The following is a 144,179-nucleotide window of genomic DNA, read 5'->3' as shown; positions in this document are numbered from 1 at the left end:
TCATTTTATTTAGAAGGCGGTAATCAATACAAGGTCTCAACGAACCATCCTTCTTGGCCACAAAAAAGAACCCTGCTCCCAATGGTGACAACGACGGGCGAATATGACCCTTCTCCAAGGATTCCTTTACGTAACTCCGCATAGCGGCGTGCTCAGGCACAGACAAATTAAACAGTCGACCTTTAGGAATTTTACTACCAGGAATCAAATCGATAGCACAATCGCAATCCCTATGCGGAGGTAGGGCACTGGACTTGGACTCATCAAATACATCCCGGTAATCTAACAAGAACTCGGGGACCTCAGAAGGGGTGGATGATGAAATAGACAGAAGAGGAACATCACCATGTACCCCCTGACAACCCCAGCTGGACACAGACATGGATTTCCAATCTAATACTGGGTTATGGACTTGTAGCCATGGCAACCCCAACACGACCACATCATGCAGATTATGCAACACCAAAAAGCGAATATCCTCCTGATGCGCAGGAGCCATGCACATGGTCAGTTGGGTCCAGTACTGAGGCTTATTCTTGGCCAAAGGTGTAGCATCAATTCCTCTCAATGGAATAGGATACTGCAAAGGCTCCAAGAAAAACCCACAGCGCCTAGCAAACTCCAAGTCCATCAAATTCAGGGCAGCGCCTGAATCCACAAATGCCATGACAGAATAAGATGACAAAGAGCAGATCAAAGTAACGGACAAAAGAAATTTTGACTGTACCGTACCAATGGTGGCAGACCTAGCGAACCGCTTAGTGCGCCTAGGACAATCAGAGATAGCATGAGTGGAATCACCACAGTAAAAACACAGCCCATTCCGACGTCTGTGTTCTTGCCGTTCAGCTCTGGTCAAAGTCCTATCACATTGCATAGGCTCAGGTTTATGCTCAGATAATACCGCCAAATGGTGCACAGCTTTACGCTCACGTAAGCGTCGACCGATCTGAATGGCCAAAGACATAGACTCATTCAGACCAGCAGGCATAGGAAATCCCACCATGACATCCTTAAGGGCTTCAGAGAGACCCTTTCTGAAAATTGCTGCCAGCGCACATTCATTCCATTGAGTGAGCACAGACCACTTCCTAAATTTCTGACAATATATCTCTACCTCATCCTGACCCTGACACAGAGCCAGCAAATTTTTCTCTGCCTGATCCACTGAATTAGGTTCATCATACAGCAATCCGAGCGCCAGGAAAAACGCATCAATATCACATAATGCAGGATCTCCTGGCGCAAGGGAAAATGCCCTGTCTTGAGGGTCGCCACGTAATAAAGAAATAATGATCTTAACTTGTTGAACTGGGTCACCAGAGGAGCGGGGTTTCAAAGCCAGAAATAGTTTACAATTATTTTTAAAACTCAGAAACTTAGCTCTATCTCCAGAAAACAAATCAGGAATAGGAATTCTAGGTTCTAACATAGAATTCTGAACCACAAAGTCTTGAATATTTTGAACTCTTGCAGTGAGATGATCCACACAAGAAGACAGGCCTTTAATGTCCATCACTACACCTGTGTCCTGAACCACCCAAATGTCTAGGGGAAAAGAAAGACAAAACACAGTGCAGAGAAAAAAAAAATGGTCTCAGAACTTCTCTTTTCCCTCTATTGAGAAGCATTAGTACTTTGGGCCTCCAGTACTGTTATGAACTGGTGATTTAGAACCACAATGGACCTGGTGGTTAAGAGCACTGAAAATGACCTGATAGTTACTAATAACATAGGACGAGCTCTGAGACGTGGGAACTCTGCTGACCGCAATCCCTAATTCTATCACACCACACTAGAGGTAGCCGTGGAGCGCTCCTGACCAGACCTAGGCGCCTCGGGCACAGCCTGAGAAACTAGCTAGCCCTGAAGATAGAAAAATAAGCCTATCTTGCCTCAGAGAAATTCCCCAAAGGAAAAGGCAGCCCCCCACATATAATGACTGTGAGTAAAGATGAAAATACAAACACAGAGATGAAATAGATTTTAGCAAAGTGAGGCCCGGCTTACTGAATAGACCGAGGATAGGAAAGATAGCTTTGCGGTCAGCACAAAAACCTACAAACAACCACGCAGAGGGCGCAAAAAGACCCTCCGCACCGACTAACGGTACGGAGGTGCTCCCTCTGCGTCCCAGAGCTTCCAGCAAGCAAAACAAACCAATATAGCAAGCTGGACAGAAAAAATAGCAAACAAAAGTAACACAAGCAGAACTTAGCTTATGCAGGGCAGACAGGCCTCAAGAACGATCCAGGAGAGAGCAAGACCAATACTGGAACATTGACTGGAGGCCAGGAACAAAGAACTAGGTGGAGTTAAATAGAGCAGCACCTAACGACTTAACCTCGTCACCTGAGGAAGGAAACTCAGAAGCCGCAGCCCCACTCACATCCACCAAAGGAAGCTCATGGACAGTACCAGCCGAAGTACCACTCATGACCACAGGAGGGAGCCCGACCACAGAATTCACAACAGCGTGGCCCCAATATGCGCCAAAGATACAAGCAAGGAAGAGCACTTCTGGTTACAGGAGGATGACGCTCTGGCCTCTAGTACTCACCGTGGAACGCACGTCCGGGAGACTTGAAAAAAAAAAGGCGCTGAATCCTAATTTAAAGGGAGAATCGCCTTTGACTATTCAAATGGAAGACAGGTGAGACAATGCTATTTAATCCCTTTCTACCATTAGACGTACTATTCTGTCCATGTGACCCGGGCCCTACTTCACATTGACGGAATAGTACGTCATAGGCGATCGGCCGTGCTCACGGGGGGAGCGCAGCAGATCGCCGCCGGGTGTCAGCTAATTATTACAGCTGACATCTGGCACTATGCCAGGCGCGGTCACAGACCGCTCCCGGCACATTAACCCCTGGAACACTGCAATCAAACCTGATCGCAGCGTTTCGGTGGCATAGGGAAGCATCGTGCAGGGAGGGGGCTCCCTGCGTGCTTCCCTGAGACCCTAGGAACAATGCGATGTGATCGCGTTGTTCAGAGGGTCTCCTACGTCCTCCCTGCAGGCCCCGGATCCAAAATGGCCGCGGGGTTCCTTCTGGGTCCTGCAGGGAGGTGGCTTGCAAGCGCCTGCTAAGAGCAGGCGCCGGCAAGCCTGGAGCACTGCCTGTCAGATCGATGATCAGACACAGTGCTTTGCAAAGTGTTAGATCAGCAATCTGACCCTATAACATGATGTCCCTCCCTGGGACAAAGTAAAAAAAAAAATATTTACATGTGTAAGAAAAAAAATTCCTAAAGAAAAAAAATATATTGTTCCAATAAATACATTTATTTATCCAAATAAAAGTACACATATTTAGTATCGTCGCGTTCGTAATGACCCGACCTATAAAACTGTCCCACTAGTTAACCCCTTCAATGAACACCGTAAAAAAAAAAACGAGGAAAAAAACAATGCTTTATTATCATACCGCCAAACATAAAAAGGAATAACATGCAATCAAAAAGACGGATATAAATAAACATGGTACCGCTGAAAACATCATCTTGTCCTGCAAAAAAACGAGCTGCCCTACAGCGTCATCAGCAAAAAAAATTAAAAAGTTATAGTCCTCAGAATAAAGCAATGCAAATAAAATTTTTTATATAAAATAGTTTTAATCGTATAAAAGCGCCAAATATAAAAAAGATATAAATAAGGAATCGCTGTAATCGTACTGACCTGAAGAATAAAACTGCTTTATCAATTTTATCAAATGTTGAACGGTATAAACGCCTCCCCCCCCATCCCCCTAAAAAAAAAAAGAAATTCATGAATAGCTTGATTTGGTCTTTCTGCCTCACAAAAATCGGAATAAAAAGAGATAAAAAAAAGTCACGTGCCCGAAAATGGTACCAATAAAAATGTCAACTCGTCCCGTAAAAAACAAGACCTCACATGACTCTGTGGACCAAAATATGGAAAAATTATAGCTCTCAAAATGTAGAGATGCAAAAACTATTTTTTGCAATAAAAAGCATCTTTCAGTGTGTGACAGCTGCCAATCATAAAAATCCACTAAAAAACCCGCTATAAAAGTAAATCAAACCCCCCTTCATCACCCGCTTATGCTAGTTTCACATTTGCGTTTAAATCCCCAGCGTTTAATCCGCATCCGCAAGTGGTGGAAAAAACGCATATAAACGCGTACAAACGCGGCGTTTTTTAGATGCATGCGGGAACGCATGCGGTTTAACAAACGCCGCGTTTGTACGCGTTTATATGCGGTTTTTCCTGCGTTTGTGTTTTTGGTGTGCATGATGAGAAATTTCACAAGAGAAAAATCTAGATAACCAGACACCGGCAATGGGACAACTGAGGGCGTGTATTATGGGATTTCTTTATATAGACCCCTGAACAGCTGAAATCTTCAGATTTTGCTCCTGTATGCAGTGTCATGATGGATCTTCACATGGAGAGCTTTTATTTCAACCTGGATTTAAGCATCAAGCTGTCTCTTGCCTGTGCTTTTGCTTGGGAGCAAGACAGAAATCGCGAAAGATGGAGAAGGAGACAACGTAGGCGTTTTTGGAGACACCCCATTATCAAACTATGTGACACACAAGGCACACAAAGCTGCAGTCTTTTTTTATAACTACTGGAGATATGATGTGGCCCAAAACTTAAGTGTGTGGCGAAGTTTCTTATTTGGCGCACGGTGTGTGTTGCCGGCGGCGATAGACACAATAAACCAAACATAATTGGGGCATCAAATTGTTTATTTTTTAACAACCAAAAAAATTATTTAACTGCGCCGGCTTGGGGTAGAGTGATGTAAACGGGGGTGTGAAGCACTGAGGCCTGGCTAACTGTGGACGACGCAGAGGTGGCAGGAGAAGGGGCAATGAAACTAGTGGGGTCTGGAAGTTCGGGGATGGGGCTTGACACATGAGAGGCTTGAGACGCACTGGAAGGGTGAGACAAACCTGACATTACAGACACATTGGGAGGTGAAGGAGGAATACTAAGAGTCCTGTGTTTTTCTTTTGCTGTTTTTTTGGGGGGGTTGCCGTGTTCTGGGAAGCCTTGGTGGGCTCATATGGCGTGGCGTGGTGGTGGGTGACCTGTCAGGGTCCGGCTGCACTGTGTGAGAGTCCATAGTGCTCGTAGAGTGTGCAGCCATGCCAGAGTCCATAGCGCTCGTAGAGCGTGCAGCCATGCCAGAGTCCATAGTACTCGTAGAGTGTGCAGCCATGCCAGAGTCCATAGCGCTCGTAGAAAGGAAGGCCATGCCAGGGTCCTGCTGCATCGTGGTGGAGGCGGTACGGCCAAAGGCATTGGCTAGGATATACTCACATTCTTCAGTGTCTTGTTTTCCTCCAAGATGTAGCCTGTGTCTCGTCTGCTTCAGTGTCTGCTGAGTTCTGACCTGCAAATGTCCACTACCTCCCTTTATCACTTACTATGTGGGGGTGGCTTATCAGTGTCTAGACATGTTTTTCTCTTGTGAAACGCATGCGTTCATATAGACAGCAATGCGTTTTTTTGTCGCAATCCTTGTGCAATAGACCGCATACGTTTCCAGGCAGCAAAATTACGCCTCTAAAAATTACTACATGTTGCATTTCCGCGCCAAGCCACAAACGACGAAACGATGCATGCGGCGTCAAACGCGGCAAAACGCGAACAATCAAAAACGCATGCGTCCCTAATGTTAAATATAGGAATACACAACGCATGCGGATATATGCGGTAGAAACGCTGTGGACACAACCGCAAATGTGAAACCAGCCTTAGTTAGGGAAAAATAATAAAATTTAAAAAATGTATTTATTTCCATATTCCCATTAGGGTTAGGGTTGGGGCTAAATTTAGGGTTAGGGCTAAAGTTAGGCTTGGGGCTAAAGTTAGGGTTTGGATTACATTTACGATTGGGATTAGGGTTAGGGGTGTGTCAGGGTTAGGGGTGTGGTTAGGGATATGGTTGGGATTAGGGTTAGGGGTGTGTCAGGGTTAGGGGTGTGGTTAGGGATATGGTTGGGATTAGGGTTAGGGGTGTGTTGGAGTTAGGGGTGTGGATAGGGTTGGTATTAGGGTTAGGGGTGTGTTTGGATTAGGGTTTCAGTTAGAATTGGGGGTTTCCACTGTTTAGGCACATCAGGGGCTCTCCAAACGCGGCATGGCATCCAATCTCAATTCCAGCCAATTCTGCGTTGAAAAACTATAAACAGTGCTTCTTCCCTTCCGAGCCCTTCCGTGCGCCAAAACAGGGGTTTACCCCAACATATGGGATATCAGCGTACTCAGGACAAATTGGACAACAACTTTTGGGATCCAATTTCTCTGGTTCCCCTTGGGAAAAATAAAATTTGGGGGGCTAAAAAATCATTTTTGTGGTAACAAAATGATTTTTTATTTTCACGGCTCTGCATTATAAACTGTAGTGAAACACTTGGGAGTTCGAAGTTCTCACAACACATCTAGATAGGTTCCTTTGGGGGTCTAGTTTTCAATATGGGGTCAGTTGTGGGGGGTTTAGGTACATCAGGGGCTCTACAAATGCAACGTGACGTCTGCAGACCAATCCATCTAAGTCTGCATTCCAAACGGCGCTCCTTCCATTCCGAGCTCTGCCATGCGCCCAAAGGGTGCCCCACCCCCCACATATGGGGTATCAGCGTGCTCAGGACAAATTGGACAACAAGTTTTGGTGTCCAATTTTTCCTGTTACCCTTGGGAAAATACAAAACTGGGAGCTAAAAATAATTTTTGTGGAAAAAAAATAATTTTTATTTTCACGGATTTGCGTTAAAAACTGTAGTGAAACTCTTAGGAGTTCAAAGTTCTCACAACACATCTAGATAAGTTCCTTGGGGGGGTCTAGTTTCCAATATTGGGTCACTTGTGGGGGGTTTCTACTGTTTAGGTGCATCAGGGGCTCTGCAAACGCAGTGTGATGTCTGCAGACTATTCCAACTAAGTCTGCATTCCAAACAGCGCTCCTTCCCTTCCGAGCTCTGCCATGTGCTCAAACAGGTTTTCTCCCACATATGGGGTATCAGCGTACTTTGGTGTCCAATTTCTCCTTCTACCCTTGGGAAAATACAAAACTGGGGGCTAAAAAATAATAATTTTTGTGGGAAAAAAAATAAATTTTATTTTCACGACTCTGCGTTATAAACTGTAGTAAAACACTTGGGGATTCAAAGTGCTCACCAAACATCTAGATGAGTTCCTTAGGGGGTTTACTTTCCAAAATGGTGTCACTTGTGGGGGGTTTCAATGTTTAGGCACATCAGGGGCTCTCCAAACGCGACATGGCGTCCCATCTCAATTCCAGTCAATTTTGCATTGAAAAGTCAAATGGCGCTTCTTCCCTTCCGAGCTCTGCCATGCGCCCAAACAGTGGTTTACCCCCACATGTGGGGTATCAGCGTACTCAGGACAAATTGCACAACAAATTTTGGGGTCCAATTTCTTCTGTTACCCTTGGGAAAATAAAAAATTGGGGGCGAAAAATCATTTTTGTGAAAAAATGATTTTTTATTTTCACAGCTCTACATTATAAACTTCTGTGAAGCACTTGGTGGGTATCAACAAACTCAGAACACTTTGTACAACTTTTGTGGTCCAATTTCTCCTGTTACCCTTGGTTAAATAAAACAAATTGGAGCTGAAGTTAATTTTGTGTGAAAAAAAGTTAAAATGTTCATTTTTTTTTTAAACATTCTAAATATTCCTGTGAAATACTTGAAGGCTTAATAAACTTCTTGAATGTCGTTTTGAGTACTTTGTGGGGTGCAGTTTTTAGTGACTTCAAATGTGATTTAGTCCCTAAAAGAAAATGGTGTTGTAAAACACATCAATACCAGATATGTGTATTTTTTTGTAATGTTTTTATGCCATTTTCAGTGTAGCTTATGCTGTAGACGTTGGAATGAAATGAATTGGGGCCCTGGGCTGGCTCCCGAACTGAAGGCCATAATCTAGGAAGTAGAGCAGGCAATAGGGCATCTTTTATACAGACATTGGAAAATCTAATTCACCATACTCTTTTATGGATGACTTTTATGTTATGTAGGTGCTAAGGTGCAATTTAAAAACTTGTCTTTCCTGCTTTGCACCTTGCTTTCTGCCAATATGGACATTATAAAGTACTATGACAGGTGTTGGAGGTAAATCATTTTGCACAAGTTAAAGAAAGGAGCATTTTCCTTCAGACCATAATATCGGTCCTCTGTGCTTTAGTTCACTTTATACTTTTGTCTAGCAAGTAGTACAGGTGCTTCTCACAAAATTAGAATATCATCAAAATGTTAATTTATTTCAGTTCAGAAAGTGAAACTCATATATTATATAGAGTCATTATAAACAGAGCGATCTATTTCAAGTGTTTATTTCTGTTGATGATTATGGCTTACAGCCAATGAAAACCCATAAGTCATTATCTCAGCAAATTAGAACACTTTATAACAACAGCTTGAAAAATGATTTTAAAATCCCGAAATGTTGGCCTCCTGAAATGTATGTTCAGTAAATGCACTCAATTTTTGGGGCTCCTTTTGCATCAATTACTGCATCAGTGCGGCGTGGCATGGAGGCGATCAGCCTGTGGCACTGCTGAGATGTTATGGAAGCCCAGGTTGCTTTGATAGCAGCCTTCAGCTCATCTGCATTGTTGGGTCTGGTGTCTCTCATCTTCCTCTTGACAATACCCTATAGATTCTCTATGGGGTGAAGGTCAGGTGAGTTTGCTGCCAATCAAGCACAGTGATACTTTTGTTTGTAAACCAGGTATTGGTACTTTTGGCAGTGGGTGGACAGGTGCCATGTCCTGCTGGAGAATAAAATTTCCATTTCCAAAACGCTTGTCAGCAGACGGAAGCATGAAGTGCTATAACATTTCCTGGCAGACAGCTGCGCTGACTTTGGTCTTGATAAAACACAGTGGACCTACACCAGCAGATGACATGGTAACATAGTTATTAAGTTTGAAGGAAGACTTTAAGTCCATCTAGTTCAACCCATAGCCTAACCTAACATGCCCTAACATGTTGATCCAGAGGAAGGCAAAAAAAAAACATGTGGCAAAGAGTAAGGCTACTTTCACACTAGCGTCGGAATCTCCCCGTCGCAATGCGTCGGGCAGAGATTCCGACGCTAGCGTTTGACGCACTGCACAACGGGTGCAGCGGATGCATTTCTCCGGCGCATCCGCTGCCCCATTGTGAGGTGCGGGGAGGTGGGGGTGGAGTTCCGGCCGCGCATGCGCGGTCGGAAAAAGCGGTCCGTCAGGAGCAAAAAACGTTACATGTGATGTTTTTTGCTCCCGGCGGTCCGCCACAACACGGCGCAACTGTCGCACGACAGTTGCGACGTGTGGCAAAGCGTCGCAATGCGTCGCTAATGTTAATCTATGGGGCAAAAACGCATCCTGCAAACAACTTTGCAGGATGCGTTTTTTGCCATAAACGACGCATTGCGACGTCTGGCAAAAAACGCCAGTGTGAAAGTAGCCTAAGCTCCACATTGGGGAAACAAATTCCTTCCAGACTCCATATATGGCAATCAGACTAGTTCCCTGGATCAACACCCTCTCAAGGAATCTAGTGTATATACCCTGTAACATTATACTTTTCCAGAAAGGTATCCAGTTCCCTCTTAAATTTAAGTAATTAATCACTCATTACAACATCATACGGCAGAGAGTTCCATAGTCTCACTGCTCTTACAGTAAAGAATCCGCATCTGTTATTATGCTTAAACCTTTTTTCCTCCAGACGTAGAGGATGCCCCCTTGTGCCTGTCTCAGGTCTATGATTAAAAAGATCATCAGAAAGGTCTTTGTACTTTCCCCTCATATATTTATACATTAACATAAGATCACCCCTTAGTCTTCGTTTTTCCAAACTAAATAGCCCCAAGTGTAATAACCTATCTTGGTATTGCAGACCCCCCAGTCCTCTAATAACCTTGGTCGCTCTTCTCTGCACCCGCTCTAGTTCAGCTATGTCTTTCTTAGGCTATATTCACACGTTGCAGTTTTTACCGCGGAACCGCAGCGATTTTGCCGCTGCGGGTCCGCTGCAGTTTCCATAGCGTTTCCATTTACATGTAAACCCTATGGAAACCGCAAACCGCTGTGCACATGCTGCGGGAAAAACCGCGCGGGAACGCAGCGGTTTAAAACCCGCAGCATGTCACTTCTTTGTGCAGAATCGCTGCGATTCTGCACCCATAGGAATACATTGAACCGCTTACTTCCCGCATGGGGCTGTGCCCACGTTGCGGGAAGTAAGCGGATAATGTGCGGATGGTACCCGGGGTGGAGGAGAGGAGACTCTCCTCCAGGCCCCGGGAACCATATTTGGGGTTAAAAAAAAGAATAAAAATAAAAAATCATGTTATACTCACCCTCTGAAGTCAGCGCTGCACGCGGCCGTCCGGTCAGAGTTGCTGTGCGACCAGGACCTTCGGTGACGTCGCGGTCACATGACCGTGACGTCACGAAGGGTCCTTCTTGCACAGCATCTCTGGAACCGGACCGCCGGGTGCAGCGCCGAAGGATCGGGACGTCAGAGGGTGAGTATAACCAATTTTTATTATTTTTAACATTACTATTGATGCTGCATATTGCTGCATATGCAGCATCAATAGTATAGGCGGAAACCCGCAGCGGAAACCGCGGAACAAACCGCGATAAATCTGCAGGGAGAACCGCAGTTGTTTTTCCCTGCAGATTTATCAAATCCGCTGCGGGAGAACCCGCAGGGACAGGACGCTATGTGTGAACATAGCCTTATACACCGGAGACCAGAACTGTGCACAGTATTCTAAGTGTGGTCGCACTAGTGACTTGTATATAGGTAAAATTATGTTCTTCTCATGAGCATCTATGCCTCTTTTAATGTATCCCATTATTTTATTTGCCTTTGTAGCAGCTGCCTGATACTGGCCACTGAATATGAGTTTGTCATCCACCCATACACCCAGGTCTTTTTCATTGACGGTTTTGCCCAGAGTTTCAGAATTAAGCACATAATTATACATCTTATTACTTCTACCCAAGTGCATGACCTTACATTTATCCCCATTAAAGCTCATTTGCCATTTATCAGCCCAAGCTTCTAGTTTACATAAATCATCCTGTAATATAAAATTGTCCTCCTCTGTAGATTACCCTGCAGAGTTTAGTGTCATCTGCAAATATTGAAATTCTGCTCTGAATGCCCCTTACAAGGTCATTATTAAAAAGAAGAGGTCCCAATACTGATCCCTGTGGTACCCCACTGCTAACCGCGACCCAGTCCGAGTGTGTACCACCACCCTTTGTTTCCTATCCCTGAGCCAGCTCTTAACCCACTTACACATATTTTCCCCTATCCCCATTATTCTCATTGTATGTATCATCCTTTTGTGTGGCACCTTATCAAAAGCTTTTGAAAAGTCCATATAAACTATGTCCACTGTGTTCCCTTGGTCCAGTCCGGAACTTACCTCCTCATAGAAATTGATCAGATTAGTCTGACAGGAACGGTCCCTAGTAAACCCGTGCTGATACTGGGTTATGAGGTTATTCCTCATCAGATACTTCCGTATAGCATCCCTTAGAATGCCCTCCAGGATTTTACCCACATGGCTCCCCAAACCATCACTGATTGTGGAAACTTCACACTACACCTCCAGCAGCTTGGTGTCACGCACGCGCCCAGACTGGTTGGCGCGGGCATACGGGGGTGTGGCCCCACTGGACCACAGACCAAACTTCCCTGGAAGGGGCGTAACTAAGTAGCTTCCTAGGTGTTCGCTGGAGCCTCTGATGGTGAGGTCAGACTTGTGCAATAGGAAGCTACCAGGTGCCACTCCAGGGTGATGTCTGGCTGTGGCTGCTGATCCCACTAAGGAACGGGGCGGGCACGGCTGGCACTCTGGCTGACAGGCGGGCACAGCTGGGACACAGGCAGGCAGACGGGTACAACAGACACTGGCGGGCAGGCGGACACGACTGGCTCTCTGGTAGGCAGGCAGGTACGGCTGGAACATAGGAAGAACCGGTAGGGACCGGTCTGCAGGCAGGTATGAGAAACAGGTAGGAACCTGTTCAGACAGGAGGACTAAGTAACAAGTAGAGAAAGACCGCAAGAGTGGATGCAGAGCGAATGCACAAGAGCTAGAACCAAGAACAGAAACGCAGGAGGCTGAGTACGAGTAGAAGGTGGAACTAAGAGAAGAGAAGGAAGAGCCGCAAGAGGCAGAGCCAAGGGCGGAGATGCTGGAGGCGGAGCCAAGAGCGGAGACGCTGGAGGCGGAGCCAAGAGCGGAGACGCTGGAGGCGGAGCCAAGAGCAGAGACGCTGGAGGCGGAGCCAAGAGCGGAGACGCTGGAGGCGGAGCCAAGAGCGGAGAAGCTGGAGGCGGAGCCAAGAGCGGAGACGCTGGAGGCGGAGCAAAGAGCGGAGACGGAGCCAAGTGCAGAAACACAGGAGGCGGAGCCAGATAGAGCCGCAAATAGCGGAGCCACAGAGCAAAGCCAGAGAGTGCGAAGCAAGGTCTGAGTGCAGAGCCGCAAGAGTGCGGAGTGTAAGCAGACTGAGAACACAAGGAAAGACACAGCAGGGAAGGAAGCCACAGACAAGGAGACCCAGAAAAGACAAAGTACAGACAAGGCAATGGAACAAGACACAGGGACAAAGACACAGGGACCAGGATATTCTGCCTCCTGGAGGGCGGACTACAAGATCAAGGCAATAGCACAGAGAAAAGCCTCCAGAGAGGGAGTAACTCAGAGCAAGGCCAGGCAAACTCAGCAGCTAAACACTAACTGAGCTAACACATTGCACAGGCCCAGACCACAGGGTGGAGCTGCACTATATACAGGAGGCCTCTTGGTAATTGGTCAGGAACTGATTAGACAGATGCACCTGATTCCTATAAGAACCAGAGAGTTCAGGCGCCGGCCCCCTATACACATAGCCAGGAAGCATGCAGAGAGCAGAGACACAGAACATGGAGCTGGCATGAAACAGAAACCACATCATGGCCTGGAGCAGTGGGTAAGATTGTGTGAGAGATGTGAGGCCATGCTCTGATGCCAGCAGAGTTGTTACACTTGGATTGTGCCTCTCCGCTCTTCCTCCAGACTCTGGGACCTTGATTTCCAAATGAAATGCAAAATTTACTTCCATCTGAAAACAACACCTTGGACCACTGAGCAACAGTCCAGTTCTTTTTCTCCTTGGCCCAGGTAAGACACTTCTGGCGTTGTCTATTGGTCATGAGTGGCTTTACACAAGGAATGTGACACTTGTAGCCCATGTCCTGGATACGTCTGTGTGTGGTGGCTCTTGAAGCAATAACTTCAGCAGCAGTCCACTCCTTGTGAATCTCCCCCAAATTTTTGAATGGCCTTTTCTTAACAATCCTTTTAAGACTGCGATTATCCCGGTTGCTTGTGCACCTTTTTCTATCACACTTTTTCCTTCTACTTAACTTTCCATTAATATGCTTGGATACAGCACTCTGTGAACAGACAGCTTCCTTAGCAATGACCTTTTGTGGCTTCCCCTCCTTGTGGAGTGTGTTATGGACTGACCTGGTTGGAGTAGTGATATTGCAACCACTAAGGGCAGCAGCAGATAGTGTAGTCTGGAATAGCTGAGGAGTCGATACACCGGAACAGCAATGTAGTTTGAAGGAATAAGCAGGAATCTTAGTCAAGGAAGCCAGAGGTAATTTACCTGGAGCAGCAGTGTCGTTTGAAGGAATAGCAAGTGGAAGGAAGCTTGACTAAAGGCAGGTAGCTCAATAATCAAGCAAGGAACTGAGAGCAAGGCCAGGTTTAAGTAGGGTGTGCAATCAGAATGAGCCAAACAGGAACTCATAGTGGTAACCAACAGGAAAATCACGGAGGAGACATCAGCAAGAACATAGGTTCAAGTATTTGGATAAGCATGGAACTGTCCAGCGAGCTGAATAGCTCAAAAGGAAGAGCTGCCGACTGGTGCACAGGAGCTGCTAGGTTCAAATCCTGACAGTGTGTGTCAATAACTGTCTTCTGGACATCTGTCAAGTCAGCAGTCTTCCCCATGATTGTAGAGCCTACTGAAACAGACTAAGGGACCTTTTTAAATGCTTAGGAAGCATTTGCAGATGTTTTTTTGTTAATTATTCTAATTTATGGAGATGACTTTTGGGTTTTCATTGGCTGTAAGCCATAATCATCAACATTAACAGAAATAAACACTTGAAATAGATCACTCTGTTTGTAATCTATATAATATAGGAGTTTCACTTTTTGTATTGAATAACTTAAATAAATTAACTTTTGGATGATATTCTAATTTTGTGAGAAGCACCTGTATTTAGAATATTAAAAATGCTCTACTCAGCTGGCAAAGTGTGAGGTAGTTATCACTTGCTGCTTCTCTGTGTGGGGCACTGCATTGTAAAGTAGGCTGAAATAGATTGGTAAATGCATTAATAGCCCTTGCTTGATGAACATCCCAGAGGCTGGCATACATTATTACAGAACTGTTCAGACATAATCAGCTATTTCTGTATTGTACGAATAAAGCTGAGACCAGTATACCTCACTTTATGGCATGTGTCAGTTGCTACCTGAGCTAGCTTCTAACGACATATCCCAGCCTGTGAGACATCAATAATCAAGTAAAAAAGAGGAGCATGACTCATCAGGAGTGCGGCACCAGCTTTATCTGGCACCGACCCTAGCACTTTTCAGGAGTGTGGCACCGCTTCTAAGACTCTTCAGCAATGAGGCACCTCCCCTAGGACTCTTTGAATGAATAACACATGCAGATTTCAAAGTTGTTTTTCTTGTGCTGCATTTGGCAGAATACACAAGCGCATCGTTCTCAGCTTATTACTGGATAGTGACGGTTTAGAGTTTTAAGGTGCAGATATGATTGAGAGATCACACGTTTATATGACCTATACTGGTACTGAGTTCTGACATGTGTTCATCATGCAGATAAACACACATACTTGTGCATAGAATTAATTTTATTTGTGCATTCAAAGTTATTCACCTAGAGATAACCCAGAATGAAGTATTACAAAAATGTAATTGCATGGATTATGGGATAACAGATGAGCCCATTATGACTAGAATGAATCATGAGATCCAGTGTATACATATACCTGCTTCCTATGAAGTCTGCTCCTGATCCTTTCAGCACTGTTTACTCTCACACACCACCCTGATATAAATAATCCATGTCCACACCCTGCAGACAGTGGAGTTTTGCATGCTGTTACCTTGTATATCTTGTGTGTTTATTGCCTTTTCCTTGGAGTTTAGTCTATCTATCACAGCAGATGGGTGCAGTATGTGTGCATGATCCCCAGACAGTGCATTATCTTACACTGATAAACACCAGCGATAACCGTAGGATGGAAATGTAAAAATCCCATATTTATCATATCATTTCTAACTACAATTGTTTTATTAGGTTATTAGGTGTAATGTACAGATTTACAACTCAGGCCTCATATGCTTCTCTGAGTCTGTACTGTACCGTGTGCCTCTGAAATCTGCTTACTCCAGTAATCTCAGACCAGTATGGCCAGGGTTAACAATATGAACCACATACACTACTGAATAGATCATAGACCTGAAGAGACTAGTGTACTGGTACTAGTTACTTTAGGAATCCATGTCAGTGGCTGCATATTTTTTTTTTTTTTTTAGAAATGTCCTACCTAGTGCTAAAACAAGTCCCAGCTGTAGCTAAAAGTAAGTACACCAGCCCTATCAGGACTAAGATCTATTTAATCACTTATGTGGTTTATATTCTGAAAGCTTGTCACAGATCACCTTTTCGTATAAACTAGTTGGCCCGTGCGAAATTTTTGCACATCGGTTGTCGGGGGCGCAGGCAATTTCAGGAAAATCAAGCCGGTCAAATGTTAATGTATTTAATGAGATGAACACAGAGAGGTATTTATATATATATATATATGTAGATTGGTAAGACAATAAATTGGTTTGATAAGTAGAGGCTAAAAAAATGTCTTGAGGTTGTGGTGCCACCTGCAGGTTATTGCTTTTTTCTGCAGGTTTCTGAAAATGAATGTTTAAATTGTATTTATTGATCAAATCGTGGATGTGTGGTTTGTTTGTGCCCTTTCTGGCTGAAGGGGGCAAGTTTACCTTTCAAATGGTGTATTATGTGTGTGTGTGTGGGGTGAAGTAATCACCGAAAAAGCAGTGCATATTTACAAATGTGTTTGCATATGCGACTCACCTGCAGTGAAGTGTGCAATCCTCGAATTTGCCTGAAATAGGCTGGGCAAGCACTTCGGCAAGATGGAAAGACCCCAAGGCAAATGCCACCTCTGCAGGTAATTTGACCTTTGAAATGGTGTATCATTTATGTGTGTGTCGGTGGAGTATAAACCGAGCAACTTGAGGTTGTGGTGCGATGTTTCGGGGGTGTCCTCCTCCTTCTTCAGGCAAGGACACTGTATCCCGGGTTCCATTGCATATATCATGTGATTACTACCTACAAACAACAAATACAAGCACATAATAGACATATGATGTATATCCACATGTGGGGGTACTGACATACATACAAATACAGGGGTTACACAGTTTTGCTACAGTGCATATTTACCGTATTTAGTTAAATACTTAGGCTCCTTCCATGATATGGACATCAATTAACTCCTTACGCATCTAAGGAACTTTTTTCTCTCCAATATGACTCTTCCTATGACCTACATGCCTATATATATGGTGTAGAAGGGTTGATCCTACTGACAGATTCCTGACTATGGTCATTTGTGTATTTCGGTCACTATGTTGCATCAGCATGTGTAAGGGTACGTTCACATTTGCGGTTTGCGCCGCAGCGTCGCCGCCGCAACAAAACGCATGCGTCGTGCGGCCCTATCTTTAACATTGGCGCCGCATGTGGCCGCATGTGCATGCGTTGTGTTGCGTTTTACGCCGCATGCGGCGTTAGGGCGCACCTGCCTGGGCGCGTCAAACGCAACATGTTGCATTTTTCGGGCGGCGCCGACCTTTTCAAAAACGCATGCGTCGTGCGGCCCTATCTTTTAACATTGGCGCCGCATGGGCCGCATGTGCATGCGTTTTGCTGCGTTTTTGTTTGCGTTGCGGCGACGACGCTGCGGCGCACAACGCAAATGTGAACTTAGACTGAGCCAGAAACAGGAGCCGCCCGTTCAGAAAAAAAAGTAGAAGGGAAGGACTTGTACCTCTTTTGTGCTCTTGATCCTGGTTTTGGTTTAGGCATTTTTTGCTTTCATTGTTCACCGTCGCGTTTGATGTATACAGTGGCCGAGCTTACAGCACATATGCCAAATGTTGCCATAGGCCTTACTCACGCAGAGAAGGCCGGATGAGTGGCCATTTTTCCTCCCTTCGGCATGGTATGCATGTGCAGCAGCGGCTGTTTCCTGTTCAGTGGACTATAAGCCGTGATATACTTTTTCAGCATGACATATGCCAATACATGGCTCTATAGTGCCAAGTGCAAGTATTGTGCCCCTTAACTCAGTAACGATGCCCTCTTTAGAAAGTATTATTGCCTCCTTAAAATGTAATGATGCCCCCTCAAAAACGAATGACAGCTTTCTGCAGCCCTCCACAAAAAAACAGGGGGAGAAGGGGGTCTTTGGATAACATCATACTGTTTTGGGGGGCTAGAAAGGCATCATAGTGTGTATGTGGGGGGGGGGGGGACGACTGTGTAGGGATCATACTGTGTTGGAGGGTCACAGTAGAGGCATCATACCATGCAGTGGGCTGTCGTGTCTAGGTGAGAGGCCTCTGACACAAGGTCTATGGGGGCCGTTTCTCCTTGTGGAAAAGACATAAGGACAATTATGAGCGAAGAGGATATTTAAAAGTTAGGAGGCATGCCCCCGTGTCTGCCCGTGTGCAACTTGCCTTCTCCACTGAAGAATTCATTATTGGGGCATAAGGTTGGAGGGGGCGATCAATTTGGACTTTTACAATGGGGGTCCCGTGATTTCTATGCTCGCCCCTGCAGCCATTGTTGACCATGTATCCTGAGGTGTTCCCGGGCGTCACGCTCTTACAACACCTATTTTTCTGACCCCAAGGACTTGTTCACATGTAGCATCTTTAATGCATTTTAAAGTTACAGCAACCTGAATAAAATATCTAAAGTGCCAGTCACTCAGTGGTCTACGCTTTGTGTTTTTTTTTGTCTTTTAATGCATTTTTTTTTTTATTTTATTTTGAGCCCACATCATATCAAGCATTTTAGGACATGTTCACATGTAGCGAGAATGCTGCATGTTTTTTTTCTGCTGATTTTTTTTGCTTTGCACAGAAAACGTTCTGTTTAACTATCCAAAGTTGATGGCATTTCCTGAAAACTCCCTACTGTTGTGTCTAAAGACAATGTTGATAGAAAAAAAAATAGGGGGTTAAAATAAAACCACGTCTAAAAAATGCTGTTGGATTTTGAAGGTTAAAATAACAAAATATCGATAGTCAGGTTTTAGTAGAGAAAGTGATCAACAAAAACTAAACTTTAATTCAACCATTTAAATAAATACAAGGAAACAAAGCTATTAATGCCGTACGAGGCAGGAGAGGAAAAATAGTACATTGGTATGCTAATAGGAAAATTCCGAAAAAAATACTTAGGTCACCCTAAGGTTATGTGCACACGTTGCGGATTTGGTCATGCGGATTTGTATCATGTAAACCTATGGAAAACAAAATCTGCTGTGCCCATGGTGCGGAAAGAACCGCGCAGAAACGTAGTGTTGCTTATTCCGCAGTATGTCAATTCTTTGTGCGGATTCCGCAGCGGTTTACACCTGCTCCTCAATAGGAATCCGCAGGTATAAAAACGCAGGTGAAATCCGCACAAAAAACGCTGCAAATCTGCAGCTAATCCACAAGTAAAACGCAGTGCGGTTTACCTGCAAATTTTTCAAAAACTGAGCAGAAAAATCCGCAAAGAAATCCGCAACATGGACATATACCCTCATACTACCTAGTTCACCCCTGCCTTGGACACAAATTGGCGCCCCCACTCAATGATGGCTACCCCTAGATTCTCCCTAGGATTCCCTAATACCAGCGGTGCCATGAAAAACATCAAAGGTAGCCACAAGGGATAATCAGTAAGGCATTACCAGCTTTATTTGCTGTGTAAATTTTAAAGGGCAAAATTTAAAAAAAATCTGTAATTATATATATCTACTATATAATTGTCTAAGGGTCACTTCCGTCTTTCTGTCTGTAACGGAAATCCCAAGTCGCTGATTGGTCACGGCAAAACAGCCACGACCAATCAGCGACAGGCACAGTCCGGCGTCAAAATGGCCGCTCCTTCCTCCCCTCCAGTCAGCGCGCACACAGGGTTAATGGCAGCATTAACGGACGGCGTTATGCCGTGGTGTAACGCACTCCATTAACGCTGCTATTAACCATGTGTGACCAACTTTTTACTATTCATGCTGCCTATGCAGCATCATTAGTAAAAAGATCTAATGTTAAAAATAAAAAATTGTTATATACTCACCGTCCGTCGGCCCCTCGGCTATATACTGCGTGGCTATATACTCCGTGGCTGTGCTATATACCCTGTGGCTGTGCTATATATTACGTGGCTCTGCTATATACTATGTGGCTGTGCAATATAGTATGTGGCTGTGCTATTTACTACGTGGGCTGTTATATACTATGTGGCTGTGCTATATACTATGTGGCCGGCTGCGAACAATCAGCGACAGGCGCAGTCCAGCCACGAATTGGCGCGGGATTTGAATCACGCTTCGCTAATTTGTCGCAGCTGGCCAAATCCTGTGTATTCAATGTATTATTCTAAAATCTTCATAAATAAACTACATACATATTCTAGAATGCCCGATGCGTTAGAATCAGGCCACCATCTAGTCTACTATATAATTGTCTAAGGGTCACTTCCATCTGTCTGTCCTTCTGTCTGTCTGTCACGGAAATCTCAAGTTGCTGATTTGGTCGTGGCCGTTTTGCCACGACCAATCAGCGACGGGCACAGTCCGGCGGCAAAATGGCCGCTCCTTACTCCCCGCAGTCAGTGCCCCCTCCATACTCCCCTCCAGTCAGCGCTCACAAAGGGTTAATAGCAGCGTTAACGGACGTTATGCCGCGGTCTAACGCACTCCGTTAACGCTGCTATTAACCCTGTCTGACCAACATTTTACTACTGATGCTGCCTATGCAGCATCAATAGTAAAAAGATCTAATGTTAAAAATAATTAAAAAAAAAAAAAAATCATTATATACTCACCCTCCGTCGGCCCCCGGATCCAGCCGAGGCCTTTCCCGCTCCTCTAGACGTTCCAGTGACCGCTCCATGCATTGCGGTCTCGCGAGATGATGACGTAGCGGTCTCGCAAGACCGATACGTCATCATCTCGCGAGACCGCAATACACTCTTGGGACCGGAGCGTCGCGAAAACCATTGGTAAACGCCTCGGCTGGATCCGGGGGCCGAAGGAGGGTGAGTATATAACTATTTTTTATTTTCTTTTTTTAACAGGGATATGATGCCCACATTGCTATATACTACGTGAGCTGTGTAAGATACTACGTGGGCTGTGTTAGATACTGCATGGGCTGTGTTATATACTGCATGGGCTGTGTTATATACTACATCTCTGTGCTATATACTATGTGGGCTGTGCTATATACTACGTGGCTGTGCAATATATTACGTGGATAGGCAATATACTACATTGCTGTGCTCTATACTACGTGGCCTGGGTTATATACTGCATGGGCAGTGTTATCCTACGTCTCTGTGCTATATACTACGTGGCTGTGCTATATACTACGTGGCTGTGCAATATACTATGTGTCTGGGCAATATACTACGTGTCTGTGCTGTACACTACATTGCTGTGCTATACACTATGTGGCCTGTGTTATATACTGCATGGGTTGTGTTATATACTATGTCTCTGTGCTATATACTACATGGCTGTGCAATATACTACGTGGCTGAGAAATATACTATGTGGCTGAGCAATATGCTACGTGGTCTGTGCTACATACTACGTGGCTGTTCAATAAACTACGTGGCTGGGCAATATACTACGTGGCAATTTGAACCACGCTTCGCTAATTGTTCACGGCCGGCCGAATCCTGTGTATAAATTGCATTATTCTGAAATCTTTGTAAATAAACTACATACTGATTCTAGAATACCCGATGCGTTAGAATCGGGTCACCATCTAGTATAATATATACAGGGTGGGCCATTTATATGGACACACTTAAATAAAATGGGAATGGTTGGTGAAATCAACCTCCTGTTTGTGGCACATTAGTATATGGGAGGGGGAAACTTTTCAATATGGGTGGCAACCATGGTGGCCATTTTTAAGTCAGCCATTTTGGATCCAACTTTATTCTTTCCAATGGTAAGAGGGTCATGTGACATCAAACTTACTGAGAATTTCACAAGAAAAACAATGTTGTGCTTGGTTTTAACGTAACTTTATTCTTTCATGAGTTATTTTCAAGTTTCTCTTTGTTTACAGCCATTGACATGTTGCAGAGGTTAACACGTGAGGAGCAGATAGAAAATGTGTTGCTGTCTGGTGAACGCAGTACCTGGGTCATTGCAGCAGATTTCAATGCAAGACACCCTGCGCAAGAAAACTGTCACCATTCCCATGTTATTTACAGTAGGTGTATGCATATAAATCGGCCACCCAAAAAAGTTTGCCTCATCACTGAAGATAATGTTCTGTGTAAACTGAGGGTCCTGTTCCAATTTTTGTGTTGCTCATTCTGCAAATTCAGCGCGCCGATTTGGGTCACCCACCATTCCCATTTTATTTAGGTGTATCCATATAAACGGCCTGTATATAGAGATATATATTTTTTTCTTTTTATTAGTGAAAATTGAAAAAAATGCAATACTCAGAAAAGATTGTTCTTATGTATTATGGTGCTGAAAATGTGAGGATAAAAAGCAGCTGACAAATACAGAACTTGCACTGTGTGAACACAGTCTCGCTGAAAATTTTCACCATTAACAAAAACCGCGCCAAAAAGACATGCAATTTCACCAGTTTTCCAGTCAGAATCTGTTCAGTTATTTAACCTCTTTCTGACCTCGGACGGGATAGTACATCCAAGGTCGGATCCCCTGCTATGATGTGGGCTCCGGCGGTGAGCCCGCATCAAAGTCGGGACATGTCAGTTGTTTTGAACAGCTGACATGTGCCCGCAATAGCGGCGAGTGAAATCGCGATTCACCCGCCGCTATTAACTAGTTAAATGCCGCTGTCAAACGCTGACAGTGGCATTTAACCGGCCCGGAAATGAGCGCATTGCTGACCCCCGTCACATGATTGGGGGTCAGCGATGCGTCTGCATAGTAACTATAGAGGTCCTTGAGACCTCTATGGTTACTGATGCCGCCTGCTGTGAGAGCCCCCCGTGGTCAGCGCTCACAGCACACCTGCATTTCTGCTGCATAGCAGCGATCTGATGATTGCTGCTATATAGCTGAGCCGATTGAGTGGTGCCAGCTTCTAGCCTAGCTATTGAAGCATGGCAAAAGTAAAAAAAAAAAATAAAAAAAAAAAAAAAAAAAGTTAAAAAAAAAATGTGAAAAAAAATAAAAAAAAATAAAAAGCTTAAATCACCCTCCTTTCGCCCCATTCAAAATAAATCAATAAAAAAAAAAAATCAAACCTACACATATTTGGTATCGCCGAGTTCAGAATCGCCCGATCTATCAATAAAAAAAAAAAGTATTAACCTGATCGCTAAACGGCGTAGCAAGAAAAAAATTTGAAACGCCAGAATTAAGTTTTTTGGTCGCCGCGACATTGCATTAAAATGTAATAACGGGCGGTCAAAAGATCGTATCTGCACCAAAATGGCATTATTAAAAACGCCAGCTCAGCACGCAAAAAATAAGCCCTCACCCGACCCCAGATCATGAAAAATGGAGACGCTATGGGTATCGGAAAATGGCACAATTTTTTTTTGTTTTTTTTTTTAGCAAAGTTTGGAATGTTTTTTCACCACTTAGACCTAGACATGTTTGGTGTCTATGAACTCGTAATGACCTGGAGAATCATAATGGCAGGGCTGTTTTAGCATTTAGTGAACCTAGCAAAAAAGCCAAACAAAAAACAAGTGTGGGATTGCACTTTTTTTGCAATTTCACCGCACTTGGAATTTTTTTTTCCCCGTTTTCTAGTACACGACATGCTAAAACCAATGATGTTGTTCAAAAGTACAACTCGTCCCGCAAAAAATAGGGATTTTTGGTTACTCACCGTAAAATCCTTTTCTCAAAGACACTCATTGGGGGACACAGGACTGTGGGTGTATGCTTCTGCCGCCAGGAGGCTGACACTAAGTAAACTTAAAAAAAAAAAAAAAAAAAAAAAAAAAAGTTAGCTCCTCCTCCATCGTATACACCCTGACACTGGCTACCAGAGACTCCAGTTTGGTGCAAAAAGCAGTAGGAGAACAAAACACAATAAACAATATAACAGCATAAATACAGAAACTTATGTCTAGAAAAGATCCTACTGACTAATAAAATCAGATATAACAAAAGCAGCCAAAAGGCTACCAGGGAGGGAGCTGTGTCCCCCAATGAGCGTCTTGGAGAAAAGGATTTTACGGTGAGTAACCAAAAATCCCTATTTCTCCTTCGCCTCATTGGGGGACACAGGACTGTGGGATGTCCTAAAGCAGTCCCTGGGTGGGAAAAATAACTCACCAGAAAAAGACATCCAGATAATGTTTGTCTATAAATGCGCCACTGCCGCTTGAAGAATTCTTCTACCCAGACTTGCATCTGCAGAGGTCTGGGAATGGACATTATAATGTTTGACAAATGTATGCAGACTAGACCAGGTCGCAGCCTTGCAAACCTGCTCCGCTGAGGCCTGGTGCCGAACGGCCCAGGAAGCCCCCACTGCTCTAGTCGAATGAGCCTTGATTCCGGCCGGAACCGTCATGCCCATGGAGCGATAAGCCTCCTGAATGGTCGCCCTTATCCATCTGGCCAGGGTAGATTTTGAAGCCGCGCATCCCTTCCTGCGACCCTGCGGAAGGACAAACAGGGCATCTGTCTGGCGAAAGTGGGCCGTACGGGAAACGTACCTCCTCAGAGCCCTCACCAGATCCAACGTATGGAGAGCTTTTTCTACACGGTGCGTAGGTGCCGGACAAAAAGAGGGCAGAACAATATCTTCATTGATGTGAAATGATGAAACAACCTTCGGCAAAAAGGACGGTGCTGGTCTGAGCACCACCTTGTCCTGATGAAAACGCAAAAAAGGAGGACGACAAGAAAGAGCTGCCAGCTCCGATACCCGTCTTATGGACGTTATGGCCACTAAAAATACGACTTTCCAAGAGAGAAACATCAAAGAAACCTCTTGAAGAGGCTCAAAAGGAGCGTCCTGTAAAGCCCTTAAGACCAGATTAAGGTCCCAAGCTTCCAAAGGAGTCTTATAAGGAGGGACCTTATGAGCGACTCCCTGGAAAAAAGTCCTGACTTGACGATTAGGAGCAATCCTGCGCTGAAAAAGTACTGATAAAGCCGAAACCTGCCTTTTAAGGGTACTAGGAGCAAGCCCAGAAACCAGGCCTGCTTGAAGGAAGGCTAGAATGTTTGGAACGGAGAAACGCAGAGGAGGCAGCCCGCGTTCTCTACACCAGGAAAGAAACACCTTCCAAGTGTGATAATAAATCCTGGCCGAAACAGACTTACGTGCACTGATCATGGTATCAGCCACTTCTTGAGAAAAGCCAGCCTGAGTTAAAACCCAAGATTCAACGGCCAGGCCGTCAAACGTAGGACCTCTGAGTTCTGGTGGTAGATCGGCCCTTGAGATAGAAGATCCGGCCGATCAGGGAGCCGCCAAGGAACCCCGGCGAGAAGTTGTACCAGGTCTGCATACCAGGTCCGTCGTGGCCAATCCGGAGCGATCAGGATGGCCGGCACTCTCTCTGATTTGATCTTCTTGATTACCCTCGGGAGCAGTGCCAGAGGAGGGAACAGATAAGAGAGATGAAATTGGTTCCAAGACAGTACCAGCGCATCCACGGCGATAGCCTGGGGATCTCGGTACCGAGAGACAAAACTGGGCACCTTGGCATTCACCTTGGACGCCATTAGATCCACGTCTGGAGTTCCCCAAAGATGGCATATCTGCAAAAAAACCTCGGGATGGAGAGACCATTCCCCGGAGGCTAGACCCTGACGGCTTAGGAAATCTGCCGCCCAGTTTTCTTCACCCGGAATGTGGACCGCTGAGATCACAGAGTGATTTCTCTCCGCCCAGAGTAGAATCAGTTTTACCTCCTGCATGGCTGCCTTGCTGCGGGTGCCCGCCTGGTGATTTATGTAAGCTACCGCTGTGGCGTTGTCCGATTGAATCCGGACAGGGCGACCCGCCAGAAGATGGTGAAAACGTAACAAGGCTAGCCGGACAGCTCGAATCTCTAAGATATTGATGGGGAGGTCTGATTCCCGAGGAGACCAGCGTCCCTGAGCTGTGTGATGGAAGAACACTGCTCCCCAACCCAGGAGACTGGCATCTGTTGTGACCACTAGCCAATTGGTTGGGGAAAAGGGCTTCCCCCTGAGTAGAGATGAGCTGTTTAGCCACCAAGCGAGAGCCTGTTTGGTCTGGAAAGACAACCGAAATTTGCGGTTGAGAGAGAGAGGATTTCTGTTCCATGCTGATAGGATTGCACGTTGGAGGGGTTGAAGATGAAACTGTGCAAACGGAACCGCCTCTATGGTTGCAACCATCTTTCCTAACACCCTCATCCCGGACCGAATCGTATGAGGGTAAGGTTGTTTAAGATTCCTCACTTCCCGCCGAAGGGCTAGGACCTTGTCCTGGGGTAGGATAGTTAGGGCTTGAGAGGTGTCGAAGATGATGCCTAAAAAAGAGATTTTTCGAGACGGCTGTAGGGCTGACTTCCTTAAATTTACCAACCAACCTAGACGGGAAAGGGTGTCCAGAGTGATGCCGACATTTTCCTTGCAGGACTGAAATGTTGGTCCCTTGATCAGCAGATCGTCTAGGTATGGCAAGACGACAATACCTCGGGAGTGCAGAATGGACACCACAGTCGACATGACTTTTGTGAACACCCTAGGAGCGGAAGCCAGTCCGAAAGGTAATGCCGTGAACTGGAAGTGTAGATTGTTTACGGCAAACCGGAGAAATCTTTGATGGAGCGGAAAGATGGGAATATGAAGATAAGCATCCTGAATGTCTACTGAAGCTAAAAATTCTCCCTTTTCCAGAGAGGCGATGACCGACCGCAGAGACTCCATCCGAAAGTGTCGAACGCGGACAAACTTGTTTAAGAGTTTGAGATCTAGGATAGGCCTCACTGCTCCACCCTTTTTGGGCACTACAAAAAGATTGGAATAAAAGCCCTGAAATCTTTCTTCCTTTGGAACAGGAGAAATGACACCGCTGATACGGAGAGACTCTATGGAATTGAACAAGCTTTGACGAAGAGATTTGCACTTGGGAAGACGGGATGGGAAGAACCGGGGAGGAGGGAGACAGACCAGCTCTATCTTGTAACCTGAAGATACGAGCTCTGCCACCCACTGGTCGTGGATTACCTGAAGCCAGACCTGGCGAAATAAAAGTAGACGTCCGCCTACCTTTTTGGAGACGCCCGGAAGAGGCCTCCAGTCACTTGGCCGAAAATCTTTGCGTCCTAGATCCTCTAGATCTAGAAGACTGGGGACGCATTCTTCCCCCCTGGCTGGCCGTATAAGGGGTCCGACCGTCTCGGTCCTGATTGGGCCGACCCTGCGCAGGAGAACCTGATGCTGGGGCCCATCTGACATAGCGAAAGGTTCTAAAACGAGCCTGAAATTGGCGCCGAAAAGGCTGTCTAGCCCTCTGCTGAGGAAGAAACTTACTTTTCCCTCCTGTGGAGTCAGAAATGAGCTGATCCAGCTTTTCTCCGAACAAACGACCACCCTGATACGGCAGGGATGTAAGAGATTTCTTAGAGGTAGAATCAGCCCGCCAGGACCTTAACCAAAGGGCCCTTCTGATGGCAATAGCATTAGATGCAGCCGAGGAAGCACAATCTGCCGCATCCAGAGATGCGTTAATCAGATAGCTACCGGCCATAGCTACCTGAGATGACATTTCAGCCAATTCTGCTGACACATTACCTTCCTGGAGAGCCTTAGATAATGAGTCAGACCAAGATATCATAGCCCTGGCAACCCAAGTTGCCGCAAAGGAAGGAAAAAGTGCTGAGCTTGAGGCCTCAAAGACGGAACGAGCCAAGCTCTCTATAAGACGATCCGTAGGATCCTTAATCGATGAGCCATTAGGGAGAGATAGCAACGTGTTAGAGGCTAAACGGGACACTGGAGGATCTACAGAAGGATTTTCTGCCCAATCACTACAAAGTTCCGAAGCAAAGGGATACCTAGCCTTCAGAGCTCTTTGCCCTGAAAAGCGTTTGTCCGGGTGCTCCCTATTGCGTCGAATCAGGTCCTCAAACTCAGGATGAGAGGAAAAAACCCTATGGGCCCGTTTAGACCGCTTAAATGAGACCTTATGATCAGAGGAAGAGACGAGCTCGTCTTCTATCCCCAAAGACTGATTGACAGCTTCAATTAGGCTGTCTACTGACTCCTGAAACCCAGGTTTATCAAAATTAAGAGACCCTTCCGACTCATAGTAAGTCTCAACTTCACCGCTTTCTGCAGGGGAAGGAGAGCGAGATACGGAACTCCAGGATGCAGAAGCACCTGAGTGCCTGGGAGACGCTTTGCGAATCCGCTTCCCATGCGTCTGTCGAGTGAGAGCGCGGCCCCTGCAGGCCGAAGACTCCTGAGACCCCGAGGCCCTCTCTGAGACAGGTGGATTACCGGTCCCGACCGCCGGGGTCTGCAGCGATTTGATCGCTTCAGTAAGGGACGCCATGGATTGTGACAAGGACGTGACCCATTCCGGAGGAGCTACCACAGCGTCTGGCTGAGGGACCGGAGCCGGAGAGACTACTGGAGGACTGGCAGGGGGGGGGCTCCTGGACACGTTCAGAGTCACAGGCCTCACAGAGGCGATTACTTTGGGCGTGCGAAAAAAGGGCATTACAAGATACACAACCGGTAAAAAGAACCGTGTGAGTCTTAACCTTTCTAGACATAATGATCCGTAATGCTATACCCAGGGCCAGAGACTGGGAAAAAAGGAATGCTTCAGTCCAGCTGGAGAGAGAAGCACTTACCCCAGTCCTGTGTCCCCACGAATACAGAGATGGATCCTGACAGCACGATACGGAGCCCAAATGTGCTGCCTTATATGTCCAGCAGGCTAAAGGGGGGAGGGACCGCCAAACTAAGTTGCAGCCTAGAGCAGGCCTGAAGCCGCGGCCTCAATTTTCCCCCTCAGTGACCGGAGAAACCGGAACCGGACGTGACGCGTCGAAAGGGGCGGAGCCCCTCAGCGCGGCCTGCCGCCCGGAAGTCCCGGGCTCCAGGAAACAGCCCCACGCCTGCAGGGAACCAGGCAGGGCCGAAGCCTCCGGAGGAACAGCGGCGCCGATCTCTCAACACCGCGGCGCCGCTCCGGAGCGCTGCGGCGCCGCCGACCGAACGCCGCGGCGCCGCCAGAGAACGTCGCAGCTCTGCTAACGCCGCAGGCGCCGGACCGAAACGAGCCGCCCCAGCACAAGAAAGGACGCCTGCCTCACTCGGAGACCGCCGCAACAGGTACTCAGGAGCCCCCCCTTTGACACACCACACTCAGCGAGGGGTGGAAATAAATGACGGTGCAGGAACCCAAACTCCATTATCCCAGGATAAGGAGAGGGACCGTCCTCCACCCCAGCTAACACCCCACGCAGGGGTGTAGACATCAGGGGGGAACACACGGACGTCTAGGTGCACCTGTACAGCCTGGGGTCTAGATACCTCAGGGTGGTCAGGGCCAAGTCCAGTGAAAAATCCCACGTAGCGGGGAAGGATACGTGGAGAAGTATCACACGTGCTTGCCCGTTGATGGTTTGGGGAGATCGGACCCTCAAAAAGGTCCGTCGCCCCCTCAATCCAAAAGTTGAAAGTCGGGTCCAAAAATCCAGGACCCAGAGATGTGCCTCCTTGAGACACTAAGCATAAACTGGAGTCTCTGGTAGCCAGTGTCAGGGTGTATACGATGGAGGAGGAGCTAACTTTTCTTTTTTTTTTAAGTTTACTTAGTGTCAGCCTCCTGGCGGCAGAAGCATACACCCACTGTCCTGTGTCCCCCAATGAGGCGAAGGAGAAATAAGCCCACACATGGCCAAATTGACGGAAAAATAAAAAAGTTATGGCTCTGGGAAGAAGGGGAGCGAAAAACGAACACGGAAAAACCCAAGGTCATGAAGGGGTTAAAAAATGCATCAAAACCGCTACATATGAACAGTGAATATATTAATGCTACTAACAGGTCCTATTTACAGAGCGCTGGAAGCAGAAAGGAGACAACGCGGACATCACTGGGCCGAATACACGAGGAAACCAAATGCTAAAAGTGTCGGAGACGGTCAGCGCCGTGTGACGTGACCGCACAGCCGCACACGGCTCAGCTGACGGGACAGCAGGCTGGACACGTGTTTCCTGTTGGGGCGGAGCCAGGCAGTGTGACAGAACGACGTAACGGAGTGGGCGTGGCAGACGGAGGTGGATGGTGTCATGTGATCACGTCTCGTATCACGAGCTCTGCTGCTTGGTGTGAGGAGCCGCCGCAGCCTCCGGCTTGGGAGCATGGATTTCCTGTTGGGTAACGCGTTCGGGACCCCGGTGGGACAGCGGATCGGTGAGTGCCGAGCGCATAGACGTGTGTAGTGCAGCGCCAAGGTGATTGCTGTACGTGTACGACCACTTGCTCTTTTCCATTCGGCCAATGAAAAGTTGCTTAACAATAGGGGCTAAGCCTATTACTGTTGACTTAAAGGGCCCGTATGACCAATGGACTGCAAGCTAGCTAACTGACTGGCCAATCAGTGTACAGACATACCTGTTCTGCTGGATGAGTAACCAATGGGGTGTAGAGGATTCTCCGGGTGGGCGGGGTTTGGCGGGTCAGTCATTCTGCACTTGCCCGTTGTGAAATATGTGTCCGCGTTGCTTGTCCTTCCGTGCTCTGCCCGGTGGCGGCTTGTGGCCTCTTAAAGGGATTGTCTTGTAATAAAACTGAAAAACCTCATTAGAAAAAGGGGCGTTCTGGAATCCTCACCCCAGAGAAGGGAGTGCTGTAATGGCCGGTGTCCACCTACATTCCCAACTGATCCCGCCGTCAGGATGTGTCCTAGATCTCCACACATCACAGTCTGTGGCCTCAGAGGTCACATGCCAGTGATTGGCTGCAGCGGTCACATGATTGATGGACGTCACAAGTTATAATGAATCCTTTATAGGAGCCCATGTTATGTCTCTGCCAGAGCTAGGTGTTATGCCCTATCCCTGGGTCAGGTGATCAGGTCCTGCACTGATCGGCGGGACACTCCCCCCCCATTAACATGGCGCACAGGGCGCCTGCTCCGCCGCTGCTCCGTGCCTTCCCTATGGGGCTGCTGAGAGCTGTGCCGCTATGTCCCAGGATGGACACAGTTTTGCCCATACAGGGGCTTGCTGTAGTCGAGGGTCCGACCTGGCGCACTGTACTGACTGTATGGAGTAATTGGACTTTTTATGACGTTTCTGTTCTCATACAATAGTCTGGTGCTGAGTGGACGTGCTCGGATAAGGTCTTAGCCCCAAAGATCCATAATAAAGGTAATAAAAAAAATCAAACAGTGAAAACCCAGAATAGGCCCAGGCTAACCCACAGAGACAGCACCCAGAAGAGATCCTGGGGCAGTGCCTGCCCCGCAGCGGAGGTCGGCACCCTACAACCCGCGCAGCTGGCGACCCCGGAGAGGGAGTGAAGGGTACATTGATATACATGTGTAACCAACATTATAAGTACGGGTCGAATAGGGTATAGGATGTAGATGGTTTACTTAGACATTCCATAACAAAAGTATAATTTGCTAAAACACTCAGTATGATTTGCTGAAGCATTCAACACGTTTCCCCTGTACACGCTTCATCAGGGGTGAAGCACTAGTAATATATGAAGAGACCACTCAGCTGTCTGCTGTCTCACTGGCTCACATGCTAAATGTGCAGGACTGGAGGATCAGTCCCTCCTGATGGCGGACCCCCTCACACTGCTCCTGCCTCAGTGATGCCTGGTGTTAGGTAGGGGAAGCTTCTTCCGCTGACGTCATGTTGGCAGAGCAGCGACTTCTCCTCCGCTCTGCTCTGTTGAGGAGCCGGCTGTCAGTGATGTCAGCGGTCACGTTGTGTCGGTAGAGCTGCTCTGTTGATGTGGAGCAGCCTAATCGCTGGCAGGAGCGGTCAGTGACTACTTTGAGCCGGTGCCATGTAGAGCAGGCCGGCGGTGGCCTCTTTTGGCAACTACCTGCCTGTTTACTTTTTAGACCCACAGTAAAAAAAAAGAGATAATAGTCTTGAAAAAACCCTTTAATTGCCTTGCAGAGCATCTTGCAGGCGGCGTTAACCCGTTGGAAGCTGCAGTATGTCATTGTGTGCCCCCCGGTAATTATGTGCTATAGATTTGCATGTGCCGGTGGCTGCGGAGACTTTTGGACTTTGTCTATCCTTACATTACAGCTGATTATCATGTCCAGAGCATTGTTGTGCTGCTGCTTTGCAACCGCTATTAGTTTATGACGTGTACAAGTTGCCACAACACACATAACAGGGAAAAAGTAACAAAAGCTCCTCCTGGCAGGACCAGGCCGGTTACCCCCATTCCTGACACATTTGGGGAATTTTCATTCTTGTGGTTTAAATGGCTTTAAAAAAAAAATTCCTGTTTTTTAGATATTTTAAATACTTTTTACATTTTTTTTGTGTGATGCGTAAGGTTTAATATTTATGTTCTTTTCTACTCTCTTATATAATAATGTGACAGTTTTTCACAAGTTTTTATGTTTGTTTTTTAATACCATAAAGGATCACTAAACACCGTTTTAACATTTGTTCCTCTTTCCTTATCAATTATTTTCATATGTTGAACACTTTTTTTTCCCCCAACTGGGTGGGGATAGTGACAACTGTGTTGAGTTGGTATCAACTTTTTGTTTCCAATTTTTTTTTATTTCATTATTTTTCATTTATTTCACATATTGTCCCCCCCATAAGGTCATTAAAGGACTTTGAGGGGCATTTCAGCTTTACAATTCTGTATTTGTTTTATTTTTACATTTTATTCTCCCTGTGAACGACTGGATATTTCGGATCTAGTTAAAGGGGTTGTCCAATATAGAAATGCTTTAAGGCACAAATGTGCTTGTAATAGATAACTATGGCATGGTACTTCTCTTCCAGCGCCCTCGTGGACCCATTACAGGCCGATCCAGAGGTCGGCTATATGAAGTGAGATGACCGCTGCAGCCTGTGATTGACTGCAGCGCTCAGGTCTACCTTATAAGAGAAATAGCTAGTTACTATTATTAATCTAATAATTATTAATTATAGTGATCGCTGCAGCAGTCCTCTGACTTCCGGAGGGAGCAGGCATTGCTTTTGGGTACATTGTAGACTTTTGGAGGGGCTTGTACTGTAGGAGCTGGAAGATATGTACGTACGCTACCATTTTTTATTTTTAGCACATTTGTGCCTACATTTTTTATTTTATTTTTTTTGTGTAGCGACTACCCCTGTAAAGTGATAAGGATTTATATTCATTAGTGATGAGCGAATATACTCTTTACTGGAGATTTCTCGAGCACGCTCGGGGGTCCTCCAAGTATTTTTTAGTGCTCGGAGATTTAGTTTTTCTTGCCGCAGCTGAATGATTTACATCTGTTAGCCAGCATAAGTACATGTGGGGATTCCCAAGCAACCAGGCAACCCCCACATGTACTTATGCTGGCTAACAGATGTAAATCATTCAGCTGCGGCGAAGAAAACTAAATCTCTGAGCACTGAAAAATACTCGGAGGACCCCCGAGCGTGCTCAGGAAATCTCGAGTAACGAGTATATTCGCTCATCACTAATATTCACACACGCTGCAAGTGAACGCAGGAGTTTAGTAACATAGTAACATAGTAACATAGTTAGTAAGGCCGAAAAAAGACATTTGTCCATCCAGTTCAGCCTATATTCCATCATAATAAATCCCCAGATCTACGTCCTTCTACAGAACCTAATAATTGTATGATACAATATTGTTCTGCTCCAGGAAGACATCCAGGCCTCTCTTGAACCCCTTGACTGAGTTTCACACATTCCACACTGATTGGAACGTATTAAAACTTTAGTCGCATTTAGTCTCTGTGTCGGGAAGCATAGCTCTTAAAGGGATATTCTGAAGTTTGAAGTTACCTCCGATTCATAAGTTCCTGTTTGCTGGGATCCTCACCAATCCTAAAAACCAGGGCTTTGAATGGGGTGGAGATCGATCTTGCACAGTGCCCCTATTGATGAGCGAACGTGCTCCAATATAGCAGCATGCTCATGTACTAACAGAGTATCTTCGGCATGCTCGAATACTAAGTTCGAGTCCCCGCGGCTGCATGTCTCACTGCTGTCCGACAGCTACAACACGTGCAGGGGTGGTCTGTTTGTTCGGTAATTCCCGTATGTGTTGTGGCTATCGAACAGCCGCGGGGTCTCGAACATATTACTCGAAGACACTCGGTTAGCAGCTGAGCATGCTCAGATAACACCTTATCCCAGCACGTTCACTCATCACTAACTGCCGCTCTTCCATTCCTATGGGAGTGCTGAACACCGGCCATGCGCAGCTTTAGGCGATCTCCATCCAGTAAGGATGAATGGAGCAGCAGTGCACAAGATCAGCCTCCACTCCATTCACATGTGGCTCTTCAGAGCACCATTTCTGGGGATTGATGGGGGGGGGTCCTAGTTGTTGGACCCTCAGCGATCAGATAGTCTTCGCCTATCCCACCGATACCCCTCATCCTTCCACTTTATCTTTTTTTTTTTTTTTGTTCAGCTTCATTTTTTCCCCCTTTTTTTCATACACACCATGTTCAGGGATAAAGTCCAAAATTCTGGAAATTGGATGTGGCGACCTCGTACTTTCCTCTTATTGTTGAGCAGTGTTCACACTTCAGGACTGCACCTTCAAAAGCAAACAGTTAATCTTCACATAGTATCAGTGGTTTGTTTCTAGCCATTGCATTCTTCTTTATCTTTATAGCCTGCTTAGATGATTTTGGGTTCAGCAGTCTAGTTTGGGGCGGATTGTCTACTTGTGTCCATTGTTCTATTCACATCATGTAATTTTTTTTTTCCTTTAATGGAAGTGAATAGAAACCTATCACTTTACTGCTTTCAACAGGGACAGAGTGACTGCCACTGCTGCTTACAGCTGAAGGAACCCACAAAAGCTGCAATTTTTGCACCGTGCCTATTATAAAGTGTTCACTCTTCGTGCACTGGCACTTTGCAATACACATTTACATTTGTGCAGAGCTTCCTTCCAGTGGAACTGTGAGGGCTGCAGCCGATCACTGGACATTGATTGGCTGCAGTAGTCATGTGACATAGTTTATGACCAGTGGGAGACACAGGGTTGAGAGCGGCATCACATCACTGGTCCAGTAAATATGTATAGGTTATGGGAATTTAAATAGAACCCTGGGCTATTGTTATGGTGTTGTCCAGCGGTGGGCATCCCCTTTAAGGGTTGTATTATGATTGATGATTATCGCACAGTATGGAACTTCCGTTATGCACCTCTGTTACTGCACTCATTTTTTTTTCTGCTAAAATCCTTTATCATGGGTAAAAGCTTACCCATGATAAAGTGCAAGTGCAGGATCCCAGGGGATAGCCCCAACGCACGTTTTGTGATATACCCCGTGAAAAAAGCAAATGCGTGTCAGGGCTGTCCCCTGGGATCCAGCACTTGCACTTTATCATGGGTAAGCTTTTTAGCTATGATATACATGCACATGCACTTTGCCTGTATAGTGTTGCGACTAGCTAATGAACTTATGGGACTCATGTGAATGATGAGTTATGCCTTATACATATGCACTTTGCTGGTTCATTGCTTTTCTGGCTAGCTCGTGAACATATTAGTTAGGTATATAGAATTCCTGTATTAAATTTTCACCCCTCGTATAATTTGTCAAAAACTCTGGTTTGTGTATTACCAGGGATTTTTTTTTTTTTGCCCATGTGTTCCTTTTTTATTGTGTGTAATTTTTTTTTTAAATAAATGTGTTTAATAAAATTATGCTAATTAATTGTACATATCTGAAGTCAGCACTCCAATTTTTTAGTTTTTGAATGTTATGGGCACATAGTGCTCAGCTTTATTAGGTTGTGTAACCAGTTGCACAATGATGAGGTCGTTTCACAAGAATTTTCACTGTTTTTAACTGTGGGGTGTGATCTCATAAGAGGAACTTATCTGGAGTGTCGGCTACTTGTAGGGCCGCTGTTACATGGTTTGTACACAGTTCTGATGGGAGCACACGGTTTTCTCCAAATTCCTGGACTGTATGAGTAATTTCACTGAGCTGTGTTATTAATATTTAATTAGTAGCTTTCACTACTGAAAACAGTTTGGTTTTTGTTTTTTTAATTTTCGAAAATTTTTTTTTTTAAATATCTACTATATAATTGTCTAAGGGTCACTTCCGTCTTTCTGTCTGTCTATCTTTCTGTCTGTCACGGATATTCATTGGTCGCGGCCTCTGTCTGTCATGGAATTCAAGTCGCTGATTGGTCTCGCCAGCTGCCTGTCATGGCTGCCGCGACCAATCAGCGACGGCCACACTCCGATTAGTCCCTCCCTACTCCCCTGCAGTCAGTGCCCGGCGCCTGCTCCATACTCCCCGCAGTCACCGCTCACACAGGGTTAATGCCAGCGGTAACGGACCGCGTTATACCGCGGGTAACTCACTCCGTTACCGCCGCTATTAACCCTGTGTGTCCCCAACTTTTTACTATTGATGCTGCCTATGCAGCGTCAATAGTAAAAGGATCTAATGTTATAAATAATAAAAAAATAAAAAATGATTATATACTCACATTCCGCCGCCTTTCCCGCTCCTCGCGTCGCTCCGGTAACCGCTCCATGCAAGCGGCAGGTTCCGGTGGCAAGGATGGTAAGCGACAAGGACCTGCCGTGACATCACGGTCATGTGACCGCGACCTCATCACAGGTCCTGCGCAAGAAGGACCTGCCATGATGTCACGGTCATGTGACCGCGACCTCATCACAGGGCCTGCGTGAGAAGGACCTGCCATGATGTCACGGTCATGTGACCGCGACGTCATCACGGGTCCTGCGCTACTAACTCTGGGACCGGAATCTGCCGAGTGCACCGCACACAGGCGACATGACTACAAGGGCTCCCTCGGAAGGTGAGTATATGTTTATTTTTTATTTTTTAACCTGTGACATACGTAGCTGGGCAATATACTACGTGGCTCTGTGCTGTATACTACGTCACTGGGCAATATACTACATGGCACTGTGCTGTATACTACGTCACTGGGCAATATACTACATGGCACTGTGCTGTATACTACGTCACTGGGCAATATGCTACTTGGCTGGGCAATATACTACGTGGCTGGGCTATATACTACGTGGCTGGGCTATATACTACGTGGCTGGGCAATATACTACGTGGCTGGGCAATATACTACGTGGACATGCATATTTTAGAATACCCGATGCGTTAGAATCGGGCCACCATCTCGTGGAGAATATAATAAGCTATTATCATATATTACGTATATTATTACAGCACTGTATATCATGTATATCACAACTGGTATATACTGGTAACACATATGGAAATGCATAAAAATGTATATTTTTATGCATTTATTTATCATTTTTGGTTACTCTTTTTGCATATCACAATTTGTGTTAAAAATGAAAACATAAATCTTGCAAATCATTGCCCACTGGAGCTCTTCTACAGTGCAACTTCCTTTTGTTTCAGGAAACAACACATGTACATAGCCACAATGAACCAATCTTTATAATTGAAGAGCTTAATGAGCATGCAGAAAAGTAATTGTGAAGGAAGAGGGATGAGTAGGGTCAGCTGTGATATCGCCTATTGTGAGTGGTGGATCTTGTTTTATCAGCTCTGTATGAAGATGTTGCCTGTCATTGTAGTCATGCCTCTGATAAGGAGCCTGCTGAAAACTCTTTATGAAAAAGCAAAAAAAAAATGTTTTTCTTAACCCCTTAAGCCCCGAGGGTGGTTTGCACGTTAATGACCGGGCCAATTTTTACAATTCTGACCACTGTCCCTTTATGAGGTTATAACTCTGGAACGCTTCAACGGATCTTGGCGATTCTGACATTGTTTTCTCGTGACATATTGTACTTCATTTTAGTAGTAACATTTATTCGATATAACTTGCGTTTATTTGTGAAAAAAACGGAAATTTGGCGAAAATTTAGAAAGTTTCGCAATTTTCCAACTTTAAATTTTTATGCCCTTAAATCACAGAGATATCTCACGCAAAATACTTAATAAGTAACATTTCCCACATGTCTACTTTACATCAGCACAATTTTGGAACCAAAATTTTTTTTTGTTAGGGAGTTATAAGGGTTAAAAGTTGACCAGCAATTTCTCATTTTTACAACACCATTTTTTTTTAGGGACCACATCTCATTTGATGTCATTTTGAGGGGTCTATATGATAGAAAATACCCAAGTGTGAGACCATTCTAAAAACTGCACCCCTCAAGGTGCTCAAAACCACATTCAAGAAGTTTATTAACCCTTCAGGGGTTTCACAGGAATTTTTGGAATGTTTAAATAAGAATGAATATTTAACTTTTTTTCACACAAAATTTATTTCAGCTCCAATTTGTTTTATTTTACCAAGGGTAACAGGATAAAATGGATGCCAAACATTGTTGTACAATCTGTACTGAGTACGCTGATAGCCCATATGTGGGAGTAAACCACTGTTTGGGCGCATGGCAGAGCTCGGAAGGGAAGGAGCGCCATTTGACTTTTCAATGCAAAATTGACAGGAATTGAGATGGGACGCCATGTTGCGTTTGGAGAGCCACTGATGTGCCTAAACATTGAAACCCCCCACAAGTGACACCATTTTGGAAAGTAGACACCCTAAGGAACTTATCTAGATGTGTGGTGACCACTTTGACCCACCAATTGCTTCACAGAAGTTTATAATGCAGAGCCGTAAAAATAAAAAATCATATTTTTTCACAAAAATGATCTTTTCGCCCCCAATTTTTTATTTTCCCAAGAGTAAGAGAAGAAATTGGACCTCAAAAATTGTTGGCCAATTTGTCCTGAGTACGCTGATACCCCATATATGGGTGTAAACCATTGTTTGGGCGTATGGCAGAGCTCGGAAGGGAAGGAGCGCCATTTGACTTTTCAATGCAAAATTGACTGGAATTGAGATGGGACGCCATGTTGCGTTTGGAGAGCCCCTGATGTGCCTAAACATTGGAACCCCTCACAAGTGACACCATTTTGAAAAGTAGACCCCTTAAGGAACTTATCTAGATGTGTGGTGAGCACTTTGACCCAACAAGTGCTTCACAGAAGTTTATAATGCAGAGCCGTAAAAATAAAAAATCTTATTTTTTCACAAAAATGATCTTTTCGCCCCCAATTTTTTATTTTCCCAAGGGTAAGAGAAGAAATTAGACCACAAAAGTTGTTGTGCAATTTGTCCTGAGTGCGACGATACCCCATATGTGGGGGGTAAACCACTTTTTGGGTGCATAGCAGAGCTCGGAAGGGAAGGAGCGCCATTTGACTTTTCAATGCAAAATTGACTGGAATTAAGTTGGGACGCCATGTTGGTTTGGAGAGCCCCTGATGTGCCTAAACATTAAAACCCCCCACAAGTGACACCATTTTGGAAACTAGACCCCATAAGGAACTTATCTAGATGTGTTTTGAGAGCTTTGAACCCCCAAATGTTTCACTACAGTTTATAACGCAGAGCCGTTAAAATAATTTTTTTTTTTTTTTCGCAAAAATTATTTTTTAGCCCCCAGTTTTGTATTTTCACAAGGGTAACATAATAAATTGGACCCCAAAAGTTGTTGTCCAATTTGTCCTGAGTACGCTGATACCCCATATGTGGGGGGGAACCACTGTTTGGGCACATGGCAGAGCTCGGAAGGGAAGGAGCGCCATTTGGAATGCAGACTTAGATGGATTGGTCTGCAGGAGTCACGTTGCATTTGCAGAGCCCCTGATGTACCCAAACAGTACAAACCCCCCACAAGTGACCCCATATTAGAAACTAGACCTCCCAAGGAACTTATCTAGATGTGTTGTGAGAACTTTGAACCCCTAAGTGTTTCACTACAGTTTATAACGCAGAGCCGTGAAAATAAAAATTATTTTTTTTTTTCACAAAAATGATTTTTTAGCCCCCAGCTTTGTATTTTTACAAGGGTAACAGAATAAATTGGACCCCAAAAGTTGTTGTTCAATTTGTCCTGAGTACGCTGATACCCCGTATGTGGGGGGGAACCACTGTTTGGGCGCATGGCAGAGCTCGGAAGGGAAGGAGCGCCATTTGGAATGCAGACTTAGATGGATTGGTCTGCAGGCGTCACGTTGCATTTGCAGAGCCCCTGATGTACCCAAACAGTAGAAACCACCCACAAGTGACCCCATATTGAAACTAGACCTCCCATGGAACTTATCTAGATGTGTTGTGAAAACTTTGAACCCCCAAGTGTTTCACTACAGTTTACAACGCAGAGCCGTGAAAATAAAAAATCCTTTTTTTTCCCACAAAAATGATTTTTAGCCCCCCAAATTTTTATTTTCCCAAGGATAACAAGAGAACTTGGACCCAAAAAGTTGTTGTCCAATTTGTCTCGAGTACGATGATACCCCATATGTTGGGGTAAACCCCTGTTTGGGCGCACGGGAGAGCTCGGAAGTGAAGGAGCACTGTTTTACTTTTTCAATGCAGAATTGGCTGGAATTGAGATCGGACGCCATGTCGCGTTTGGAGAGCCCCTGATGTGCCTAAACAGTGGAAACCCCCCAATTATAACTGAAACCCTAATCCAAACGCACCCCTAACCCTAATCCCAACTGTAACCCTAACCACACACCTAACCCTGACACACCCCTAATTCTAATCCCAACCCTAATCCCAACCGTAAATGTAATACAAACCCTAACCCTAGCCCTAACCCTAGCCCTAACCCTAACCCTAATGGGAAAATGGAAATAAATACATTTTTTTTAATTTTATTATTTTTCCCTAAGGCTAGGTTCACATTGCATTAGGGAAATCCGTTTAGCACTAGCGGATTGCGCTAACGCAATGTCTTTTTAGGTGTCGTGTTTAGTGGTCGCGTTAACGTCCCCGCTCTGGAAGATCGGGGATCGGACCTCGGGCGCGCCGCGGACGCTGCAAGCAGCGTCTGAGGCGCGCCACAAAAGAACGGCACCTTGCTAGCGCGAGCCGAAAATGGCACGCTCTAGCGATGCGCTACACCCGAAAATCACATTGCTGTCAATGGTTGTGCTAACGGACCCGTTGCACGGCGTTAATTGTGACATTTTCGCCGTGCAACGCTGTCCGTTAGCGTTAACCCATTAACGCAATGTGAACCTAGCCTAACTAAGGGGGTGATGAAGGGGGGTTTGATTTACTTTTATAGCGAGTTTTTTATATCGGATTTTTATGATTGGCAGCCGTCACACACTAAAAGACGCTTTTTATAGCAAAAAAGTTTTTGCGTCTCCACATTTTGAGACCTATAATTTTTCCATATTTTGGTCCACAGAGTCATGTGAGGTCTTGTTTTTTGCGGGACGAGTTGACGTTTTTATCGGTTACATTTTCGGACATGTGACAGTTTTTGATCGCTTTTTATTCCGATTTTTTGTGAGGCAGAATGACCAAAAACCAGCTATTCATGAATTTCTTTTGGGGGAGGCTTTTATACCGTTCCGCGTTTGGTAAAATTGATGAAGCAGTTTTATTCTTCGGGTCAGTACGATTACAGCGATACCTCATTTATATCATTTTTTTTATGTTTTGGCGCTTTTATACGATAAAAGCTATTTTATAGAAAAAATAATTATTTTGGCATCGCTTTATTCTCAGGACTATAACTTTTTTATTTTTTTGGTTATGATGCTATATGGCGGGTCGTTTTTTGCGGGACAAGATGACGTTTTCAGAGGTACCATGGTTATTTATATCCGTCTTTTTGATCGCGTGTTATTCCACTTTTTGTTCAGCGTTATGATAATAAAGCGTTGTTTTTTGGCTCGTTTTTTTTTTTTTTTTCTTACGGTGTTCACTGAAGGGGTTAACTAGTGGGCCAGTTTTATAGGTCGGGTCGTTACGGACGCGGCGATACTAAATATGTGTACTTTTATTGTTTTTTTTGTTTTTTTTTTATGTAAAGAAATGTATTTATGGGAATAATATTTTTTTTTTTCTGCTTTATTTAGGAATTTTTTTTTTATTTTTTTTTACAAGTGTGGAAATTTTTTTTTTTACTTTTTCACTTTGTCCCAGGGGGGGACATCACAGATCACCGATCTGACAGTGTGCACAGCACTCTGTTAGATCGGTGATCTGACATACAGCCGGGCAGGATTAGAGCTGCAGCTGCAGCCTGATCCTGACCCGGAAGTGCTCCCTGCAGGACCCGGATGCAGCCCGGCGGCCATTTTGGATCCGGGGACTGCAGGGAGAAGACGCTCGGTACACGGTGAGCACATCACCGTGTACCGATCGTCTCAGGGAAGCCCGCAGGGAGCCCTCTCCCTGCGCGATGCTTCCCTGCACCGCCGGCACACCGCGATCATCTTTGATCGCGGTGTGCCGGGGGTTAATGTGCCGGGAGCGGTCCGTGACCGCTCCTGGCACATAGTGCCGGATGTCAGCTGCGATAGGCAGCTGACACCCGGCCGCGATCGGCCGCGCTCCCCCCGTGAGCGCGGCCGATCGCATATGACGTACTATCCCGTCCATGGGAATTAAGTCCCAGGTCACCTGGACGGGATAGTACGTCATATGGGATTAAGGGGTTAAAGATGGTGCATGATATAGAAAAATGCCAAAAATATATATAAAAAAATACATGGGAGACAAAAACTAGACTTAGCTCATTTTTTGGCAATTCCTTCCCTTTAAGAAATAGGAATTAAACCTTATTCAAATTTATTCAAATGCCAGTGTTTGTTCTTCATGTGTTGTCTTGTCTTCTGTTTGGCTATTCACATCAGACCGATGATCTGGAGATGGTCAATCAGTGGGCACACAAGAAACCTAGGTTATGATTAGAAAACCTCCATATTTTTTTTCTTACAAGAAAAAGAGATGACACATGGTCAATAGAAAACAGGAAGCAAATAGATGAAAAACGGACATAGATGTGTGAATAAGGCCTAAGGTATAAGAAGATCAGTGGGAATGGAGGCAGAATTTCCAGATTCGGTCTCCACAGAGCGGTGACCGCTTCTCACTGTGTAACGGGTCCGTCAGTTTATCGTGGTCGCGCTATAGCAGCTGATGTCGCCTGGGGAATATGTGGCAGGTCTGCAGCGACCACTGACAGGGAAATATAGTGTCACTTGTCAGCCATTCTGAGGGGCAGCTACTCTAATATGCGGCCTCAGTCTTCGCCTGTGTTCACACCACCATATTGATAGCACTCAGATCAATGTTATTCTGTGGGATTGTTCAGGTGACAGTTTGTTTTCACAGAGTGAATGTCAATAATGGCAGCATGCGCGAGTTTCATCCATATTTCGGATGAGACTCACCCATTCTGACCAATGGGTGCGCAATATCAGTCAGATCCCGCACGCATCAACTACATGATATCTGATTTTTACTGAAATATTGCGATTAGGCTACGTTCACATTTGCGGCTTTGGACGCAGTGTCGTGGACGCGACGCACGAAAGACGCAAGTAGAGCGCATGCATTTTTGACGCATGCGTTCAACCCTTTTTTAATATATAGGGTCTTTTCAGTGTCTCTATTTTTAAAGTAAAGAACGCATGCGTCCTACAACGCACAGCAACGCAAGTACTTGCGTCTTCTGCGTTGCCAATACACTTCAATGGAGGTTTTGAAGTTTCGACGACGCAAATACAACGCAAGTGCGACGCAAGTGTTTTCTAAAAATTTTGGACGCAGAAAAAATGCTACATGTTGCGTTTGCAACGCACTGCCAGGTGCGTCGAAAGGACGCATGCGTCGCAAAACGCACCGAAACACATGAAAACGAACGCACATGCGTCCACAATGTTAAAGATAGGGAAGCATGACACGTGCGTTGTTTTGCGGCAACGCCGCTGCGTCCAAAGCCGCAAATGTGAACGTAGCCTTAGTAATGTAGGAAACTGGATGTGGTCTTCTAAATTGTATTCACCGCTGAGCTGAAAAATCGTCCTTTTCTTTCTGGATGAAAACCAGACCATTTTTTATACAGTTGTGTGAACGTAGCCTTATGGCTCATAGATGGCGGTCAGGAAGTAGGTGACCAACATGGTGACTTCCATGGGATCTCTTTATGAGGTAACCGATTTAAAAGGGAAACTGTCAAGAGATCCATGCTGCCCTCAATACACAAATCTGACATTGGCGGTGTTATGGCAGCCGTGTATGTGTTATTCTGAAATGCTGCGGCCTACTTTAAAAAGCCGGTCAGCCATTATTCTTTTTCGGTAGTCTACAGCTGGTCTACGTTGGCTTCTCCCTGCGCCAATCCCTTAGATTGATAGGTCTCCCCACTGGCAGACCCAGGCAGAAGAGGGCCCCCATGCAAGAACAATAAATGGGCCCTTTTAAGTCCAAAATGCAAAATTGCGTCTACTCTGCTTGTAAAAATTGGCCGCCTTTGTTTCACCAATGACATGTCCGCCTCTGGGTCTCCCTTGTACACTGATGTATGGAGAGACAGCCCCCATTAGTAACCGTCAGTGTGAATGTGGCTCTGGACTATAACACAAAGTGCATTTACAGGGTTATTAAACATAGAGATTAGTGCCTTGTAAACTGTAATATGGTGTTCAGAGGTGAACCTTCCCTCCTAACACTCCATTTGTAGCTTCTAATCCCTCTTGTAAAGCCTTCCCATCACTGGTGCACCGGACGGCACCAGACTGGGGGGACACTCCAGGGACTGGGGGGACGCTCCGCTCACACCTGAGATCACTTACAAGATGTTCTTAGCTACAAGGACTTATCCTAGAAATAATTCCGAAGAATTCCCTTCAGTGATCGGACAGTGATACCTCTAAGGCACTGTGACGTGAATATGTACATGGAAATGAGAGCAGACAGACCATTGATAAAACCTGGCCAGTTACACAGGGGCCCTGGTGGTCAGGGGGCCACTACCACCTCCAAAGCAGCAGCATATACCACAGACACATATAGGGGCGCATAATGATGACCTATTGGACTGATAAGGACCCAGATACAAGGTTAAGTCCAAAAAAAAGATGTGGAATCAATGGATATGAACATATACTCAACACTTGGTCACACAGCAAGCAGTCGGTCATAAAAGGGATTGTCTTATGTGAGACTTGTGTGGCTTCCATGGGAAATATGCCATAAATGCCCAGTAGATGGGGGTTCATCCCTGTCTCCAGAATAGGGGTCCCTCTATCCCCCTTCTGGCTGGCTTCCAACCACGACTGATTGTAGAGGTGTCGGAACATTTGCTGGCTTTCCCTATCCATAGAGGTCCTGACTATAGTCATACAATGGCGTATTCATAGCTCCCATAGTGGTAAATGGAGAGAGCCACCGCGTGCACCGCCACCTTCCCCTCACTGTTGGTTGGACGATAGTCAGTATAAGGGATCTGGGGCGACATGGGGGGCTGATGTTCTGGAGATAGATGCATGCCCTAACTCAGGGACCCACACCCAGACATTTATTGCATATCCCATAGTGAGATAATCGCTTTTAAAGAGAATTTGTCACCAAGTTTTTGCTACCCCATCTGAGAGCAGCATAATGTAGGGGCAGAGACCCTGATTCCATAGATGTCGCTTACTGATCTGCTTTCCGCAATTTTATCTCCTAGTTCTCTGAATGCTCAGCTCTGTATAACCCACCCGCACCACTGATTGGCAGCTTTCTGCCTATGCACAGTATACACAGAAAACCACCAATCAGTGGTGTGGGCGGGGTTATACAGAGCTCAGCATTCAGAGAACTGCTAGCTCAGCAGAAAAAAATGATTTCATCAAAACTGCAGCAAGCAGCACAGTAAGGCTACTTTCACACTAGCGTTTTCTGCAATCCGTCACAATGCGTCGTTTTGCAGAAAAAACCCATCCTGCAAAAGTGCTTGCAGGATGCGTTTTTTCCCCATAGACTTGTATTGACGACGCATTTGCGACGCATGCGTCGTGCTTTTGCGGACCGTCGGGAGCAAAAAACGCTACATGTAACGTTTTTTGCTCCTGACGGACCGCTTTTTCTGACCACGCATGCACGGCCGGAACTCCGCCCCCACCTCCCCGCACCTTACAATGGGCAGCGGATGCACCGTAGAAATGCATCCGCTGCCTCCATTGTGCAATGCGCTAAACGCTAGCGTCGGAATCTCTCCCCGACGCATTGCGACGGGGAGATTCCGACACTAGTGTGAAAGTAGCCTTAGTGACACATCATTGGAATCAGGGTATCTGCTGCTACATCATGCTGCTCTCAAGTGTGGTTGCAAGAACCTATTGGCAGATGCTTTTTAACTGTTTTTATAGCGTACTCTCCAATGGCCACCACTTAGTCGCTTTACTGTATTCTTAAATAACCTTTTAAACCCATATTTTTTTCTCTAGTATTTGAGGACCCGGAACCGTTTACTCCATTTTTGGTCTCTGGCTTTCTGACATGTCTTCATCCACTCCCCGTGCATTGCATATCTCTAAGAATATAATGTGGATCTTGGACTATGGGGGTCCTGGAATGTCCTCGAGTGGTGCCGCCAGTTCAGGCGTCAGTTTGGAAAGATGTCATGGTCCAAGAGTCTTTGTCAAAGGGAAATTAAGGAGTTTTTTTCCGCATGGGGCGTGGTAGGGTGAACCACAGTGGTTTCAATGCCTTCCATTCGCCCTGTGTCAGCGGAATCCCGCAGACTGTACTAATCAGTTATGTTGTGCTGGATTCCTGCGCTGAGCGATACGGAGGCATCGCACGCTTCTCACAGGATACCATGTGCTGATCTTACCATGTGAGTGCTATGTGATGATGTGCTGTTTAAAGGTCACCTATCTAAACTGGCAAAGCTGCCGATAACATTAATTAAGGGAACATATGACTCCTGGGATGATAACCCTTAAAGGCTGGGTTAGATGTAGAGGTGCCCGCTGCCAATGCTATCATGGCATCAGCCATAGCTTGTCATGACTTGTCTGGTAAATGGATGCCATTATTTTTTATTGATGATGAATGCTGCTGTCCGGCATCCCTTTAACTCCACTCTCCAAGGCGGTAACGGCATCCATTTATCATCTATATAATAAGAGATTAAACCGCTCATGTCATATCCGTTTAAAAGGACATGTGTATTCAGCAGCTCTGCAGACTCCGTATTTCTTGGTTTCTGAGTTTGGGGGGCACTGTTCCTTAAGTGACAGTTCTTGTGCTGAGCTTTGTAGTTGTACTGTAGCACATTCAGCTGTTAACGTTTTTTTCTGGAGTCCATACTGTTATCACAGTACTTACATACAGAGATAACAGCATTTGAACAGAACTGCCCTGGAAGCTACACGTGGAGGGTGCGGTTAATTTTGCAAGATTTGTAATGGCAGCTTGTCAGCAACTGAGGGGGCTAGAGAATGAGGAGAGCATCTAACTGCTATGTAGAAATCAATGGGCTGGAGAGGGTTGGCTTGAATCTTAGGAGTTAACTCCTTCTGGAATGTAGCTACTGCTGAGCTCAATAGATACAAGCTGTACACTATGTAAGATAAAAGCTCTCATTGCAAGAGAAAGAAAGCAGATGGAAGAGCAAGTCAGTTGCAAACTTGCTAATTTTCATGATGTCTAGCTAATTAATTAACATGAGAACACCCGTTTAGCAGATGTTTGTGATGGGCACTGCAGTTTCTGACAACCATAGACTTCGATGTTAGGAAGCCTGTCAGTTCCCCTACACCTTCTAAACCGCCACAATGACTTTTTATAATCTTATTGCTGCCTTACAATAGTCAGTCATCTGCAATGTACTTATTTCTATGTGAACTAAGCAAATCATCTTGGACTGGTCTGTTGAGGCGTTAATACCCCAGACTGGTCTTGTGAGCACACCTCCCTGGGCTTTCATCCAGCACGGAACAATGTCAAAATCGGGTCCCTGCAATTCATCTCAGCCATGTTTTGCCCCCCTTATCATACATAGTGCGCCCATGAAGTCGGGGAACCTACAACTAGCTCCATTGCGCATGACCAGGGAAGGCCGAGCGTTGCACATACACCCCGAGATTTATAGGGGCTCGATGGTGACATTGGACTAACTAGTCGGCACCGCTACTTGACCAGGTAAGTTTAGAAGAGGCAGGGAGCTGTCAGGTTCTTCCTAATGATATGTGCACAAGATGGGTTTTTAAGGCAGGAATTTAAGACTATTTAAAAAAAACAAAAAAAAAACGTTTGAAAAAAAAAATGTTATTTTTATTTTTCAGAAAAGGCAACCGATGGATCTCTGCGTTCTGAAGATTGGGCCTTGAACATGGAGATATGTGATATTATCAATGAGACTGAAGAAGGGTAATAACACCAAGTTCCCCGTATTCTGTGATGCCACATATTTGACTAGTCGATGACGCCAGTGTTTTCTCTTAGGCCTAAAGATTCTATCAGAGCCCTAAAGAAGAGGATTGTGGGGAATAAGAACTTTCAGGAGGTGATGTTGGCCTTGACGGTGAGTTCTATGTCCGCTCCCTCCTGTTTAGGGAGCCTGTAGCACAACGACACCAGATAATATACGCAGAGGGCAGGGACCACCGGAGCTGGAGCTTCTCTAACGGATTGACCGTTCATCCTGGGGCATGGTGTTCTGAGCAAGGTCGTAGTATGGGATAGTATTAGGTTATACTAGTGATTGTATGTAAAATAACCGTCCCGTGTTTTTCGCTCCTCCAGGTACTTGAAGCTTGTGTGAAGAACTGTGGCCATCGATTTCATGTATTGGCAGCTAGCCAAGAATTTGTGGAGGGCGTTCTAGTAAGGGCCATCTTGCCTAAAAACAATCCCCCGGCTATAGTCCATGATAAAGTGCTTAATTTGATACAGGTACAGTGACACCACACAATGGGAATGTCTTAAAGGAAATGTGTCATCAGAACATCACCTATTATTTAAATCAGGTTTTTGTGTTAAATGTATTTAAAGAAAAATAATGTTTTTTTCCCTTTCCCCATATCACAATCAGTATTAAAAATAAAACTATTAGAATTTTTACGCTGGCCACTGGGGATATTTTAGACTCTTTAAATTCCTATTATTTTAGGAAACAACACGTGTACATAGCCACAGTGGTCATATCCCGACCTTAGCTTTTGTATTGAAGTGTGTAATGAGCGTGTGCAAAAGTAATTGGGAAAGGAAGTAGGGTCATATGTTGCATCGTCTACTGTTATTGGTGGATCCTGTTTTATCAGCTGTGTATAGAGATGTTACCTGTCATTGTAATCCTGCCTTTGATGATAAGGAGCCTGCTGAAAACTCTTCCAGGGCAGGACAGTAAGTATAAAAAAAGCCCCAGTGGCCAGTGTGAAAATTGCAAGTTTTTTTTTTTTTACATAAAGATCATGATATGAAAAACATTAACATTATCTTATTATTATTAATATTAATAATATCTTTTTAATTACTAATATTATCTTTAAAAAAACACACGTAACACAAAGACCTGATTTAATCAATGGCTTGTTTTCTGATATCTGAATCACTACATGTTGTCTTTTACTACATCAGAACTAAAAATCAGTATATATATATACATATATAGTGCAGACCAAAAGTTTGGACACACCTTCTCATTTAAAGATTTTTCTGTATTTTCATCACTATGGAAATTGTAAATTCACACTGAAAGTATCAAAACTATGAATTAACACATGTGGAATTATATACTTAACAAAAAAGTGTGAAACAACTGAAATTATGTCTTATATTCTAGGTTCTTCAAAGTAGCCACCTTTTGCTTTGATGACTGCTTTGCACACTCTTGATGAGCTTCAAGAGGTAGTCCACATGTGTTAATTCATAGTTTTGATGCCTTCAGTGTGAATGTATAATTTTCATAGTCATGAAAATACAGAAAAAGGGAACCTGTCACCTCCAAAATCGAAGATGAGCTAAGCCCGCCAGCATCAGGGGCTTATCTACAGTATTCTGTAATGTTGTAGATAAGCCCCCGATGTATCCTGAAAGATGAGAAAAAGAGGTTAGATTATACTGACCTGGGCGGGCTGTTCGATCCGATGGGCGTCGCGGTCCGGTCCGGGTCCTCCCATTTTCTTACGATGACGTCCTCTTCTTGTATTCACGCTGCGGCTTCGGTGTACTTTGTCTGCCCTGTTGAGGGCAGAGCAAAGTACTGCAGTGCGCAGGTGCCGGGCCTCTCTGACCTTTCCCGGCGCTTGCGCACTGCAGTACTTTGCTCTGCCTTGTGAAGACAAGAAGAGGACATCATCGTATGAAGATGGGAGGCCCCGGACCGGACTGCGACGCCCATCGGACCAGAACCGGACCTGGACCGCAATGTCCATCGAAGCGGACTGCAACGGGAACGCCCCTGTGTGAGTATAATCTAACCTCTTTTTGTGACCTTTCAGGATACATCGGGGGCTTATATACAGCATTCCAGAATGCTGTAGATAAGCCCTGATGCTGGTGGGCTTAGCTCACCTTCGATTTTGGGAGTGACAGGTTCCCTTGAAATGAGAAGGTGTGTCCAAACTTTTGGTTTGTACTGTATATATATTTTTTTGAGAAAAAGGCAGCAAATCTGTACAGAAAGTTCATAGGGTACAATTCGTAATTTGAGATTTGTTTGTTTATTTTTTATTTTTTGCCTTATGGTGTTTATTGCCATCTTTTTTTGCACTTCTTTCTTCAAAATTGCACACACAGGTTGATGAATGATGTGCCCAATCAAAGATGCTCTACTTTTTCTAATTTTTTTTTTCTGCTTTTATTTTTTTTTAATCGCATAATCTGTCATTATGTCGGACGTTATTCTTCATTTTAAAATTAGATCTTGTACTCAAATTTTGTGAAATTTGTACTCGGATTAATATATAAACTAGTTGATGTCAGAAACATTTTCAATCCGGAAAAAAGGCGCAAAGACAATTTTGTTTTTTTCTTTGTTAAAGTATATTGTGACCCATTTGCAATCTGCAACATCTCAAATTACATTTTTTGCAATGCAAAGGATGAAACGAAAGGCAGAAATTCACATGGGGATTTTCTCCTGCAGAAGGCCTGACGTGGAAAGGTTCCACAGGACCATAAATAAATTATTCATAATTAAAGGGGTTTTTCACTTTTAGAAATGTGGACCACTACTGTCTTTATATATGTAATATAACATACAGAGCAGTTGCGCCCTCTTCATGTCCAATGCCGGCGCTCTGCTCAGTGTTTTGGCTGACATCTACCATGGCTGGGCCTCTAAGCTTAGGCTACTTTCACACTAGCGTCGGATTCGGCCCGTCGCATTGCGTCAGGCCGAGATTCCGACTCTAGCGTTTGTTGTGCCGCACAACGGGTGCAGCGGATGCATTTCTCCGGCGCATCCGCTGCCCCATTGTGAGGTGCGGGGAGGTGGGGGCGGAGTTCCGGCCGCGCATGCGCGGTCAGAAAAAGCGGTCCGTCGGCTGCAAAACACGTTACGTTTAACGTTTTTTGCTCCCGGCGGTCCGCCACAACACGACGCAATCGTCGCAAGACGGTTGCGACGTGTGTCAATACGTCGCAATGCGTCGGTAATGTAACTCAATGGGGCAAAAACACATCCTGCAAACAACTTTGCAGGATGCGTTTTTTCCCCTAAACGACGCATTGCGACGTATTAAAAAAAAACGCCAGTGTGAAAGTAGCCTTAGTGATTGCCTGCAGCGGTATTGTGAGCTGCCGATGTAACATCATTCCTACTAGGGCTGTGGAGTCAGAGTCGTGATGTCGGAGCCCATTTTGGTGGAGTCGGTGTCATGGAAATTGAGGAGTCGGAGGTTTGGCTTCCCGGCTCCACAGCCCTGGTTCTTACAGCCAGAACATGGAGAGCAGAGCACCAGTGGAAAGCGGACTCCTCTCTCCCCATTGAAAATACGTGCACACTTGGACAAACTGATCGTACATGTGTGTTGACCACTATCTAGGGTGTATGGGGACCTTTAGGAGAGGCATATCCATCTTGCACAATTAATCATTTTCCTCTGCATCAACAATTTTTTTTATGGTTGTGAATCATTTGGAGATGTCAATTTTGTTCTCAAAACGTATTATGGAAATCTTCTAAAACTGGACTGAAAAATGCATCAAAATCTGAAATATTGCCAGCTATGATCCAGAGTAGATTTCTTCAATAATTTATGTTTTATTTCTGGCATAATTTGTAGGGCTGCTGTTGGCCATTCCCCTTTGCCGACATTGTGATCATGACCTTTTAATAAAACAATTTTCTGCCCTCTACGCCTTCATGAATTCTCATCCAAGTATTTTACCCTGTAGACTAATATCCAGTATATCAAGGTCTTTCATGGCCACCACTTGATGGCAGCCAAGGTTTGCAGAAGACCGAGATTTGCGATGCTCCTTTTTTGTCTCAGAAAATAGTTTTATTAAACGAAATGTTGTCATGTTCAATTTTACATCTCCAGCTTTACAATGGAACTGTCCAATAACTCATCCATTCCTTAATGATAATGAAATGACTCTGCTCTTTCAGTCTCAGTCTACACAGCAAAGCTAGCTGACTTTTGAGCTTGAGAAAACCGGAAGAATAAACCTATTCTGACAGCTTATTAATGGAACATTTAGTATTTTTTCTGTGAATGGCAAATAAAAATAAAAAATCCTTTTTTCAGTGGAGGGGGAATTCTTTCGAGATTTACTTGTTACTGTGATAGAATAACCATATAAAACTTCTCATCACATTATTTTACATTCGTCAATGGCTTTGTCTGGCATTTCATGTGAAGCCCTGAAAACTGGGATTTGGGTATATTTGCCCACGGGGCCATTAACTTTAATGAGGCTGTCCGTTTCCACAGTTTTTGTGACCCATTTTTTAAAGGGGGGAGCACTGCCGAAAATGAGGTCAAGCAGAGCACATAGGGACGTCATCTGTTTGATTGAAGTCAATAGCCCGGTCATGAGTTGGGGTTAAAGCCCATTTTTCAGGGCTCCAAACTGAAGCACCAATGGAAGCATTGATGTGTTGCAAAAACATGATGTGAACATAACCTTACTGGGGCTCAACTAAAAGGCATCTAGGCAAGGAAACACATAGGGTTCATAAATGGAAAAAATTATTCAAATATTATTATATTATTAAAAGTAGTCTATATAATAACAGTTCTTAAAATATGGCAAAATCTTCATAATCTGTGCATCTGTAAATTATATTGAATTTAATTTACGTTTCTCTGGTTTCCTAATTACAGGCATGGGCCGATGCTTTCCGCAGCACTCCGGACCTAACGGGGGTGGTCACCGTCTACGAGGACCTGAGACGGAAAGGGCTTGAGTTTCCAATGACTGATCTGGACACTCTGTCTCCTATTCACACACCTCAGGCGGTAAGTTCTTTATTGGGGCCATATATTTATATAATCTCTGACTGAATATAGTTTTTCATCTCTCCTGAGCTTCTGTGACCTGCGTTTACAGATCTGCCTTACAGCAGCCTCCTGGGCAATAGTCAGCAGTTTCTAGGCATGCTCTGTGACCTGTGTAGAGGTCATTGTGCAGGAAGGGGGTGGAGGTGAGCTGTGACCAGCACCCATTGTATAGAGCAGATCCTTTGTTATATATTTATATATACGGTAGTATATAGAGGTGTTAGCATACATTGCAATCCTGCCTTTAATAAGGAGATGATTACTGTAAAGTGTTCTGTACACCACAGGAATTATGAGCGTATTATTTGGCTTAGTAACCAGCGTGAAAATTGCAAGAGTTCAGAATTTTGGTAGGATTTTTTATGTATTAAAAATGAGCATCTTTGCCATTTACCTCTAATTAAAATCCTGCCCAATTCTTAAAAATTGAGGGATTTTTAATTCTTTTGCTTACAATTTATTTTCAAGGTTTCCAGCCACCTCTGGAGTCTTATCAGCGGTGGCCTGCATCCTAGGCAAGGAGAATACGCTTGCAAGATCTTTGCTTTAGATTTTGCAAGTGCAGTGTTTCTCCGATGCTCCAGAGGCTAAGCTGCTTCTGTTTGCAGTATCCAAAATTATCACTGGGCCGAGGGGTCAGTGATCAGGAGCACACCATTCCTCGGCAAGCATTAGGAAGGGATGCAGAGGAGCGGTGCGCTCCTGAGCATAGAGCGTGAGAATAATCCCTTATAATAAAAACTGAATTTGCACCATAGTTTATATTTTGATGACATTCCTGTTAAAGAGAACCTGTCAATAGCAATTATAGGCCAGCCGGCTCAGTGGCTAGCACACTTGCTTTTACAATGCTGTGAATGTGAGCTGGAATACCAGCTGGTCCACTTGTATGTTCTTCCCCAATATCTCTACATTGATCTTGGTAATCTAGATATGTAACGTGAATATGGCCTGGGGTAAAATTGCTTTTTAACCCCTAACAGGGCAATTTATTGTGTAAGGTATATATGCGCTAAGGTGTTTAAAGCCAATTGAGTGATAACTGGTTGTCCATTCTTACCTTTATACCACAAGTATGTGAATATAATATTAATATATATCCCAAGATGGCAAATAAATACTTTTCCTGCTCAATTGTTTCTTCCCCAGAGTATTGTCACACCTGACCCCATGCCACGACCGGTTTTGCCACCTCCTGATACTCTTCAAAGAGGCAGTTCAGTTAGTCGTCCTGCACCACCCCCTTATGCAAGTCAGGCCCCTCCAGGACCCTCAGGCGACGCTCCGATAATCCCCACATCTGAACAGGTAAGTTGAGCTTTCGGCCTCATGGCAAAATATGTCAACCCATCGCATGTACAGGTAACAAATGGAGGCTGCAGTAGGAGAGGTAGTCCGCCGCCTCCCCACTTTTATCCCATAATTGTGCCGACCAGCGTCCAATTAAGCAAATAGAAGAAAAACTTGTCCAATGTCAAAATAGATAAGGGTAGAAAAAGCTTTGGGGCTGATACATAAATGTTTACGCCATAAAACTGGCATAAAATACTTTTTTTTGTTGCAAAATTGATGAGGAATGGCTACACCTTCCTATCAAATTCATGTAAAGTGGTGGGATTTCTTATTCTAGTCACTGACTGGAGTAACGTTTCTGGCACGGCACATGTAGGCACTTTCCACTGATTAGATTTAGTAAGTGGTGTGCTTCTCTTAATGAATTCATTCTTGCACGTCACTCATTAAGATTGGCGTAGGAAATGAATCGAAGCCTTTATTTCTTAAAAAAAAAAGTGCTTTTAACTTTTTAGTCATCAGTCCTGAATGGGTCTCAATGATCGGCAATTTTTTTTTTTCATTTTTGGATCTTTTCTTTTCAGCAATCATAATTTTTTCATTTTTTAATTAACGTCACTATATGAGGCTTTATTTAATGCAGGACATAATTGTATTACTTTGTCGCTCTCTTTTGGGAGGTACTTATCAATTATTGTGCAATTTATACACACTGCTTAAAAAAATAAAGGGAGCACTAAATTACCACATTCTAGATATCACTGAATAAAATATTCCAGTTGTAAATCTTTATTTATTACACTGTGGAATCTGTTGAAAACCATAAAACAAAAATGAGCAATGTAACTCAAAATGAATATCCCATGGAGGTCTAGAGTTGGGATGATACTCAAAATCAAAGTGGAAAATCAAATTACAGGCTGATCTAACTTCAGTGGAAATGCCGCATGACAAGGAAATGATGCTCAGTAGTGTGTGTGGCCTCCATGTGCCTGTATGACCTCCCTACAATGCCTGAGCATGCTCCTGATGAGGCAGCGGATGTTCTCCTGAGGGATCTCCTCTCAGACCTGAATTACAGCATCAATCAACTCCTGGACAGTCTGTAGTGGATGTTGGTGGATGGAACGAGACCTTATGTCCCAGATGTGCTCAAATGGATTCAGGTCTGGGGAACGGGCGGGCCACTCCATAGCTTCAATGCCTTCATCATGCAGGAACTGCTGACACACTCCAGCCACATGAGACCCAGCATTGCCATGTATCCGAAGGAACCCAGGGCCCAGTGTACCTGCATATAGTCTCACAATGGGTCTGAGGATCTCATCCCGCTAGCTAATGGCAGTCAGGCTACCTCTGGCGAGCACATGGAGGGCTGTGCAGCCCTCCAAAGAAATGCCACCCCACCCCATTACTGACCCAGTGCCAAACCGGTCATGCAGGAGGATGTTGCAGGCAGCAGATCACTCTCCACATTCTGTGTCACGTTTGTCATTTGTGCTCAGTGTGAACCTGCTCTCATTCATGAAGGGCACAGAATGCCAATGTTGAATCTGACAATCACCCTGCACAGTGTTGGGCTATAAGCACAACACCCATTTGTGGACGTTGGGCCCTCATTCCACCCTCATGGAGTTTGTTTCTGACAGTGTGGGCAGACACATGGATGTTAGTGGCATGCAGGAGGTCAATTTGCAGGGCTGTGGCACTGCTCTTCTTGTTCCTTCTTGCACAAAGGAGGAGGTCGTTTTCCTGCTGCTGGGTTGTTGCCCTCCTACAGTCCCCTCCATGTCTCCTGGTGTACTGGCCTGTCTCCTGGTATCTGCTCCATGCTCTGGACACTACGCTGACAGACACAGCTACCCTTCTTGCCACAGCTCGCATTGATGTGCCATCCTGGATGAGGTGACTACCTGAGCAACTTCTGTGGGTTGTAGACACCGCCTCATGCTACTGTACCTCTAGGAGTGAGAGCAATGACAAAGTGCAAAAGTGACAAAAACAACAGCCAAAAAGGATGAGAACAGAGAAATGGTCTGTGGTCACCCCCTGCAGAACCACTCCTTTATAGGGGTTGTCTTGCTAACTGCCTATCATTTCTAGCTGTTGTCTGTTCCATTTGCACAACAGCAGGAGAAATTGGTTCACAATCAGTGTTGCTTCGTAACCGGACAGAAGTGTGATTGACTTGGAGTTGCATTGTGTTGTTTAAGTGTTCCCTTTATTTTTTGGAGCAGTGTAGTTTTCTTTGTGATGCAAATATAGAATTTTTTTTTTTTTAATTTTAAGTTTTTTTGTTTCTATTTTTTGCTATTTTCGTTACACACTAGGTAGCCTTTTTGAATGAATTCTCCAAGTTACTACGGTTGTATGGATGCCTAGGTGTTTTGCTTCTTTGTTAGATTTTATTAGATACATCTATTTCACGTATCCACAAAAAAATGTTGTGGGAACTTTTTATTTATTACTTTTTTCTCCATCGCCACATTGGGGGACACAGGACCGTGGGTGTATGTTGCTGCCACTAGGAGGCTGACACTATGCAAATACAAAAAGGGTTAGCTCCTCCTCTGCAGTATACACCGCGCACTGGCTCCGGATAATGCCAGTTCTTGCTTAGTGTCCGTAGGAGGCACACTGCGTCTGTTTTTCTCCAGACATTCTTAATTTTATTTTTATTTGTAATTTTATTTTTAACTTTGCACAGGAGGATAATGGGGCGACGGATCCTTTTAAGGGGGCCGATCTCCCCCAAAACCTCAACAGGCGAGCACGGCGAGTTTACTCCCCGTACCCTCTCCTGCAACGTGGGATGTACGGTCGAGAACTAGCCCTGTAAAATCCTAGGGGAGCGAACCCTTAGGATACACAGAGGCCACCTTCCATAGGCTCAGTCCGGCCGCCCTCCCTCTACACCATCACTGAAGAACAGCGGTGCTGCATGGAGTTCCCCAGTCCCTCTCCACCTTCTCAAGAGGGCGGCGGATCGAGGGTTACTGCATCTCCCCCCATACCTCGCCGGAAAGCCTGAAGAGGAGCATCAGCAGTGAGTCTGGCATGGGTGTGGGGGGCTCCCGAGCGCACCACTGGCTCGGCCGCATCTTGCGGCCGGGCACCACTAATTTAGTCCCCAGCTTTGGCCCCAGCTAGGTCGCGTCTACGCCCACAGCACACGTCACGCGCGAGGGCCCACCCACCGGTATAGCGCTTCTCGCACACTGCGAGAAGCACTCCACATACTCTCGGTGGCCATCTTGGATACGAGGAGCTTCAGGACGCCAGCTGCACCTTCTCCCGGTCACAGCGCTGCAACAGGACAGAGAACCTGGGTAGGTGCGCTTAACACTGACACAGGCCCTCCTACTCCTGCACACAGTGCTCCGCTTTATTAGCTGCACAAGTGCCCCACATCAGCCCTGCATGGAGGTTAACAGTACAACATGTCTCTGCCTAAACCCTCCAAAAAATCTGCAAAAACACATACGGTGTTCTTCACTTCTTGCACCTCCTGTCAGGCTGCGCTACCAAGCAGGCATGCTGCTCCACTCTGTAATGCTTGTGACCCTAAATGCGCTCAGGAGCCCCCCACCGCAAACGAGCCCGCGGAGACCAGTCCAGTGGGCTTTGTCACTTTCGCAATCTATGGCTTCTTTGACTAACGCTATCGAGTCCATCCAGGAGCAGGACCACTAATCCGCCTATTCAGGAAGCTTCCCCTACGGCTGCGGAATCTTCAGCCTGCAGGGGCTGCTCTCATTCTAAGCACAAGCGGCCATATAGGAAGCACGTCCGTAGCTCGTCCCCCAGGCTCTCTAGTGCCTCGGCATCTGTTAGCTCCGCTTCCCGCTCTCGCTCCCCAGACACCTCTTCCGATCAGGACTCTGATCCTGAGTCTGATGGGCCTCTTGATCTGGAGTCGCCAGGTTATAAGAGCACTATAGATAGTCTCATTGAGGCCGTCAACCAGTCCCTTCAGGTTGATGAGGAACCGGCGACCTCCAGTACGGTTAATTCGGTGTCCTTTAAAAGGACTAACGTACTCATAGGGTGTTTGCCAATCACCCGGAGTTCCAGGACATAGTCCAGCGACATAGAGCGCGTCCAGACAAACGTTTTTCAGGCCAGAGATCTCTGGAGTCCAAATATCCTTTTACTCGGACTCCCATGACAGCACGACGAGAGAGGGGATCCGCCCATTAGGAACAGGAAACCTACAGATACAAAAGGGCGGTACCTCTCCCTTGCCTCAGTTGGTTTCCTGTTCCTGAGGGGACGGGTGCCTACAGACAGAAGGCCCAGGCCGGCCGGCCGATTACGGTAGCGGGGGGGTCTCCTACCTCGGCCGGTGCGGAGATCCCTGGAGACGCCACGGTGGTCCTTGCTGGACTTCACGGCAGTGGCGTTCGCAGCAGGGAGCGGAGTCCGGAGGATTTCCTGCCTCCATCAGCGTCAGCGCAGGTAAGTATTCCCATTGGTGGTGCAGCGGTATGGTGGGGCTGCGGGTGCCGGGCTCAGGCGTGTGGGTGAGCTCCCGGAGCGCTGCGCTCCATTCCCCGGCGTCCTGCACAGCTCTCAGCACGTGCTGGAGCATTTCCGGGTGCAGTGACGTGGGGGGTCGGAGTTAGCGGCCGCTTCCGGGTCGCCGGACGTCTGCGCATGCGCAGTCGTTCCAATATGGCGGCGCCCATCGCGTCTGTGTGCCGGTTTTTGACCGCAAGATCTCCTGCCCTCTGCTGTATCCTGGGCCAATAGGGACAGCGCTGGCCCATCTGCTGACCGGATCCAAGGGGTATTTATGCAGGTGGAGATGTCAGATCCCTGCTTTTGGTCGCATTTCGTCATGGAGAGTGGTGGTGAGCAGCAGCAGCTGCCAGACGAGGTACGTCAGAAGCCCAAACAGAAGGATAGAGGCGACCAGCCCAGTCGTAAGAGCTCTTCCGAACAAGGATCCAGAGCTTCGACTAAAGAGACCCCTCGGATTCCGGTATTGTACTTTGGCGCACGGGTAAGTGATCTACGTGAAAGTTCACTCTGTGACGCGGGCCCCTTTATACTTTATCATTCCAGGGGAAGAAGAGTACAGGGAAGTCTAAACATAAGGAATGTGCCCTCTGTGGAGTCCCTCTACCGGACTCTTGTTCAAAAAAATTATGTGCCCCCTGTATACAGCAGACGGTGAGGTCTACAGGAGCGGGTTGGTGGTAGTGACTTTAGGTCAGATATTAGTTATCTCCTATATTGTCCTCCCCTAGGTAGCAGAAGAGTCCGTAACTCCGGCAAATCTGAGGGAAATGATCCGGCTGGAAGTAAGGGAATCACTACGGTCCCTATCCCAAGCGGAAGGCTCAAAGCATAGGACTCTCTTGGACTCTAATTCTTCAGAGGAAGAAAGAGAGGAGAATTCCTATCTCTCCAGTCCTCTCTTCTCTTCATCAGATGAGGAGTCAGGACGATTCTGTCTACCCTTGGATAGAATCGACAAAGTCGTCAAATCAGTCAGAGGCACCATGGGTATAGAGGAACCTAAATCACAGCCCTCGAAACAGGAGATGATGTTTAGCGGACTTGATCGTAAAAAACATAGATCTTTCCCGGTAAACGAAAAGATTCAGGACTTAATCCTTAGAGAATGGAAGAAACCAGAAAAAAAGGGGGCCTTACCACCAGCGTTAAAACGCAGGTATCCCTTTGACGATCCGGTTGTGGATACATGGGATAATGCTCCTAAACTGGACGCGGCTGTTGCAAAGGCGTCAAAGAAGGCCTCATTACCCTTTGAGAATATGGGAAACCTCAAGGATCCTCTGGACAGAAAGGCAGATATATTCCTTAAAGGTACCTGGGAGATGGCGGCTGGATCTCTCAGACCAGCCGTAGTGGCAACATGTACGGCCAGATCTTTAATGGTCTGGCTAGATCAGTTAGAGTCTCAGCTTAAGGATGGTGCATCCAGGGATACTATTCTGAAGGCTCTACCGACCATCCAGAATGCTGCAGCCTTCCTATCGGACGCATCGGTGGACTCTGTCAGAATGGCGGCCAGAGCGGCAGGACTATCCAACGCGGCTCGCAGGGCCTTGTGGCTGAAATGCTGGTCAGGTGACATTCAGTCTAGAACCAAGCTCTGCGCCATTCCGTGCGAAGGACAATATCTCTTCGGTCCAACTCTGGACGAGTTGTTGGAAAAAGCAGGGGATGACAAAAAGAAATTCCTCTATATTCATCTTACCGCCGGCCCTTCAATCGAAGGAGATTTGGTCGCGGGAAAAAACGCGGGTCCTCTCCCACTAGAGAAAGTTTCAGATGGGAAGACAGACGCGGTAGAGGTACGGGCTATATGTTTCGCCGTTCCTCAAAGGATCAGAAAAAACCAGACCAATGACTAGCGATCCCTGTGGGGGGTAGACTGTCAGCATTCTCTTCAGCTTGGCTTGACATTACAAACAGTAAATGGGTCAGAGGCATCATTACTGAAGGTCTAAAACTGGACTTCAATCACTGGCCTCGTGAAAAATTTAAATTAACCCCTTTACGTTCCTCCCCCCTTGAGCAAGCAGCCCTGGAAGCAGAGGTTATCAACTTATGTTCCAAGAACGTGCTGATTGAAATTCCGGAATCAGAAAGAGGAAGGGGATTTTATTCTCCTCTTTTTCTGATTAAGAAACCAGACGGATCTTTTAGAACGATCATTAATCTCAGATGTCTTAATGAGTTCCTGGTCAATGAATCATTTAAAATGGAAACAATCAATTCAGCAATAAAAATGTTGTTTAATCACTGTTTCATGGTAGTGGTAGATCTAAAAGATGCATACTATCATGTTCCAATACATGAACACTTCCAGAGATTCCTGAGGGTAGCTGTGTCAATGGGGGGCCAGATTCGCCATTTCCAGTTCAGAGCTCTTCCCTTCGGCTTATCAGCAGCTCCTAGGGTGTTTACAAAGTTAGTGGCCGAAGTCATGGCACACTTACGAGAGTCTGACATCCTAATTATTCCCTACTTGGATGACTTTCTTATAGTAGGGAGCTCTGAAGACCATTGCCGTTCTCAGCTAGAGACAGCCACATCCAAACTTGAGCATCTGGGGTGGATCGTAAATTACGAAAAATCTCGTTTACAGCCCCAGAAAATACAAAGATTTTTGGGACTATTGTTAAACTCAGAATCCCAACAGTGTTGTCTTCCACCCGACAAGTTGTTACATATCCAACAACAGGTGTCTAGGGCAATTGATAAGCCATCCATGACCCTTAGACAGGCTATGTCACTATTGGGTTCTTTAACATCTTGCATTCCCGCCGTCCGTTGGGCCCAGTTCCACACCAGACCATTACAATCCGAGGTGCTGGTTAATGATAGAATCTTACAGGGGTCCCTGCAGGATCAGATTACCTTAGGTCCAAAAGCACTCACTTCTCTTAGGTGGTGGCTAGACAGTAAAAACTTATCGGCGGGAGTTCCCTGGGTGTCACAGGTAACACGTGTGGTAACTACAGACGCTAGCCCTACGGGTTGGGGAGCACACATGGATGACATGATGGTTCAGGGTCTATGGTCCCCTCCCCTAACATCAGCCTCCTCCAACCAGAAAGAGTTAATGGCAGTAGAGCGTTCAGTGAAAAAATTCCTCTTATATCTACAGGGTCATCATGTCAAGATCCTATCGGACAACCAGGTGGCGGTCGCATACATAAATCATCAGGGTGGAACTCATTCCGAGTCACTGATGAGAGTGGCGGATCGTCTGTTCCAGACCGCAGAAAATCACTTCTTATCCCTAACTGCTCTACACATAAGAGGAAAAGAAAACATCAAAGCGGACTTTCTAAGCCGCAACACCTTGAGACAAGGGGAATGGTCCCTAAACAATTACGTGTTCGATCAGATCGTCCACAAATGGGGACATGCAGAAGTAGACTTATTTGCTACCAGGGACAACCGGAAGACAACAAAATTTTGTTCCCTAAATCCCAGAGAAAATCCGCTGTCGGTAGACGCTTTTCTGATCAGATGGGATTTTCAACTGGCATATGCATTTCCTCCACTAGGCCTGATACCCTTAGTAGTCAGGAAGATAAGAGAAGATCGAGCCAGAGTTATATTGATTGCCCCATTCTGGCCCAGAAGGGCCTGGTTCACTTGGCTCAGGATCATGTCAGTGGAGGACCCCTGGGTACTTCCGGACATTCCAGATCTGCTCTACCAGGGGCCGATCAGCCATCCTCAAGTAAAGAATCTCCATTTAACGGCATGGATTTTGAAAGGGCGTTACTAAAAAGCAAAGGGTTCTCCCCGAGTCTAATTGAGACCCTTATGAAAAGTAGAAAGCAAATAACCACAACAATCTACGCTAGGACCTGGCGGAAATTTCTGGCCTCTTCTGATTTTAATTTAGAAGAGGGATTACCTATTAAACAAATCTTAGAATTTCTGCAAAAAGGCCTAGAGCTAGATCTATCCACTAGTACTCTAAGAGTACAGGTCTCGGCCCTAGGGGCTCTATTTTCATGTAACATCGCCAATAATTATTGGATCTCAAGGTTCATTAAAGCTTCTATTAGATCTAGACCCATACATAAAGATAGATCTATGCCTTGGGATCTCAACCTAGTCCTGTCAGCATTGACTAGAGAGCCGTTTGAACCATTACATTCAGCTTCAATTAAGGCCCTATCTCTTAAGACAGCCTTTCTTGTGGCAATTACATCTGCTCGTAGAGTTGGAGACATACAAGCGCTCTCCAGGATATCCCCTTATACAGAGTTTCTACCAGACAGAGTAATCCTCAGACCGGACCCAGCCTATTTACCGAAAGTGTCATCACAGTTTCACAGGACACAGGAGATGGTTTTACCATCCTTCCTTCCCAATCCCTCCAACCCTAAAGAAGAACTACTCCATACATTAGATGTTAGGAGATGCCTGCTAGAATACATCTCTATTACTGACACTTGGAAGAAAGATAATGCGTTGTTTTTATCTTTCCAAAACCCTAGAAAGGGACTTAGGGTATCAAAGTACACACTAGCAAAGTGGATTAGGGAGGCTATCTCTTTGGCTTACACTGCAGGTGGGGGTCCGGCTCCGCAGAATCTGAGGGCGCATTCCACCAGGGCCATGGCTACATCCTGGGCGGAGAAGTCTGGAGTATCAATCGACCAGATATGTAAGGCGGCCACATGGTCATCCCCGTCCACCTTCTTTAAGCACTATAGGTTGGATTTGGGGGCTTCCTCTGATCTCACATTCGGGTTAAGGGTGCTACAGGCCATAGTCCCTCCCTAAGGAAGCTTACATCTCTGTAATTCTCTCGTCGTGCTGTCATGGGAGTCCGAGTAAAGCATTAAGCTACTTACTGGTAGCGGCATTTCTCGGAGGCCCATGACAGCACCCTTAGTTCCCTCCCTATTCACGTGGGGGTTGCACTCCATATAAATGTATATATTTCACAATATGATACCAGTCCCAATAGATGTCTGCTATTTTTGTATATAATCTGTATATAGTGTATATTTTTGTGTACCACTAACCGCGGTAGTCCTCTCAAGACTCTGAAATACAACTGAGGCAAGGGAGAGGTACCGCCCTTTTGTATCTGTAGGTTTCCTGTTCCTAATGGGCGGATCCCCTCTCTCGTCGTGCTGTCATGGGCCTCCGAGAAATGCCGCTACCAGTAAGTAGCTTAATGCTTTTCTCCCGATCTCCGCAAACAATGGTCAGAATCCCCGCCTGTGGATACTCCTGTTTCACGTTTGTCCTCGAAAACTCTCCTATCCGTGCCGGATGGATCTTCTATCAAAGATCCCACAGATCGCCTAGTGGACAGTCTTGCCCGTTCAGTCTTTTGAGGCTTCAGGCTCGGCACATTTTCCCTCCTTCATTGCTACCTGGGTAGCCAAAGCCGTGACTTGTTGGTCAGACTCTCTGCATAAGGCCTTACAGAACAGTGATCTTCCTTCTGACATAGCGGACCTAGCAAATCAAATTTCCTTGGCTGGCGATTACTTAGTATACGCTTCCCTGGACGCGGCAAACTGCTCTGCACTTACGGCTTCAAACACTGTGGCGATTAGGAGAGCCCTATGCTTGAGGAACAGGCGAGCGGACTCCGCATCTAAAAAGTCCCTCACGTCCCTGCCATATCTCAGTGGCCGACTATTTGGTGAAAAGCTGGACAAGCTGATTTCAGATGCTACAGGGGGAAAAAGTACTTCCCTTCCCCAGCAGAGATTCAGACAACCGTTCCGACGACAGCCGCAGGCTCGTTTTCGGCCGTTTCGTGCAAATTACGCATGGCATTCCTCGGCCAGTTCCCCTGGTTCGGGGCGCCGCACCGGCAGAGACAAAAGCCCTTTGGCCTTGTACAGGCCCAACCATTCCTGGAGGGGCCGCACCACGCAGTCTAGGTCCAAGGGATCCAGACCCCAGCCCTCTTCTTCTAAATGACTCGCAACCTCGTCCGGACGACACTAGCAAAGTAGGCGGACGCCTTCTCTTGTTTTGTCATGCCTGGCTCGCAGTCATTCACGACGAGTGAGTCAGGGAATCTGGTGTCCTCCGGTTACAAAATCAATTTTTCTTAACCCCCGCCCCCCCAACCCGGTTTTTCGCCTTCCGCCCTCCCGAAGCGGGAACGCGTGCTCTGGCTTTTTCCCAGCCCATCGAGTCATTCCGCCAAGACAGAGTTGTTGTCTCTGTCCCAGAGGACGAAAGGTTCCGCGTTTTTTTTTCAAATCTGTTTATGGTCCCCAAAAAGGATGGAACAGTCAGGCCCGTCCTGGACCCAAAGCTCTTGAACAGATTTGTCAAAGTCCGTCATTTCAGGATGGAATCCTTCCGTTCCATCATTGCCTCGATGGAACAAGGCAAATTCTTAGCATCCATCGACATCCGGGATGCATACCTCCACATCCCAATCTTCCCACCTCACCAAAGGTTTCTTCGCTTCACCGCCTTGCCTTTCGGCCTTGCCACCGCCCCCAGAGTTTTCACAAAGGTCATGGCGGCGGGCATGGCTATTCTGCATTCTCGGGGTCTAGTCGTGCTTCCCTACCTAGGCGACTTACTGGTCAAAGGCCCATCTTTCCAAGCCTGCGACGAGTGTGTCCGCATTTTCTTAGATACTCTTTCTCAGCTGGGCTCGTTGATCAATTTAAAAAAATCATCTCCTTCCTGGGCATGACCCTGGACACCTCCCTAGGGTTGGTGCTTTTTCCTCAGGACAAGGTCCTGGCTCTTCAACGGGGGTCTGGAAGCTTCTCCAGCCGTCCCCCTGTTCCATCCGTTTCGGCATGAGGATTCTCAGGAAGATGGTAGCCACAATGGAGGTGATTCCATTTGCGCAACTACACCTCCGTCCCCTCCAGCACGCTCTGCTGAACGCATGGGACTGGAGTCCATTTTCCCTCGACCGACTGTGTCCTCTCTCTCCTCAGGTCAAGCAGACACTCCATTGGTGGATGCTCCGAACCTCTCTTCTCCAAGGGAGGTCCTTCCTCCCAGTCCATTGGCTGGTAGTCACTACCGATGCCAGCCTCCTCCGGCTGGGGAGCGGTCTTTCGCCATCACACTGCGCAGGGAACCTGGACTCATCACTAGTCTCACCTTCCCATCAATATCCTGGAGATACGTGCGATTTGGCTGTCCCTAAAGCGGTTCCATCATCTCCTAGCAGGCCGCCCCATCCGTATCCAGTCGGACAATGCCAAGGCTGTGGCTTATATAAATCATCAGGGGGGCACCCGCAGCAGAGCTGCAATGCGCGAGGTAGAGCACATCCTTCGCTGGGCCGAAAACAACCACTCGGTCATATCGGCCGGTCACATTCCAGCAGTGGAGAATTGGGCCAGGTCTTGACTCAGGAGAGTGGTCTCTCCATCAGGACATATTCCAACAAATCTGCCTTCGTTGGGGTACTCCGGACGTAGACTTGATGGCTTCCTGGTTCAATGCTAAGGTACCTCAGTTTGTGGCCCGGTCTCGGGACCCGAGAGCAATCGGGGCGGACGCGCTAGTTTTTCCTTGGAGTCAATTTCGCCTTCCTTATCTGTTTCCCCCCTGCCCCTGCTTCCCAGAGTCAGCAGGAAGATCTGGGCAGAGGGTGTCCCGGTGATTCTCATCGCCCCGGATTGGCCTCGCCGGGCGTGGTATGCAGAGCTGGTCCAACTCATCGCAGACGTTCCTTGGCACCTACCAGATCATCCGGATCTACTTTCTCAGGGTCCGATCTACCACCAGAACTCAGGGGCCCTGTGTTTGACTGCTTGGCCGTTGAATCCTGAGTTCTGACTCAAGCAGGTTTTTCCCGTGGCGTAGTTTCCACTTTGATCAATGGCCGAAAACCGGTGTCATGGAGCATCTACCATCGGACCTGGAGGATTTTCTTTGAATGGTGCAGAAGCAGAGGTCGCCCTCTGATGGTTTTCAACATCCCTACCATCCTGGATTTCCTCCAATTCGGTCTGGACTTGAGGTTTTCGCCGAGTTCCCTTAAAGGGCAGGTCTCGGCCTTGTCAGTCCTTTTTCAATGAAAGATTTGCTTCCAAACCACAGATCAGAATGTTCTTTCAGGGAGTCTCTCACGTGGTGCCTCCCTACAAAGCGCCTCTAGAGGCTTGGGACCTTAATCTGGTCCTAGGTGTCCTGCAGGAATCTCCCTTCGAGCCGTTGCAGGACATCTCTCTACCTCTCCTTTCATGGAAGGTGGCTTTTCTCGTCGCTATTACCTCGATCAGATGAGTCTCGGAGTTGGCGGCCCTTTCCTGTCGGACGCCGTTCCACCGGGACAAGGTAGTTCTCCGACCGTTCCCTACTTTCCTCCCGAAGGAGGTGTCTTCCTTCCACCTCAACGAGGATATCGTACTTCTGTCATTTTGTGCTGCTCCAACGCACCGCGCGGAGAAGGCTGTTCACTCCCTGGATCTTGTCAGAGCTCTCAGGAAGTAGGTGTCTAGGACGGCACCTTTTCGACAGACGGAAGCTCTGTTCGTGCTCCCGGCGGGACACCGAAAGGGACTGGCCGCTTCTAAGTCGACAATCACCAGATGGATTTGGTCGACTATTCAAGAGGCTTACAGCGTCAGAGGCAAGCCTATCCCTGCAGGCCTCAGGGCACACTCCACTCGGTTGGTGGGTGCTTCCTGGGCCATTCGGAATCAAGCGTCTGCAGAGCAGGTTTGCAAAGCTGCGACCTGGTCTAGCCTGCACACCTTTTCAAAGCATTACAATGTCCATATTCAGACATCTTCAGATGCAAGCCTGGGTAGGCGTATTCTGCAGGCAGTGGTAGCGCACCTGTAGACAGAAGGTGCCATAAGTTTACACTGTTGGGTTGTTATTTCCCGCCCATGGACTGCTTTTGGACGTCCCACGGTCCTGTGTCCCCCAATGTGGCGATGGAGAAATAGGGATTTTTGTGTACTCACCGTAAAATTCTTTTCTCCGAGCCACTCATTGGGGGACACAGCACCCACCCCTGTTTTGGCTTGTTGCCTATGATGAGTGTTTTAGTCTCTGACATGTTGTTCCTACGGTTAAATTTTGTTAACCTCCTACTGCTTTGCTATCAAACTGGTATTATCCGGAGCCAGTGGGCGGTGTATACTGCAGAGGAGGAGCTAACCCTTTTTGTATTTACTTAGTGTCAGCAGCTTACACCCACGGTCCTGTGTCCCCCAATGAGTGGCTCGGAGAAAAGGATTTTACGGTGAGTACACAAAAATCCATATTTTATTTTCATTTTTACTTGGAGATGTTTTATGCTTATTTATAATTTTTACACAATATGTCCCCCAGAAGATCATAAACTATTTCTGAGGAACATTTTTTTTCATCATTTTTTTTCCATTGTAATTGGGTCATTCATTCAAACCCCAGATACAAGGAAAACCAGCCCAGTGGAATGACAGAAGTCACTGGCAGGGCTAGTGCGGGTCTGCTAGGACTCAACATCCCTTACGCTGGCAGCGATGTATTCATATGATTGCCAGGTCCTACAGATGCTGATGCTTCTGGTCACTGCTCTCGATATGCACTATGTAACTGGTAAAGGAGAAGACAGAGGCGGCGATAAACCTGTTCTGTCTTCTTCCCAGCGTCCCTGGCTGTTTCCTCTTTAAAAAGGTTGTCCACTACTTTGGTATTGATGACCTACCCTTAGGATAGGTCATCAATGTCTGATTTGGTCGGGTCCAACACCCGGCACCCCTTCCGATCAGCTGTTCTTGGTGGCGGCCAGAAGTACTCGCTTGCGGAACTGCTCCGTTTACTTCTAGTGGCCGAGGTCGGGTACTGCACATCAGCCTCCTATTCAGATCAGTAGGAGGCGGATATGTAGAAGACGGAGCTGCTGCGCAAGTGAGTATCTCTGGCCGCCACCGAGAACAGCTGATCGGCGCCGATTATCTGACCCCAACTGATCAGACATTTATGACCCATCCTAAGCATAGGGTCATCAATACTAAAGTAGTAGTTTCAGGTGTCCATTAATGCAGATTACAACATGCCAAGTCAGCCACAAATAAGTAAATGATGTAAAAACAGCAAATGAAAATGCCTTCTAATGGACAGGTTAGGAATGGTAACACAATCATACTATAAGGAAACAATTAGATTATTGATAATACAATGAATCGTCTCCCCTGCAGTCTTCAGTTTCCCGGCATTCTAGTGTCATTTCATTTAATATAGACTGAATGGATGTAAAGGAATTGTCACATAAAGTAAATGCTATCTTTTTTTCCATCGCCTACATCACTTAATAATAGGATTTATTTTTTATGCCCGAGGGGGATCTTTACACATTCATTGCCTTCAATTGAATCCTTACACAAGACAGAAGATGAGTCTTTAGGAATGTCTCATTGAATGGGAATTCTTTTCATTTTTCACACTATTCCGTGCAAATTCTGTCGTTACCCATATGAGAAAGTCTTTTCTGCGCTCCATCTTCCTCCCCCGAACAGGCTGGAATGACATCTCTGTATTTTCTGTTTGCAGATCGAGGTTACTTGATGTTGATCCTTTTTTAATATATTGTAACATGTTGTGCTTGTCAATAATGGCCGATTTATAAGCATTTTTAGAGATGGTTCCTCCTTATATGTAGATATTACCTGCACAGAACATTCCTTACGGTAATTTATACTCACCGTCTCCTATAGCCCGAACTCATCCCAAGCTTCATCTTAAGTTTGCAGGCTGAGATGAAACACATCCATATTTTATGTACAGAACATGCCCTGGTGGTTTAATAATCTAAAGTAGGAAATCGAAAGTCTCCAGACACTTTAAATTAAAGGGGTTGTCCAGCAAATACAAGTCATCACCAATCCGCAAGGTAGGTGATAACTTGCTGATTAGTTGGAGGTCCGTCCGCTGCGACCCAGACAGATCAGCAGTGTAGGGAATTTTTACCCCCCAAGGGTAACTTTTACCCCTGTTACAAAATTGAGTGGCAAGTCGGATGCCCGACCACTGCTAAATTTCAATGGGGCTGCCAGAAAAGGTAGAGCGTAGAGCTCCGCGGCCCCATAGGGAATGAATGGAGCCATGGTCGAGAATGTGCACTATACTACAGGTAGGGTCTCCACATTCGAAGGAAAACGGTCCAAGTATTCTGATCAGACTTTGATCGGCATGGCATTCGTTTTTCTCAGAGGTGGATAAAAGACAAAAACAATTTTTTCCGCCTTTAATATTTTGTCAGCCATGAAAATCAGACTGCACCCGGATATCATCCGAGATCGGTCCTATTTTTTTTCACGGACCCAAAAATTTGCATTGACGATTTTGATCCGGCACTTGTATCAAAAGCGGACGTGTCTCGTATTTTTTCCGCGGACCGCTCAGACATGTGCAGAGACCCCCAAGAATATCAGAAGTTGGAGTACTATCGGTGAAAACCACGGAGAGCACTCATCTGAGAAAATCGATAAATGGTCCTAGTACAGCTGATCGGTGCAGGTCCCAGCGGTCAGACCCCCACGATCAATATTCTCACTTGGACAACCCCCTTCAAAGTTGGGAAAACGCGCCTTCATCTAAGGTGTATGGGGGCCTCCAGACTCTTCTGTTACTGATGATTTTGGGGAGCGACGGATCAGGGATTCGTGATTTATGGCGGTCAGCCAAACAAGCATGCAGGGACAGCTCTTAAGGCGTGCCGGCATTACAGACGAGCAGACATATTCACACTACCCTGCTTTGGCATCTACTTTGGTACTTGTTGACAACTGGATCATTTTGAACTACCTCTGCCAATACTCAAATACCGGCGGCATTTTCTGCACCTCTCGTGGTTACTGGGCCCCCGTACCGCCACGTGAGGCCTCATCCCTAAGCCTGGCCCTGCTGTCACAGAGGACCAAAGTACCTTTTACTCTTCTCTAATGGACACCTTAAGCTTTGCCGGTGCTCCAGGAGCATTTGTCACCAGGGTGTTGACTGATTCCTACAGACGTAAGACCACCATTACACTAATATAGTATGGTCATCACCAGGCATTGTATGTGTAACTTTTATCATGTCCGTGACAGATTGCAAAGCTGCGTAGTGAGCTGGAGGTGGTGAACGGGAACGTAAAAGTCATGTCGGAGATGTTGACTGAATTGGTGCCGCAGAACGCAACACCGTCTGATTTGGACCTTCTGCAGGTAGGAGGCCAGGACTGGTTTGTACCATAAAATCTTTGATCGATTCTTCTATATTTACACATTTGAGGGTTAACGTTCCAGGATCTGTCAAATCGTATGCGAGAAGAAATCTTGTAGGAAATGAGCCCTTGGCAGCAACGCCTTGTATAATTGTAAGAGGCGCCACGTCCAGCGCTTACCGGCCAACCAACCATATCATTGCTGGGAAATTGGAGGAAAACCATGTGCCTGCTTGGCCTATTCTACGTGTTATGCTGGGGTCAGGTGGACTGACCTCTCCATGCAATGGCTATATACAGTCTACAGCAAGCTGCAATGGATGGTCTGAATGGGCCAAACCAATGCTGGCAAAAAAGGGGGGGGACGGTGCACTCATGACTGCCAGGTCGGACCATGGCTGTTCTGCTGGTGTGAACTGTGCACTCATAGATGCCGCTAGTTAGGGTACCTTTCCCTCTGCAGCATGGGAGGAGCGCAGTGGCACTAAAGCTACCCCGATCCAGTGATGCTGACACTTTACAGCTGTGCTTACAAGCTTTATAGCAAATCTAGAGAGTGCTAAACTTCTTGCCTAGAATACCAGCCACCGCTGAAAGAGTGCAGAAGTGGTCAGTAACCTAGGCAATAAAGAGTAAACAGTAGAATTAAAGGGAATCCGCCTGCAGGTTTTTGCTATGTAATCTGATAGCAGCATGATGTAGGGATAGAGACCCTGATTCCAGCGATGTATCACTTAGTTTACTGGGTCTAGCAGTTGTTATAGAATCACAATTTTCCTTGCTGAAGATCTAGCAGTGATGTTGTGGTTGGACCAGGAGGCACGAGACACCTAGTCCTGCAGTGATAATCTCCTGCTGATAAAACAATGATTTTATTGAAACTACAACACACCCCAGTAAGTGACACATCACTGGAATCGGTGTCTCTGTCCCTACATTATGCTGCTCTCAGATTACATAACAAAGCCTACTGACATATTCCTTTAAAGTCGCTTACATTATTGAGAACGGAGAGAATTTTTTAATCACAAGTAAATTGCAGAGTTTCTTGCACTTCTGACCATTTACGAAATTGAGAATAACTCATTTAATAGTTTAAAAAAGCCATCATCATTTGCCTGTGTAATCCAACCATTGTTTGCACTGGTGACGTGCGCGGAAGCAGCAGGGACATTACCAGGTGATTGATTTTCGTATTTATCCTGGGGATCGTTTTGTGAATAATTTAATGTGTTCATGCAAAACATAATGATTTTTTTTAGTTGGAGTATTTTGTAAAAAAATCCTCGTGTCTTAATATTTCTGTAACACATTTATAATAGGTATTTATTTAGCTCCCTCTAATGGGTAAGTATTAGCGATGAGCGAACAAATGGTTAATCCCTGCATGTGTTGTGGCTGTTGAACAGCGGCGAGACATGCAGCCGCGGGGACTCAAACGTATTTTTCGAGCACGCCGAAGACACTTGGTTAGCACATGAGCATGCTCAGATAACACCTTATCCCAGCACGTTCGCTCATCACAGGTAGGTACCTAATGTGTCCACTCACTGCTGGGATCTTCTGGTACATGGACTTTAGAGTGATCCTGGTCATTTTGCAGACCAGTTGGTAAGAATCTGGACGTGGAGGAGAAACATATCAAAAGGACACTAGGTGGCGCCACACCAACAATTACAAACCATTCATATCTAGATAGAAACATTCTTTATTTTTCACACTGAAAATGTGTTTTTCACAATCTAGTGGAGCAAATGAATATTTCATCATAGGACAGCACCTTTATATGTTCAGCTTTCATTTATTTTTTGTCCTCATAGGCACTTTACTTTCTGATCTGGACCCCTTTCTTTATAATAATTTTGCCACAGAAGACAAGTCATGCGCTTTTCCTTTAGTGGTAATGTTGGGAGATACTGTATTTTGACCCTTTATCTAATTTTTTAGAACACTATGAATTACATTACTATAAGTCACCCCAGGTTTAGACAGCAAAAAAAATATGAAAAATATTTTCCTACTAATTAAAACTTTCCTGGCGATGTAAAGTAGTGGAGGGGTCAATGTCACTAATTCTAATGCACTTGATGAGTATAGGGAGGTAATCGTTCTCCTATTCATACGTCACACATTGCTTCACAACATGCACATTATGTACAATCTCTGCAGTGCAAACATACAAAACACTGGTGCGTGTACAGTACATGCACACTCAGCTCTGCTGTACACACACCCACAGCTCTGCTGTGTAGATACACAGGTCTTCTGGGTACATATGCGCCTCTCATACACATTCATCTCTGCTCTATATACACACGCACACACAAAAACAGTGCTCTGACGTATGCGTGCACACACACTCAGATCTGCTGTATATAGACACAGTTTTTCTACATACAAACTCAGCTCTGCTACATGTATACACACACACACACACACACACACACACAGTACTGGTATACAATTCAATACTCATTTGGCCCAGGAGGAAGACACTTGTGGTGTTGAAACATGTTGTCCATAAGGTATTGAATGTATGCAATACTGTTATAGAAGAAATCTGGAACTTTTTAATGGATAAATAAAAGGTATATTTTACTCTACCATTGGACTGATCGATGGAGAAACAATATATATAATTTTTTATTTGTTTTGCAAAGCCAGCCCACCGTATTGAAGAAACAGGAATACATCCAACCTGTGGTTGCAGCTCGAATGGAAATCTGATTGGGATAAATCCACACATGTAAAGAAAAAACTTTTTGTTTCTCCATCGATCAGTCCAATGGTAGAGTAAAATATACCTTTTATTTATCCATTAAAAAGTTCCAGATTTCTTCTATAACAGTATTGCATACATTCAATACCTTATGGACAAATGGACAACATGTTTCAACACCACATGTGTCTTCCTCCTGGGCCAAATAAATGAGTATTGAATCAAGACCGCATACATAGTATAAAGAAGGGAAAAACCCATAGGAATCACTGGGTGTATATATGTGTGTATGTATATATATATATATATATATATATAATATATACAGTGGGGCAAAAAAGTATTTAGTCAGTCAGCAATAGTGCAAGTTCCACCACTTAAAAAGATGAGAGGCGTCTGTAATTTACATCATAGGTAGACCTCAACTATGGGAGACAAACTGAGAAAAAAAAATCCAGAAAATCACATTGTCTGTTTTTTTAACATTTTATTTGCATATTATGGTGGAAAATAAGTATTTGGTCAGAAATAAACAATCAAGATTTCTGGCTCTCACAGACCTGTAACTTCTTCTTTAAGAGTCTCCTCTTTCCTCCACTCATTACCTGTAGTAATGGCACCTGTTTAAACTTGTTATCAGTATAAAAAGACACCTGTGCACACCCTCAAACAGTCTGACTCCAAACTCCACTATGGTGAAGACCAAAGAGCTGTCAAAGGACACCAGAAACAAAATTGTAGCCCTGCACCAGGCTGGGAAGACTGAATCTGCAATAGCCAACCAGCTTGGAGTGAAGAAATCAACAGTGGGAGCAATAACTAGAAAATGGAAGACATACAAGACCACTGATAATCTCCCTCGATCTGGGGCTCCACGCAAAATCCCACCCCGTGGGGTCAGAATGATCACAAGAACGGTGAGCAAAAATCCCAGAATCACGCGGGGGGACCTAGTGAAGGAACTGCAGGGAGCTGGGACCAATGTAACAAGGCCTACCATAAGTAACACACTACGCCACCATGGACTCAGATCCTGCAGTGCCAGACGTGTCCCACTGCTTAAGCCAGTACATGTCCGGGCCCATCTGAAGTTTGCTAGAGAGCATTTGGATGATCCAGAGGAGTTTTGGGAGAATGTCCTATGGTCTGATGAAACCAAACTGGAGCTGTTTGGTAGAAACACAACTTGTCGTATTTGGAGGAAAAAGAATACTGAGTTGCATCCATCAAACACCATACCTACTGTAAAGCATGGTGGTGGAAACATCATGCTTTGGGGCTGTTTCTCTGCAAAGGGGCCAGGACGACTGATCCGGGTACATGAAAGAATGAATGGGGCCATGTATCGTGAGATTTTGAGTGCAAACCTCCTTCCATCAGCAAGGGCATTGAAGATGAAAAGTGGCTGGGTCTTTCAACATGACAATGATCCAAAGCACACCGCCAGGGCAACGAAGGAGTGGCTTCGTAAGAAGCATTTCAAGGTCCTGGAGTGGCCTAGCCAGTCTCCAGATCTCAACCCTATAGAAAACCTTTGGAGGGAGTTGAAAGTCCGTGTTGCCAAGCGAAAAGCCAAAAACATCACTGCTCTAGAGGAGATCTGCATGGAGGAATGGGCCAACATACCAACAACAGTGTGTGGCAACCTTGTGAAGACTTACAGAAAACGTTTGACCTCTGTCATTGCCAACAAAGGATATATTACAAAGTATTGAGATGAAATTTTGTTTCTGACCAAATACTTATTTTCCACCATAATATGCAAATAAAATGTTAAAAAAACAGACTGTGATTTTCTGGATTTTTTTTTCTCAGTTTGTCTCCAATAGTTGAGGTCTACCTATGATGTAAATTACAGACGCCTCTCATCCTTTTAAGTGGTGGAACTTGCACTATTGCTGACTGACTAAATACTTTTTTGCCCCACTGTATATGCCAAAAAAAAAAAAAAAAATATATATATACCAGAAAAAAATAAATATATATATATATATATATATATATATATATATATATATATATATATATTTGGCAAAGCCACCCCAACGCATTGAAAAAACAGGAATACATCCAACCTGTGGTTGCAGCTCGAACAGAAATCTGATTGGGATAAATCCATATATGTATATATATCATACATAAGCGCACACAGTGTTCTGGTATATACACCTACTCAGCTCTGCTGTATATATACGCAGCTCTGCTACATACACATGCAGCTCTCATACACACACAGCTCTGCTACATGTACATACATCTCCTATATAATCACACACTGTGCTCTGCTGTATATATATATATACACACAGCTCTGCTACATGTACATACATCTCCTATATAATCACACACTGTGCTCTGCTGTATATATACACACAGCTCTGCTACATGTACATACATCTCATATAATCACACACTGTGCTCTGCTGTATATATACACACAGCTCTGCTACATGTACATACATCTCCTATATAATCACACACACTGCTCTGCTGTATATATACACACAGCTCTGCTACATGTACATACATCTCCTATATAATCACACACTGTGCTCTGCTGTATATATACACACAGCTCTGCTACATGTACATACAACTCCTATATAATCACACACTGTGCTCTGCTGTATATATACACACAGCTCTGCTACATGTACATACAACTCCTATATAATCACACACTGTGCTCTGCTGTATATATACACACGCAGCGTTGCCACATGCAAATACAGCTCTGCATTAACACACACAGCTCTGCTATGTACATGCATTACCACATTTTAAAGTTCTTTGGCATGATCTGACAGACTCTTCAGCTAGTCAGGACTATAAGATGCACACACTTTTCAACAAGAGTTTTTCTTGCTAAAAAATGCATCTTGCGGTCCAAAAAATACAAAATATATGTGCGTTTTTTGTTCTATTTCTAGTGCATACCACATGGTCACTATTACAGTTACTTGATGTCGAGTGTCAGTGTATCCTATGCTATAGCAGGCAGGACAGCGCGCGCCATACATCTTTGGCGTTGTCACCAGACATGAGCGTTGCTTGTTTTCTTTCCAGGAGTTGAACCGTACGTGTCGATCCATGCAGCAGCGAGTCCTGGAGCTGATCCCTCGAGTGACCCATGAACAACTCACGGAGGAGCTTCTTCTAGTGAACGACAACCTGAATAATGTTTTTCTCCGCCATGAGAGGTAATTGCCGGACGTCTGCCGCCACTTCACCACGCGGTGGTTTGGCGATTAGCGCTAACATGGCATCTGTGAGGGTGGTCAGCTATTCGGCGACTTTTATCACTGTGATGGTTGTAGAAGTTTGTGCCTATCTATAAATCATACCCGACTGCTCCCGGGGGATTCTATGTGCAGATATTCACCTTTCTCAAAAACAGTAAATGTCGAGGACACGTAGTACAGAACATTAAAAATTAGCAGATTTTTTCGGGTGGTCTCAGTATATTGCTGCCTTCCAGGCAAGCGGCCACTTTCCTACACAGAAAAAGGCCCCAAATGGAGAGGAAGTAAGCAGCCTAGACTCCTCGGGGGCGGTGTTCACAACAAATACTTTTCTAATAGTAAACCTCTTCTAGTGCCAGTTCCAACTTTTCCGTTCACATCACATGTGCTATAATTGGAGATAAGATCTATATGGGGGAGGGGTGGATGATGAAGAGATAAAAAAACGCAAAAGTCTCTTTTTGAGGCTGTTCACTATGCGGTAAAAATAATTCCGCTGCCAGCAATTAATAGTGACATCTAAGAGGTCTCTTTACAAGGAGAATCATTACCCCTCTAGACCCGCTATAATAATTAATGATGATTGTTATTATTAATAGTGGATGTCAGAATTGATTTAATAGAAATCTTACAGGAATTTTCTTTATTTTCAGGTTTGAGAGAGTATTTGTGAGTCAGACGGGTAGAGCTGCAGAAAACCAGGTACATATGTTATGCTAATTATTCATAGACTATAAGTACCGGGGAATTCTGTACATAATGCAGCAGTGCTCCCCGATTTCTGCCAGCTGTGAGAAGATGCTGCGCTGTATGTGTCTCTGTGCGTACAGCCACGAAAACGATTTGGACGCCACGTGGCCACTTTTTCCCATTCCGTATCAGACACATGTTCAGGTTTTTTTTTCATACATGTGGTTTTTCTCTTTATGATATTTAAATAAATTTCGCCTTTTTTTTTTTTAATTATTATTTCATAAAACGTGGCCCCTATTTTTTTTATGAATTTTTTTTTAGATAAGAGATAAAATGTAAAGAAACAAATAAAGTATTATCTGTCTATTTTTCACTTTTTTTAAATTAAGCACTAAAAGAACATTTAAACCTTTGAAATTGAATTCTCCTTTACACAGAAATAATTTTCATATGTTAGAAATATGTTTGTTTTTTTTTTCCCCCGATTGGGGCAGGGTTAGATGCAGCAATTCAGATTGGCAGTGGCTTTTTTAATTTAATTTCATTGAAATGAATTAATTTTTTTTTACTATACACTCATTCATTTTTTTAAATTATATCACAATTTTGGTACCTGGTAGTGTCACTAAAGCCTTTTATGGTGGCATTTAAACATGTAAATCCATTTTTATATTGCTGATTGAAGCTGGCATATTAGCCCTAGTCACAGGGCAAATTCAGCTTCCTGCTTTAACAGCAGAGCTGGTTTGCGTTTTGCTAGGACCCAGCAACTCCTGGCAGTCACATGGTCGCTGGGTTAGCGCTTCTTATACCGTATTCAGAGCTCATGTTCAGCACTGTGTGTACAGCAATCAGGAAGGCAGAGACAGTTTATTACCATCTCTGTCTTGTGTATGGAGAGTCTGGCTGTGTCTGACACCTGGCTCCTCAATCGTGCACAACCTCCTACAGCTGCCATACTATGCAGTGATGTTTTAGAATATCATTGCAGAGTAAAACGTGGACATTTAAACTCTATAGATGGTCTGCAAGTCGTTAATAATGGCGTTCGTGTTCTCACCTGTGTTTTTTTACCATCTCCAATGGAACATTTATTTTGACGTACAGTACAGACCAAAAGTTTGAACACACTTTCTCATTTAAAGATTTTTCTGTATTTTCATCACTATGAAAATTGTACATTCACACTGAAGGCATCAAAACTATGAATTAACACATGTGGAATTATATACTTAACAAAAAAGTGTGAAACCACTGAAAATATGTCTTATATTCTAGGTTCTTCAAAGTAGCCACGTTTTGCTTTGATGACTCTTTTACACACTCTTGGCATTCTCTTGATGAGCTTCAAGAGGTAGTCACCGGGAATGGTCTTCCAACAATCTTGAAGGAGTTCCCAGAGATGCTTAGCACTTGTTGGCCCTTTTGCCTTCACTCTGCGGTCCAGCACACCCCAAACCATCTCGATTGGGTTCAGGTCTGTTGACTGTGGAGGCCAGGTCATCTGGTGTAGCACCCCATCACTCTCCTTCTTGGTCAAATAACCCTTACACAGCCTGGAGGTGTGTTTGTGGTCATTGTGCTGTTGAAAAATAAATGATTGTCCAACTAAACACAAACCGGATGGAATAGCATGCCGCTGCAAGATGCTGTGGTAGCCATGCTGGTTCAGTATGCCTTCAATTTTGAATAAATCCCCAACAGTGGCACTAGCAAAGCACCCCCACACCATCACACCTCCTCCTCCATGCTTCACGCTGGGAACCAGGCATGTAGAGTCCATCCGTTCACCCTTTCTGTGTCGCACAAAGACATGGTGGTTGGAACCAAAGATCTCAAATTTGGACTCATCAAACCAAAGCACAGATTTCCACTGGTCTAATGTCCATTCCTTGTGTTCTTTAGCCCAAACAAGTCTCTTCTGCTTGTAGCCTGTCCTTAGCAGTGGTTTCCTAGCAGCTATTTTACCATGAAGGCCTGCTGCACAAAGTCTCCTCTTAACAGTTGTTGTAGAGATCTGTCTGCTGCTAGAACTTTGTGTGGCATTGACCTGGTCTCTAATCTGAACTGCTGTTAACCTGCGATTTCTAAGGCTGGTGACTTAGATAAACTTATCCTCAGAAGCAGAGGTGACTCTTGGTGTTCCTTTCCTGGGGCGGTCCTCATGTGAGCCAGTTTCTTTGTAGCGCTTGATGGTTTTTGCCACTGCACTTGGGGACACTTTAAAAGTTTTCCCAATTTTTCGGACTGACTGACCTTCATTTCTTAAAGTAATGATGGCCACTCATTTTTCTTTACTTAGCTGCTTTTTTCTTGACATAATACAAATTCTAACAGTCTATTCAGTAGGACTATCAGCTGTTTATCCACCAGACTTCTGCACAACACAACTGATGGTCCCAACCCCATTTATAAGGCAAGAAATCCCACTTATTAAACCTGACAGGGCACACCTGTGAAGTGAAAACCATTTCCAGTGACTACCTCTTGAAGCTCATCAAGAGAATGCCAAGAGTGTGCAAAGCAGTCATCAAAGCAAAACGTGGCTCCTTTGAAGAACCTAGAATATAAGACATATTTTCAGTTGTTTCACACTTTTTTGTTAAGTATATAATTCCACATGTGGTAATTCATAGTTTGGATGCATTCAGTTTGATTGTACAATTTTCATAGTCATGAAAATACAGAAAAATCTTTAAATGAGAAGGTGTGTCTAAACTTTTGGTCTGTACAGTATATGCTTTTAAAACTATACTATCTCCATATCTACCGTGATGTGCAAAAGTTTTAATCGGATGTGGGGAAAAATGCTACATAAATAGTTGTTCATAAATTATTTTTATCAATTCACTAAATTCAAAGATAAATCTAAATCATTATTTGGTGTGACCTCACTTTGCCATCAAAGCATCATCAGTTTGTACTTCGCAGTGTTTTTTTCCCACACCCACCTAAAACTTTTGCACAGCACTGTCTATGTGCCACATAGGTGTCCAATGCCACGCTGGTAATGATATTATTTCTAGTGATGAGTGAATATACTCGTTACTTGAGATTTCTCGAGTACGCTCGGGTGTCCTCCGAGTATTTTTTACTCGCAGGGGCTTCTTTGCGGCACGGCAACTTGGTAGACCCAGGTCCTTCTGCAGGCGGTGACGAATTGTCCTAGTTGCGATGTTCGGGAGGAGCATAGGGTACTTGTTTTTTAGTTCAACAGCAGTTAATAGAAGGATGTGACATCACTTCACGCTTCAGAAGCTTATCAGTCCTTGGTGAAGTCTTCTTAGGTGCGCCAGAGCCTGACTTCCTCTGCGGTACCATCCCAGGAGGCAATGATGCCGCCGACCGCTTCAGTTGATAAATTGCTTCTCTTGACACTCCCAGATCTCTAGCTACAACAATCACCGAATCCTCCTTCTCGAGCAGAGTCAAGGCACGGGATTTCTCTTCCATTTTAAGCTTCTTTCGACCCATCGTGGGAGATAATAAAAGACTGCCCAACAGCAAAACTGTCTGGGCTGCACATAACAACCAATCAGAGTGCAGCTTTCGCTTTACCAGAGAAGTGAAAACTGAGCGTTGATTGGTTGATATTTGCAACAAAGCCAGCTTTAATATTAGACAGTTTTTTATTATCTCCCCCATTGTGTACACTTTTAAAAAGTGAAATTATGATGTGGATATTACATGTAAAGTATTTTTTTGCTGCGCAAGTGTAAAGATTTTTTTTGCCGGCTGTGTGTATGTATGTATATATATATATATATATATATATATATATATATATATATATATATATATATATATATATATATATATATATATATATATATATATATATATATATATATATATATATATATATATACATACATACATACATACATACAGTTAGGGCCAGAAATATTTGGACAGTGACACAAGTTTTGTTATTTTAGCTGTTTACAAAAACATGTTCAGAAATACAATTATATATATAATATGGGCTGGGCTGAAAGTGCACACTCACAGCTGCAATATGATAGTTTCCACATCCAAATCGGAGAAAGGGTTTAGGAATCATAGCTCTGTAATGCATAGCGTCCTCTTTTTCAAGGGACCACAAGTAATTGGACAATGGACTCTAAGGGCTGCAATTAACTCTGAAGGCGTCTCCCTCGTTAACCTGTAATCAATGAAGTAGTTAAAAGGTCAGGGGTGGATTCAAGGTGTGTGGTTTTGCATTTGGAAGCTGTTGCTGTGAGCAGACAACATGCGGTCAAAGGAACTCTCAATTGAGGTGAAGCAGAACATCCTGAGGCTGAAAAAAAAGAAAAAATCCATCAGAGAGATAGCAGACATGCTTGGAGTAGCAAAATCAACAGTTGGGTACATTCTGAGAAAAAAGGAATTGACTGGTGAGCTTGGGAACTCAAAAAGGCCTGGGCGTCCACGGATGACAACCGTGATGGATGATCGCCGCATACTTAATTTGGTGAAGAAGAACCCGTTCACAACGTCAACTGAAGTCCAGAACACTCTCAGTGAAGTAGGTGTATCTGTCTCTAAGTCAACAGTAAAGAGAAAACTCCATGACAGTAAATACAAAGGGTTCACATCTAGATGCAAACCATTCATCAATACCAAAAATAGACAGGCCAGAGTTAAATTTGCAGAAAAACACCTCAAGAAGCCAGCTCAGTTCTGGAAAAGTATTCTATGGACAGATGAGACAAAGATCAACCTGTACCAGAATGATGGGAAGAAAAAAGTTTGGAGAAGAAAGGGAACGGCACATGATCCAAGGCACACCACATCCTCTGTAAAACATGGTGGAGGCAACGTGATGGCATGGGCATGCATGGCTTTCAATGGCACTGGGTCACTTGTGTTTATTGATGACATAAGAGCAGACAAGAGTAGCCGGATGAATTCTGAAGTGTACCGGGATATACTTTCAGCCCAGATTCAGCCAAATGCTGCAAAGTTGATTGGACGGCGCTTCATAGTACAGATGGACAATGACCCCAAGCATACAGCCAAAGCTACCCAGGAGTTCATGAGTGCCAAAAAGTGGAACATTCTGCAATGGCCAAGTCAATCTCCAGATCTAAACCCAATTGAGCATGCATTTCACTTGCTCAAATCCAGACTTAAGACGGAAAGACCCACAAACAAGCAAGACCTGAAGGCTGCGGCTGTAAAGGCCTGGCAAAGCATTAAGAAGGAGGAAACCCAGCGTTTGGTGATGTCCATGGGTTCCAGACTTAAGGCAGTGATTGTCTCCAAAGGATTTGCAACAAAATATTGAAAATAAAAATATTTTGTTTGGGTTATGTTTATTTGTCCAATTACTTTTGACCTCCTAAAATGTGGAGTGTTTGTAAAGAAATGTGTACAATTCCTACATTTTCTATCAGATATTTTTGTTCAACCCTTCAAATTAAACGTTACAATCTGCACTTGAATTCTGTTGTAGAGGTTTCATTTCAAATCCAATGTGGTGGCATGCAGAGCCCAACTCGCGAAAATTGTGTCACTGTCCAAATATTTCTGGCCCTAACTGTATATGTGTGTATATATATATATATATATATATATATATATATATATATATATATATATATATATATATATATATATATATATATATATATATATATATATATATATATATATATATATACAGTGGGGCAAAAAAGTATTTAGTCAGTCAGCAATAGTGCAAGTTCCACCACTTAAAAAGATGAGAGGCGTCTGTAATTTACATCATAGGTAGACCTCAACTATGGGAGACAAACTGAGAAAAAAAAATCCAGAAAATCACATTGTCTGTTTTTTTAACATTTTATTTGCATATTATGGTGGAAAATAAGTATTTGGTCAGAAACAAAATTTCATCTCAATACTTTGTAATATATCCTTTGTTGGCAATGACAGAGGTCAAACATTTTCTGTAAGTCTTCACAAGGTTGCCACACACTGTTGTTGGTATGTTGACCCATTCCTCCATGCAGATCTCCTCTAGAGCAGTGATGTTTTTGGCTTTTCGCTTGGCAACACGGACTTTCAACTCCCTCCAAAGGTTTTCTATAGGGTTGAGATCTGGAGACTGGCTAGGGCACTCCAGGACCTTGAAATGCTTCTTACGAAGCCACTCCTTCATTGCCCTGGCGGTGTGCTTTGGATCATTGTCATGTTGAAAGACCCAGCCATGTTTCATCTTCAATGCCCTTGCTGATGGAAGGAGGTTTGCATTCAAAATCTCACGATACATGGCCCCATTCATTCTTTCATGTACCCGGATCAGTCGTCCTGGCCCCTTTGCAGAGAAACAGCCCCAAAGCATGATGTTTCCACCACCATGCTTTACAGTAGGTATGGTGTTTGATGGATGCAACTCAGTATTCTTTTTCCTCCAAACACGACAAGTTGTGTTTCTACCAAACAGTTCCAGTTTGGTTTCATCAGACCATAGGACATTCTCCCAAAACTCCTCTGGATCATCCAAATGCTCTCTAGCAAACTTCAGACGGGCCCGGACATGTACTGGCTTAAGCAGTGGGACACGTCTGGCACTGCAGGATCTGAGTCCTTGGTGGCGTAGTGTGTTACTTATGGTAGGCCTTGTTACATTGGTCCCAGCTCTCTGCAGTTCATTCACTAGGTCCCCCCGCGTGGTTCTGGGATTTTTGCTCATCGTTCTTGTGATCATTCTGACCCCACGGGGTGGGATTTTGCATGGAGCCCCAGATCGAGGGAGATTATCAGTGGTCTTGTATGTCTTCCATTTTCTAATTATTGCTCCCACTGTTGATTTCTTCACTCCAAGCTGGTTGGCTATTGCAGATTCAGTCTTCCCAGCCTGGTGCAGGGCTACAATTTTGTTTCTGGTGTCCTTTGACAGCTCTTTGGTCTTCACCATAGTGGAGTTTGGAGTCAGACTGTTTGAGGGTGTGCACAGGTGTCTTTTTATACTGATAACAAGTTTAAACAGGTGCCATTACTACAGGTAATGAGTGTAGGAAAGAGGAGACTCTTATAGAAGAAGTTACAGGTCTGTGAGAGCCAGAAATCTTGATTGTTTGTTTCTGACCAAATACTTATTTTCCACCATAATATGCAAATAAAATGTTAAAAAAACAGACAATGTGATTTTCTGGATTTTTTTCTCTCAGTTTGTCTCCCATAGTTGAGGTCTACCTATGATGTAAATTACAGACGCCTCTCATCTTTTTAAGTGGTGGAACTTGCACTATTGCTGACTGACTAAATACTTTTTTGCCTCACTGTATATATATATATATATATATATATATATATATATATATATATATATATATATATATATATATATAGCAAAATTTGCATTTTGACTGATTTTTCTCTTTATAGGTATATTTTTGTATAAAATGTAATTTTTTTTTTTTTTTAATTCTATAAACTACTGACAGCATGTTTCCAAAGTTCCAAGCAATACATTTTGTATTTTCTGAAAATGAGAAATGGTCAAAATAGCAAAAAAATGCATTGCTTGAAGACCTCAAGTAATGCAAAAAAAACAAGTTCATAATCATTTAGACACAACAATACTAATATTTTAACACAGGAAGAGTTCAGAAATCAATATTTTGTGGAATAACCATGATTTTTAATCCCAGCTTTCATGCGTCTTGGCATGCTTTCCACCAGTCTTTCACACTGCTTATGGGTGACCTTATGCCATTCCTGGTACAAAAATGTAAGCAGTTCTTCTTTGTTTGATGGCTTGTGACTATCCATCTTCCTCTTGATTACATTCCAGAGGTTTTCAATGGGGTTCAGGTCTGGAGATTGGGCTGGCCATGACAAGGTTGTGATGTGGTGGTCCTTCATCCACACCTTGATTGAACTAGCTTTTTCATGGCGCATTGTCCTGCTGGAAAAAACAGTCCTCGGAGTTGGGGAACATTGCCTGAGTAGAAAGAATCAACTGTTCTTGTATGTGGCTTGATTCATACGTTCTTCGCAAAGAACAACCTGCCCTATTCCAGCCTTGCTGAAGCATCCCCAGATCATCACCTATCCTCCACCAAAATTCACTGTGGGTGCAAGACAATGTGGCTTGTACGCCTCTCCAGGTCTCCGTTAAACCATTAGACAACCAGGTGTTGATCTGGGGATGCATCAGCAAGGCTGGAATTGGGCAGGTTAATCTTTGCGATGGACGTATGAATCAAGCCGCATACAAGGTTATCCTGGAAAAACAGTTGATTCCTCAGGCAATGTTCCCCAACTCTGAGGACTGTTTTTTTCAGCAGGACAATGCGCCATGCCACACAGCTAGGTCAATCAAGGTGTGGATGAATGACCACCACATCAAATCCCTGGTCATGGCCAGCGTTTTTTACTGCATTTTTTTTCCCCGTTGGGAAAAAAACACAACCTTTTATAGTTCTAGCAAAGTGAATGAGATTTCCCTATCGCCTCTCATTGGGGGACACAGGAATCATGGGTGTATGCTGCTGCCACTAGGAGGCTGACACTATGCACAAAAAAAGTTAGCTCCTCCTCTGCAGTGTACACCCCATAGACTGGCATTATGAACCTCAGTTTAGCTTAGTGTCATTAGGAGGTGGACACGGGTCTTTCATTAGACCCTTATCTACCTCAATGTGTGTCATTCCTTTTCAGATTTTCCGGAGGGATACAGGATGAACAGTCACACCTGTAATCCCACTTTATGGACTATGAGTACGGCGTGTACTGCCACCCCATATCCTCATAGATCCCACAGTAGGACCAAGATCCTAGCACACAAGCGTGCTTAGAAGTCCGGTCCTAGCATACATCGACTTCCCCCTGGTCCTCCTCCCCGGAGTCAGGCGAGGCTTTCTCTGATGCACCTTCGGAGGATAATTTGGGGCCTCATTCGAACCAAACCGCTAGCATGAGGAATATGGTTAAAAGCTTCATTTGAGCGACCAATCAGACCTGTGGTATCAAATATTCCTCTACAGAACCCGCAGATCAGGTGGTTTCGTTTAGACGGTCTAAACTACCTCCCAAGGTATTCGCTCCTCATCCTGAATTCAATGAGCTTCTGGCCAGAGAAAGAGAGAATTCGACCAGACGTTTTCAAAGAGACAAGCGCCTTGGCGTCTTATATCCCTTGCCTCCGGATCTCATCGCCAACTGGAATGAGAGGCGATAGAGAACGACCTCTCCCTTTATGGATCTGCCGGCTTCTAGACTTGCCACCAACACAGTCCTCACGCTGTCCGGTGGGGCGTCGCTGAAAGATTCCATCGATAGGATCATTCAATACTTCGCAAAGTCGACTTTCGAAGCTGCCCGCGTATTCCCTATGCCCGGCCTTTGCTTCCACTTGGGTTTTCGAAGTCTGTATCCAAATGGGCTAAACAACCCCATTGGGGCATTCAAGCCAGAGCTCCACCAGACTGGCTGGTGGAACTTGCCACCCAGATTACTCACGCTGGGGAATATTTGGTTTCCGCTTCCCTGGACGCTGCATCTTGTGCCGCTCAGGCGCCCAGTAATGTTGCCAGCCGTCGCACCGTTTGGCTCAAGGCCTGGCAGGCGGATTTGTCATCAAAGAAGTCCCTTACCAGCCTGCCTTTTCAAGGATCACGTCCTTTCAGTTCCAAGCTGGACCAATTATTAAGGACGCCAACGGCGGCACCAGTTCCCTTCTCCCACAGTCCAGACCTCACCTACCTCCCCCTAGGTGGCAACTTCAGTCTTTTCAGCCTTTTTCGTCGTTTCACAGCATTAGATTCCTCTTCCCAACAGCAGAGGCCACAGGCACATTAAGAGAAGAAGGTATCCTTCAGACCCTCTCCTTCCTGGCGTTCCCGCTACTCCTAAGGTAGATCCTCCAGGACTAGGACTGGAAGATCCACCTAGGCATGACTCACGACTAGACCCCAGCCCGTTTCCCAGGCTGGGCAGCCGTCTCCTCTTCCTCAGGGACGTCTGAGTCTCCTCAGTAGAGGACGCATGGGTCAGGGAACTTGTATCCTCTGGATACAAAATAGATTCATTTCACATCCCCGTGATCGTTTCTTCGAATCCCGACCTTCAAGAGACCCCGCTCTAGTCCCAGGTTTCTTTGCAGCCATTGTTTTCCCTCCTTAAATCCGGGGTAATCGTTCCCGTCCCAGAACAGGAACGGTTCACAGGCATCACTTCGAATCTCTTTGTACCGAAAAAGGACGACAAGGTTCGTCCCAGTTTGGATCTCAAATTGCTGAACAAGAAGTTTTGTCTGAGACACTTCAGGATGGAATCCCCTCGTTCAGTAATCGCTTCCATGGAGGCTCAGAAATTTCTATTTCAGGCTTCCGAAAGTCTATCCATCGTCCCCGACACTCTAGCCCATTTCGGGTGGCTCGTCAACAGGAAGAAGTCCTGTCTTGTTCCTTCTCAGCGCCTCGTATTTCTGGGCATGTTCTTTGACACTTGTCGGACCAGAGTCTTCCTTCCCGAAGACAAAATATCCCTCCTTCATCGGGAAGTTTGCTTGCTCCAGGGTTCTCGGCTTCCCTCCTTTCCAATTGGCCATGAAGGTCCTGGGGGGGTTGGTTGCAACATCGGAAGCAATTCCCTTCACCCATTTTACTCAAGACCTCTTCAGCAGGCTATTCTATCACAGAGGGACAGGTCTGTTTTCTCCCTGCGTCGTCCGATCCAGCTTTCTCCCCGGGTCAAACGGTTCCTAAACTGGTGGCCGAGGTCACCTCTCATATCCCAGAGAAGCTCCTTCCTTCCAGTTCTCTTGCAGGTGGTGACGACGGACGCCAGCCTGCTCGGCTGAGGCGCGGGGCTTTGTCACCTGTCTTTTCAGGGTCGTTGGTCGGCGCAGGAGTCCTCTCTGCCGATCAATGTCCTCGAGTTCCGGGTCATCTTTCTGTCTTTTCTTCACTGGGTAAGGATTCTCAGGAGTCTGCCAATTCGAATCCAGACAGACAATGCCACAGCAGTGGCATATGTCAACCACCAGGGGTGGACTCGGAGTTCTCTGACCTCGGCCGAGGTTTCCAGGATCCTCCTTTGGGCAGAGGCAACGGTCCTGGTGAAATCCGCGGTGCATGTCCCCGGCGTGGACATTTAGGCCGCCAACTTCCTCAGCCGCGAGGGCCTCGCGGCAGGGGAATGGTCCTTACTTCAGGAGGTCTTCCATCAGATTTCTCTTCGATGTGGGATTCCGGAACTGGACCTCACGGTGTCCCTATTGAACAGGAAGGTCCCTCGGGTCGTCCCAAGGTCCCGCGATCCTCTCGCAGTGGTGTTGACGCTCTGGCCATTCCTTGGTCGCAGTTTGTGCTACCCTATCTGTTTCCACCCCGGCCCTTGTTTCCCAAGCTTTTGAAAAACGTCAAGGCGGAAGGGGTGCCGGTCATTCTAATTGCTCCAGATTGGCCCATGAGATCTTGGTTTGCGGAGATCGTCAATCTTCTCGTGGACGCCCCCTGACGCCTGACCCGATCTGCTGTCTCAGGGTCCGATCTGCCACACGAATTTTCGGTCACTCAGTTTAACGGCATGGCTGTTGAGACCGCAATTCTAATAGCGTCCGGCCTTTCGGTCCAGATGATTCACACTATGATCCAGGTTAGGAAGCCTTCGTCTTCCAGGATCTACTATCGTACCTGGAAGGCTTACTTCCGTTGGGGGCGAGTCCAACCGCTTTTCACCTATGTCCTTTTCCTTGCTTTCCATTTTGGCTTTCCTTCAAGCAGGACTGGATTCGGGCCTCGCTCTTAGTTCCCCAAAGGGCCAGGTTTCTGAGCTCTCCTTCCCTTTCAGAAGACGTTATCATCTCAGCCACAGGTTAAGACCTTCCTTCAAGGAGTAGCCCACGCTGTCCCTCCGTACAGGGCCCCTGTGGATTCATGGGATTTAAAGCTTGTGCTTGACGTTCTGAGGGGTTCCCCCTTTGAGCCTCTCAGGGAGTTTTCCCTTTCAGTTCCATCTTGGAAGGTGGCTTTTCTTGTGGCCATCACTTCGATCCGCCGCGTTTCTGAGTTGGCGGCCCTTTCTTGCTGACCTCCTTTCTTGGTTATCCACCAGGACAAGGTGGTCCTCAGGCCTCTGCCTTCTTTCCTTCCTAAGGTGGTTTCCACCTTCCACCTCAACGAGGACAACGTTCTACCTTCCTTTTGTCCAGCTCCGACTCATCCTCTGGAGCGATCGTTTAACAAGCTGGACCTAGTCAGGGCAGTGAGGATCTACCTGGCTAGAACGGCCGCTTTCCGGAAGATGGATTCTCTTTTCGTCATCCCTGATGGCACACGTAGCTTCCAAGGCGACTATTGCTCGCTGGATCAGAACGGCAATTTTGGAGGCTTACCGGGTCAAGAACAGAGTGCCCCCTCATGGGATAAAGGCTCACTCTACCCGGGCAGTCGGCGCTTCCTGGGCGGTGCACCACAGGGCTTCCGCCCTACGGCTTTGCAAAGCGGCAACCTGGTCTTCCATCCACACATTTGCCAAATTTTACAAGGTCCATACCTATGCTCCGGCGGACGCCAGCCTGGGCAGAAGGATCCTGCAGGCGGCAGTGGTGAGTCCTCTGACCTGATGGAAGTCTGTTTTTCCCACCCCAGGGACTGCTTTGGGACGTCCCATGGTTCCTGTGTCCCCCAATGAGAGGCGATAGAGAAAAGATTTTTGGTTGCTTACTGTAAAATCTGTTTCTCGGAGCCTTCATTGGGGGACACAGCACCCTCCCATGTTATTCAGTTTCTGTGGTTCTATGTTCTATGACTGTTCTCATGTTTACAGTTCTCATCTTTGTGGTTGTTATTTCAACCTTATTGTTTTTTCTCCTACTACTTTCTCATTAACTGAAGTTTATAATGCCAGTCGGTGGGGTGTACACTGCAGAGGAGGAGCTAACTTTTTTTGTGCATAGTGTCAGCCTCCTTGTGGCAGCAGCATACACCCCATGGTTCCTGTGTCCCCTAGTGAAGGCTCCGAGAAACAGATTTTACAGTAAGCAACCAAAAATCCTGTTTTCTGAAATCTCATGCACACGCTGCTTATTTTTTCTGTGCAGATTTATTTATTTATTTTTTTAATCTTTCATCGTTTTTGTAGCGGTTTTCACCCATTCAAATTAATAGGAAAAGGCGTGCAAAAACGTTCAGAATATACTGCATATATCCTGCCGACGCTCTGAGAAATGTGCTACTAATACTAAATGTGTGCACATAGCCTTAGCATTTTTGTGATTTTAGCCACTGATTTTTCCCTTAGGATGCACTGCACACTGCTTACCCTTCCTCTTAGGGCGCACTGCACACTGCTTACCCTTCCTCGTAGGGCGCACTGCACACTGCTTACCCTTCCTCGTAGGGCGCACTGCACACTACTTACCCTTCCTCTTAGGGCGCACTGCACACTGCTTACCCTTCCTCTTAGGGCACACTGATTACCCTGCCTATTAAATAAGGCACATCGCTCCGCAATATATTTTGCCCCTCTATCTCAGTGATTGGGTTGGTTCTTGGCACCAATCCTCCACTGTTTCTCTTTTACATACATATTGCTGTGGAGGATGTTGTGGATCTGCTGGTGCTGCAGCATTTCTGTTCTGGCTTATAAAGAATGGAGTGTAATAAAGTCCCGTTTCTGTCCCCGTTGGCCGCTCCACTGTTTGCAGAGTCACCTCTCATTGCTTTGACACATACTGTTCTCTCTAAACCAATTACTTGAATGTCATTTTTTCATAGGTCAGAATAATTCACCCGTCCTTTGTGGCTTAATATTTACATACGTAAGCCCCTTCTTCACCTGCCCACATACAAAGGACAATAATAAAAGTGTTTAATACTGCTGGGAGATTGGGCAATGCATGACGGCGGAGAACCTTATTAATTCATCTGCAGCTCCATGAACGTTATTTATGAGTTTCTCCTGCGGAAACTGCTGCCCGATGTTTTGCGGCTGCCTGCGGTGAGCTCAGTCCGTTTTTGTAATCTCGCCAAAATGGAACATTATCCCTGCTGGAAGGAGTCTCGTGACTGACCCTGCCATGCAGCTGCACAGTAATATGGTGTTTTCTCAAGACTCTTTTCTGTATATATTCATTCCCTGGGTATAAAACTGTAATTTGTGAGATTTTGTGCCTTTTTTATATTTAGTCTTCTGTATATATACAATATGCTCTATATTTTCTTAGACCTCATGTTTTTTTTTTTTTTTGTGTTTTTGAAGGTTTGTTATATTATGATTAGTACGGTATTTCTCTTTTGCCTGCGACTCCATATTTTGTATCTGACCATGCTTTACTATCACTGTAATGGTATAAAATACCATAAAAATAGACATGGAGTTTTTCACAATAAAATACACTTTAAAAAACATTAATTCACACTATGCAAATGGTAGCATGAGCCACTACTCGGCACATCTTCATTACTTCATGCTGGAAATGCTGTTCTCCCCTCCAATATATCCAACAGGCGCAAATAAGGTTCATTTCAATTCAGTACAATTAAAACAAATATTAGTTAAAATTAAAAAAAAAATCTCCTGGTTAATAGCGTTCCAAAGCTGCCCAGCTGCCGCACTGTAAGCCCAGCTACCGGGAGGAAATGAACTTTGTTCTATCCGCCAGCCTCTGGCGTCATGGTTTAAGTCATTGCTCAGTGAATAGTCAGCGGCGGGTGAACCGTAACCCTGGCACTGACTGACAGCTGGCTGTCAGTCAGTGTCGGGGGAGTGGTTATAGCTGCCACTCACTAAGTGTGTCTGAAGCCATGCTGGATGCACCTCTTGACTGGAAGCCAGAGGACTAAAGTTCTTTTCGTCCTGGTAGCGGGGCTTACAGTGTGGCAGACGGGCAGCTTTGGAACACTATTAGCCTGCAGAGTATCCCCACAACTGCATGCTAATAGCTTTTTGGGACATGATAGGTTCTCTTTTAAGGGGTTGTCCACTACTAGTTCAGCTTGTTTTTGATAAAAATGTTTGGCACCGATAAAATAATTAAGCCTAAACTCTCCTCCTGTGGTGTCGGCACTCACTCTCCCAGGTCTCCCGTGTGGTGGTTGTGATACCGCCACCCAATCAGAGCTGGCGTCACTGTCGCCGCCTTCGGACAAATCGAGCATGAAAAGGAAGTCCGGGCTGCAGCCGATCTTTGACTTCCTCTTCCTGCTCAATTCGACAGGAGGCGGGGACAGTGACGCCATTGCTGATTGGGCGCCGACGTCACTCGTCACAACAACAGCACGGAATTGCCGGGAGACAGAGTGCCGACACCGCGGGAGCGGCACCGGCACGGGAGGTGAGTATAGGCTTAATTTTTTTATGGAGGTCAAGCGAGGGGTATGAGAAGATGCTGGCCAAGTGGTGGACAACTTCATTAAGTCAATTCTTTCTCCCAGCTATATAGTCTTTGCACATGCCCAAAGTATGCTGCACATCATAAATAATAATAAAACATTGCATAAACAATCTTTAATTTTCCAAGACTGTTGGCCTGGTAATACGTCTGGTTTGCGCGAGGACATCTTACCTAGAAATCATCGGCTTACAGAACATTCCAAGGATGTCTGCAGGCTTAGCTGGTTTCGTTAGCTGAATTTAGGAAAACATGTTTTTATAACTGGCATATAACAAGTAATATAACATTGGGAAGTTATAGATTGTGATAGCCGTATTGATTATTTATTTTACTTCTCAGCATATATTTATTTTGTAATCTGTGTTTTTATATTGTTCTTGTTTTTAATTACTATTTTATATGACTTTGAAAGAATTAAAATGAATCTTCTTCTTACCATGGAGATATAATCATGTGCTAGATAGTCTAACAACCTTAACTGCCCGGTATTCATCCAGTGTGTCAGTGTGCTGTAGGGTTGCTGATGGATGTAACATACAATTTACGATCAGAACTAACAACAATCATTCTTTTTTTCTCCCCAATTAGACCCCAAGCAACAGAGAAGCCCCGCCATCTTTTGTTGACCTGGAGGCAACCTCTGATTCTGTCCAGACATCTGCTTCTTCTCTATCCGCACAACTAGCCAGTATCAGTAAGTTGTCGTATTGTGCATTATTTTCTATACTGTGTTTATGCTTTAAAACACTGAAAAGGAAAATTCCAGAATTACCTTCTAAGATAAATTGTAGAGTGTCTGTGGCATAGGGACAACCCCTTCCGCAAAGATACCTACTCTACCGGTTGGCTGATTGCCATAAGTCTGGTTCTTGTAGGCCCGGTGATCGCTAAGAAAATCTGTAAGTGGCCATGGAAGGGAAAATGTAGTACTCCATTCCAGTCATTCAGATTAATTGCCATCCATATAATAAGACGTGGATTTCTGGATCCAAAATATCAAAAGATGCAATTTAGGAGTGTCCATCTACCCTGGCTAGAAAATGGGGGTCACAAAAGGAATGTGTCATCTATATTGTCTTTTAACAAATATCATTATATTGTCTTTTAACAATTAAAACCAGATAGTGATACATATTTTCTTGTTCTAATCTGTTTTTAATTTCTGGTTGTAGAATTTATTGTATTCTATTTTCTATACATACCTATGGGGCGGCCATCTTGCCCAGTCTTCTGTTGACAGCATTTAGAGGTTGGCTTTACCGCAGCTGCGTGACCAAAGACAGGATCTCGAATAATTGGGTCAGATTTCTCAAAGTTGCTTTAAAAAAGAAAAGCACTGACTTTGTTGCTATTGGCAACTAAGCGGCACCACTTCTATGCTGTCAGGAATGGAAGCTAAATTAAGCCGGTGCATCGTTACCATGAGGAACAAAGGCAGGTTTACTTTTAGAGTGTTTTGATATATCTGCCAGATTTATTTAATGGGAAAGCATTTTAGGCATGCTCTGTGATCTGTGCAGAGGTCATTGTGCAGAGAGGGGGAAGAGATGAGCTGTGACCATCACCGATTGTAAGTGGTGGTAGCTTCTGGTCACTGGTAAACTGCCTGTGATTTCCGAAAAGTGATTTCTACCGAAGAGGAAGCTTCGGTCCATTATAAAGTAAAGGTACCGTCACACTAGACGATATCGCTAGCGATCCGTGACGTTGCAGCGTCCTGGCTAGCGATATCGTCCAGTGTGACAGGCAGCAGCGATCAGGCCCCTGCTGTGATATCGCTGGTCGGGGAAGAAAGTCCAGAACTTTGTTTCGTCGCTGGACTCCCCGTAGACATCGCTGAATCAGCGTGTGTGACACCGATTCAGCGATGTCTTCGCTGGTAACCAGGGTAAACATCGGGTAACTAAGCGCAGGGCCGCGCTTAGTAACCCGATGTTTACCCTGGTTACCATCGTTAAAGTAAAAAAAACAACCGCTACATACTTACCTACTGCTGTCTGTCCTCGGCGCTCTGCTTCTCTGGTCTGGCTGTGAGCACAGCGGCCGGAAAGCAGAGCGGTGACGTCACCGCTCTGCTTTCCGGCTGACCAGCGCTCACAGCCAGACCAGAGAAGCAGAGCGCCGAGGACAGACAGCGTTAGGTAAGTATGTAGCGTTTGTTTTTTTACTTTTAGGATGGTAACCAGGGTAAACATCGGGTTACTAAGCGCGGCCCTGCGCTTAGTTACCCGATGTTTACCCTGGTTACCCGGGGACTTCAGGATCGTTGGTCGCTGGAGAGCTGTCTGTGTGACAGCTCTCCAGCGACCAAACAGCGACGCTGCAGCGATCCGGATCGTTGTCGGTATCGCTGCAGCGTCGCTTAGTGTGATGGTACCTTAATCCATAAAAATTGGAGATAATCAATATATTATCTAAATACGGACATATCTCAGAGATAATATGTTGATGCTCGTAAGAGTCCCAGCGTAGAGCAAATAAATAGCAAAATGTAAACTCTCAGTAAGAAATTGGAAAATGCATAACCGACAAAATAATTACCAATTCTACATATATGAATTACTATCAACATTATAACAAGCCTATGTAGTCATAAATAAATAGCATAGTACAAAGCATCGAGTCAAATGTATCCATAGTGAAATGAACTACTACCCCCAAGGAGGTATAACCATAAAAAGTGCAACAGTAGTGTGTTCAATCAATAAAATCTCACAAATAAAATGTCATGTTCAGTTACAGCCAAAAAATAGGACCCGCTACAGAGCTATAACTACCGTGCATCAAATCATGTATAATTAAAATGGCTTATATGGACCAATGAGCCTAGCATATGTGTATGCCCGACGCACGTTCGTTTCGCTGGAGCTTCATCCAGGGCTTGATCGAATTATGCACCAAAAAGAGGCATGTAATAGTTTAAATGTGGAAAACACTGAAACTCTAATGCACTTGTTTTTTTTAGGCTTTCCATGGACACTTTGTTGGGTAGCTACACAATATTTGCTTTTTATGCTATACTTTCAGTTTAGGGATTATTTCCGTTTTAGAATAAGTTCAGGTTTTTTTCGGTGACTTATTCTGAACAGATGTTTCCAGCACTTACACACCTTGTCTGCTATCAATGAGGTTATTAATAGTTGCCTGAGGAATGTTCTACCACTGAACGTGCTTGAACAAATCATCAAGATCCGCTGCTGTCAGCTCCTTTGTAATCTCCAATCAAGGAAGTCCCAGATGTGCTCGATGGACGACAAGTCAGGAGACACTGTAGGGTATGGTAGCACATTTAGGCTGACAGAATGTTCAGAGTATAGCAAGAACATACGGCCTGGTGTTGTCATGTTGAAAGATGGCTCCTGGGACACTTTAGAGAAATGGCTGCAATACTGGTCCCTCGACTAATTCAATTTAATGCTGAGCTGTTAAGTGTACCTAGGACTGGTGTGATGTTCCCTTCTAAAGGTCTCTTAATTGACCTCACACCACCACTCTCAAAGGCTATCTTGATGCAGAGCAAGACTGCAGTGGAAGTTGGAGTGGAGGTCTATCCTCTACATCAGTGTTCCCCAAGTTCGGTCCTCAAGAGCCACCAACAGGTCATGTTTTCAGGATTTCCTTAGCATTGCACAGGTCATTGAATGCTTGCCTGTCCAGGTGATGCAATTATCAACTGTGCAATACTAAGGAAATCCTGAAAACATGACCTGTTGGTGGCTCTTGAGGACTGGACTTGGGGAACACTGCTCTACAGCGACGAGTCCCGCTTCTATCTTGGACTCAATGACATCCAGATGATGGTCTGGAGACCACTTGGGCAATGCTATGAAGAAGCCTTCACAAGGATATGTCACACCATTTTTATTCCCAGATAGTTGGTATCAGCCAAGGTGTGTGTGTGTGTGTGTGTGTGTGTGTGTGTGTGTGTGTGTGTGTGTGTGTGTGTGTGTGTGTGTGTGTGTGTGTGAGTGTTTCTACACGTGGTGTTCGTACTCAATACAATACAGAATAAATCGAGATGTTTGGAAATTTTTGTTTTAAGTTTTCCATAATTGGAAAATCTGTATTTTTCCTTCTTGATGTTGCAATTTCAATGCAGAGAAGTAAATTTTCAGTTCACTACTGAAGATATTGTTCTTCGGTTTCCTTGCTGGCAGCTGCTGTGTTGCTGATCAGCTGATGTGGATGGTGACCACTCCCAGCATCTTTTTAATAAGTCACATGACGCATCTGCTGACTGTTGGTAATAGAGTGTTTTTCTGAAGACCAGCCTAGGAGTTGGGAGATCTCTGGTGCCAGCAGTGTATCAGCTTTTGAGGTCCTGGTTCCGTATCTTTTGCTGTGTAGAGCTTGCAACTGAAGCTTGAGCTAAGTTTTTGTTGTTTCCTTTCCTTGTTGGTCTCGTGCTTTTGTCACTACCCCCTGTGTTGATACTTATTTAAAGGGCCACTGTCACCCCCCTCCAGCCGTTATAAACTAAAAGAGCCACCTTGTGCAGCAGTAGTGCTGCATTCTAACAAGGTGGCTCTTTTAGTTTTTGTTTCTGTTATTGCCACAATAAATGTATTTATAATTCTGCTGAAATACCTATCTTTGTCCATGGAGGCGGGACTGAAGCCTCCTCTTATAAGCGCCCAACTGCCGTCACTCATCTCTTGGGTTGATTTTCGCTGCCCCCTCAGCGCTATTGTATGAAATCCGGCGCCTGCGCTCTGCTCTTCTGCCTTGCGCAGGCGCATAGAGCATTATCCGTCCGAGCGCTGGTGCCGGGTTCCTTTCTGCGCCTGTGCGGTCAGTGCGGCCAGCCTGTTACTGAATCCCCGCCCCGCACTGTGTTATGCAGTATGCACAGTGCGGGGCTGGGATTCCTGGGCATGCGCACTGCACTTGTCAGACGCTCCACAGGTCCCCCGCCTTCCAGCGTTGTTCTGTGCGGCTGTTCCAAACGCTGAAAGGCGGGGGACCTGGGGAGCGTCTGAGAAGCGGAGTGCGCATGCCCAGGAATCCCAGCCCCGCACTGTGCATACTGCATAACACAGTGCGGGGCGGGGATTCAGTTCCAGGGTGGCCGCACTGCCCGCACAGGCGCAGAACGGAACCCGGCACCAGCGCTAGGACGTTCAAATGCTCTATGCGCCTGCGCAAGGCAGAAGAGCAGAGCGCAGGCGCCGGAATTCACACAATAACAGTGCTGAGGGGGCGGCGAAAATCTACACAAGAGATGACTGACGGCAGTTGGGCGCTTCTAAGAGGAGGCTTCAGTCCTGCCTCCATGGACAAAGATAGGTATTTCAGCAGAATTATAAATACATGTATTGTGGGAATAACAGAAACAAAAACTAAAAGAGCCACCTCGTTAGACTGCAGCATTACTGCTGCACAAGGTGGCTCTTTTAGTTTATAACGGCTGGAGGGGGTGACAGTGGCCCTTTAATCGTATGAACATGTATTTAAACATCATATAAGAATAAATAAATGATAAACAGTGATTGAAAAGAACAAAGGAACAGAAATCAGAGTCGGATATCGAGATTTTCTATGTGTGCAAGTATAGAATGGAATAGTATTTCCAGTATAGAAATCATTCTTGTCACCAGTATAAGATCTGAGGGGACATTCCTCGACAATGTGCTGAATTGTTTGATGGTCAGCTCCACAGTCACAGGCAGGAGAGTCAGATTTTCCCCACTTATGCATAAGATCTGCACAGACACCAAAATTTGTTCTGATACGATTCAAAGTGACCCAGGTTTTCCTTGGCAGATTGAAGCCTGGTGGTGGATTTTGAAAGTCAGGAAACGTTTGAGGCTCACTGTCTACTGCACTGACCCAAAGTTCACACCATTTCTCTTCTAAATTGAAATTATGTTCATACAGGGTAATTGCGGATCGGATGGGTGGATGTCTTGATTTCAGTCGCTGTATTTGAACATCTTGGATATTTTGATGTATTGGGAGATTTTCATTATTCACTACTTTGGTGTATTCTTTAAGTAGGAGCTTTTGTCTTCTCAGATTTGCAGGTGCGATATGGGTCAAGACAGGTAACCAGTGGACGGGCATAGGTCTGATAGCACCAGAAATTATGCGCATAGAGTTGTTCAACTGATTGTCGATTGCATTCACATGACAACTATTCAGCCATACTGGAGCACAATATTCTGCGGCAGAGTACACCAAGGCAAGGGTAGACGTTCGCAAGACAGGTGTGGAGGAACCCCAGGAGGATCCGCAGAGTTTCTGAATAATATTATTGCGTGCTTTCAGTTTCTGTGCTGTCTTTTCCAAGTGAGATTTGAAGGTTAGGCTTCTATCAAGGATTATGCCTAAATACTTGGGATTGAACTTGTGTTTGACAAGTTGACCTTCAAAACGTACTTTGAGTTCAGGCTTAGCACTTGTGTTGATACTATCTGCAGTAGTGAGGCTGGCGTCCTTGCCGGCCAGTACACTAGCTAGTGTATAGTGAGGTGACCACTAGGAACTAGGCACGTGACGCGGCGGGCGGAAGGACCCGCATAGGGCATTGGGGGAGCTTAGGGATAGGCACATGTTGTTTAGGAGGTGCCCCATCACTCGTTCAGTATTGTTAGGGCATTCCCTCTCCCTTTTTCTATCCCTTTGTGTGTGTGTGTTGTGCCGTCTGCTGGACCGACCACTGTTGAGTCGTGACAGGAATATCCAGCCACGTCCCCCACCAGACCTAGCACACAGGATTTTTAGCAAATTGGGATTTGAATATTATACACCTCCATGACAAATCTGCCAATACTTTCCTATGGCCCAACTAATCAAGGGCATGTCCAAAACATGTGCATTAAGTCTGCACCTTCTTCTCTACAATATGGACAGCAGTCTTCAGCCCTAAGGCCCTTTCTGTATAATACTTTAGGAGTCCTGTAGACTCTGTGTATAAGAAACAATTGGGACTTTCTCTGCGCTGTATTTGAGACCAATCCTGTCGATTCTAGCATGTCCTAACACTCCTCAATGGAGATATTGCCCACATCCCTCTCCCACTGGGCCCTGATCAATGCCATTGGATCTCCCAGAATTTTTAATAACAAGGAGTTATATAATAAAGAATTAATTCCCTTTTATAGTTTGTGTGCACCAGAAAATCCATAACCCATTTGAGAAAAAGGAAAGATCAGATATGGTTTCATGAGCCCTTATTGCATGTCTTAATTGCAAGTACTTAAAAAAAAGCCTGAATTACGCAATTTAAACTCCTGCTTCATGTGGTCAAAGTCAAATGAGCAAAAATGACCATGTAAGAACAACTGATAAACATATTTCAGCCCCTGATTTCGCCATACTCCAAATCTTTCCAGTTTCCCTCAAGTTAGCATTATTACAAAGGGGTGTATACTTTGAGCAGTCCTTAATCCCCAGCCATTTTTTACATGACCACCATTTTATGAGCTAGGGAGAGGGTGGGGTAGCATCTCACGCTACCCTGGAATTTGTGAGATTCTAACAAGTCTAATAAATTATGGAAGGGAGAAGTTTGAATTATTAACAAATAACCAGTTATCTGCTTATAAGGCAGTCCTTTCCTCTTTGTTACCATACTTAAATCCTACTATCGCGTGCAGTCTACTAATAATGCATTCTAATGGTTCAGTTACAAGTTAAGAGTAATGGTGATAAGAATCAACTCTGCCTAATATCGCTCAAAAGTTCAAATCCATCAAACATCTCCCCATTAGCCCTTACTTTAGCTATCGGGGGCTTGTATTGTAGCATAATCCATTTGATAAAGTTGGGACCAAGCCACGTCTCTTCTAGTCGCCCACGTATACCTCCATTCCTCGGTTAGTGGCCTTGGTGGCATCTAGGGAGACAATCCATTTATTTCTTTGGTCAACCTGTGCCACTTGCAAATTTAGGAATACCCTACGTAAATTAGTGGCCGTTAATTTGAGGGCATGAACCCCATGTGGTGAGAATGAATAACCGAGAAGATGACCACACCCAGGATTTTCGCAAGGATCTTGATGTCAGATGTCAATAATAATGTAGGTCTATATGAATCTGGTAATTCCTTCACCTTCTCCTCTTTAGGAATAACCACAAATATTGCCTCACGCAGAGAACTTGGAAGTTCCCCTCCAAGAACGCATTATTAAATCATTTTCCAAGTATTGTTGCCCCAATACATCCTTAAACAGCTTGTATATTTCTATTGGAAGGCCATCTGGACCGGGTGCCTTGTCGTTGGGCATGTTCCCCACTGCCTGCTGCAATGCCTTCTGTGAAATTGGCCTTTCTAGAAACTCCCTATGATTGTCCCCCAGCACAGAGAGACCAATCCCTTCTAAATATTCCAAGAGGTCCTCCTGTGAGTAATTAACCCTGCAGGAATATAAGCCAGAATAAAAGCCTTGTAGAATATCCAGTATTTTGTCAGTTTGGGTACTGATGTTTTTCTCACTATCCTTGAGATCAGGGGTCCCCCAACCTGTGGTTCTGGAGCCACATGTGGCTCGCGGGACCGTGATGTGTGGCTCTCGCGGCTGTCTGCCAGCTTGGTGCATTAGCCCGAGTTCTTGCAAACCGCTATGAAGAGCAGGTATCTAGATGGTGAATTTTGTGAGTAGCCCTGCACAAAAGAGCATACTGGATGAACATATACTGTCCTTGGGGGTTTAGCGATAATGTAAGTATGACCAAATGATACTACATGTCAGAAGAGGTCCTTGAAGCTGGATGCAACAGTGTGATGGCAGTGCTTGATGTTAGAATACTGAATGAGGGGATTGTGGAAACCCCCTGATCTTGGTGTACTACCTCAGTGTGATTTCCATTTGAGTTTAAAATAATAATTAAAAAAATGAATTGATATCCTATGCTATAAATGGATTAAAGCAACACTCCGAGCAGAACTGGTAGGCTGTATTATAACTCGTGTAAGGCTGGAGAGGGCTGAACAGGACACTGGTGTTTTCCTGTAGGGTTCTTTGCATTGCATCCCTATACCTTGCCCAGTGCCCTCAGGCTCTGTATTATAAATAACACCGGGTATGCATTTTCCCCGAAGTATTCCTTTAAAGTATGTATCCGATGAGATGTTCACCTTGTAGCGGCTCTGTGGACATAGCAGGGTTCGGCATTATTGTCCGATCCCACTGCTTTGCTTTACCTCAACTACAATAACTAAGTGATGAAAGCTTTCAGGAGTGATTCAGTCTCCATACTTCCTACTCTCCCAAGCTGGGCTGACCATTGTTCTTGTACATTTATAATCCTTAAATCTGAACTTCTTTTTTTTAAGGTCAGCTTTTTGCCATACTAAACTTTTTTTATTAGCTGTTCTTTTGTATCTGGTCAAAAAGCAAGGCTCTGTTTTCTATAGCTATGACCTCATTAGTAGTTCCTATATAAGTTTCTTATCCAAATACAGTAAGTTTAGAGACTAATTTATGTCCTGTTCTCTGAATCATAAGGCCTCTTCAGAGATGAATATGTCTTGAACTCGTGTGCCTCTTAGTGGGGTAGCAGTCCTAAAAGTCAATATTGAAACCAGACACTCCATTTGCCAACACATGTTTCAGGGTGTTTGTTCCTCATTAGTATGATTGAGTAAATTTTTCAAAATTCAGTTCCGGTTACGATCGGCGGCAAATATTATATTTGCCGAACACATCCGAAGGTCATTGGAATCAATGGGACTAGAAATGACCGAAAAGGTTCAGAATTGATCGTCAAATCTAAATTCGGCACGAATAGGGTACCAATATGACACAAATATGGCAAATTCAGATTCAGCAACCGATTCCGAACATATTCGCTCAACTCTACTAATTATTGCAAATCAGGAGAACTGCTTTGGCTATGTGAGAGGCCTCTGGCATGAGGTCTACAGGAGATTTATAGGACTTACAAATCTCGTCTAAAAAAATTAAATTTGCAAAAATCCTCTTCAGAGAAGATGAGGTCAGGAGTTTTGCCACCACCTATTGGGGGGATAGCAATCCTCAAAGTCAGTGTTGTCCCTTTAACTAGTCTTTCCACATGACTTAAGATTGGTACTCACTAGTGATGAGCAAGTATACTTGTTGCTCAGGTGACCTCCGAGTATTTATGACTGCTCTGAGATTTAGATTTCATTGCGGCAGCTGAATGATTTATAGCTACTAGCCTGCTTAATTACATGTGGGGATTCCCTAGCAACCTGGCAACCACCACATGTACTTAGCCTGGCTAGTAGCTGTAAATCATTCAGTTGCGGCGATGAAAATTAAATCTCCGAGCAGTCATAAATACTTGGAGGTCACCCAAGCGTGCTCGGTAAAACCTGAGCAACAAGTATACTCGCTCATCACTAGTACTCACCACAAGGAGAATTATCAAGAGTGCAGACAAAAGGATTGTTTGTGTAAGCCAATATTTTTGTTCATCAAGTAATGATTACGTGAACAATGATTGAACAAATCTTTTATTGTGCATCTGGGTTCAAACCCTTGAACCTGTGCTTTGTGGTCGGCTTCTCTGTCCGGCGAGCCACAGCAGATAAACCTTTTCTGTGCGCATGACCAGATGAGGGACCAGAGGTGAGGGCGGCTAACGGACAAATGGAGAACGGAGTTGAGGAGTCGGACTTGGACGAGCCGACACTCCTGACCCCCTGTCCGCGATCCGACTCACCATTATTGCTGGATCCACACATCGGAGCATGCGCCGCTTTCTCCTGTCACTCTACTTTTCCGTACAGCGCTCGGCCCCTGAGCACTTCCGGTACTTCCGGCTTTCGTACAGGGGTTGTTGCTCAGTGAGCTGGAGCGCTTGTACGGCATTTGTATTGGGGATTGCTGTGCGGCACTTCCGATCTCCGTACAGGGGGCGGAAGCTGTCATACTCTTACCGCACGGCGATCACCCACCCACAACACGCACTTCTGTACAGCTGCAGAAGGTTCCGCTATTAAGATTGCCCAATGAACGGTAGGCTTACTATATATAAACCGGCTCACCCCCTGCCCTGACACGCCTCCAGAAGAAGCTACTGCGAAACGCGCGTCGGGGCAGAGGGACGCCGAGGTGCACACACCAGGTCCATTAATAGGTAATATACCTTTTCATCATACCGCCATGTTTTGCTGCATGTGATAGTGGGTGAAAACTACGGCATGACTTTATGCATCTCCCTATTGGGGGTACTGACAATCTATTGGCATCTATATGGAGACTCCCAGAGAGTCCAATAGAACTATGATATGTTAGACTCTATTAGTTTTGTTCTCCCACTGACATTTAATGATATTGTGCGGTTTATTGTTCAGTTTGTTTGGCCTGGTATTGTTGTGCCTAACTCAGGCTAATAGTCCCTCCTTTGTTGAGGATTTGCACCTTTCTCTGTATGTAGTAACTCATATGTTTTTACAGTTATTAATAGTTATTTAATAAAATTGTTATTTTACATAGTACCATCGTGGGGATCGTTTTGTTATTCTCTGATCACACCCTTTGTGAAGGTTATTCTATATATGGTACCAGTTGCCTCTTGGTCTGGGGGGGCAATATTTTGTTTATTGAGGAGCAAAAAGTTGTGTATAAATCTTTTATTGTGCATCTGGGTTCAAACCTTTGAACCTGTGCTTTGTGGTCGGCTTCTCTGTCCGGCGAGCCACAGCAGATAAACCTTTTCTCCTGGTGTTAAGTTTCAGTTATCCTCGCTTTAGTCTTTTTAGAGTAACGGCAGACAAATGAGTAATTGAAAACACCTATCACCTTTCGGGTGCTGCTTAATATACTGTCCCCCTACTGGTATTTCCTGCTGGTGATGGTCTCATTTGGATGTCCAGTCATACTGCAGCAGTTTAAGCCAGTCAGTGAAAGACCAGCTAGGGTTTATCTCTTTGCTGCCTATGTGCTTAACCCTGCAACTATCTTCTATTTCTATTTAGGAAGTAAGCTGCATATTCTCTAACAGTTTGTTTTACTCACTGTAGTATTTTTCTAGTTCAGTACACTTTACCTTATTTAAGTAATTTGGATTCTGCTTTCTCCTCTGTACTTTAGGTGGAATCTGAAGCGCTTGACGGCCTTTCAGGCAGCATAAGTCTGAGTTGCCATCCCCTAGTCCTTGGTTAGGGCTATCTCAGCTCACACAGGAACCACTATGGACTACGAGGGCAGGAACTCTAGTCCGTACAGGAACTGGCAGGGCCAGTTGAAGTTTTTAGTGTGTTGCCTATTATGCCTAGTGAGTTGTCACACAATCATAACGTCTTTGTTCGATGCTCTTCAATTAAATTACAAATAAGAAAACTAAGGGTTCATTGACATTGGCCGACCTTTGGCTTTAAACAACCACAGATCAGCTACATAGAAGAAGATTGGCAATCGTTTCATTGCCTATTTAGAAGGCCGGCTGCATTTCTGATGTGCACAGAGCAGTCCCTAATACATGGTTCAGTGCACGTAGACTATCATTGTTCTCGGCGGCACATGTCCTGTAAATATGACATGTTCTGCTGAAAGAGGTGATTTTTTTTTAAGCAAGCTTAAAAATCATTTCACCCGACGGACAAGCGTTTTGATTGTTTGTTTGGTGATCGGCAGCTTTTTTTTTAGTGTTCGAATATCGGAAAGCTAGAAATCCTAGGAACACTCATTTCCGGTAATCTTGCCGTATAAATGCATCCCAAAATGGATTGTTTATCAGCAGCACAAACCACTTGTGTGAACAGGGAGTGTGTTGCCTTAAGTAGTGTAGATCTGTAAAAATGATTGTTCATGCAAAACCATCACAATAACTGCAACATCTAAGATAGAAAATAATGTGAGATTCATTGGAAATGTTCACTCTGGCCTAAGACTAGACGGTATGTGTTTAGCAGCACACAGACATAGATAGCAATAGACTGGCTCTGACTCATTCGCTCCTGCATGAGAGTTTTCTAGGCATGTTCTGATTTGGGCAAATGTTTATTGTAAAGGGAGGAGGAGGTGAGCTGTGAAATCACCCATGGTGAATGGTGGGTCGTGTATAACTACTGTATACTGAGATGTTACCTTTCATTGTAATCCTGTCTGAGACTTCTGAAAAGTCATCTGTACAGAACAGGAACTATGAGGGTTCACATGAAGTTCCCGCTAAAGCCATGGACATGGCCATAAACGAGGCCAAATGTTGTACAAACTTGTAGATTTTGGACTCAATTTGCCTCATGTCACGCACAGGATCAGTTGGACGTTCTCCAACTCCATCTAGATCTCATTTTCAGATGTAGAATTGTGATGTGAAAAATTGAAAGGATTAAAAAAAATTGTTACATTTATTTTATTTTTTACAAAAAACCTGATTTAAACAATAGGTGATCATTTTCCGATAACACGTTCCCCTTAATAGTAGAACCTTGACAAATGAAACCTATGGGACATTACTGTGTACCTTTTTATTTTATTTTTGGTGTGCAAATTTCTACAGATGGTACTATGTTCGGCCCTTACATCTGATTTATACCTTTCCTATAGACGTATATGGGGTTACACGTAAAAAGTTGTGAAAAGCAAAGGTTATAGTTCATGAATGATAGGCAAACGATCTGTACCGACCCTACAATGTAGACCTTGGGCATGTTTGCAACAATCTGTACCGACCCTACAATGTAGACTGTGGGCACGTTTGCAAATTTTATTTTTCTCGTAAGCAACCATAGGGGCTTCTGCACATGTAACAGGCTGTGGAGCAGATGATCAGTACGTCATGCAGTGGGCACTGCCAGGAAAATTGGATGGAAGTCCCCTGCTGTCAGAGCGCGATTCTGAGCCAGTGGCGTGAATAAGCATTGATTGATGGTAATAGTACTGTATGTATTTTCTTCAGCCAACGGCTATTTTTTTGCAAGCAGTTGTACTATAAAACTTACCGTCTGTAAGTAGGAGTTTTGGAGTTTATAATATTTTTGAACGTTCACGCAACCATCTACTTTTATTAAAGGAGTTGTCTAGGGCTAAGACTGGCTGTCGGCCGAGAATTGGTACGTATCTGTACTAGCGTCCCCATACACGAGTACTTGGCTTGGCTGAGGATTCATGTGTTTTCAGTGAGGACAGAGGAGAAAGGCACCAACCGACGTATCTTATTTCCACTAAAAACAAAAGGAATGGACGTTGAAATTTGGACTGCTCTATCTTTCTCTCCATCAACATCACGTGTGGGGGAGAGTCGGAGTGCCCGCGTACACATCAGATGGTCTTGTATTCTTCTCGAAATCTGTGGCTTGGATCGAGTTGCATCCAACATGTGTGGAGGCCATAAGTTATTGATGATTGATATCCTTAGGATACAGCACTTTGGTCGTCAAAGTGTATAAAAGGAATTGTCCAACATCAAAATAATTTTTTTTTGCCATGGATGGTTCAAAAACCATTAACTGAGGCATACTTGCCTTCCAGCACAGGGCGCTCCAGGTCTGCGCCAGCTCAGCAAGAGATGTCCGCTCCATTTGTAACTATATGGTACATACGGTATGTACGCATAGTGTGTTTTTCCTCATGCTAGGCACATTTCAGCCCACAGCGTGACGGATGATTGCATTTCATGTATCCGTCTCCAGGAGTATGGAATTCTCTATAGAGACTTTTAATTAATATCTGTAATTAGATTCAAGACAGCCGTTTGCAAAAGGCAATTAGATCAATTAGTTGGGCTTCTTTGTGAAGTTGAAAGAAGATCTTTAACAATTAAAGTAGCATTCTTGTTATAAAGTGTCGACACGTTTCTAGTATATGCCATCACTTTATAATTGGTGGAGATCTAACCTCTGGTTCCTCTACCGATCCAGTGAATGAAGGGAATGGAGTACAACACGAAAACTGTAGACTGCTTTATTCACTTTAATGGAAAGCACGATGGCTGGGGACCCCTGTGTAGTGTGAAAAGAGTCAAGGCTGCGCAGTGCTAGCTCATTATTAGGATCCGTGGGGGGTCCTGTAGGCTGGAGCCCGCTGATCGTAAAGCTGTGGCATATCCTAGGGACATGTCGTTATTTTATGCCTTTAGACAACATCGTTAAGATCGACCCATGTACATTGTACATACTTTTTAATCAAAGAAAAGAAAAAATAATGACAATTCAATACTTTGACGTACCTTCTGGATGATGTAGCCACTTATTGTATTCTACAGCAGATCCACTTCCCTCTTCATTGAGGCTCATTTCGATAGCCTTATAGTAATTTACTTTTTTGTGGCTTAGTTATTTGCTATCTTATGCATAATGGCCAATCCAAGTGGGCGGAGCTCCAGTGTAAATTGGGAGATGGCCCGAACCTTATAAAAGTATAGAATCGATTTATAAACTAGTCTGGTGCAACACCATGTCAGCAAGTGACCAAACCTTGACCCAAAGATAAGAGGGTCACAACTAGCACCGTTGTGGAATGTTCTGGGTACACTGATGTAAGTTATAGATACAGTGGTAAAAAAATAAGCATAATACTCAAGAAATAATGACCTTCTAGTAAATGATGTCTTGGTTCAAAATAATATAAATGTTACGTCTTACTTTGTGATGGATGGAAGGCATGTATGAAGTAAGGACTTGTAGAATTGGCACTGAAGGCTGCAAGAAAGTCCGAGACAATGCAGGCCAAAGCCGGCCAGGGGCAGGTAGTGGTGCACAGTAACACAAACAGAACCAAGAGTCTTCATACCAGGACAAGTCTGTTTTTTGTGTCCCTATGTGGTCCGTTTTTTAAGGACCACAAACACGGCCACATGCACACCATTTGCATTCAATGGTGGTACGTACATGTCAGGTTTTTCACACGGAATATGTCTGTGCGAAAAACCCGCAGACATGTCAGTTTTTTATCCGCAGCACAGACAAAATGTGTTTGGCACACGTGCACACTGATGAGAAACGGATGACATCAGTGCCTGGGAAGAAGTGGTACAGTTCGTGCTGTTCCCAGGCGCCATCTGCTGAAGGCAACTCTCATCATTGTCTCCTGGTCTCCCTGTGATCAGTGCGACTAGGCGGCAGTGATGGGAGTTGTATTCAGCACCCGCTGTATCCATTCTATGTTTAAGAAATAAAAAAAAATGGCATTGGCTCCCAACTAATTTTCATAACCAGCAGAGGGAAAGCCTACGGCTGAGGGCTCATGTTGCTAATCTGGGAAAGGGGACATTATCCCAAAAGGTTCCCAGCCTATTAATAACAGCTCACAGCTGTTTGCTTATCCTTTACTGGTAAATTTACAGAGGACCCCAGAAAAAAATGACACAGGGTCCCCCTATAAATTCAAACCAGCAAAGACTAAACAGACAGCTGTGGGTTGATATTAATATCCTGGGAGAGTGCCAGAGATATTGCCCGCCTCCCAGGCTACCAACATCAGTCCTCAGCCGCCCATAAATGGCGCATCCATAATCTAGCGCTTAGCCTCCCTCTTCCCATTTTCCCTGGTGCAGTGACAAGTGGGATAATAGGGTTTGAGTTGATGTCAGCTTTACATTGATAGCTGACATCAAGCCCAGGGGTTAGTAATGGAGAGGCGTCTATAAGTTGCCCCCATCACTAACCCCATAGTAAGTTTTGAAATAAACCCACAACAAGAATAAAATCCTTTATTTGAAATACAAATCAACACTCTGTTTTACACATTTATTTTAAAATAAAAAACAGTTATGCTCACATTTACGCCTAAGATCCATTGAAGTCCATGTCCCCTGTAAAAAAAAAATAGAAAAAATATTAAAAAACTTATATCCCTCACCTGTCTAATGTGAAGATATTCCTTCGATGCCCATGTCCCCTGTAAAAAAAAAAAAAAAAAAAATCAACCTTATCCCTCAGCTCTCCTACGTGAAAATAATTCATTTGTCCCTTGATGAGTCTAGCTCTGCTACATCTAGATGCCAGGCTGAACGATGCCATGATGCGAGCGTTCAGCCTGCCATCAAGCAGAGACACTGGCCTGCGCGTGTCTATCTTGTGGTGACGTGAATAAGGTGAACGGAGTCATAGCTGATGAACTCCAGTCACCTCACTGATGTCACCGCTTAATACAGTATATTCTAATAAAAAATTGTACTTTAATACTGCAAGTGGTCTTTACTCTATATATCCAACCAGGAATAATGGATTGGGATAATCATAGGGTGACCCTATAACATTGGTTTGAATATTTATTAGGACTTTTTTTTATGTATTATTTGATATTGTACCTGAATTGAAACATGACTTTCTGCCCGTGTTCTGCTTTCTATATATTGAAAATATGAGGGCAGAGAACGACTCTGTAGCACACATAATCGGAAACTTATTAACCCTGCGTCCTTTGCTATTTTGTACTGTTTATAGCAGAAAAACAACAGTTCGGATAAAAATGAGAAACACTTTGTTGGTATTTTTATATAATACTTGAGTAGTAATTTATGGGAAAAAGTAGAAAAAAGCTGCTAAATAATAAAAAATTGTCTATATATATATGTTATCTGGTAAAATTGGCGGCTCCTTGCAAATAACCGCTCAGCTTCTTTGTGCAGATGATGATTTCTTTTTTTTCCCTGCTATATAGAATGGCACTAACGCTTCCAATAAGTCTATAAAATTCATAGACGCCAAGTTTGTATATATATTCCTCCTCCTCCTCCTTTTCTTTTCCTGTGCGGCTGCGGTCGATGACACGGAGCCTCATTTATCTCCGTCACTCAGCTGTCTCGCTTGGTTCTGTGCGCTCCTGATGGCAGCTTGTCATCTTAGTGGTTTACAGCGGGTTTACCACATAACTCCTCCATATTTAGTAGTTTCGGCATATTGATAACTTCATTTTCCAACAAAATAATCATTCAAATAAACTGGGGAATAAGACTCCAGACAGGTCTGCTTTCCTTGACTCTGCGCACAGGCTCTGCATAAAGCCAACATAATACTCCATCTTTGCATAGGAATAATCTATAGGGAATCATATATGCCCAGAAGTGTCATTGCATATTTGCACTGAGCATTTAATTCCAACATTTAATTTCATATTTTTTCCTTATGATAATTAGAGATATGTATTTTGATCATTACCGTTATTTTAATGTATTATTTTTTTGTTCTTCTCACATGGCCATATTAACAGTCCACATTAAGCCCATCAATTGCTAATCCAAAACAGTAGCAACTCCTATCTGAAGTGATGGAAAACAGATCCATGAATTCTTAGTGTAGACCACAAAGATGCCTCCTTACCAATGTTTGCCGGACTCGGGTATGCCCCCAAAAAAGCGAACCTGTAGGATGATTTATGCTGCACTGTCAGGGTATGATAGAGGAAAGGAAACTGAGCTCCAAGATGTATAGAATCATGATCGGTAGGAGGATTTCTCAATAAAAGGAAGGGTGAATCCTCACAGCAGTCTCAGGAGAGACAACAAGAGTCCTGCTTACCGCACCCACACACACTGATTGACACATTTCCATTTATCAGGGTGTATACATTGTAGGGTGTAAACCTTCACTGTCTCTCATATAGATAGATGGATAGATCCCAGAGCTCTGCTTCTCTGCTTGCATCACATCCTGTTCTCCACAGCCTAAGTCACCTGAACAGTTTGCTTTACAGGGTTATTCCTTTGTTAAAATTTGCAAAGTTGTTGTAAAAACTCTTATTGTCCACCTCTGCAGTCTGTCGGCGGTGGCCTGTGTCCTATGGAAGGAGAGCAGTGCTTAGAAGCTGTTTTCCATAGAGTATATAAGCACTCATCTGAAGCTGGTCCTGATCCCTGAAGCTAGCTGCTGAATTTCAGCAGCTGATCTGTTGTTCTCCCCGAATACAACTGAGGGTAGACCGATCCCTGAAGATGGTCTGAATCACAGAAGGTTGCTCAATCACTGAAGCTGATCTGAATCACTCAAGATAGCCGTATCACTGGAGCCGAGCCAGATCACTGGAGCTGAGCCGGATCACTGGAGCTGGGCCGGATCACTGGAGCTGGGCCGGATCACTGGAGCTGGGCCGGATCACTGGAGCTGGGCCGGATCACTGGAGCTGGGCCGGATCACTGGAGCTGGGCCGGATCACTGGAGCTGGGCCGGATCACTGGAGCTGAGCCGGATCACTGGAGCTGAGCCGGATCACTGGAGCTGGGCCGGATCACTGGAGCTGAGCCAAATCACTGGAGCTGAGCCGGATCACTGGAGCTGAGCCGGATCACTGGAGCTGGGCCGGATCACTGGAGCTGGGCCGGATCACTGGAGCTGGGCCGGATCACTGGAGCTGAGCCGGATCACTGGAGCTGGGCCGGATCACTGGAGCTGGGCCGGATCACTGGAGCTGAGCCGGATCACTGGAGCTGGGCCGGATCACTGAAGGTGGGCTGGATCACTGGAGCTGAGCCGGATCACTGGAGCTGGGCCGGATCACTGGAGCTGGGCCGGATCACTGGAGCTGGGCCGGATCACTGGAGCTGGGCCAGATTACTGAAGGTAGCCCAGTCACTAAAGCTGGTCTGAATTACTCAAGGTAGCCCAATCTCTGAAGCTGGGCCAGATTACTGAAGGTATCCCAGTCACTAAAGCTGGTCTGAATTACTCAAGGTAGCCCAATCACTGAAACTGGGCCGGATCACTGGAGCTGGGCCAGATTACTGAAGGTAGCCCAGTCACTAAAGCTGGTCTGAATCACTCAAGGTAGCCCAATCACTGGAGCTGGGCCGGATCACTGGAGCTGGGCCGGATCACTGGAGCTGGGCCGGATCACTGAAGGTAGCCCAGTCACTGAAGCTGGTCTGAATCACTCAAGGTAGCCCAATCACCGAGGCTGGGCCGTATCACTGGAGCTGGGCCGGATCACTGGAGCTGGCCCGGATCACTGGAGCTGGTCTGGGTCACTGAAGGTTGCCAAATCACTGAAGCTGGTCTGAATCACTGAAGGTAGCCCAATCACTGAGGCTGGGCCGGATCACTGAAGGTAACGCAATCATTGAAGCTGGTTCAGATCACTGAAGCTGGCTGCTGTGGATAAGGGCTGAGAAGGACTGGACCCAACTAAAAGACAAGTGGGGAAGTTGTGTGTGGCCTGATCCAATGGCTCCTACGCGCTTTTCACCCATAGCTTCATCGGGGAAAATATCTATACCACTGACGAAGCTGCCAGTTAAACACACTACTTCCCCTCTTGAACACCTCACTAGATGTAGGTACAGTCTGCCTCTATAGGCAGATATAGGTCCTTCATGGACATAGCATTTAGACTAGGGGATTCTAAGCACTCTCGTGTTTATATTTATTCCATTACTATGCATTATCCTGCAAACGAAGTGTGCACCGGTTCAGTTTTAGGAATATTCTTTTTTTGTACATTGTTAATTTAATCTTTGTATCAATAAAGATGTTCATTTTATGAGACTTCTCTGTAGTAATTTTTCTTGTGTTGGTTATGTGTCTATCCAATAATGCATGTCTATGGAATATATTTTTTCCTTGATTTTCTGCTCATATCTGTGTAGGTTTTCCGGTACTGTGCTTTTATGTATCCACTGCTGCTAGACCTTCAACATTTACAGTTGTGGCTAAAAGTATTGACACCCCTGCAATTCTGTCAGATAATACTCAGTTTCTTCCTGAAAATGATTGCAATCACAAATTCTTTGGTATTATTATCTTCATTTAATTTGTCTTAGATGATAAAACACAAAAGAGAATGAAGCAAAAAGCAAAACATTGATCATTTCACACAAAACTCCAAAAATGGGCCAGACAAAAGTATTGGCACCCTCAGCCTAATACTTGGTTGCACAACCTTTAGCCAAAATAACTGCGACCAACCCCTTCCGGTAACCATCAATGAGTTTCTTACAATGCTCTGCTGGAATTTAGACCATTCTTCTTTGGCAAACTGCTCCAGGTCCCTGATATTTGAAGGGTGCCTTCTCCAAACTGCCATTTTTAGATCTCTCCACAGGTGTTCTATGGGATTCAGGTCTGGACTCATTGCTGGCCACCTTAGAAGTCTCCAGTGCTTTCTCTCAAACCATTTTCTAGTGATTTTTGAAGTGTGTTTTGGGTCATTGTCCTGCTGGAAGACCCATGACCTCTGAGGGAGACCCAGCTTTCTCACACTGGGCCCTACATTATGCTGCAAAATTTGTTGGTAGTCTTCAGACTTCATAATGCCATGCACACGTTCAAGCAGTCTAGTGCCAGAGGCAGCAAAGCAACCCCAAAACACCAGGGAACCACCGCCATGTTTGACTGTAGGGACCGTGTTCTTTTCTTTGAATGCCTCTTTTTTTCTCCTGTAAACTCTATTTTGATGCCTTTGCCCAAAAAGCTCTACTTTTGTCTCATCTGACCAGAGAACATTCTTCCAAAACGTTTTAGGCTTTTTTTAGGTAAGTTTTTGCAAACTCCAGCATGGGTTTTTTTTATGTCTCGGGTAAGAAGTGGGGTCTTCCTGGGTCTCCTACCATACAGTTCTTTTTCATTCAGACGCCGACGGATAGTACGGGTTGACACTGTTGTACCCTCGGACTGCAGGGCAGCTTGAACTTGTTTGGATGTTAGTCAAGGTTCTTTATCCAACATCCGCACAATCTTGCGTTGAAATCTCTTGTCAATTTTTCTTTTCTGTCCACATCTAGGGAGGTTAGCCACAGTGCCATGGGCTTTAAACTTCTTGATGACACTGTGCATGGTAGACACAGGAACATTCAGGTCTTTGGAGATGGACTTGTAGCCTTGAGATTGCTCATGCTTCCTCACAATTTGGTTCCTCAAGTCCTCAGACAGTTCTTTGGTCTTCTTTCTTTTCTCCATGCTCAATGTGGTACACACAAGGACACAGGACAGAGGTTGAGTCAACTTTAATCCATGTCAACTGGCTGCAAGTGTGATTTAGTTATTGCCAACACCTGTTAGGTGCCACAGGTAAGTTACAGGTGCTGTTAATTACACAAATTAGAGAAGCATCACATGATTTTTCAAACAGTGCCAATACTTTTGTCCACCCCCTTTTTTATGTTTGGTGTGGAATTATATCCAATTTGGCTTTAGGACAATTCTTTTTGTGTTTTTTCATTTAAGACAAATTAAATGAAGATAATAATAACAAAGAATTTGTGTTTGCAATCATTTTCAGAAAGAAACTGAGTATTATCTGACAGCATTGCAGGGGTGTCAATACTTTTGGCCACAACTGTATAGTGAAATGTAATTCTGCTGCATTTTCATAGAAGTCCTTACTTTTACTCACCAGTCTGCAGCCCTGATAATGTCAGTAATGTGAATGCCATTTGTAGCGAATAGTAATTTCCCTCCGTAATCGGTGATCAGGCTTGAAGCGGAAGCCATTATGTGAAGTGACTCATTGTTTGTGTGATGAGGACTTAAAAAAGGAGAAGTCTGTGAAACTAAATGAATGGAGTATTCCCATCTCAGCCATTTACTCCCACAGAAGTTACTGAGGAGTTATGGGAACAGCATAGCGTGGTCTGTAGGGCATAGCTCCGAAGCCTGAACAAGTCTGGAGTCATTACCCGTGTATTTTTCCTACAGTGTGTGCAGTGCCAAGTCACATCCACAACCCTTGTTTATGGGGCTGCATGATTGAAAGTGCAACATTTTGGTTAAAAAGAATCACTGTGATTGCACCAAGTTTGTGGCCAGAGATGGTTTTATTATACTTGAGAGTTATAATTCTAATATCAGTCCAAGAAGACTCATACTGTGCATACATGGGAAAATACAGCCCCAAACCCTCATGATTGACCGGATATATACTGTAATGTGTTCTGTCAGTGGACATGGATGATAATATTTTTCCAAAACATCCAAATAACCCTGATCAAAAGTTTACATACCCTGGTGATTTTTACCTGATAACATGCACAGAAGTTGACACAAATGGGTTTAAATGGCTACTAAAGGTAACATCCTCACCTGTGACCTGTTTGCTTGTAATCAGTGTGTGTGCATAAAAGCTGAGTGAGTTTCTGGGATCCAGACAGACTCTTGCATCTTCTATCCAGCCACTAAGGGTACCGTCACACTATACGATTTACCTACGATCACGACCAGCGATATGACCTGGCCGTGATCGTAGGTAAATCGTAGTGTGGTCGCTGGGGAGCTGTCACACAGACAGCTCTCCAGCGACCAACGATGCCGAGGTCCCTGGGTAACCAGGGTAAACATCGGGTAACTAAGCGCAGGACCGCGCTTAGTTACCCGATGTTTACCCTGGTTACAAGCGTTAAACTAAAAAAAAACAAACAGCACATACTTACATTCTGGTGTCCGTCAGGTCCCTTGCCGTCTGCTTCCCGCACTCAGCTCAGTGACTGCCGGCCGTAAAGTGAAACTGAAAGCACAGCCGCTGTGCTCTGCTTTCACTTTACGGCCGGCAGTCACAATGCGGGAAGCAGAGACGGCAAGGGACCTGACGGACACCAGAATGTAAGTATGTGCTGTTTGTTTTTTTTTAGTTTAACGCTTGTAACCAGGGTAAACATCGGGTAACTAAGCGCGGTCCTGCGCTTAGTTACCCGATGTTTACCCTGGTTACAAGCGAACGCATCGATGAAAGAAAGTTCCATACGATCTGCTGCGAGACGTACGATTCTCAGCAGGATCCCTGATCGCTGCTGCGTGTCAGACACAGCGATATCGTAACGATATCGCTGGAACGTCACGAATCGTACCGTCGTAGCGATCGAAATGTTATAGTGTGACAGTACCCTTACTCTTCTGGATTGTGAGTCATGGGGAAAACAAAAGAATTGTTGACGGATCTATGGGAAAAGGTAGATGAACTGTATAAAACAGGAAAGGGATACAAAAAGATATCCAAGGAATTGACAATGCCAGTCAGCAGCGTTCAAACTGTGATTAGCAAACTGTGATTAGCAAATAGAAAATCATGGGCTCTGTAAAAACAAAACCACAGTCAGGTAGACCAACAAAAATGTTGTCCACAACTGCCAGGAAATTGTTTGGGATACAAAAACCCACAAACAACATTAGCTGAAATACAGGACTTTCTGAAAACGAGCGGTGTGGCTGTTTCAAGATGCACAATAAGGAGGTACTGGAAGAAAAATGGGCTGCATGGTCCAGTCGCCAGAAGAAAGCCATTACTGTGCAAATGCCACAAAGTATCTTCCCTACAATATGCAACCCAGCACCGAGACAAGCCTCAAAACTTCTGGAGCAAGGTAATTTGGAGCAATGAGACCAAAATTGAAATTTTTTGCTGCAACCATAAAACTTACATTTGGAGAGGTCAACCAGACCTATGATGAAAGGAACACCATTCCTACTGTAAAGCACGGTGGTGGATCGCTGATGTTTTGGGGATGTGTGAGCTACAAAGCACAGGAAACTTGGTCAAAGTTGAAGGAAAGATGAATGCAGCACGTTATCAGCAAATACTGCTACGCATGGGACGTACTTGGACGTTCCAACATGACAACTGTTGTGAATTCTGTGGTCAAGCTCCCTCCTGTGGTCATGAGTGGTACTTTGGCTGGTTCTGTCTATGATCTTCCGCTGGTATATGTGAGTGGGGCTGCGGCTTCTGAGTTTCCTTCCTCAGGTGACGAGGTTAAGTCGTTAGGTGCTGCTCTATTTAACTCCACCTAGTTCTTTGTTCCTGGCCTCCAGTCAATGTTCCAGTATTGGTCTTGCTCTCTCCTGGATCGTTCTTGTGGCCTGTCTGCCCTGCATAAGCTAAGTTCTGCTTGTGTTACTTTTGTTTGCTATATTTTCTGTCCAGCTTGCTATATTGGTTTTTCTTGCTTGCTGGAAGCTCTGAGACGCAGAGGGAGCACCTCCGTACCGTTAGTCGGTGCGGAGGGTCTTTTTGCCCCTCTGCGTGGTTGTTTGTAGGTTTTTGTGTTGACCGCTAAGCTATCTTTCCTATCCTCGGTCTATTCAGTAAGTCGGGCCTCACTTTGCTAAATCTATTTCATCTCTGTGTTTGTATTTTCATCTTAACTCAGTCATTATATGTGGGGGGCTGCCTTTTCCTTTGGGGAATTTCTCTGAGGCAAGGTAGGCTTATTTTTCTATCTTCAGGGCTAGTTAGTTTCTCAAGCTGTGCCGAGTTGCATAGGGAGCGTTAGGCGCAATCCACGGCTACCTCTAGTGTGGTATGATAGGATTAGGGATTGCGGTCAGCAGAGTTTCCACGTCTCAGAGCTCGTCCTATGTTAGTAACTATCAGGTCACTTTGTGTGCTCTTAACCACTAGCTCCATTGTGGTTCTGAATCACCTGTTCATAACAGACAACGATCCAAAACACAAGGCCAAGTCGACCTGTCATTGGCTACAGCAGAACAAAGTGAAGGTTCTGGAGTGGCCATCTCAGTCTCCTGACCTCAATATCATTGAGCCACTCTGGGGAGATCTCAAGGGTGCGGTTCATTCCAGACAGCCCAGGAATTTTACAGGAACTGGAGGCTTTTTGCCAAGAAAAGTTGGCAGCTTTATCATCTGAGAAAATAAAGAACCTCATCCACAACTACCACAAAAGACTTCAAGCTGTCATTGATGTTAGAGGGGGTAATGCATGGTAGTAAGAAATGGGGTATGTGAACTTTTGATCAGGGTCATTTGGATGTTTTGGGTTATTATTATGATTTAAAAAGAGAAAACACAGTAGTTTGACAATAAATGGCTTCACCCAACCACTAACCATGAGTTTGAGAAAAAGTTTTGGTGTTATCATTCATATTCTCTGAAAGAAGGCCAAGAAAGCAAAAATTCTGCCGGGCTATGTAAACTGTTGAGCACAACTGTATAAGGGTGACAGGTTCTGTAGCTTTCTATAGCAGGTTCTGTAGTTTATCATAGCAGGTTCTGTAGCTTTTTATAGCAGGTTCTGTAGCTTTCTATAGCAGGTTCTGTAGTTTTTCATAGCAGGTTCTGTAGCTTTTTATAGCAGGTTCTGTAGCTTTCTATAGCAGGTTCTGTAGCTTTTTATGGAAGGTTCCATAGCTTTTTATGGCAGGTTCTTTAGCTTATTATAGCAGGCTCTGTGGCTTTTTATGGAAGGTTCTGTAGCTTTTTATATCAGGTTCTGTAGCTTTTCTATGGAATGTTATGTAGCTTTTCTATGGAATGTCCTGTAGCTTTTTTTATGGAAGGTTCTGTAGCTTTTTTTATGGAATGTTCTGTAGCTTTTTTATGGAAGGTTCTGTAGCTTTTTTATGGAAGGTTCTGTAGCTTTTTTTATGGAATGTTCTGTAGCTTTTTATGGAAGGTTCTGTAGCTTTTGTATGGAAGGTTCTGTAGCTTTTTTTATGGAATGTTCTGTAGCTTTTTATGGAAGGTTCTGTAGCTTTTGTATGGAAGGTTCTGTAGCTTTTTTATGGAATGTCCTATAGCTTTTTTTATGGAAGGGTCTGTAGCTTTTTATGGAATGTTCTGTATCTTTTTTTATGGAAGATTCTGTAGCTTTATATGGAAGGTTCTCTAGCGTTTTTATTGGGACACTATGAAATGAATGTGGAGAAAAATTCTAATTATAGTATTTGTCAATATGAAACATCTTCCAGCCTTCTTAATATGTCTTATGGAAAGGTGTAAAGTATTCCTTCTGTCTTGGCTATGGAATAATTGAAGTGTGGCTTAGCTGATGGAACGCTATTCTTCTACTTCACAGATAGCGATTGATGGGGGAAGGCAGGTTCCTTCTGGTGAAAGCTGACTTCTAGCGATACAATGTTTTCCTTTTTTTTGTGAGACCTGTAAAAAGGAAGGAAAATAATTCCCCCTTATTTGATCTCCTTATTGTCCAGGTTAGGGTATAATGTGTTTTTGGTAAGATTTTGATTTAGTATGATGGGAAAGGAAACACCAAGTGATTGCAATGTTTTAGTAAGATCTACCATAGACTGATCCTTATAACCAAAGGATTGCTGTTTAATGTAATATTCCGTGACCTCTTCGTGTGGTCCAGTGCCGGGGTTTAAGGGGTAACGTTTCTCCTTGTGGAGAGTGAGATATCAAGCATCGCATGTGCGGAGACTTAAAAGCCATGCATTCTCCTTCGGGAAATTAAATATGCAAATTGTGTCTTCATAAAGGAAAAGGACACAATAGGTGGACTCTAGCTCCACCTATTGAAGGCAGCTATTCTAAAAGTCAGTATTAAGTCAATATTAACCCTTCAACTAAGGTGACTGCCTTGCCTGCCTGCTGCTTTTATTATATGTATCTCTAAAAGTCCCCATGCACGTTAAACTAACACTTATACTGGTGATATTGACAGTTGACCGTCTCATGTATACTTTGTTCTGACGATTTTGTTTTTTTTTAAGATATGCCACCGCCAGTGGAATTTGGCAGTGGCTTTCTCATAGAGAACATAGGAGCTTCTGTGTGTGACGGAGTCAGGAAACATAGCTGTCAGCCAAGCCAGCTGTCTATTGTGTATGGGAGGCCTATGATGATCAAATTGTGTTTGCTAATGACATTTTTGTTTAATTTGTCTATAATATACCGTAGTGCAATTATCAGTTGTTCCAAAAAACAATGAAGCCATCTCACCAAAAATGTCCAGTAGCTCCAGGTTCTCTGAATGCCGTCCAGATCAGACGTATGCAGCAATACAAAGAGAAAAGAGGGGTTTGTCCCAGCTTTCAAAATTTTTCTTGTATCATTGTTGAAATTCCATAACACTCAAAAATAGAAAAATAGCGGCACAATGTTAATCAGGGTTCTGATTACGACCCCAGGAGTACGATTGAAATCCGTTGCTCTTTTCCTCCTCGATTTTTTTTTTTTTTTTTTTTATATTTTTGAGCGTTATGGGATTTTAAACCATGGTATAATAAAAGTTTTGAAGTGTCAGTTTTTCCCCATTTTCACATTCTACAGTAGCCCAGATTTACCCAAGAGGAAACTGTATCTATCTATGTAGTTTTGCTCACGGGAATATATATATATAGAACTTTTTCTCTACTTTCTATTTCTTATTTTTCAGATGTGAGTTCTGGGTCTGTGAGTGGAACTCTGAAGTCTCTGGAACAAGGCAAGAAGCAGGACGATGATTTTGATATGTTTGCACTTACTAGAGGGAGTTCTCTGGCCGAGCAACGCAAGAGGTGGGTGGCCGGCATGGGATTCAGCTCTGGTATTACTTCACTGCTGTTTTTATTGCCTTCTGTACTGCGGTGGAATTGCTGAATTTATAATGGGTCATTCCCGAAAGTATTGGCACCCTTGAAATTGTTCCAGAAAATGAAGTATTTCTCCCACAAAATTATTGCAATTACACGTTTTGTTATACACATGTTTGTTTCCTTTGTGTGTATTGTAACAACACAAAAAAATGTGAAAAAATGCATAATTTCACATAAAATCCCCAAAATAGGCACCTTCAACTTAATATTTGGTTGCATACCCTTTGGTTTAGACTAAGCATATTTTACTGCTCGTTTATCCAGAGTAGTCCATAAATCGCAGTAAAATATACTTAGGATATTAAATTATTTAGCACCAACATATTTAATAACTAGATGGTGACCCGATTCTAACGCATCGGGTATTCTAGAATATGTATGTATGTATATAGCAGCCACATAGTATATAGCACAGGCCACGACATATTGTAGAATACCCGATGCGTTCATACAGGCCACGCAGTATAAAACACAGCCCAAACAGTATATAACACTGCCCACGTAGTATATAACATTGCCCACGTAGTATATAACATTGCCCACGTAGTATATAACATTGCCCACGTAGTATATAACATTGCCCACGTAGTATATAACATTGCCCACGTAGTATATAACATTGCCCACGTAGTATATAACATTGCCCACGTAGTATATAACACAGCCCACGTAGTATATAACACAGCTCACGTAGTATATAACACAGCCCACGTAGTATATAACACAGCCCACGTAGTATATAACACAGCCCACGTAGTTTATAACACAGCCCACGTAGTATGTAACACAGCCCAGGTAGTATACAACACTGCCCACGTAGTATATAGCAGCCATGTAGTATATAACACAGCCCACGTAGTATATAGCTGTGTGGGCACCATATCCCTGTTAAAAAAAAGAAATAATTAAAATAAAAAATAGTTCTCACCCTCCGTCGTCCAGCGAAGCTCTGTCGATGCGTGCACGGCTGCCGCCAGCTTCCGTTCCCAGGATGCATTGTGAAATTACCCAGATGACGTAGCGGTCTCTGGGTAATTTCGCAATGCATCTCTGGTAACAGAAGCTGGCGGCAGCCACGCGCGCCTCAGCGGATGACGGAAGGTGAGAATAGCAGGTTTTTTTTTTTTTTATTATTATTTTTAACATTAGATCTTTTTACTATTGATGTTGCATAGGCAGCATCAATAGTAAAAAGTTGGTCACACAGGGTTAATAGCAGCGTTAGCGGAGTGCGTTACCCGCGGCATAACGCGGTCTGTTAACGCTGTCATTAACCCTGTGTGAGCGCTGACTGGAGGGGAGTATGGAGCGTGCGCCGGACACTGACTGGATGGGAGTAAGGAGGGACTAATTCTCGGCCGGGCTGTGCCCGTCGCTGATTGGTTGCGGCAGCCAGGACAGGCAGCTGGCAAGACCAATCAGCGACGCCGGATTTCCGTGAGAGAAGTTGCAGACAGAAAGACGGAAGTACCCCTTAGACGATTATATAGTAGATTTAAATACAATATATTTAATAACTTACCCACACAGTGAGCTTCATATGAAACTAATCCATCAGTTTTGGAAAAAAAACAGAAGTCATCAAAGGCAACAGGTGCAAGGACTGGGAAAGCATGCAACGTATATGGAAATGTTGGATTTGCTATCAAATCCACGGTGTTGCGATGCAGAATTGCTGTGCTATACGCTGGATATCTCTGCTGCCCAGTCCTTCATCAAAGAGACTGTAGTAGTAAAATCATCCCCACCATACAGCACATACGGACATGCAGGTCTCTGAAGTGTAGATCCATCAACACTATAGTGAGGCATATGGAATCTACACATCTGCATTAACCCATTTCTCATACGTGCTCCTGGATATCACAGGTCTATTCCTATGTATTGGGTGAGATAAAACCATTTCATGCATGGTGTACGCCTGCTGATGGGGGGTACTCCAGTAGTAGTAGACAGCATCTGAGTATCCACCTTCAGTAGGCGTACACGCACGAAACTGATGCAGGGCAGAGCACACATTCGCTCTATCGGCACCATTATACTCTATGGCCCTTCGGCGCATACGCCCGAATCCAGTTCTGCAGGCGGTTCCGAACCAAGGAACGGGTGCCAAAACAGTGTGAAAACACCCGTATTTGTAACCATCTCTATATCTCTTAATATACCTTTTGTAGGGTTTTTGTATCCCCAATGTACATTAAAAGTTATATTTTACAGCTTCTCTCCTTGCTACATACACAATATATTCTCTGAGAGGATTGTCATTTACATATAGGGCATCAGTTAATTTTTTGGCTGTTAAAGTCATCAATACCTTTTATATTTGCTATCTGTTGCTGCATTCCTGAGTACTTAACATTTAATTCATATGCATATATAGCATTAAGTGCTCTGGGAGTGGCAGAGCACTTCCAACGTGTCTTCTCCAGGTTATTTCCTCGCCAACTATCAGCCTTTTTAGCTTCATTGATAACTCATGATGTCTGTATGATGTCAGGTCCCAGGCCAGGAAATCGGACTGTGAACTAGCAAGCTAATGTTGCTGATGCTGGGTGTGGAAACATCCTGAGAAGGCAGAGGTGCGAGAAGTGATCTGCCACTCCAAGCCTCTGTAAATGATGTGTTAAGTGCTCTGGGGGTGGCAGAGCACTTCCTGAGCTTCTGACACCTCCAGAGTACTTAACACCTTATATGCACATGACATAAAATGTCATTTACTCAGTACTGCAACAACAGCTAGAAGATATAAAGGTGTTGATGAATTTTCATTTCAAGTACCTGCACGCCAATGGATGCGGTTTGGGGGGGTTGTCATACAGATAAATCCCCTTGACAGAGAATCTGTTTGCTCACCCTATATGTCTATTTTAGTAAAAGTGTCAATTCTGGAGCAACTCTTTTGAGGTTTCTGGGTTTATATATCATTTTCTACTAAGTTTAGTGGCCATACAGAGAGCATTAGTGTGCAGGAGCTACACCATACAAATACCCTCAGGATTAACAATAGAATATAGCTATGGAGGATATCCCAATATCAAAACATAACTTTTAATAATATATTACAAATCATGGACACCCAACAACAACACAAACAAAGATAAAGTGCTCAAGTGAACCAGTGCTCGAAAATAAAAATTGGATCGGTCTCACCAATAGTAGACGGACAAATCAATGTGGTAGTTTTGCTTCTCAGTCTCTCATGTTGAAGAATAAAGGTCCACGGGTATAAATGAGGGGTAGTGCTGTTTATACTATCTTCCCTGTATGCCCCTGTAAGACTCCTGTCCTAACAAGGACAGGCCCCAAGTGGACCCTGCTATGGACCACCACCATAAAATGTAGATACCCGGTGTTTCTCTTCTCCCTACGCGTTTCAACTCCAATAGTGGAGAATCATCAGGGGAGTTCATGCAGAAATAAGTGCCAATAGGCATAAAAGTCCAGCAAAAAGTCCATATGTATCATAGGTCCTGCAGTGGCTAGATGCCCATGGGTCAAGATGACTGTCTGTGTTTGCAATCTAAAGGACCTATGATATTGGCACCTATTTCTGCATGAACTCCCCTGATGATTCTCCACTATTGGAGTTGACTCCGGCGGCGGCTCTATCTGAACTCTCTTCACAAAATGGGATTTGAACGCATGCCTATGCCTAGTAGACTACGCCTTGGTGCCCACCTCCAATTGGCATGTGTGGATGAAAGTGACACTGCCACTCCATCTGCATCATTATAGTCAATGCCTCGTCGGCTCTTATGCTCAAATGCCGTTTTGCTTGGGTTTCGAACGGAAGCCCGGACAGGGCCACTGAATGAAGGAAAAGACATGATGTGAACCTAGCCTTAGATAATCCATTCCTCTAAATGTATTGACAACTGGTTGTTATCAGTTACATAGATTCCTTGCATTCTGTTGCTGCTCTCAGTGCCCCATGCCAGCCAATTTAGGAACACATTCCCTTGGTATGAGGAATGGTAAGCCACGTTGGCAATTTATTCCTAATTTCCCAGTAGAATGAATTCGGGAATGGCAAGAATTGTAGGAAAAGATGCTCCGGAATTGTTATTTTATGGGAAAAAATGTATTTGCAAACACAAACAGACGTATCCGGAGAGATGACAAGTCCTTATTCAAGAGGACACTGGAAATGCTTAAATCCTGGAACTTGTGAGAACTGCGATAGGTATAATCTCTGGTTATCATCCAAGAGTCTGAGATTGTTTTCATCAGCCTTCCCTAGGTGATAAAGGACGATTGGCTGTTATGTGACTCCCTCCGGCCTCAGGGATGAGACTCGGGCGTCGTAAATCAATGTTGTATGAACTGAGCAGACACCGGGCTGATCATGTGAGGTTCCTGCAGAAGATGTAAAATGACCCCTCATATAATCTGATCTTTAGTTGGTGAACAAGATTGAGAGCTTAGTTTAGGTACATGACTGAGGATCTTGACATCCAATTACTCTGCCCTCAGGGTGTCCAGTCTATTTCTGCCTCCCCACTGGCTCCTACATATCTCCTTCAGGTCTCTGGTCTCCTGACTGCATTTATCTTCTCTTGCTTCCAGGATTTGTTATTTACTTGAACGACAGCTTTTTTAGCTCTTTTTGGCTACAACTTGTTTTTTTTCCCCCATTTTTGTCAGTTTTCCTATAGCAGTTCCTTATTTTCCTAACCATGAGCCTTTCCGATTTCTGCGGCTGGTGCAAACACCTAAGAGCCTTTGTGCCCTTCTTCTTGATTAGTGGGATGATAGTGGGCATGTACTTCATCCTGGAAGCCATTGTACATAGCGGACCTTTATCTGATGAGCATTTCTTTGATCGGCTTGACCTTCACTTTCCTAAGCCAATTTCACCAAAGTCAGGACTGGATCCAGCTGCTCCCAGGTTATTCTTAAGGTTTTCCCTCCGACACATCACATGTCGTTTGTCTTCGGGAAAGTGAATAGTTTCGTAAATAAGGGAAATGGAGTTAGGCTGAAAAGTGCCCTGAAAAGTTTTTATCAAGTCAGAAATTTCTCTGTAAGTTAAATATCAGTCTGAAGAACCAGGGCTGTGGAGTCGGAGTTGGAGCCCATTTTGTCAGTCGGTGTCCTGGAAATTGAGGAGTTGGAGTCAGAGGTTTGGCTTGCTGACTCCACAGCCCTGTGAAGAACAGTTAAATATCAGTCTGAAGAACCAGGGCTGTGGAGTCGGGGTTGGAGTCCATTTTGGTGGAGTCGGAGTCGGTATCCTGGAAATTGAGGAGTTGGAGTCAGAGGTTTGGCTTGCTGACTCCACAGCCCTGTGAAGAACAGTTAAATATCAGTCTGAAGAACCAGGGCTGTGGAGTCGGGGTTGGAGTCCATTTTGGTGGAGTCGGAGTCGGTATCCTGGAAATTGAGGAGTTGGAGTCAGAGGTTAGGCTTGCTGACTCCACAGCCCTGTGAAGAACAGTTAAATATCAGTCTGAAGAACCAGGGTGGTGGAGTCGGTGTCCTGGATACTGAGGAGTTGGAGTCAGAGGTTTGGCTTACTGACTCCACAGCCCTGTGAAGAACAATAGTTGATGTTGGCTCCCAGTTTCGAGAGGGGCTTGTACATATATTGGATAGGATCGTTTTCCATTTTTGGAGAGCATGTATTTTAAATACCAAAACGCTCAGTCTTCTACTTGAATCCCTGTGGTTTGTTGTTTTCTTTTTTTTCATTTACAATTTCCATTTTCTATTTTATTGAGATTAAATTTTTTTTCCACCTAGTGTTAAATATGAAGATCCTCAGGCAGCAGAAGGACTTGCAGTAGCCCTTGATACTCGGCAGCAGAACACCGGTGCGGTAAGTAATATTTGTCATGCCCCATAATTACCAGACTTTTTTTTTTAGAAAGGCTAAAAGGAGTTGTCCGAGGGGGAAACTTTTTTTCCTTTGTAAATGGCTCAGGATGATTTAAGAAAGCAACTAAAGAAGCAATACTAATTTTTATCGATAGTCTTCTGCCCTGTTCCAACGCTGAGAGTCCTCGCTGGTATTTACTTCATGGGCCAGGCTTAGAGAGGGCCTATCTGGGTTGGTCACCAGTTCAATCTTAAAAATTAAAAAAAAAAATGCAATCAAAATTTCATTTTTACCCCAAATTGGTATAGTTGTAACCAACCGCTCACCACGCAAGAAACAAGCCCTCACACATCTCAATTAAAGGAAGAGTAAAAATGTTATGGGTCTCAGGTTATAGCGACACAAACCCCCAGTGCAAAGGTCAGAATTTCTTTACACCACCTAAATAAATTTAAAAAAAAAAAGATCCTTGATTGCTCATCATTTTTACCACACCATAAACTCCTTTAAAAGTAAAAATACAAACAAACGTGGCAGAATTTCATTATTTTTCATCCCACTCTGAATTTTTTCTCCGTCTCCCAGTACATTGTGGCTAGTCCCACTTTTTCCACCTCACTAAAGAGTCTAAAAGATTGTCTAAAACATTTCTGATTTGCGTAATTTAAGCCAAAATTGTGTAGTCGTTTGCTTTATAAATTTGCATAAATGTCTTTACACCTTATCTGATCAGTGACTGGTTTACAACCTCATAGCTTTTTGTCTTTTGTAGAAATAACATTACAGTTGTATTAAAGTGAATATGTCAACCTGTTTTTGCTACTCCATCTTAGAGCAGCATGATGAAGGGACAGAGACCCTGATTCCAGCAATGTGTCACTTACTGGGCTGCTTGCTTTAGTTTTTATAAAATCACAGTTTTCTTTGCTGCAGACCTAGTGGCAGTTCTCTGAATGCTGAGCTCTGTATAACCCCGCCCACTGCACTGATTGGCAGGTGTATACTGTGCATAAGACGAAAGCTGCCAATCAGTGGTGGGGGCGGAGTTATATAGAGCTCATGACTACATGGCAGCAGGATTACTTCTCCTCTAGTGATAATCTCCTGCTGATTTAAAATAGTGATTTTTATCAAAACTACAGCAAGCAGCTCAGGAAGTGACACAGCTGGAATCAGGGTCTCTGTCTCTACAGTGTGTTGCTCTCAGATTAGGTTGTAAAAACCTGGTGATGAATTCCTTTTAAATTCAATGGAAAAAGTCTACATTGTTTTTTTTGTTTTTTTTAATTTTCTTATCAGATTCCCGCCTCTCAAAACAACTTTATGGACGACATTGAAAAATGGCTGTCTGTGGATGCAGTAAGTAATGAGGCCTTGTTGTCCTGCCCGGTCGGGGGGTCGCTCACTGCTTTGTCCTGCTTTATTATTATAGGAGGTTGTTGTGTGAAAAGCGTCATAATAATGAGTAATAAAATGCCGGTTGTAATCAGACTCCTGATTAGCAATCTGGTGATTTCCTATGAAAGTGTCATTTGATTATTTTCATTTCCCCGAGAACGGCTGGAGTGCTTCCGTCTAACCATTTCTAGGTTTATCTTATAGGAACCTTTCTCTGTCTTAAGAAACCTCTGGTTACCATAGCGACTGTAGCCGCTTCTGCAAGTAACACTAATATGAAGAGAAGTCTCATTTTTGATCTTCTGTGCATAATATTGTGTGACACAGGTGCAGGGCCGCACATTCATAGATCTGCTTTAGCTGATTGAATACTCATTGGAATAGAATTTACAATGTAAGTTACAGTGGGGCAAAAAAGTATTTAGTCAGTCAGCAATAGTGCAAGTTCCACCACTTAAAAAGATGAGAGGCGTCTGTAATTTACATCATAGGTAGACCTCAACTATGGGAGACAAACTGAGAAAAAAAAATCCAGAAAATCACATTGTCTGTTTTTTTAACATTTTATTTGCATATTATGGTGGAAAATAAGTATTTGGTCAGAAACAAAATTTCAACTCAATACTTTGTAATATATCCTTTGTTGGCAATGACAGAGGTCAAACGTTTTCTGTAAGTCTTCACAAGGTTGCCACACACTGTTGTTGGTATGTTGGCCCATTCCTCCATGCAGATCTCCTCTAGAGCAGTGATGTTTTTGGCTTTTCGCTTGGCAACACGGACTTTCAACTCCCTCCAAAGGTTTTCTATAGGGTTGAGATCTGGAGACTGGCTAGGCCACTCCAGGACCTTGAAATGCTTCTTACGAAGCCACTCCTTCGTTGCCCTGGCGGTGTGCTTTGGATCATTGTCATGTTGAAAGACCCAGCCACGTTTCATCTTCAATGCCCTTGCTGATGGAAGGAGGTTTGCACTCAAAATCTCACGATACATGGCCCCATTCATTCTTTTATGTACCCGGATCAGTTGTCCTGGCCCCTTTGCAGAGAAACAGCCCCAAAGCATGATGTTTCCACCACCATGCTTTACAGTAGGTATGGTGTTTGATGGATGCAACTCAGTATTCTTTTTCCTCCAAACACAACAAGTTGTGTTTCTACCAAATAGTTCGAGTTTGGTTTCATCAGACCATAGGACATTCTCCCAAAACTCCTCTGGATCATCCAAATGCTCTCTAGCAAACTTCAGACGGGCCCGGAGATGTACTGGCTTAAGCAGTGGGACACGTCTGGCACTGCAGGATCTGAGCGTAGTGTGTTACTTATGGTAGGCCTTGTTACATTGGTCCCAGCTCTCTGCAGTTCATTCACTAGGTCCCCCCGCGTGGTTCTGGGATTTTTGCTCACCGTTCTTGTAATCATTCTGACCCCAAGGGGTGGGATTTTGCGTGGAGCCCCAGATCGAGGGAGATTATCAGTGGTCTTGTATGTCTTCCATTTTCTAATTATTGCTCCCACTGTTGATTTCTTCACTCCAAGCTGGTTGGCTATTGCAGACTCAGTCTTCCCAGCCTGGTGCAGGGCTACAATTTTGTTTCTGGTGTCCTTTGACAGCTCTTTCGTCTTCACCATAGTGGAGTTTGGAGTCAGACTGTTTGAGGGTGTGCACAGGTGTCTTTTTATACTGATAACAAGTTTAAACAGGTGCCATTACTACAGGTAATGAGTGGAGGAAAGAGGAGACTCTTAAAGAAGAAGTTACAGGTCTGTGAGAGCCAGAAATCTTGATTGTTTGTTTCTGACCAAATACTTATTTTCCACCATAATATGTAAAAAAAATGATAAAAAAACAAACAATGTGATTTTCTGGATTTTTTTTTCTCAGTTTGTCTCCCATAGTTGAGGTCTACCTATGATGTAAATTACAGACGCCTCTCATCTTTTTAAGTGGTGGAACTTGCACTATTGCTGACTGACTAAATACTTTTTTGCCCCACTGTACATTAAAGGCAGGTTTTTGCTTCCTCATCTGAGAGCAGCATGGTGTAGGGACAGAGACCCTGATTCCAGCGATGTGCCACTTAGTGGGTGTAGCTGTTGTGATACCGTAGACCTGGTGACAGATTCCCTTTAAGACTAGTGGAAAATAGTAATTTGTATTGATGTTGGATGAGACGGTCTGACTTCAAATTGACAAGTTAAAGAGAACCTGTCAGCTGGATTTAGCACTATAAAGTAAAAGCATGGCCATAATGGTGCAGTTCTACTGATTACATTCCATAATGGTGCAGTTCTACTGATTACATTCCATAATGGTGCAGTTCTACTGATTACATTCCATAATGATGCAGTTCTACTGATTACATTCCATAATGGTGCAGTTCTACTGATTACATTCCATAATGGTGCAGTTCTACTGATTACATTCCATAATGGTGCAGTTCTACTGATTACATTCCATAATGGTGCAGTTCTACTGATTACATTCCATAATGGTGCAGTTCTACTGATTAAATTGATACCTGCAGTGAAGGAATCCGATCAGGGGTTGTTGATTAGCCTCTAAAGTTATCTCTGTGCATTGGGGTGGTCCTAGCTAGTAGGGTCTTTTCTGCTCCTCCTCCAGCCTCTTATGATTCTTTTACAGGTCCCTGATTATTCAGTGACCTGCCTCCTTTTCGAAATTCCACACCGCCTCTGCCATCGTTGGGGCGGTTGGCGCGTGTGCTGTGTGAATGCGCAGACAGTCTTCAGGTGTGCAATAAAATGGCGCCGTAGTGGCGTGTGCGCAGATCGAGATTTCGGCTTGATGATAACGCCATAGAGACGAGATTTCGATCTGCGCATGCGCCGCTTCTGGCACCATTTTATTGCACACCTGAAGACGGTGTAATCACACTGCACACATGCCAGTCACCCCAATGATGGTGGTGGAGGAGTGCAGTTTCTGAAAGGAGGCAGGGACGGAGGAGCAGGAAAGACCCTAGGCCCGCGCCTTGATGCAGTGGCTTGCAAAAGTACTCCCTCCCTTGGCTTTTTACATATTATGTTACATTGCAACCTATGTTTTAAATATTTTTGTAATCCGATTTGTGTGTAATGCATCAGCGCTAAGGAAGTGAGAAAAGATAGGTATAAATTAAATTTATGGGATCAAATAACTATAAAAATTAGCATTATTATTATTATTTATTTATTTATATATATATAGCACCATTAATTCCATGGTGCTGTACATGAGAAGGGGTTACATCAAAATACAAATATCACTTACAGTAAACAAAACTATCAATGACAGACTGGTACAGAGGGAAGAGGACCCTGTCCTTGCGGGCTTACATTCTACGGGATGGTGGGGAAAGAGACAGTAGGTCGAGGGTTGCAGTAGCTCCAATGGTGTTGAGGTGGCCGTGTGGTAATTACAGGCTGTAAGCTTCTATGAAGAGGTGGGTTTTCAGGTTTCTTTTGAAGGATCCAAAAGTAGTGGATAACTGGATGTGTTTTGGGCACTGAATTCCAGAGGATGGGTGATATTCGGGAGAAGTCTTGGAGGTGATTGAGTGAGGAGAGAATAAGCGTGGAGGAGAGGAGGAGGTCTTGGGAGGACTGGAGATTACGTGAGCATATGTGCATATGTATTCACCCCTTTTGCTACGAAGCACCTAAAAATTTCTGGTGCAAGCAGTTCCCTTTATAAGTCACTTGTTGACAGAACGTCCCCTGTGTGCAATCTAAGTGTCACATGTCGGTCAGTATATACACTTTACCTTTTCTGAGGGGCCACAGAGGCTGCAACACCATTAACAAGAGGCACCACTGACCAAACACCATGAAGACCAAGGAGATCTCCAAACACCACCATGAACATCAAGGAGATCTCCAAACAACACCACGAAGACCAAGGAGATCTCCAAACACCACCATGAACACCAAGGAGATCTCCAAAACAACACCATGAAGACCAAGGAGATCTCCAAACAACACTATAAAGACCAAGGAGATCTCCAAACAACACCATGAAGACCAAGGAGATCTCCAAACAACACTATAAAGACCAAGGAGATCTCCAGACAACACCATGAACACCAAGGAGATCTCCAAACAACACTATAAAGGCCAAGGAGATCTCCAAACAACACCATGAAGACCAAGGAGATCTCCAAACTAGTCAGTGACAAACGGTCAGTGACAAAGTTGTTGAGAAGTACAAGTCAGGGTTGGGTTATTAAAAAAAAAAAAAATCCCAATATCTGATGATCCCCGGCACACCATCAAATCCATAATCATCAAATAGAAAGAACATGGTACCACAACAAACCTGCCAAGAGAGGGTCGCCCACCAAAACTCTCAGCCCGCGCAATGAGGGCATTAATTAGAGAGGCAGAACAGAGACCAAAGGTAACCCTGAAGGAACTACAATAAGCTATACACTCCATAGAGATGACTTTTCACCAGAGGAAACCATCTAACTTGAAGGAGCTGGAGCAGTTTTGCCTTGAGGAATGGGCAAAAATCCCAGTGGCAAGATGTGAAAAGCTCAGAGATTTATCCAAAGCGACTTGCAGCTGTAATTGTCACAAAAGGAGGCTCTACAAAGTACTGACTTTAGGGGGTTCACAGCTGTAGGCAGGTTGTTTACATGAATTGATGCAAACCCTAAAAAAAAAGTGAAATTGCAGGTTGTGGGTTAACAAAACACAAAAAATGCCAAGAGGGGGGCGGCGTCTGTGAATATTTATGCAAGCCACTGTATATCATTATAAGAAAACTTTAGAGGCTGATTAAACAACAACCACTGGCCAGATTCCTTCTCTGCAGGTATCACTTAATTAGCATTACGATGCCATTATGGCCGTGCCTTTACTTTATAGTGTTAGATCCTGCGGACAGGTTCTCTTTAATCTCAAAGGTGTTCGTGGGGTTGGGTTAGGGCTTTGTGCAAGCCCCTTGGGTTCCTCCATGAAGCGTCCTTACACTATGGTTCTACGGGCTCTGCTTTTGTATAGGGGCACAGGAGAAGAGGGCCTTCTCCAAATTGCTGCCCCAATGTTGGATACAACCATCTAAATTGTCTTTTTCTATCTGTAGCATTACCGTTACTCTTCTCTTGAAATAACGGGCCGGTTCCAAACCCTGATGACCAGCCTCACGCAATCGCTCCTCCGTGAGATATCACAGCCAACCCTACACGTTCTATACAAATTAAGCAAATCCTTACACATAAATGTCAGACATATGTGTATCAATGAGTTTCTATTTAGTACCCTTACGTTACAATGGCCCAGACAAAACCTTTGATGTTGAAAATATTGTAACTTGAGGCCAATTTTTTTTTAAGGGCTTTTCCGGGATTTTGGAAAAATTGGCAAAAAATGGGAATGTTATATAGAGAAAAAGAATAAACATGACCTACTCCTTGAATCCCCCAGCGCCACTTTTCCGGTGGTCCGTAGGTGATGTGCTGTCTATTCTCATGAGCCAATCACTGGCCTCAGGGATGACATTGCCTATGCGGTAGATGACTGCTGACTCCATTGATTGGCTACATCTGGCAGGCAAGCGATAGACAGGACATTACCACTGCCGGATCGGTGAAGGCCCCCGGAATGTCGGCTCTGGAGAAAGGGGGTTATGAAGGGTAAGTTATAGTTATTTCCTTGTATATAATTTTCAGCTATTCTAAAATTCTATCCAACAATATCCATCTATTAGATATGAAGATATGAGGACGGGAATAGCCCTTTAGGGAACACTATAATATTTTCTTGGAATATTGTCCATTGCATTGACTTATCCTTTTTTATTTTTTTTCACTTTTTAAGTTTTTAAACCTTTTCTCATGCTTTTCCTAAAATTAAAAAAAAAAATTAAAAAATGTCATCCTTTTCCTAGTTAGAATTTTCTGTGATTCCTAGGTGGTAACCAATATGGCTGCTTTCACAGCGTCACTGTGGTGGTCACCCAGCTTCCTGAGCTGCCCATTTTCGTGACGTGCTCATATGGGAGTTCGGAGGCGTTTGAAAAGAGTTTGGTGGCAGCCCCAGGGGTTTTTGTCTGTGGCCATATTGGCGGTCACCCAGCTCTAAGAAGTTGTATCTGGAGAGAATTTTCATTAACATAATAGAGTTGGGTGTAATAAGACATTAGTTAAATTTTTGTTGTTGTCGGCAAAAAAAAAAAAGGTTTCCTTTATCTTCATCTAAGAGTTCTAGTTCCGGGACACCGTTCTCTGGTTTGTGGGCACTTCTGGTTCCTGTGTTGTCACGTGACCAGTGCTTTGAATGAAGAGGTTTCCAATAGCCAATTCAGCCAGTGTTAATATCGGCAAGGGGGCTGGCTTAGCTATTCAAATGAGCATTCAGCCAGCCCCCTTCACAGTTCTGGTCACATATTAAATCAGGCGATAATGTCCTCTAGGAGACTGTAGATGAAGATAACGTACTAATTTAGCCACATTTTAAAGGGGTTTTCTGGTTTCATAATACCCCTGTCCCCCAGCTGAAGTGTGTTTAAAACAAAAAACAAGTTATGCTTTCCTCACCGTCCACTGGTCCACCATTTAATCTTCTGCTTCGGGTGTCTGCTAATGGCTGCAGCACTGACAATGTGTTGAGAGCGCTGCAGCCAATCTGTGAGCTCAGAGGCTCTTCCGGAGTGGATGACACGAACCTCTCAGAGCCACTGGGATCACTGATTGGCTGCAGTGCTGCCAACGTGACTTTACCACTACAGACAATAACTGACATTGGGAGCAGCAGTGGTGACTCCGTGTTGGACCTGGGGAGGGTGAGTATTGAGCAGTGATTTTTTTTCCCCTTATTTTTTAAACAAAATGCAACCAAGGGATCAGCGATTTTCCGAAACTGTAAAACTCCTAGAAGTACGATACATCATGGAAAACCCTTTTTAAGGCTACGTTCACATTAGCGTTTTGCAGGGCTGCGTCGGGCACAGCCGCGGCGACGCATGCGCCATGCGCCCCTATATTTAACGTGGGGGGCGCATGGACATGCGTTGTCTTGCGTTTTGTGACGCATGCGTTTTTTTGGCGCAACAGAAAACTCTGCATGATGCAGTTTTTTCTGCGCCAAAAATCATGAAAAAATGAACGCATGCGTCACAAAAAGCTGCGTTTTGCATGCTAATGTGAACGTAGCCTTATACATTTAACTGGTCAGCATTGGTGATGAGCGAACATGCTGGCATAAGGTGTTATCTGAGCATGCTCGGGTGCTAACAGAGTGACTTCGGCGTGCTGGAGTACTACGTTCCTGTCCCGTGGCTGCATGGCTCACAACTGTTTGACAGTCACAACACCTGTAGGGATCACCTAACAAACAGACAATCCCTACATGTGTTGCAACTGTCAAAACCGCAGCGAGACATGCAACCGCGGGGACTGGAACATATTTTTCGAGCACGCAGAAGTCACTCGGTTAGACCCGAGCATGCTCAGATAACACCTTATGCCAGCACGTTTGCTCATCACTAGTTATAACATATGTGACCCGCCATCGCTTTGGATTTGTGAAAGGTTTATATGAGGAGCTCCCAATGATCTGGGGTCCCATGTGTTCTGGCGATAAGGATTTCCATTCTATACTTTTTGATAGGCGTTGTTGCCATAGCTCTTGACATGAGATTTGCTGCCCGCTCTCTCCTACTGTTTTCTAATTCTTTTGTTTTCTTCCCACTCACAGGAGGATGAGATGGAGGGGGAGGATGGTGTTACAAGTGAAGGTAAGCGCCCGGCATTTAATCCCCTGCAATGATGAGGACAACTGTAATTATACAGCGTTCTGTTTACTACCACGGGGTCATGGGTCTTTCTCCAGTCGTTTTCCTGTTAGGGAGGATAATGGGCGCAATTTGTCATGTAACGGCAAGATTTAACTCTTTAGGAACACAGCCTATGTTCTTTTTAGCATTTTCATTTTTTCCCTCTTCTTCCTCCAAGAGCCATCACTTTTTTTCTTTTATAGATGTATAATGTGCTTGTCTGTCATCAGTACTGATCTCTGGACAAGGGTAACCTTGAGGGTAGTTTGGTCTATCTATCAGTGTCGTAACAAGAGTCTGAAGAACCTCTGTGCAAAATTTGCACCTGGGCCCCCACTTGCATGTTGGTCAGATGTATGGGCCCTTGTAGCATTCTAGAACGTATACAGACATGCCTGATCACCCTCTATGTAATAATGCCCCCCATCCTGGCACTTTCCTGTAATAATGCCCCCATCCTGGCACTTTCCTGTAATAATGCCGCCATCCTGACTCTCTCCCATATAATTCCCCCTGTCCTGGGCCCATGCTATAACAATATGCTTTGCTCTTTCCTGGTATAATGTCCCCCATTCTGGGTCCCTTCCCGGTAAAATGCCTCATTCTAGGCCCCCGTATAGGTGTGTTCAAGAATTTATTTTTTGAGTGAAGAAATTCCAGAAAAAAATGAGACGTTTCGGTCACTAGCTGACCTTCATCAGTCATCTGGATAGAGGAGATCCGTGTGGCAGTGCACTGTGTGAGAGTCTGCAGTGTCCACTGCGAAGACCGGAAGTGCTGACCAGTGCTTCCTGTATTTGCAGTGGACACTGCAGACTCTCACACAGCACGGTGCCACACAGATTTCCTCTATGCAGATGACTGATGAAGGTCAGGTAGTGACCGAAACGTCTCATTTTTTCTGGAATTTCTGCGCTCAATAAATAAGTTCTTGAACACACCTATACGAGTGCCAAGTATTTCTACATCACAGCTGACGGATTTGGTTATCCTACTTGTGCACCACCAGAATTCCAGAAGTGCCATGTTTTTCTAATTCATTCTAGTCCCCTTCCGTTCTTCTCCAGGACATTTAAAAAAAAAAAAACCCAAACTATTATTCTTACTTTCCTCTGCTTCCATAACATGCATCATGCTCTATAGCCGTCGCAGGAGCCCACAGCTAATGTCAATGTGCTGGCATGGGAAGCGTCTGAGGACACGCATCCAGGTGATCATGACACTGGCATTAGTGGGCCTCCTTCCCGCACGAGCCCGATTGCGGTTGCACTCTCTGGGGCCAGCGATCATTCCGCCCCTTCCGTCGGTCCTGTTGGCTGACAGTTATCCATTTTATTAAGATAAATCGAGATAAGCAAATGCCATAGCTACAGGTGCACGTTTCTTCATGTAGCCAAACCTGTTCCGAAAATGCCATTAACTGGTGCCGTAACGGTAACATCCACCATCAAAGTTATTTGCCGATAAGAAGATTTCAGGCACTGCCACATATTTGCCCCTTAGTTTAGTTATTTAAGTTTGAGATGTAAATTGTTCTTTTTCTTCCCACAGAATTTGATAAATTCCTAGAGGAGCGAGCAAAGGCAGCAGACCGAATCCCAACATTGCCTTCTCCTCCGACTGATGGCCCCAGAGTATCCTCCAGCACGGGACGGAATAAGAAGGAGAAAGATGAAGATGCTCTCTTTGCCTTGTAAATCCCTAACTCTCATCAGTCTGGAGCTTAAGGACATCGGGAATTGTAGAAAAAAAAAATTGTCACAGACAGAGTGGAACTTTCCAGTAGGAGGCTTCTCCGAGACGAGGAGAAAAGTGTCCTGTGGTACGAGGATCTTCTAGACTATGGATGAGTAACACCGGACTACATACCTGATTTACTCTATTGATTTGAAATCTCCTGTGATGTTGGCTGAGATGGCTACATCTCGTAAACCCGCCTAATGCTGTAGACCAACTTGGTTGAACCTTTTGCTTTCTTCTTGTGTCCCATATCTGGATAATTCCCTGAAGTGAAGCGATTATTTAGCACTACAATCCTGAATCTGTCTACATCTGCCTCCAACAGACTCACCAACCACCTCCAGACTTCACTACTGGAAAGAGTATACAACCAAGCATGAGATTTCCTAATACGATGGTCGTCTTCTCACCACCACCTTGCTTAACACCTAAAGTGCCTTCTTGGTCTTGCTTTGTCTTTGTAAAAAAAAAAATTGGGTGAGTCTTCAGAGAGGTTGTTATAGCGGCAGCACTCAGTTAGTTCCAGGACAGGTGCAGCAATACGCTACTTTTTAAAATCTATTCCTCATAGCGTTGGAATAAACCCAAGACGTGGTAATGTCAACATTGGTCCTATTGTATTGGGAGATGACTTGAAGAACCCATGTAAGCTTGGACTATGGGTGGTCTCCACTGAGGCTTACTGCTCTCCCTACTGAAGATATGCCAGACTAATACATTTTGATTGGCTAATAATTGCTGTTTTACTTTTTACGCTCTCACGTCTTCAATACTGTTCTTTACCAGGCATTTATTTCTTTGTGGACGAGAATCAAGCAGGCTTGATGGTTGTTGTACTGGATTAAAAGAAAACATGGGTTACTATCTTCCAAAATCCGCTCCACATCTGTTCACAGCTTGTGTGTGGTATTGCAGTTCAGCCTCATCCACTTCCAAGTAGCTGCAGTACCGGATATATCCTGCAGAGAAATGTGGCGCTGTTCCTGAAAGAAAGAATAGTGTGCAACTCTTCTAAAGTACCATCCTTGTGTGTGTGTTTTCTAATTTTACTATCCGTTTGCTATCATTATTTTATGTTTTGTGTATAAACTCAAAAACTTACTGGCATCTTCTGCCGTTTTCAGCGCTGCTCCAGTCCTCTCCTGGACCACGTGACTGCAATTGTGACCAGCCGGATCATTACAGTGTTTTCTGTCAGAGCGGAAGCCACTTTCTCAATATAATTCTATGAGACTGTCTATGGTAAGCTTGTGCTAATAGGAGAAGTGACGGCCCGCGGTGTGATCTGTAGTCACGTGATGCAGGAGAGGAACGGTGCAGCGCTGGAAACGGCAGCAGACAGCGACTGGAAAGTGTTTGAATGCAAACATTGAACAGACAGTCATGATGACGAACGAATACACAAACACAAAAACGTCAGGACCAGATTTTAAGTTTTGCTGCCGGCTAAATGTTTCTTATTAATCCAGTCTAGGCTAAAAGCGCATATGTTCTGAATGGGGAAAATGGGAATACGCCTCTGCTAGATACCCCTGTCACCAGCTTATGCTTCCTGAAAACAGAAAGATCAAGCCTGTTGAAATCTAACCACTCGGTCCTTCTGTTCCCCAAAATTCTCCAGTCGAGGAAAGTCAGGACGCACCAATAAAACATTAATCATTGGCCATTGCAGCCTAAATCGACAGTTTTGGTTGATGTTTATCTGATGTGTATGGCCGCCATCAGACTTTTAATGAACCTTTAGCTTGTAACTTTGTACTGTTATAAGCTATCCCTATTTTACAGAAATGCAAATAATGGTCGCCATGTGTGTGTTCCTGGCCACCTATGTGTTATTTTTTTGTCTGTCTCCCCTCAACATTCATAAATGTTCTTGGAGATCTGATTAATCTAGAGAAGAAACATATGGAGGGTCTGATCACATCACACTTGTTAGTCCTGATGGCTTAGTGTTCAATGTCAGAAGTCCCAGAAACCTGATAGATTTGCCATATCTGGAAGAACGTGGCCATTTATATACAGTATACATACGAGCGTCCCTGGAAATAGTTACGGCAACCAGGATCCATTGTCTCCACTGGTGGCTGCACTCGGAGGACTAGACAATGAGGCAGGTGGAAATAAGGTTTTAAGGGTTTCCTTTTGTTGTTTGGTTTTTCATTTTTTTTGTTTTTTTACAAAGCTTCCTAAAAAAAAATGACAACTACTTGTAGAAAGGTTCAGTATCTTCAGTATCATCATGGTTCTTATTCTGCTCGTAATACTAGTAATGCTTGGACACTTTTATATTCGTGACCCTTTAAGGTCAGCATTTATACCTTCTGGATGAGATTGAGACTCCTCGGAGTGGTGAATGTTCGGATCATCGGAGAGTATTCCAATGGTGTGTCCAGTGTGTTCGCTGCTATGTTTTGACTTTCTGCATTTTCTGGTGTCTTTACATCTCATTACGGTCTTCATCCAACATACCAGGCAGATGTCTCACGCTTGTCATTTCTATTTTTTTTTTTTTAGACATCTCAAACATTTTCCTGGGAGTCTCGTTGTTTAAATATATAAATGTACTGAAATTAATGAATAAATACAATTGAAAATGATGCATTCTTTCTTGTGTGTGTGAATGTGTCATACCTGAGAACTGAATGTTCTGATTTCATATGTCCGCTTTCTGATGTATTTCTAAGATTCTCCATCACGGTATGAGCCGAGTATTAATGTGGCCGATGCATGTACAATGGACGGAGTGTAAGCAGTGGTCGCCATGTGAGGCCTAATTCACACATCCATGTTACTGGTCCATTGTCTAGCTGTGGTCTTTACTGATGGAACACGTCCCCCATGAGACCACATGGGCAGGTTCACAAGTCCATTTTATTGTGCTGTCTTATTACCGGTAAATACATTTAAAAAAAAAAAAGATGATTTATGGCTCAAAATTGTTCAATGGGCCTGTGTTATGTAGGCAATCCAGTGACACAGTGTGCCAGCAATCAGAGCACATACAGTGATCTGACAATAACCCAAAAAACAATAGAACGAGCTCTGAGACGTGGAATCTCTGTAGACCGCAATACCTGAACCTATCCTAAACACAACTAAAGGCAGCTGTGGATTGCGCCTGACACTACCTATGCAACTCGGCACAGCCTGAGGAGCTGACTAGCCTGAAGATAGAAAAACAAGCCTGACTTGCCTCAGAGAAATACCCCAAAGGAAAAGGCAGCCCCCCACATATAATGACTGTTAGCAAGATGAAAAGACAAATGTAGGGATGAAATAGATTCAGCAAAGTGAGGCCCGATATTCTAGATAGAGCGAGGATAGCAAAGAGAACTTTGCAGTCTACAAAAAACCCTAAAGCAAAAAACCACGCAAAGGGGGCAAAAAGACCCACTGTGCCGAACTAACGGCACGGCGGTACACCCTTTGCGTCTCAGAGCTTCCAGCAAAACGAAATAACAAGCTGGACAGAAAAAGTAGCAACAAAAGCAAAGAAGCACTTATCTAAGCAGAGCAGCAGGCCACAGGAAAGATCCAGAAGCTCAGATCCAACACTGGAACATTGACAAGGAGCAAGGAAGATAGAATCAGGTGGAGTTAAATAACAAAGCAGCCAACGAGCTCACCAGAACACCTGAGGGAGGAAGCTCAGAAGCTGCAGTACCACTTGTGACCACAGGAGTGAATTCAGCCACAGAATTCACAACAGTACCCCCCCCTTGAGGAGGGGTCACCGAACCCTCACCAGAGCCCCCAGGCCGACCAGGATGAGCCACATGAAAGGCACGAACAAGATCTGGAGCATGGACATCAGAGGCAAAAACCCAGGAATTATCTTCCTGAGCATAACCCTTCCATTTAACCAGATACTGGAGTTTCCGTCTAGAAACACGAGAATCCAAAATTTTCTCCACAATATACTCCAATTCCCCCTCCACCAAAACCGGGGCAGGAGGCTCAACAGATGGAACCATAGGTGCCACGTATCTCCGCAACAACGACCTATGGAATACATTATGTATGGAAAAGGAGTCTGGGAGGGTCAGACGAAAAGACACAGGATTGAGAATCTCAGAAATCCTATACGGACCAATAAAACGAGGTTTAAATTTAGGAGAGGAAACCTTCATAGGAATATGACGAGAAGATAACCAAACCAGATCCCCAACACGAAGTCGGGGACCCACACGGCGTCTGCGATTAGCGAAACGTTGAGCCTTCTCCTGGGACAAGGTCAAATTGTCCACTACCTGAGTCCAGATCTGCTGCAACCTGTCCACCACAGAATCCACACCAGGACAGTCCGAAGACTCAACCTGTCCTGAAGAGAAACGAGGATGGAACCCAGAATTGCAGAAAAATGGAGAGACCAAGGTAGCCGAGCTGGCCCGATTATTAAGGGCGAACTCAGCCAACGGCAAAAAGGACACCCAATCATCCTGGTCTGCAGAAACAAAACATCTCAGATATGTTTCCAAGGTCTGATTGGTTCGTTCGGTCTGGCCATTAGTCTGAGGATGGAAAGCCGAGGAAAAAGATAGGTCAATGCCCATCCTACCACAAAAGGCTCGCCAAAACCTTGAAACAAACTGGGAACCTCTGTCAGAAACGATATTCTCAGGAATGCCATGCAAACGAACCACATGCTGGAAGAACAAAGGCACCAAATCAGAGGAGGAAGGCAATTTAACCAAGGGCACCAGATGGACCATTTTAGAAAAGCGATCACAGACCACCCAAATGACTGACATCTTTTGAGAAACGGGAAGGTCAGAAATGAAATCCATCGAAATATGTGTCCAAGGCCTCTTTGGGACCGGCAAGGGCAAAAGCAACCCACTGGCACGTGAACAGCAGGGCTTAGCCCTAGTACAAATCCCACAGGACTGCACAAAAGTACGTACATCCCGTGACAGAGATGGCCACCAGAAGGATCTAGCCACTAACTCTCTGGTACCAAAGATTCCAGGATGACCAGCCAACACCGAACAATGAAGTTCAGAGATAACTTTACTAGTCCACCTATCAGGGACGAACAGTTTCTCCGTCGGACAACGATCAGGTTTATTCGCCTGAAATTTTTGCAACACTCGCCGCAAATCAGGGGAGATGGCAGACACAATGACTCCTTCCTTGTGGATACTCGCCGGCTCAGATGAACCCGGAGAGTCGGGCACAAAACTCCTAGACAGAGCTTCCGCCTTCAGATTTTTAGAGCCCGGAAGGTACGAAATCACAAAATCGAAACGGGCAAAAAATAACGACCAACGGGCCTGTCTAGGATTCAAGCACTTGGCAGACTCGAGATAAGTAAGGTTCTTATGATCAGTCAATACCACCACGCGATGCTTAGCTCCTTCAAGCCAATGACGCCATTCCTCGAATGCCCACTTCATGGCCAGCAACTCTCGGTTGCCCACATCATAATTACGCTCAGCAGCCGAAAACTTCCTGGAAAAGAAAGCACATGGTTTCAACACTGAGCAACCAGAACCTCTCTGTGACAAAACCGCCCCTGCTCCAATCTCAGAAGTATCAACCTCGACCTGGAACGGAAGAGAAACATCTGGTTGACACAACACAGGGGCAGAACAAAAACGACGCTTCAACTCCTGAAAAGCTTCCACAGCAGCAGAAGACCAATTAACCAAATCAGCACCCTTCTTGGTCAAATCGGTCAATGGTTTGGCAATGCTAGAAAAATTACAGATGAAGCGACGATAAAAATTAGCAAAGCCCAGGAACTTTTGCAGACTTTTCAGAGATGTCGGCTGAGTCCAATCCTGGATGGCTTGGACCTTAACCGGATCCATCTCGATAGTAGAAGGGGAAAAGATGAACCCCAAAAATGAAACTTTCTGCACACCGAAGAGACACTTTGATCCCTTCACAAACAAAGAATTAGCACGCAGGACCTGGAAAACCATTCTGACCTGCTTCACATGAGAGTCCCAATCATCTGAGAAGATCAAAATGTCATCCAAGTAAACAATCAGGAATTTATCCAGATACTCACGGAAGATGTCATGCATAAAAGACTGAAACACAGATGGAGCATTGGCAAGTCCGAACGGCATCACTAGATACTCAAAATGACCCTCGGGCGTATTAAATGCAGTCTTCCATTCATCTTCTTGCCTGATTCTCACCAGATTATACACACCACGAAGATCTATCTTAGTGAACCAACTAGCCCCCTTAATCCGAGCAAACAAGTCAGATAACAATGGCAAGGGATACTGAAATTTAACAGTGATTTTATTAAGGCGGTAATCAATACACGGTCTCAGCGAACCATCCTTCTTGGCTACAAAAAAGAACCCTGCTCCCAGTGGTGATGACGATGGGCGAATATGTCCCTTCTCCAGGGATTCCTTCACATAACTGCGCATAGCGGCGTGTTCAGGCACGGATAAATTAAATAATCGACCTTTTGGGATTTTACTACCAGGAATCAAATTGATAGCACAATCACAATCCCTATGCGGAGGTAGGGCATCGGACTTGGGCTCTTCAAATA

General features: G+C 44.5%; 1 protein-coding gene across 1 annotated transcript; it reads left to right on the top strand.

The window, feature by feature from the left end:
* Positions 1-29,636: 29,636 nt before the first annotated feature.
* TOM1 (target of myb1 membrane trafficking protein) lies at positions 29,637-140,256 on the top strand. Its single transcript, XM_069736941.1, has 15 exons — positions 29,637-29,791; positions 47,689-47,773; positions 47,849-47,927; positions 48,149-48,298; positions 52,681-52,815; positions 54,007-54,165; positions 70,689-70,805; positions 76,590-76,723; positions 77,419-77,467; positions 93,381-93,486; positions 120,726-120,846; positions 126,667-126,742; positions 128,042-128,101; positions 135,841-135,880; positions 137,471-140,256. The coding sequence occupies exons 1-15, from the start codon at positions 29,740-29,742 to the stop codon at positions 137,614-137,616; spliced, it is 1,509 nt and encodes a 502-aa protein (XP_069593042.1). The 5' UTR covers positions 29,637-29,739; the 3' UTR covers positions 137,617-140,256.
* Positions 140,257-144,179: the final 3,923 nt, after the last annotated feature.

This window comes from Ranitomeya imitator, chromosome 8 (genome assembly GCF_032444005.1).
Source record: "Ranitomeya imitator isolate aRanImi1 chromosome 8, aRanImi1.pri, whole genome shotgun sequence".
NCBI classification, from domain to species: domain Eukaryota; kingdom Metazoa; phylum Chordata; class Amphibia; order Anura; family Dendrobatidae; genus Ranitomeya; species Ranitomeya imitator.
Note: the sequence above shows the minus strand (reverse complement) of the source record. Positions and strands in the feature narration are given on the sequence as shown.

Bases quoted from the DNA above. Each gene is read 5' to 3' on its own strand.
- TOM1 (XM_069736941.1), top strand. From the start codon at position 29,740: ATGGATTTCCTGTTGGGTAACGCGTTCGGGACCCCGGTGGGACAGCGG. The intron at 29,792-47,688 runs GTGAGTGCCGAG...TTTATTTTTCAG, and splicing joins CCCGGTGGGACAGCGGATCG to AAAAGGCAACCGATGGATCT. The intron at 126,743-128,041 runs GTAAGTAATATT...TTTTCTTATCAG, and splicing joins GGCAGCAGAACACCGGTGCG to ATTCCCGCCTCTCAAAACAA.